The sequence below is a fragment of the Platichthys flesus genome, chromosome 20 (assembly GCF_949316205.1).
Source record: "Platichthys flesus chromosome 20, fPlaFle2.1, whole genome shotgun sequence".
Taxonomy (NCBI): Eukaryota; Metazoa; Chordata; class Actinopteri; order Pleuronectiformes; family Pleuronectidae; genus Platichthys; species Platichthys flesus.
Window position 1 is genome coordinate 679,995 of NC_084964.1, and position 126,373 is coordinate 806,367.

The window sequence follows — 126,373 nt, forward strand, 5'->3', positions numbered from 1 at the left end:
AACGAGGAACAAGACAGTTTTCAGAATAAGCAAGAATTGTGGAACCAGTGGCATCCATTGCAGAGGAAGAGGTAAATGAAGTTGACCTATTTAAGGACTTAATCAGCGATGGGGCTAAAGACAACAAGATAACCCTGGACTTATCTAACAAGCCAACACCTGATAAAACCTACAGAAGATGCGGACTGACTCCACATCCCTCCAAATATGTACAAGTGCCAACATACAGGATGGTTAAAAAAACTAAGATGGATAAGCAAGCCGAGAAGGCAGAAAAACAGAGGGTTAAAGTTGAAAAGAAAAGGTTAAAAAAGGAAGCAAATCAAAAAGCCAGTAAACCAAAAAAGAAGACAGAGAAAGAGGACAATTCCACTTCTGGAAGAGAGGATATAAAATCAGTAATACGTATTTCCCTTAACAAGGTTGACACAGAAAAGAGCAGGACATTGGTAGAAAATAAAATAAAGAATGCCGACCTAGAACATGAGGAGGAGAAGACTGAGCCGACGTTGACCAAAGCCATCAAAGACGAAATAATGCTGCTCAAGGGCAATGGTAAAGACCTGGGAGCCAGTCTGGAGCCTGAGGTGCAGCAGGATGCCCAAAGTTCTGTGAAAGGACAGCAACAGCGTTTGCATTTTTGCAATGTCAAGATGAAATCTCTACAAGACAAAGCAAATAAGATGTTAGCAAATCCTGATATGGAAACATCAGCAGGTGAGACCAATGATGAGGGATCCATTAAACCCAAGGATGGTTTAATAGCAGGAATAAATGTTGTGACATCTCCTCATCGTGTCTCCAGTTGGATTCAGAAGAAGCTTAACTTTAAAAAGAAGCTTTCTGTTTGGACTAAAGCCATTGGGGTCTCTCACTGGCTGTCTTTACAGGCCATAAAACAAAAACAAAGCACCAGAAAATCTAAAGGAAATATCTTCCATTACAGGATGGCTATGAGAGTTGCCAGTAACACCAGGCTGGTCAGAAGGAAAAACAAGAGCTCTCCTGAGGATGAAATGGTTAAAGAGAAAACTGACCTGCAGCGAAAGGAAGTGGAGGGATGCGAAGAAGTATTCCAAGCTGAGGTAGAAGCCAAATATGCTGTAGTACTCCCAAGGATGAACATCATGGGCAGGAAAAAGACATTCATATCACCCCTTCGAACTCCTGGACCTACCACTTCATCAAGTACCCCTGAGTCACCAGGAGAGCCCACTACCTTAGAGTTCAAACCCAACAAAATTGGTGCCAGGCTTGTATTGCCTGTAAAGCCAGATCCCACCTTGCTAAGATCCACTCAGAAGACCTTTCCAACACTTACATTAGACGGGAATGTTGCAGGGAAGGTCCCTGATTTCAGTGGTGCGATGAAAAGAACATCCAACACTGAGCATAAAGGCAGGACGGCTGCTCTAGACAGTGACGATGGAGTCAATGTGCAACAGGCTGCCAGAGGGAGACTGGACCAATTCCAGATCAACTTAACAAAGATGTCATTGTCAGGGGGAATGATAGGTGATGGATTGACATGGGCCCAAGGGGCAGAGCCGGAGAGAGAGGATGTAGCTGCAATACCTAGTTCAACCACTCAGCCGTTATCAATTGGGGAGGCAAATGCAGTGATGTCCGGTGGCTGCTCCTTGTATGAAGAAGAGACCAACAGGGAAGTAGCCCAGCTGATGGATGTGGGTGGTATACAAGGGAACCTGCAGATGAGTAGGGTTCCTCAGGTATGTATTATATTTTTGGTGTTAAAGTAAATGCTGAAGGGGAAGGCGTATAGCTCACCTGGTTGACCTGCTGCCCCAATGAGGCTACGTGCCTCCACAGCGGCCTGGGCTTGATTCTGACCGGTGGCCTTTTGCTGCATGTTATATTGTTGTTATATTGCATGTTATATTTGCAAGGTAGATCTCTCTACCTTACTGGAACACAAAACAAGAGAACCTCAGTATTTGCCATTTTACAATTTTCTCTCTCCTCTCGTAGCATTTTTCCATAAACTATAATATTCTTCATCAAAAATATCATTTTGAAAATGTACTCTATTGTTATAATTCGACTATCATACTGCTATACTATTCCACTCCTCTGCTTGATGATAAGAGTAAAATATTTGCATCAGAGGAGTGCAGAATCGAAACACATAAAGGGCTCTAATTCACATTTTGAAAAAATTGAATTAAATTCAATGCTGGCTGTGGAGAGAAGGGAATAATTAAATTTTTAGAAATTGTTTGTCCTCAGGTAAGATAGTAATGTTAAAGTCGCTGTCTTTTTCAGGCGGTAATGCCAAGAAGCAGAATATCTGTAGAGGTGGATGAGGTGGAAGATCTATCTCAGTTGAAGTGAGTTTAAACACACACACACACACACACACACACACACACACACACACACACACACACACACAAACACACCACAATACAAAGATTTTGGGATGTTTTTAATTTACTTCAATAATAAAATAAAAAAGGTTACCCCACAAGTCAGGAAAGAACCAGCAACTAATTTAATGTGTGAATAAAATAGGTATCATTCTCATTCAATAGAGCAAGCAAGGGAGAACATTCCTTTACAGAAGTGAAATTCTGCCTAGCCAGGAGGTAAACTGAGAGGTCAAATTTTCCAGGTCCTGTTTGACTTTTTTTATCAAATAAAGGCATTAAATTGACTTTGAACAATTCCTGTGAAGATAGGAAAGGGAAAAGGAGAGATGGGGACATAAAGCCGACCATTTAGAGCACTTCAGATTTAGAATAAAAAAAATGTTATATCCAGAGAAGGTACATTTATGCATAGTTTTAACCTGTTTCTCTTTGTTCTTAGAGAGGTGTGCGAGAGCTCTGTGATTTTGAATTTGAAGAAGAGGTTTCACTGCGACTGTATTTATGTAAGTTACATTACTGAACACACAAGTTTCATTACTGACCATGCACAATGATAATAAGTGTTTAATAGCTACACACATGCCTTTTACAGAAGACTCAATCAATCAAAAACAAATTTCCTCAGCCTTTGACTAGATCTTACTCCTGCATGCTCATAATTTTGTTTTTGCAATTTCCTTCAAATGTCTTATAAAATCTGCTTTAAAAAAACAACATTTTAACATCTTTTTATTTTTAATCTATTTTGGATGTAAAGCCCTTTGAGTTACATGTTTTGAATGAAAGGTGCTTTACCAATTAAGTTATATTATTATCAAACGAATCATTACTAACGTACCGGTATAGTCTGAGCTTCAAAGGCCCATAGTCAGCATGATGCAGGTTGTAAGCATTTTGAAGAGAATAGACATTGAATACGTCTCGGGTGACGGGTCTGACACTGGATCAAATATTCAGGGTCTAATAATGTTACTCTCAACAGTAGCCATCGCCATATGTGTTTACCAGAGAGTTTTCAATGCTCCAGCAGGAGACCAGTAATAGCCCTGGTCACGTGATACTCAAAATGCAGTCAGCCATCAGAGGAGAGCCTCATTAATAGCCAAGTACAGAGCCATGGGGGACACCTTGGGAGACTGGGACAGTGTTGGAGTTGGATTTATTGATGCTGATGAAGTGGTGGTGGTCTGAGAGGTAGGATTGGAGGATGTGTACTTTGAGGCCGGTTTTATTGCAAGCCTGTAGTAATAATCTGAATGGGGAGAGCTGCAGCTGAGATGTTTGCTGACAGGTGTGACCAATAGAGGGAGTGATCATGGTGATTTGGTCATGTTTTCCGAAAGTACAACACAGCAGTCCATTATGTTGTGCTAGGTATTCAGCTCTCAGGAGTCGGTCGGTTCAGGTTTGCTGCTAGCGTAGCCTGTACATTTTCACGCTTTCTCTCACACCTCTTGCGGCGTCTCTTTACCCAGTCAGGGACAGTTCATTCAGCAAAACAGACCAAGGCTGTGAAGTTTCTGATGAGCTGTAGGTTTTTTATAGTCTCTAACGATGTCTAGCAGAGCTTGGCTATTGTACGTGTACCTCGAAGTAGACAGACGTGTAGACATATATAAGTTGAAACTTAAAAATACATTGTGAGGGTATGCAATAATTACATTCATCTTATTATTTGTATGTCATGCGCAATATTCAATATGATGTGCAATATCTCATATTAATCCTTTTATAATTACAATGTAAATTGCTTATTTTAAGAATATTTTATTCCCATTTTTATTCAAATTGGAATACTCTGCATTACTCTGTATACAATTTATCTTTTTACTTTATTTATTTTTTCATAGTATTCAGCCAGCCAGCATTTGGAATTCAGCATGGTAAAGAACGAGCAAGAGAAGCAAAAAATTGAAGTTGTAATAGCAAAAATACTGTAATTATGTTGGTATAAATATAAATCAATCGAGATACAACCATAACTGACCTACTATCATCACTGCAGAAATTTTACATTTTACAAACAATTTACATACAAAGCTTCCCAAAATTATTTTTAGAAATTTTCCTCAAAATGACATGATTTGTTTGCGTCCTTGCGTCCCTTGAAAGGCGCTTTATACATGAAAGCTATTATCATTATTATTATATGTACATTCATTGAATGTTTGTCATCTTTTCCCCTAGACTTACATTGGAAACATGCTACTGTCCATTAACCCCTTCAAGCTTCTTAACATCTACACAGCTGAGCTGAGACAGCAATACCAGGGGAAACAGCAGCAGAAAAACCCACCGTAAGAAAATATTTCTCAGATTGCACAACATACTAATTTCTCTTTATTTCAGTGATGGTTGGCAGCATGTGTCTCATAAGATATTTCAGTTCCTTAAAACATGAGAGGCGGTGGTCTAGTGGCAGAAACTTGGACTATGGGCAGAAAAGGTCTCTTGTTCGTCTCTGGTTCGACTCCACGGAGAAACAACAAAAAGATGAACCTGGATTGATCTGTCCAAAAATTCAAGTGAATTCTCTCTACACTGTCTAGTGCCCCTGAGCAAGGCACCTTACTTCCCCAACGTCTGCTCCCTGGGCGCTGTACATGGCTGCTCACTGCTCTGTGTGTCCTTCACCAGATGGGTTAAATGCAGAGGATATATTTACCTACCATTGCATGAGTTGTGCATGTCTGTGCATGTGTTTGGATTAAATAAACGTATCTTAATCTTAACATATCTTCTCTCTTGAAACACAACTATGTTTGCCTTTCTGTTGTTCTCTGCTTCAGCCATGTGTATGCCATAGCTGAGGACACCTTCACACAGTCGCAGGCCTCAACACAGGAGCAGTGTATCATTATAAGGTACTGACAGGAAACCCGATTACATTCGTTTTAAAGTATTTTGATATGTAGTTTTGCCAAGTAGTTGTATCTTTCCAAGATGAAAAGAAAAAGGCCTGTGATAAAAAAAAAAAAAAACTGGCCTGGAACAAGTTTGTGTATCAGAGAGCTTAAAAAAAAACTGTGTCCAAAAGCTAAAAGTAGTGCTGTTCAAAAACTATTGAAACACTGTAGAATTAATTAATGTTAAGTTAGCAATTTCTGACCCAAGCCCACACCATTACTGGTGTTGGAAGTACTCAACAGATATAAATTATCTGTGGTAGAGCAGCATGCCAAAAATACATTACTTCCCACTAAGGCTTTAAGAAAAGAAATTTAACTATGTATTTGTGAGGGAAGTTTTTAAGAGTATTTTTCAGTACGTAGTGAGAAGGTTTTATACAAAGTTGGTTATCTTATTTTAATTATCAAGTAATCAATTAATCCAGTGATCAATCAAAATTCTATTTACATAGGCCATATTCACAATTAACAAATTTGTCGCATGGGGATTAACAAGGTGCAAAATCCTCTTCCCTAAACCCCAATCAAGAGTAAGGAAAAAACACATAAACCTCAGAGAGAGGCACTTGTCAGAGATCCCTCTCCCAGGACGGACAGAAGTGCAATAAATGCTGCATGTAGCTGAACACAATTACAAAATTTGCAACATTGATTAAAATAAACTGTTTGTAGTATAATAGAGAAGTGTGTCAAAGTTTAAAGTATTTATACATGATATCAGACATTCGTCTGATATAAACTAAATAAGCAGCAATGACATATCAAATCGAGGAGTAATTACCGGTAATGGTAGAATATGTCTCATCTCATCTCATTTTCGTCCGCTTATCCGGGGTCGGGTCGCGGGGGGAGCAGCTCAAGCAGGGCCCCCAGACTTCCCTTTCCCGGGCCCCATTGACCAACTCTGACGGGGGGATCCCGAGGCTTTCCCAGGCCAGTGTTGAGATATAATCTCTCCACCTAGTCCTGGGTCTTCCCCGAGGTCTCCTCCCCACTGGACGTGCCTGAAACACCTCCCAAGGAAGGCGCCCAGTGGGCATCCTTACCAGATGCCCGAACCACCTCAGCTGACTCCTTTCTAAGTAAAGGAGCAGCGGCTCTAATCCGAGTTCCTCACAGATGGCTGAGCTTCTCACCCTATCCCTAAGGGAGACGCCAGCCACCCTTCTGAGAAAACTCATCTGGGTCGCTTGTACCCGCGATCTCGTCCTTTCGGTCATCACCTAGCCCTCATGACCATAGGTGAGGATAGGAACGAAAATCAACCGGTAGATCGAGAGCTTTGCCTTGCGGCTCAGCTCTAATTTCGTTACAACGGTGCGGTAAAGCGAATGCAATACCGCCCCCGCTGCTCCGATTCTCCGGCCAATCTCACGCTCCATAGTACCCTCACTCGCGAACAAGACCCCAAGGTACTTGAACTCCTTCACTTGGGCTAAGGACTCATTTCCTACCCGGAGTAAGCAATCCATCGGTTTCCTGCTAAGAGTCATGGCCTCAGATTTAGCGGTGCTGATTCTCATCCCAGCCGCTTCACACTCGGCCGCCAGCCGATCCAGTGAGTGCTGAAGGTCACAGGCCGATGATCCAATGAGGACCACGTCATCTGCAAAAAGCAGTGACGAGAACCTCAGACCACCGAACTGCAACCCCTCCCCACCACGACTACGCCTCGATATCCTGTCCATGTATATCACAAACAGGATTGGTGACAAGGTGCAGCCCTGGCGGAGACCAGCATCCACTGAGAACGAAACTGACTGGCTGCCGAGGACGCGAACACAGCTCTCGCTTTGGGAGTACAGGGATTGGATGGCCCTGAGGATAGACCCCCTTACCCCATACTCCCGCAGCACCTCCCACAGTTTCTCCCGGGGGACCCGGTTATACGCCTTCTCCAGATCCACAAAACACATGTAGACCGGATGGGCATACTCCCAGGATCCTTGCGAGAGTGAAGAGCTGGTCCGTAGTTCCACGTCCGGGGCGAAAACTGCATTGTTCCTCTTCAATCTGAGGTTCGACGATCGGCGAACCCTCCTTTCCAGCACCTTGGAGTAGACTTTGGTCCGTCAAGACCCCTGACCTTCGCTGCCACCCATGTGGCTGCGCACCCGACCCCAACGGGTCTTCCCACAGGTGGTGGGCCCATGAGATAAAGAGAGGGGGGGTGCCACGTAGTTTGTTCGGGCTATGCGCGACCGGGCTCCGTGGCAAACCCGGCCACCAGGCGCTCGCCATCGAGCCGTCCGTCTGGGCCTAGCTCCAGACGGGGGCCCCGGGCTTCCTCCGGACCGGGTCCCATCTCCTCTTTTTTCGCTATTCATTGAGGCTTTTTGAACCATTCTTAGTCTGGCCCCTCACCTGAGACCACTCTGCCATGAGAGACCCTACCAGGAGCACAAGGCTCCAGACAACACAGCCCTCAGGTTCACAGGGACACGCAAACCTCTCCACCACGATAAGGTGACGGTTCCAGGAGAGGGGTAGAATATGTGAGTATGCATAATTTATATCAAGCAGTCTTGTTATAATCATAGTCCACGTTCAGCTGCCACCATGATCCAGAATCCACCATCACGATTCAGAATCACAATTTACAATCAATTAAGTTATAATTATTTATTTGTATGTATTTTGCCTTGACCAATTATGGTGAGCAGTGAAAAATGGGGAAGAGAGGCGTTTTGGGTGGCAAATAGGAGAGAGAGGTAGTGGGGAGGGGTTGGAGAGATACAGAGAGAGAATGAGACCAAGAACAGCATCTGGTTTCAGCACAGCCAGACTAGTTTTTATAATGAAAAGTGATAATTATGGAGGTAAGATATAAGTTATTAATGATAGAAACAACAATTCATATAATAATAATAATAATAATAATAATAATAATAGTCTATAAATGTCTGAATCCGGCAGCTCCAGAGTGCCTATATTTTGAGTTTAACCTTGGGGCGGCTGTGGCTGAGGGGTAGAGTGGTCGTCCTCCAACCTGAAGGTCGGCAGTTAGATCCTCAGTCTGACCCATCTGCATGCCGAAGTGTCCTTGGGCAAGATGCTGAACCCTGAATGGCCCCCCCTAGAATATCAAAGTGCTGCGAATAGATGCACTGTATGAATGTGTGTGTGAATGGGTTAATGTAACACTGTACTGTAATGCGTCATCAAGACTAGAAAAGCGCTATATAAATACAAAACTATTTACCATTACCATTTATATGTAGGGATGGTGTCTACCTCCCGAACCCAGAGTGGGAGCTTTTACAGACTCTTGGAACCACAAGGGAGCTGTGTTTTGGGATCAAAGTGATATATTTTGATAATATGGTGTAATGAGTTATTTGATATATGAAGAGGCTTGATTGTTAGAGGCTTTGTGTGTGAGGAGCAGGATCTTGAATTCTATTCTGAATTTTACAGGGAGCCGATGCAAAGAAGCTTAGACTGGAGTAATATGATCTCTCCTTCTAGTTCCTGTCAGCACTCATTCTGCAGCATTTTGGTCCAACTGGAGGCTTTTCACAGACTTACTGGGACATCCTGATAATAAGGAATTATAATAATCCAGTCAAGAGGTAACAAATATATGGAATAATTGCTTGGTAAATTTCTGAGACAGGATGTTCCTAAGTTTTTTAATATTGCGCAGTTGAGAGAAAGCTGTCCAAGAGACTTGTTTTATATGTGGGTCAAATGATATGCCTGGTCAAACATAACCCCAAGGCTCCTCACAATAGAGAATTTAGAAGTAAAAGCGTTATTGGTCAACCAGCCATTGATGTTCTTGAGACATTCCTGAAGTTGAACTAAGTGATTAGATTCATCAGGTTAATCAATTTGTACAGAAGGGTGTCATCTGCGTAACATTGGAAGTGTACATGGTGCTTTGTGATGATGGTACCTAAAGAGTTCATATATAAGGTGAAGAGTATCGATCCCATGACAGAACCTTGTGAAATAAGGGATTGAATAGATGTTGAATGCACTAATTGTAAGTCGCTTTTGATAAAAAGCATCTGACATGTAATGTAATGAAATGACTAACTTGTGTGTGACTTGAGGAGTCATTGTTAACAGTAAAAAATCAAAAATTAGGGTGGTCCAAATTTACATATTGTTCTACAGGTAGTTCTAGGGTTTCCTATACTAGACAATCTATCTGTGCTATTTATGGGGAGGAACAGGTGAATTGTTTTCCCTGATGGTTGTTAGGGTAATTTTATGGAAGCTGGTGAAACGAGAACTCAGGCAGCAGCGGATGTCTAACGAGGCGTGAGCACTACTCCCTAGTGCTCCAGCGCTTGGCTGTTCACACCTGACGCGGAAGCGACGCGGAAGCGACGCGGAAGCGCTGCTGTCATCAGCCTGCACTTAAAACAGCATTTAATAATTTTTTTCAACTATATACTCACTTGTTGCTCCAAAATTAACTGCAACAGCGTCCAAACATGTGTCCTTTCTAGTGTTGTCTTTATACAACATGTTCCGAGGATCATACAACTCACTGTACTTCTCCACTTCAATTATTAATTTAATGTCATCCATGTTGACGAATTTCTCCGCTGTTTGCTCCTTTAAATGTCGGGTGTCGAGGGTAAATTACGTATTCTCCACTCAAACCTATGTGGAGAGTACGTTGCCCCCTCTCTCTTTTTATCTTTATGAACGTTTGTGTGGCTGTAGTGGATGGGCAGAGGGGGACATTAAATAATGTGGTCGGTAAAAGTGGTAAAATTAAAACTCCTGGACAACAGAAGGTGAATACAAAGTATGGGATGCATATTTGATCTTTTATATCATATAAAATATGTTGTCAATATCATTTAAAATCATTTTCCAGTGTGTTTCCTTTCGCGATACGCTCGCGTCAAGCAGAAAAAATAGACTCGACACCGAAACGATCGCTTAGGTTACACTTCAGCGTTCGGTGTGTTCAGCACAACGATTTAACATGGGAGTGGATGGGAGCCAGCTGTTTTTTTAGGGCTTGGCGCTGCGCTTATGCCTCGCTTTGGCGTCGCTTCCGCGTCCGGTGTGAACCCGGCGTTATGCAGAAGATTTTATGTAGACTTGATGCATCAAGGTGACCAGAAGGTGGAACAATATACAAGCACTAACAGAGTAAGATAATCAATTGTCACCCTCAAGTCTAAAGATGTCCCACAGCATCCCGATATCTCCCTCTACTTACGTCACCCTTTCCAACAGCACATCCATGAATGGCTACAATTGTTGTCACTCTCTATTTTACATGTAGGTGTGTCCATCCAATTGGGCAGTTAAGCCTAAAGTATGCACTCCTGACTCACATTGTGTCCTTACGTCTTTCCACTGCGCATCTGTGTAGATATGAAAGTCCCTCCACGTAGACACTTCAATGTACTGTTGGTCGTTCCTTTATCTATAACCTGACCTTTTGTAGTGCTTGAAGAGAGAAGGGAGTATGTTTGTTGTTTTTAATTTGTTGTTTGTAAAGTGCACCAACCACACCAAGGCAATTTCCTGTATGTGCAAATATACATGGCAATAAAAAGGATTCTGATTCTGATTCTGATTTGGAGTAAGACAGGCCAATTCTACTGTTCAGATATGATGTGTAATATATACTATATACATAATGTATGTGGCATAGACAATAATGTGTGAGGATGGTCGAAATTCCTCAACAATGGTTATAATTTTATTTGTAAAGATCTCACAACACCATTGCTCCTGAGAGTTAGAGGAATAAATGGATCAGTAGAGGTGTGACTCTTTGTCGGCCTGGTTACAGTGCTGAAGAGGAACATGGAGTTGTTCTTATTTTCTTCTATTAATAAAGAATAATAGGAGGCATTCTTCTGGTATTGTGAGGTTGAGTGCTTTCTTGTAATTTATCTCGTTATCTCTCCAGGCTTGTTGGAAATCATCTTCGGTGGTGGAAAGCCGCTTCCTCTCCAGCTTCAGTGATGTCTGTTATAAAACACGTGTTTGAGAATTATACCATGGAGCTAATCTCCTCTGATTGGGTTTGTTTGTAATGAGGTTGCTGTACTATTAACAAAGTTATCAACTAGTGTGGGAGTTAAGTTTTGATAACTTTTCTGTATTGAACTGATACATGGCTGTAAATTTTTTCCAGTATATTCTGATAAACATAGACTGTAATGGAATTGCTAACCAGAATCAGATGAGTCAATAATCGTATATTCAAGTTTCATTTAAAAAATGGTAAGACAGAAGAGGGTTTTAATGTCTATTCCAATAACCAGAGTTGGCTGCTCAACATGTGTGTCATTAAGTGTGGACAATTTATTGAAAACATACTAAACATACATAGTTAAGGACTATGCTAAAAGAGAAGCTAAAACCGCTTGGCTCGAACCAGCTACTAGTGACTGGCTAACGTTATCAGCCAATGATTTTGTTTCCATGGTGCAGAGCCGTGATTATAAATTGCTAATCCCCGCCTCCATCCTGGGACAAATAAACTACATTTGTTACACATACTGTTATGGCTAAAAGAGGCAGAGGAGCAACAGTCAGCACACTGAGCAGGAGAGAGCATGGCAGAGAGGGGGAGAGAGAAGCCATTGTTAACTTCTAAAGCTATGTTTCTAAGCTAACACAAGACAGGAATAGTGTGTAAATCACTGTAAAAAGAGATGGAGAGATATGTGTGAAAAAATGTCAATATGACTTCAAATTAGCTTCAGTGGATCAGATAATTGCAGAATTAGGAGAAATGAAGAAGAGCAGAGATCGCTACACTAAGACCAGCGAAAACCGGAAGTGACACAATAAAAAACTTAAATATATTTGTCTCAACAACAACTGGGTTCATTTTTGTACTGACTGGACTTACTTTTCGTAAACCTTGCAATGTTATGATACGTGCTTACATGTTAAACAAATTGTTCATGTTCTTCTGTAGTGGCCAGAGTGGTTCAGGGAAAACAGAGGCAACCAAGCTGATAGTACATTACCTCAGCACCATGTACCAAGGCAGAAACAACAATCTACGACAGGTAAATATCTATCAGAAATGCACAAAAACACTTGAGTTGGCAGCAATGCACATCATTATGTATATGTTACAGTCCTTCAAATCAATCCCTAATTCACTTCCCTTATTTTTTCTTCCTTGACCAGCCCATGAAGGTCTTTCCAATTCTTGAAAGTTTTGGCAATGCCAAGACCATCCTCAACGACAACTCCAGCCGCTTTGGCAAGTACCTCCACATCCACATTCTCAAGTGAGTCCAGACCTTTGTATCATTTTATATTTCACATATTGTTTCTTTGTTGCTTCCCATCTAAACTGGTTTCAGCTTTTTTATTTGCTTTCCATGTCTTATCTTTGTTAAAAGTGGTGTTGTTGTCGGGACCTCATTGTCCAGATATCTCCTGGAGAAGTCCAGGGTTATATTTCAGGTGAGAATATTAAGTTTGGTGGGGGGTTTGTTCAAAATAGGAATCATGGAAAAGGCCATCATTTTACATTCACTGGAAAAGCTGATTTTATCCGGTCCAACTAGGTTCACTGCTGTGTATGTACACTGAAAAGTAGTTTCCGTGTACATCATTTTTCGTCAATTGATAAAATCAGTCAGACAAACAATGAGACAGAGTCTTATAGCCTTAAGTTATTATAATTTAATATCTACAAAATAAGGTTTTCAATTCAAATATCGACGTGCTGCACCTAAAGCTTATCAGGACAAACTGGAATTATAGCCTTTTCTGTGCTAAGGTTCCCCCCCATGGCTCCCCTTAGCAGTGCCACTGCACGGAGGCCCATTACTCTGCTAGTCAACAAGTGCTTCTGTCTAGTGTTGTGTCGTTCGTGAACGATTCGTTCGTTTTGAACGAATCATTACAAGGACTCGGGAGTAACGAGTCCTCTCAAAGAGTGATTCGTTCATTTTCTCGTGGCCGCGCATCGGGACTGTTGCATAGGCTGCTGCAGGTCACGTGGAAAATGATCCAAAGACTCGTATCGAATCACTGATCCGAAGACTCTGTTGGCAGAAGAACGAATCACTGATCTGAAGACACGTCATGAGGTGAACGATTCGTTCATCTGCCGGGTACGAGTCTTTGGATCATTTTCCACGTGACCTCCATAGGCTCAGAAGAGGAAACAGATACCTCATTCCCTATCGCGGGACTGCTGTTAAAAAGCAGCCATGACTGACAGCTTTTGTGTGGCAGATCATATTTTTTTTAAGAAAACCTCCTCTATTATATACAGTAAAACATGACAGTTTGTATGGTTTTAAATTGTCATTTATAGTCACACTGGCATTTAATTATCACGGGAAATAATTACACTGCACTAAACTGTAAGTGTAAATGTAAAGTGAAAATAACAAAACCAGTCATTATGACTTTTGAATAGGGCTGAACGATATGGGGAAATAATCTAGTTGCGATTTCCCCCCCCCAAATATTGCGATTAAGATTTAATATGCGATTCTTTTATTGTATCCTCTCTTTCCCCCCCAAAAAAACGTAATGAATGATTTAAATAGGACCAACACAATATTAGATACTGTACAATATTCTTTCCCACATTTTTATTTAACTGCTCATTACAGAAACCAGAATAACAAATCGGTGTGCATTTAAGTAATTTAATCAAAGTCATTTTAAGTATAAACACAAGGCATGCACTTTTTAAAAAGTGTGTTCAAATTTACCATCTTGAGAATTTTTTTTTTTAAATATAGGTGTCTTACTGCTCTCAAGTCAGTAACATTTCCAATGTTGGAAAGGATACTTTCAAAACGTATTCTGTTACAGAATGCAGAATACATGCCAAAAAATGTAATCTGTAACGTATTTCGTTACATTAACTAATCTGAGTAACGTATTCTGAATACTTGGATTATTCCACATTGAATTACATTTTATAAGTGTAGGAATGCGACGTTGTTATAGTCAGTGGATCAGCAGCAGTTTAAGCTCTGTGTCCGCGGATGCGGCGGGCCAGCTGGATGTGCTGGCAGCGTGCGGATCAGCAGCTCCGTAGATCCCCGTTCATGTCCGGGTGGACGTGCAGCGGTATGGAGGCGCCGGGCCGCAGCAGGAACAGCTGAACACCTCCGTCTCGCAGATGTGCATGTAGGTGACCGGGGGGCTCTGGAGCCCCGCCGCACCGGAGCTCGGCGAAATGAGCTCGCTCTGTGTGGCCGACACGTTGGCCGAAGACTCTGTGGGCAGATGAACGAAACACGTCGGGAGTTGAACGAATCGTTCATCTGCCGGGTACGAGTCTTTGGATCGTTTTCCACGTGACCTCCATGGGCTCAAGAGAAGGAAACACATACCTCATTCCCTATCGCGGGACCGCTGTTAAAAAGCAGCCATGACTGACAGCTTTTGTGTGGCAGATCATATTTTTTTTAAGAAAACCTCCTCTATTATATTGTGTTAATCTTTACCCATACAGAGAGAATCAAACCACTCAATGTAAACATTTGTCCTGTACTTGTCCTAATACCTTGTGATCAGCGATGGTGTTATAGTGTAAAGTGAGAGCAGATCAGTGGGGGAGAGAGGAGGAAGCAGACGCTGACAGAGACTCTGACACAGGACGTCCGGACCTTTAACATCTGTCCTGATCTTGAGGCAGCAGTGATTATAATTGTGCAGCAATGAATCTATGCGATCAGGTTTCATGTTAAAGATAGTATGAAATGATCTTGCCAGCCTTAGAGGGATAGATAATTCAAAAAAAGAAATTCACTCTATTGACTCACCACTATGCTGATGGAGAGGTGGGTAAAGTGTTTGAGTCCCACCAAACCCCCCCTAAGTGTGCTTCTTTCGCTCATAGATTTGCTATTTGGTTAATAAATGGTTTGGAAGCTCAGAATTAATATCACACGATAAACAAAACGATCAGGAAAGTGATAAAAAATGATTTTCAACCCCAGAAATGCTTTTGGTTATGGAAATGGCTTACAAAAACAGATTGGAAAAAACATCACATTGGCCTTGGTGCCTACATTGTGTTAAGGGCTGCAGGATAAAAATGCTGCTCACGCACTTTGACTGGGGTCAGATATCTAAACAAAGACAAGCGCAGGTATAAATACTTTTGATGGAATTCCTTGAAATTTCGTTCAGGGGTAGGACATGGCCCAAGGAAGTACAGTGAAAATGTGGCCATACAAATACAAACTACTGGCACAAAAAATGATATTTCGGAGTATGTTCAAAGTGATACTGATCCAAGTAAAAATGGAGATCAAGTGAATTTAAATTTAAGAAAGGAAATTACTTAGGTTCAACCAGCTAAACTAAGATGGCAATATAACCTGAAAAAATTAAACTTTAACGTTGTTATCGGAAGCATGCTAACATGTTGTTTTCAATGTTCTGTTAATTGCTATTATTTACTTGTATGTTTTATTTTTGTATTCATCATTTCAGTTGATAAACTCCATTCATGTCAATGTCTAGTTCTGGTCTCATTTCCCTTAAAGGCAAATGAGGAGAGGAACTACCATGTATTTTATGAGATCCTCGCAGGGATGAACGACTGGGACAAACAGGAGCTCTACCTACAGGGAGCTGAGACCTATTACTACCTAAATCAGGTACAGCACACATTAGTGAACACTGAATGACCATCTATGGCTTTTCTCTTACATGATCTTGCTTCCTTTTCACTCATTAAATGTGTAACACACACACACATATATATATATACATTTTTAATTTGTTCCCCACTAGGGTGTTGCCTGTAAGTTGAATGGGAAGCAGGACAAACAGGACTTCCAGCTTTTGGTTCATTGCTTTGAGACCATTGGACTCCATGCTAACCAGGTCTCCACAATTTGGGCAATTCTGTCCTCAATTTTGCAGCTAGGCAACATCTGCTTCAGCTCATATGAGGTGTGTGTGTGTGTGTGTAAGTGTTAGTCAAATCAAACTTGGTGTAGTTTCATACATTAAGGTGTTTGTTTCAGCATGAGTCCTTTGAGGTGTCTCACATCTTCAGCGATGCTGAGACCAGAAGAGTTGGCTCCTTGTTGCAGATTTCCTCAGAAGCCCTGCAGACCATCATCACTCACAGAGTCACAGTCAGTACAGCTCATGTAACAGTCATGCTTTTTCTGTCTTAATTGTTCATGTATCTGTAAATGTGCACACTGATCAGTACTGTCATCTACAGGAGACAACCTATGAAAAGATCTACTGCCCCCTGTCTGTGGAACGTGCCATAGAATCCCGGTAAGTACAGTTCATCTATAGGTGTTGCAGTTTGGAGGTAACCACCATTTGTCTTGGCTTCTACCCATTTAACCATCAATTTATTTCCTCATATTTATTCTGGACCTTGCAGTGGCAACAGGCAAAGGATGGTATCCTGTGTCCTTCTCCCGAACCATCCTTTTTTTTTTGCAGCTTCACATAGTATGCTTGTTGCCATTCCTGTTGGCTATCTATATTCTGTTGGTAAGCCTTAAGAACACTACTGCTTTGTTATTACATTTCATTTATTTTTAGCTGATGCTTTTATCCAAAGCAACATAGAATAAATTGATTCCACCCCAGAGTACAAGCCCAGAACAACAGCTGCAGAGCAGAGTGAACGGGCTAGGGTGTAAGGTTAGACCATGTCCTGAATGTAGACTGGACCCGATCCATTCGCAGCACGGTACGCAAGTACTAATGTTTTGAAACAGACGCGGGCAGCAACTGGTAACCAGTGAAGGGAATAGTGTGTAGGTCATATAGACTGTGGCATTGATTCTACAAGTCTATCAATCTATCTGGCATATCATTCTTAAAAATTCTCAAATGTCCAGTCATTCTATTCAGGTTTTAGCTCCAGCCTACAATTTCCTGAAACAAAGCACACAATCAAAACAGGGAAAAAGAAGGGCCACCCCTTAGGACAGGGGTAGGCAACCTTTACTAACGAAAGATCCGTTTTGCCCCCTCTTCCCCTAAATTAAATCTGTCTGGAGCCGCAAAACATATTTGATAACAGCTTATAAAGTTATATATATAGTTATACAATATATATAAAAACTATAGATATAGTTATTATTTTTACCTCTTATGAAGAGGAGAACAAAATACATTGGCATGTTTAGGCCTACTTTGAAATAAATAACAGCTTTTTTTGCTCATCTCCAGCGTAGTACTTTTCAGCAAATGCTTTGTGCTTGCTCTGGAAATGTCCTTTAACATTACATTTTTTGTTGTTTGCAATTCCTCGCCACACATAGGGATACAGATAATCCAGCATCGTTGTCAGTGAAAGAAAGGAATCTGTCCACGCAGAATTAAACTCTCTATTTTCCTCCCAGACTTTTGTTTTTGGGGATTTCTCCATGGTTAGTTTTCTGAGGCTGGTGGTCGAAAACTCTAGATTAGCCACATGCAGGGAAGAGTGCCGGGCCGTAGACATAATAGGATGTGACGCATATTTAAATTGACCAAATATTAAATCAAAAAGTGAGAGCAGGTCAGACTGGAGCCGGACACAGAAACTGAAGCTTGATACAAACCAACGGCATCTACTGCTCTGACAAAGAAGCTGCTTTGCTGATCTCTGAGTAGCTGAGACCAGAGAACCTCGGGCGACTTTCCACTGAGCATTCACGTGAACAAGCTCTGATCTCACTGTGTGTGTCTCTCTGAGAGAGTGAGCGGGGCGGGAGCCCCGGGGCCTGTGTGTGTGTCCGCTGTCTGGAGCACACACACACCCATGCGCCCGCTCCTGGTATTTCATGGCGGCCTGATACGATGATGATTAAAAAAAAAATTGTGAACGTTACAGGGAGCCACTGCCGAGGGGCTTCAGAGGCGCAGGGGGCTTCAGAGCCGCGGGTTGCCGACCCCTGATTTAAGCAAACAGGCCAATTACTTCACATATCAGTGGATCCTAACTTCCACTCTGGGATATTATCTGGAAATAGATGTGTGAAAGTGAATAGTTTTTATATATTATATATGTGAGTGATCTCCAGTGTGCCCTGTGCACATGATGGCACAGTTAGTTCAGTGCAGCGATTTTACAAACACCTTAATGATATACTCAAAGTGTTAGAAGACATTGTTAAAAGTATTAATCACTCTGCTATTTAATGGAATCTGAACATAATTAGCTATTAGTCATTTTCTATCTTTTTCAATTAAAGGTTCTTATGGAACAGATATGTTACAAAAACACAAAGAACTCTGCTGGCTTTAATGTTACTGATGAAATGGAATCGATAATCTGGCTTCAATTCACCTCCTCATGTCTGCATCATCAATTTCCACTCTCCAAAATGTTTGTACGCTTGGATCAGAGTTTGTGTGGAAATGCGCAAATTTTCCCGTCAAGTACTTTTTTATAAATCCCAACGTTTGTGTGAGAAGTGGTGCGCGCACGTTTGAGGTTATAAAAAAGGCCACAGGAAGTGTTGCTAAATGTGCTAAAAATTATGTCAACTGCTACATACTCCATACTGGAAATAACATCTCACTCTTTCACATTGTCACAGTGGTTGCTGAAGTTCATTAATCAGCATCCTGCAACCTGTTTAATGCTGGTTGCAGATTTATTTGGTTATAATTTAAATGTTTGCTTGTGAATATCACTGACATCTTCAGGGTTATATCTTCAGCCTTGAAATGATTGTGAATCAAACGTTTAACCTGTGAGTTTGTACTTTTAAAATTGAAAGGTGCATGTGCCTCCTCTCTCTTTCCCTCTCTTATAGAGATGCCATTGCCAAAGCCTTGTATTGTGTTTTATTTGACTGGTTGTTGGAGCAGATCAATGACTGGCTGAGTCCCTCAAAGATGGACAGCACAGTGGGGGTTCTGGACATTTATGGATTTGAGGTCAGTATCCTGGACTGAAATCTGGAGACATAAAGTAAAGAATATCTTTTGGTGTTGAATGTAACATCACAAGACATTCTCTGTTATTCTGTAGGACTTGGAAGTTAACAGCTTTGAGCAGCTGTGTATCAACTTTGCAAATGAGCAGCTGCAGCACTTTGTCAACAAGGCAGTGATCTCTCAGGAGCAGGTAAGTTGGATAAAGGCTAAATGAACGATCATCTGACCCTCTGGGACCTTCTAAAATAACGACTAAAAACACTAATGATGTAGATCAGTTAAGCTGCTCATAATATAACTGCTTTTGGGTTGAGAGTTTAAAAAAACATGAAGTTAATCTCCTTCTATTAATTGTTGACATCCTGGACAATTTTGTGATGCAACCTGACCGAAATCTATTAACATTTACCATCCGGAATCCAGACATATAATAAAATATACATATACATGTATATACCTTCATAACAACATTACTTTTAATGACTCACCGGCCAAAGCGATTATATACGACCTGGTTTATCAGGAGAAGATTCCTGGTGGGCTAGGCTGGTTGTTTGGCTGCAATGGCTGGTTACAGGGTCACTTAAGACCAGTAATGCAGGTAACGCGTTACTTAGTTACTTAATACTTTTAATAATAAACGCGTTACTTAGTAACGCGTTTATTAAGTAACGCGTTACTCTAATCTGACCACTTTTTTCAGTAACGAGTAATCTAACGCATTACTATTTCCAAACCAGTAATCAGATTAAAGCTACTTGTCCAAATCAACTTGCGTTACAATTTCGGTATTTGTGGTTAAACCGCTGGGCACGTCCTGCGGCTGGGGGAGCAGTCGCCCCGTCGCCCTCCTCACCATGCTGCCGGAGGCTCGGTGTGCGGCACACCCCGACATTTTTTTGGGGGGGGGAGTTGCTCGTGCGCGGTGCGGGGGCTTTCCTTCTAGTGGGCCGCGGGGCGGTATCTGTCGGCGCTACGGAAGGCGGGGACCGGTTGGAGGGGGCCGGGTACGGCGGTCGGCGGCAGCGACTCTGGACGCGTGTTGGTCCCGTCTCGCGGATCACCTCAGCTACAGCGCCGGTTGGGGGAACCCTCCGTACGCGCGGGGGGGGGGGGGGGGGGGGGGGCTCCGGCGGCTTCTAATAAAGTGAGGGTTGGCTAAACCGGTTGTCGTTTTTATGTTGAGGCGGCGGGGGTGTTGTCGGCAGCTGCTGAATGTAACTTATAAAGTAACTTGTAATCTAACTTAGTTACTTTTAAAATCAAGTAACTTGTAATCTAACTTAGTTACTTTTAAAATCAAGAAACTTGTAAAGTAACTAAGTTACTTTTTCAAAGTAAATATGGCAACACTGCTTAAGACCATAACTTTATAAATGAATAATCACACATCAGCATTTTGCAGTAGGCTCACTTAACTGAAATCCAGATGTAAGCTGATGGAAGTGTGTGATGTGAGAAAAAAAGAGAAATTAGAAAGTCAGGATTGAGAATAGAAACATAATAGAGTGAGCTGAAAACTAGAGTTAAAAAAGAAAGCTTTGCAAGCTCAATTCGCACAAAAGCCAAACTAAGCAAATATAAAAAAGAAGAAAAAGCTTGCTGCTTAGCAAAGGTATAAAACAAGTGCTAGAAGTTGATTGTGATGAGGTATGCATGCTAGTAACAGTCTCAAATAATATATGTGATACAAATATGTTCTTTGATAATGCAAAATTGTGCATTGCGAGTGTGAAACAGTGTGTAGTTTTGTGTAGTTTTGAAACCACAGCAGGTGGTGGTGAAGAAGAGGCAGAACCAAGAAAAATATCTCAACTATACAATTAACTCCAAAGTGGAGATGTAGATCTGCTTAATAATAGGACTGAACGATTTGGGGAAATAATCTAATTGCGATTTTTTTCCCCCAAAATTGCGATTGCAATTTAATATGCGATTTTTTTCTCCCAAAAAAACCATAATGAATGATTTAAATATGACCAACACAATATTATATACATTTACTGTACAATATTCTTTCCCACAGTTTTATTTAACTGCTTATTACAGCAACAAGAAAAACAAATCAGTGTGCATTTAAGTAATTTAATCAAGTCATTGTAAGTATAAACACAAGGATTGCACTTTCCTTTTTTTATTGTAGGTGTCTTACTGCTCCCAAGTCAGTAACATTTCCAGTGTTGGGAAGTTTGAAAACCTATTCCGTTACAGAATACATGCCCAACCAATTTGAGTAACGTATTCTAAATACTTGGATTACTTCCACATTGAATTTATATTTGTAAGTGTTGGAAAGCGGCGTTGTTATAGTCAGTGGAGCAGCAGCAGTTTAAGCTCTGTGTCCGCGGATGCGGCGGGCCAGCTGGATGCATCTTGCGGATCAGCAGCTCCGTAGATTCCCGTTCATGTCCGGGTGGTCGTGCAGCGGTATGGAGGTGCCGGGCCTCAGCAGGAACACCCCCGTGCTGAACACCTCCGTCTCGCAGATGTGCATGTATGTGACCGGGGGGCTCTGGAGCCCCGCCGCCCCGGAGCACGGCTTGCTTTTCCGCGGAGTGATTTTCAGGTCCGCCGCCCGCACCGCGGTCAGCAGCGGCATGAGCTCGCTCTGTGAGTCCGCCACGTCGGCCGAAGACTTTAGAACCCTGTAGGTGATGCAGACTTGCTTCGCTATCTTCTGGATCAGAGGAGTTTTGTGGTCCCGCGGCACTCTTGCTGCGGGTGAGGACAGCAGCCCAGAGCCCTACTCTCTTAGTTTTATCAAATCGCGATTTTATCGCAAATGCAATTAATCGTTCAGCCCTACTTAATAATTGTCAGAACACTATTGCAGGCAGGGGACATTGTTGCAATTAGATATTTTAAATGTTTATTTAGTGATGCAGAGACCACTGGACAACAGTCATGCTGAGTGAATCAAATGCACATAGAGCTGTTTCTGAGTGACCCCATTGTTACAGCCTTCCTAAACTAAATTGGCTTAACTGGAGATCGGTGTTATGTCATAATCTGCGGGGAGAACTTCTCTTCTGTTTGCAGGAGTGTTTTTGAGTGTGTGTGTATATGTAAGTGGGTTTCTGCTCGTCTCTGTCGCTCTTCACACACAAACTGACATCACATGTATTTAGGTAATAATTGATGGTATTTTATCATGAATCCGGAACCATTCCCTTTAACCCTGACGTCCTTGTTGTTCGTGTCAAGTTACGTTTCATTTTGTGTGTAGCTGGTTTGAACATGTCTCAAACTTTAGAGCAAATCAAATACTAATTAAATGTCAATTACTGTATGTTTCCTAATAACTTATGATTAGTTTAGATCTTTATTGTCAAAATATAAAGTGAGCAAAGGTCAGTGGGGGAGTGAAGAGGAAGCAGGCTCCAACAGGTGACACTGACACAGTACAGGACGACCAGACATTTAATGTGCGTCTGTCCTAGTTCTGAAGTAGCGGTGGTAATAATTATGCAGCTGCAGGACATTGTCAAAAGAATGAACATAGCAGAAAACATGAATCGATTATGTTCTGACACTGCATTGCAGTGTTCATTTTGGCAGCTATTTTTCATTTAGTCATAGTGTTTAGACGAAAATGCATATTAGTTGTAGTAACATTTAGTCATTTTTATCCTTCTTAGTTTTAGTCTAGTTTTCGTCGACAAAAACTCGGAACATTTTAGTCTAGTTAGTCTACATTTAATAGCCACTTTAAACTCCTTTCTTCCCTTCTCAGGCCCAGGGACCCCCTGTGTTGTGTCTACACTGCAGAGGTGTGGACTCGAGTCACATCACTTGGACTCGAGTCCGACTCGAGTCATGAATTTGATGACTTTAGACTCGACTTGACAAAATGTAAAGAGACTTGCAACTCGACTTGGACTTCAAAATCAATGACTCGTGACTTCACTTGGACTTGAGCCGTTTGACTTGATAAGACTTGCTCCTTTCCCCAAAACACAAAGATTAAAAAGTATGTTATTAAGGATCGCTCTGTATCTGTCATCGTGTTTGTGTGCGTCTGTGTGTGCAGCGCCGCCGCTCCCAAAACGCGCACTACGCGCTATGCGTCGGGCACCAAGTCCTGAGGGGGCACCAAAAAAAAGCAACTGAAAAATTATCAAAGTTATTATAATTATGTAGCCGAGCGTTTGGTTGTATCATAAGTCCGGCTTCAGCCGACAAAGGACACGAGAGCAGGTCATGCGCTCGGGACAGCACACCCGTTTATTCTCCGTTCATTTTACAACTTCACTCATCACAGCACCCACTTCCTTTAAAACCCCCTTTCAAAATAAGAGTCACTACCAACAACCCACTTAAAACCCGAAATACAAATCAACCCTCAACAATAACGTCATTAAATAAATTAGCTTACAATTATAATGCCGACATTATTTCAGTATAGAAATATTAGGTACCTTTTAGCCATGTATATCACAAAAAAGGCAGAACAAGAGATAAATTAAATTGCTCAAAAAAAGTTAAAGAAGATTGACTATTCTTGTTTGTACTTATTGATGATTATTTAATGTAATCATAGAGGAGTTATGCTTAGGGCACCAAAATGGCTCGCAGCGGCACTGGGTGGAATCATACTACGTCCACATCGTGCACAAATGACTGACAGACTTTTGGCCAATTTGGTCTTTTGCAAATGCAATTCAGCATAGGGCCCTGACATATAAAAAGCACAACCCTGTTCATTGTTATGTTCAAGTATTTGTTATGTTTCTCACATGTACACACACACACAGACAATATGAGGTAAGATAAATGAGATGAGATAAACACAGGACAGGACAGAAATGTTCATGTTCATGTATTTGTTATGTTTCTCACATGTACACACACACACACAGACAATATGAGGTGAGATAAACACAGGACAGGACAGAAACTGCTGTGGAACTAGTTAAAATGCAAAATACAATGTTAGCACTTTTGTACAAATAATTACAGTTGCACTTGTTTTTTCAAATGTGTTCATTCTGTAGGAGTGGTTTAAAATGAAGAATATTCTTGCAAAATATGAGTTAAATGTTAAAAATGACTGGTTAATAGTGCAATAGGGAAGTGCAATGTTGGCACAATTTTTTTCTGTAATTTCAATTGCACTTGTTTTAATAAATAAATAAATAAATAAATACAGATTTTAAAAGCATACATGATCTGTGTAAATATATTATTACTCAGTGATCAAAAGGACTCGAAAAGACTCGAAACTCAAACTGCAGGACTTGGACTTGACTTGAGCGAATGTCAGTCTTGACTTTGGACTTGACTCGGGACTTGCCTGTCTTGACTCGGGACTTGACTCGGGACTTGAGGGCAAAGACTTGAGACTTACTTGGGACTTGCAAAAAAATGACTTGGTCCCACCTCTGCTACACTGCATAATAGTCTAGCTTGCAGTACTTAGGTTGTCCATTAGATATCCCTCCTAGAATAGGTCTATGACAGGGGTCGGCAACCTTTACTATCAAAAGGGCCATTTTGCCCCTCTTCCCCCAATAAAATTTGTCTGGAGCCACAAAACATATTCAATAACAGAGCTTATAAAGTTTTATATAAAGTTATACTAAACTAAACTATAGTTGTTGCGTTCATGAAATTATAGAACGACAATAAAGAAAACTGTTTTTTTATTGCTATTGCTATTATTGGGTCCGTGACGTTACCCGTTGGTTTCTTCAGAGCGAGAATGAGGCTAGTAGGAGGAGTTCCCCCGGCGCCATCTTGCCGGTGCTGTCTCCTCCTACCTCAAGGCTAACCAATCAATGGGCAAGGTAGAGGAGCGCGAGTGTCGACTCACAGCTGTGCGACGGCAGCAGTGCTCTAGATGCCTGGTTAGCTTAGGCTACGGCTAACCGGCTACCGGCGACATGCTAGTCGCTGGTGCTAACAGGCTGGCGCTGTGCTGCAGCTGCTACCGGATGGTCGTGATCTTTACCATGAACCAGAGGTAGGTAACCTTTAAACTATACAACAAAACCTATTGCTTTATCTATCATCATAATCATATGATAACATGCCTCAAGTGTTTTTTAATACGTAATTGTTATAAAAGTTACTGTTTATTTAACACATCTAATGAACAGATTGAAGCAAGTTAACTACAGAGTCGTGTGTTTGGTTGTGACTTGATTTTTTTATTTTAATAAGTTAATATCAATAAGCTTCATGTGTAAGTTGCATGTCATAGTAACTTTGTTTCACAAATATTCTGATACAGTCTGATATATCCACCATTACTATTGCACCTCGTTTATTTAGCCTGTTATGGAATTTTAGAGTGAATAAATAAGACTCATATTAATTATTTAATTATGTTTCACACTGAGGGAAGTGGAGAGACTTGATGTGGACTGTTATTAACAGCTCTGTGGGAGATTATCACCTTGAATATTACTGATGAGGTAGAAAGACATTTTATCAATTTTTAAAATGTTTTATTTCTTTCAGTACTTTTATCCAAAGCAACTTAAAATATGTGCATTTAACCATGAGGGTACAAACCCTGAGCCCAGTACATCGGTTCTGTTAGACATCTGTGGTGCTTCATACACAACACAAAACATTCTTTAATAGTGAGTTTCTTCTTTTCATTAGATGAAGCACTGCAGCACCTGATGTCCTCAGCAGCAACATGGTGGAGATCGGCAGCTTCAGGCTGGTCAACATGAGGACAACCTGCACAACACTTCATGTTTTCCTCCCTTAACTAAAGACGGCCTGCAACTGTTTAGAGTTGGCAGTCATTGCTAAGTGTCATGGATACTAGAGTTAGTTTCTATAGTCATTATGGATGGTTAAAAAATTGACACTTATTAGAACAATGTTTATCTTTTGCTTTCTGATTTGATACACTATAGATAAGAACCCAGTGTTTTATTTTTCTTCTTCGCCATAAGAGACAGAACATGGTCATCACAGCTGTGTCCTTCAGGCTCGTCCGTCCCTAATAAAATGATAGGAAACATAAAAGTATGGCATTATTGTAGACTAAGTGTTACTTATGAACAAAGTTTGTAATCCATATTTGCTGTGGATTTTCAACTATGTATTTGAATATGCTTTTGGATTAAACTGTTTACTACCAAGACAATGAATGTGCAGTATTGATTGATTATTTATTTAAGCCTCGGGAAAACACATTGAGGAATAAGACCCTCATTTACAATGGTGCCGAGGTTACAATAAAGAGTAAAACATTGAGAAATAATAAATAAGAATAAATAAATAAATATGCATATATACATACAGCAATACAAAGTAAAAGGTCACAAATCAACCCTGACAATTCAATAAATAATATAAAATAATATGGTTAAGCTTAACCCAACTAACAGTTACAATCACTGCAGGAGAAGCCAGCCCTACATGAAACAAGACTCGAGAACTCCTTTAATGAAATAAATGAGGCCAATTTTAACAATTTTTGGACCTCATTCCAGATGTAGGGTGCTTCATAGCAGAAAGCTGTCTTCCCCAAGTTAGTGTTAACCCGAGGCAGATATAATGAGAGCCAGCTCTGGGAGCGGGTATTGAGGTTATTACAATTCCAGGTGATGAGAGAGGAGAGATTTAATGGCAGTAGCCCAGTGATTGTTTTGTAAATATAGATCTTCCAATGATTATCCCTTTTTTCCAGACAGGGCTGGTCAGCCAATCTTGTTATAAAGAGTACAGTGGTGTGTGCCATAGCGGTCTCCAGTGATACAACGCAAAGCAGAATGGTATACAGCATCCAGGGATTTCAGTGAGGTTTGGGATGTATTTCCATGAATAACATCACCATAATCTAAAACTAATATAAAAACTAGACTCAATAATGCGTTTCCTGGCAAGGAAAGTGAAACAGCACCTATTTCTGGAGAGAAAGCCCAATTTTATTCTTAACTTTTTTATGAGTTGATTCACATGTGGTTTAAAATCAAGCTTCTCATCAACCCAAATGCCTAGGTACTTATAGCTGGTGACCCTTTCCAGAGCTGTACCATTTATAGAGTAGAGTTTTAAACTGTTAAAATCAGTGTTTCTAGCTTTAGTTAAAACCCTAACCCACAAAGCGGGGGCTGTGAAGGGATCTGCTTGAAGATCAGTAGTATGTGCAGTATTTTCAAAAAGGTGCCCAGCTGCAGCAAAATGTCAAAAGCAGAGCAGATGTCAGAGGGTTCAGTTAAGACAGTAGAGTCTGCTAAGATGCTAGCAGGCAGGCATGAACTGCGCTCTCCTTTTAGACTTGTAATTGTTTTCCAGACGATTCCAATTGTTTATATCTATATATTGTTTACAACTACTTATATCTCTAGCATTGCATTAGTGTTTTTTTACAAGCTTTTTTCTCATCTTATTCTACAGAACAATTTCACGTGCATTATCTCATGTGTGGAGACATTTCCCCCCAGTCAATGTAGATTGCAAATACGATGCGAAGAACTATATTAAGAATGACACAGATCCAGAAGCATATAGTCAAGTGCCCAAAGTTTCCCCAGGGCTCAAATCAGCCTATGACAAAACAAAATGTTTATAAATATGTCTGTATATTAAAGGTAAATACAGTTAGTATAAATTACCCACAAAATGTCCAGTTTATTCCTGTTAACTCCCGTATATTCCCGTTAATTCACATGGAAAGTTTCAAACTTTGAATATTCCCGGAATTTTGCAACCCTAGTTCTACCTATGTATATGTGTTTTATGCATGTATGTCGGTTAAGTTATAAGCTACTGGATGACCTAAATTTCCCACGAGATTAATAAAGTATCTATCTATTTATCTCTATGAGTGAGTGAGTGGGGGCGGATCCCTGGGGCCTGTGTGTGTGCTGTCTGGAGACACACACACACATTTTCTGCTCCTGGTATTTCATGCTGGCCTGATACGATGATGATTTAACAAATTAAGTTTTTATTTTAATTTAAATTTCTTAATTTAGAGCATGCCTTGCATCCGGCGGGCCAAGCTGGACCCCCTGGCAGGCCATGTGTTTGACACCCTGGTTTAGTGTGTTTGTACCTAGCCTTCCAGCGTTTTCCCTACTGACTTGTCTTCTGCCTGATATCCGTTGTGACCTGCTTGTTATTTCCCTGGACTCCTGTTTTGCATGCTCATTACCAGATTTTTGCCTTCTCTGCCTGATCTCCGTTGTGACCTGCCTGCTATATCCTGGATTCCGGTCTTGCCTGCTCCTTACTAGATTTGTTTGCCTTCTCTGACTGACTGTCTGGCTTCTGACCCCTGCTACGTTAATAAACCAAGAACTTTGCTTATTCCAACACTGCTTCTTCGTCTTGCTTTTTTGTTCACGCTTGCCATTTTGCCAGCCCTGACACATGGCCTTGGCCCGCCCCCCCCATATCATCCCCCCCGCCCCACCTACACTCATTATAGATATGATATCTGCCAAAGTACTTCACTTAGTTTTTGAAAACCTCGGATACACCTGGAATAGCTAGCTAGCAGCATGAAGCAAATGAAGCACTCAAGATGCGCTGTAGTCGGCTGCACAGACCCCAATAGCCAAGAAAAACTCCCACAAAGTTACTTGATAGTTATTAATAGTTTAAAATCACGACCATGTACCTATGTGACACGCATTACCTTTCAGAATGGGGTTGATGATGGTAGTCTGTGTTTTCATCTAAGTAATAGGTAAACTGGTCAATGAAACCAAGAACTAGCATTATTTAAACCAATGAGCACCCACTGTAGTATCACTGTGTGTGTCCTATAGGAAGAATACAGTGCAGAACAGATCCAGTGGAACTTCATGCATATCAAGAACTTCAACCCCTGTCTGGAACTGATTTCCTCTAGGCCACAAGGCATCCTGCATATATTGGATGAGCAGACTTGCCTCCCCCAGGTACAGATATGCACACACACATTCATAAATATACATATATCCCTCTTCGTATCCTTCGGGTATTCACCTTATTCAATGTTTAAGATCTCTAACAAATGGATTGATCACTTTTCCAAATATATTGGGGACAACTGGGTAAACATATAATTAGCATATTATATGTTTTCAATGTGAACGCATTTGTGTTCTTTGAGAACTGTAGGGTCAGCTACATCAGCCAAGGATGTATCAAACATATTTCAGGTTTCAATATTATTATACACAGTTTTGTTGTGGGGGGGTTCTGTCACGGTTTGGTATTTTCAATTGTTTAGGTTCAGCCGCTGTTTGAAGTGTTTTCTGTTTATTAGTAAATCTCTGTTATGTATATTTGAGTTGTTTCATGTTTTCACACTCCGTGTTTCTGTTTTCTGGTTTAATTTGTAGGCCCTGATCCTAGTGTTTTCTTCACCTCCTGTCTCTGTGATTGTCTGCACCAGTCCTGTCATGTGTAACACCTGTGTTCAATTGCCCCTGCCTTCCCTGTGTGTATATATATAAGTCTCTGTGCTTCCCTTTGTCCTCATCGGATCGTTTGTTTAACTGTTGTGATGTCCTGTCCAGCTCTCCTGTCCTGTCCTGCTCTCCTGTCCCGTGTCCCAGGTCTCTGCATCCCCTGTGTAAGCCTCCTGTGTTTTCCTCCTTGTGTTTTTGTTTCTCCAGTTTCCCCTTTAGTGTTTATAGTTTTTTTGTCCGTTAAAGACTCTGTTTTCATTAAAATTACAATCCTTGATTATGCTCTGCGTCTGGGTCCTACTGCTTCATCCGATCCCTGACAGATGATGGACCTGATGGATCCTGATCGTGGTGGCAGCTGATCGTGGACTATTATTTTTAACGAGACTGCTGATATACACTAGGCCTACTCAAATGCTCTGCCATAACAGACAATAGCTTTTTTTCCACTGTTTAAAAGTTTTTGTCGCACCTTGATAAGCCCTATTAGACAAATTGTGATTTGTGAAGATAGGCTATGCAAATAAAATGTCATTGATAGATTGAACATTAAGGGGCTTTATTTTTTTTTATTTTTCAGGCCACTGACCACACCTTCCTCCAGAAATGCCACTACCACCATGGGAACAGCCCCCACTATGCCAAGCCAAAAAGCCCACTTCCAGTCTTTACTATTTATCACTATGCTGGACCTGTCACTTATCAGGTACTAGGCAAAGCACAACAATTGATTGCAGCTGATGCAGTGAAAACAATTTTAATTTAAATAATGCTCTTTCCTTTTTTAGGTTCAGAATTTCCTGAATAAGAACCATGACCAGTTCAAGACAGAAGTGGTTGAACTTTTTGCCAGGAGTCAGTTAAAGGTGAAAACTAGAAACTTACACAAGTTATCAATGAGGGCCCATTCGCTTAGCATAGCATAGCAAAGCTGAATGTTTGGCATTGATTAACAGGAAAAATACTGAAAGTATCATGAATTAAAAAGACAGCAATTTCAGTCACTCTTCTCCCCCCGATTCAATTTTAACACATACAATCTCATTCCTTCGTAACAACACCTTTACCATAAGGATGATTACTTATTTTAAATACATAACAACCCAGTCACAGTAGACTGACCCAGAGTGAGGGACACAGGAACAGTTAAATAGTGGGGAGAGGGGAGTGATTAGACTGTGAGCAAATATAGGCGTGATCAGCTGGTACAGACATTGTAATGCAATGTCACCTGGGTCTAAAGGAGGGAAGAACAGGGGATTTACATTTACCCTGTTCAGACCTGGTATGAACAATCTTCCTGACTGATCCGTTTAAAGTGGTCAGTGCTCAGCCCAGGTCTGGACGCACCCCAATTTTTCCTCAATGAGTCTTTATATCTGATCACTCTGACCACATTCTGGTATGATCTGAGTGATGAAAGCGTGAGGCAAGGGCAATGAGTGAGATGGGATGGAGTGGAAAAAAATATCTCCTGGATAGACCAATGGTAGATAGGGACATTCACAAGTTTCCACCTTCATGGCTGCCTTGATGTCTTTCCATCTCCCACGAATCTCAACCAGTAGTGGGGAGAGGATCCCACATGTCCGCTATTCCCAACTTCATCAAAACTAAAGGACAGCCCGATGGGCTAAAAGACCATCCTCACTCAAGGCAAAAACACAAATTAACCCTGTCAGGTCCTACAGCCCTGGAAAATTGGAAAAAATATGTCAACACTGGCAAACGATGCTGCCAGGGTTAGGGTTAGGGTTAGCCACCGGGATCTCCCAACAACAGCCTGAGAAAAACTATTCAGGTTTAAACATGCCCCATTAGAAGAGAACGGCAAACATAAATTGTCCAGTAGTTTCAGTTGGCATCGTGGCAGCTCACCTCAGCTCTGTCCATGCGTCTTTCACTGTCTCATTTGTGTCACTCTCTGAGATGGCAGCTCTGCCCGGATGCTGCGGTACCGTCGGCCAAACGGCAAACTTCACAACCCTCTGTAAAGCCTTACGGTTGAGGGCGGTGCCGCTGCCATACCAAGCGGTGATGCAGCCAGTCAGGAGGCTCTCTATAGTGCACCTGTAGAAGTTGCAGAAAATCCTGGAGTCCATGTGGAGCTTCCGCAGCCTGCGGAGGAAGAAGAGCCGCTGTCTGGCCGTCTTCCTGATGGAGTCTGGGTGATGGATCCTGGTTAGGTCATCTCTGATGTGGACCCCGAGGAACTTGAAGCTGCTTACTCGCTCCACCGTGGTCTCGTTGATGAAGAGGGGGGCGTGTTCCACTCCTTGTCTTCTCCTGTAGTCCATGATCAGCTCCTTCCCTTTGCTGACGTTGAGATCAAGGTTGTTGTCCTGGCACCAAGATGTCCGGGCTCTTACCTCCTCGCTGTAGGCCACCTCATCATCGCCGGTGATCAGGCCTATGACAGTGGTGTCATTAGCAAACTTGACGATGGTGTTTGAGCTGTGGGTGGCCATGCAGTCATGCATGAAGAGAGAGTACAGGTGAGGACAGGGCACGCAGCCCTGGGGGGCACCGGTGTTGAGAGTCAGGGTGGAGGATGTGGTGCTGCCAATCCGCACCGCCTGTGGTCTGCCCGCCAGGAAGTTCAGTATCCACTCATGGAGGGCGATGTTGACCCCAAGGATTCTGAGCTTGGTGACGAGATTCAGGGAAACAATGGTGTTGAATGCTGAACTGTAGTCGATGAACAGCATTCTCACATATGTGTCCCTCTGATCCAGGTGGGAGAGGGCAGTGTGGAGGGTGAGGGAGATGGCATCTGCAGTGGACCTATTTGACCTGTAGGCAAACTGAAGAGGGTCCAGAGGGTCAGGGAGGGAGGAGGTGATGAATGGTCGTACCAGCCCCTCAAAACACATCATTATGATGGAAGTGAGTGCTTCTGGGCGGTAGTCATTCAGGCAGAGGGTTTTAGTTTTCTTGGGAACAGGGACAATGATGGTCTTCTTAAAACATGCAGGGACTACAGACTTGAGCAGTGACAGGTTAAAGATGACTGTGAAAACATCTGCCAGCTGATCTGCACACAGCAGCACAGCCAGGGATGCCATCAGGCCCAGGTTCCTTGCGTGTGTTGATCCGGTTGAGGGATTTCCACACGTCTGCCCTGGATATGACGGTGGCGGGCAGCGGTCCTCCTGGGCCGGGGGGCTGCTCTCAAAGCATGCAGAAAAAGTGTTCAGATCCTCTGGGAGAGATGCAGACATTACATCAGCACTGCTGGTCTTGGCTTTGTAGTCTGTGATGGTTCTCAGTCCGGCCCACATGTTCCTTGTGTTGGATCCCTTGTAATGGGACTCCACTTTGTCCCTGTACAGTCTCTTAGCACTGCTAATAGCACTCCGGAGCACGTACCTGGATTTCCTATGTTCCTCCAGATCACCTGAGATGTAGGCAACAGTCCGTGCTTTGAGTTTAGCATGGACGTCACCATTAATCCAGGGCTTCTGGTTGGGAAATGTTCGTACAGAAATCCTGGGTACGATGTCATCGATGCAATTGCGGATGTAGCAGATGACCGCGTCTGTGTACGTGTTGATATCATCATCCTGGAACACGCACCACTCCGTCGTGCTGAAGCAGTCCTGTAGAGCCGAGTCTGATTGGTCGGTCCACCGCTGAATGGTCCAAGTAACCGGTCTGTCACGCTTGAGTTTCTGCCTATAGGAAGGCAGCAGCAGAACTGAAACGTGATCTGATTTACCGAATGGGGGGCGGGGGAGGGCCATATACGCACCCTGGAAGGGAGTGTAAACATTGTCCAGCGTGTTTGCACCGCACGTCGGACAGCTGATGTGCTGGTAGTATCTCGGCACATCTTTCCTCACCTTAGCGTTGTTTAAATCCCCGGCAACGATAAACGCAGCCTTGGGCCTTGGTGTCTCTGTCCTGTCAATCACCGCATGCAGCTTGTCCAGTGCCTGGTTGGGGTCGGCGTGTGGCGGAATGTACACTGCTGTTATAATGACCAAAGTAAACTCCCTCTGGATATAATAAGGCCAGCATCTGATCATGAGGTGCTCCAGGTCCGGAGAACAGCCCGAAGAAATAATCCTCACATCCGAGCACCACAGATCGTTCACCATGAAGCAGACACCTCCTCCCTTGCTCTTCCCCAAGTTTGTTGTCCAGTCCTGGCGGTGAATGGAGACCCCCTCGGGAACAATGGCGGAATCCAGGATCAAGGGGTTGAGCCAAGTCTCTGTTAAAACCATCACGTTATAAAACTGAATGTACCGTTGAAACGCCAATCTGCTATGAAGTTTGTCCAGCTTGTTGGCCAGGGACTGAACATTAGCCAGAAGAATGCATTTTCCTCAGCTGGACCAGGACGCTGGCCCGCGACCCTTGTTTCCTTCGTTGTCGCCTCCGTGATCCAGGTACCGCAGGTAAACACCGCCATGGGTAGTCTTCTTTGTTTGTAGTTGGTGCCGGTGAAAAACGTTTGTACCGTCAACCCGATGGACAGTTAATCTCTATCATATGTGATGATAAGGCTCGCTTTACCGGAGTGCACAATACAAAATAAAATATAATAAATAACAAAAAGATTTTAAAAAGAGCAGAGCTGTGGGATAGAGTGAGACATGGCAGCCTTCCTCGGAGCCATCATCCTACGACGCTAGAGCAGCATGGTCCGCCTTCCTCTAGAGAGCCAATTAGACCCCCAGGGAGGGCGCTGGGGTGCTGCAATGCGGGGTCAGTCAGACCCACACCTGATTCCAATTTTAATCTAGAGGGGTATATAGAGAAACCGGTGTCCCATTCACTGTGTGCCACCCTCCCTGACCATGCCATGATATCGCGTTTGCACGATTGAAACAGCTATTCTCCGAGAAACCCTCCTCTGAGCAACAGAGCCAGACCTAGAAGGGGACGCACAACCAGATGGAGTAGCAGACTGGTGAGAAGACAGATGTCTTTGAGGACGACATGGAGGACAACTTGGATGATGAGGTAGAAAACAACGAAGACGACAAGGACTACGACCCAGTGGGTGATGCTTCTGCAGATTTGTCATCTTTGGACGAAGAAGAAGAGGGACAAGACCACGGCTTCATCACCACCCCCACCGGACTTGTGGAAAGAGAGACCTTCAAGTCAAGAAACGGAGAAATAATGTGGGCATCGCGGGCGTACGGCCGAGAGGGGAGCCACTGCTCCTCCTCCGCCGTTGATAGCGGGCGTGTACAGGTCCCGGAGCGAGGCCGCCAGCGGCCTGTGGCACCCCGAGAACGGCCGGGCGATAATCTAGTGCCACGATGCCCCTCAAACTATTCCACACGTACTCCAGATGGCTGCGCTTCGACGACCGCGAGACGAGACGCTGTAGACAAGCCACAGACAAATTGGCACCTGTTCGAGAAGTCTTGGACACATGGTTGGCACGGCTAACGTGTCTCTACAACCCGGGGCCCGAACTGACCGTGGATGAGCAAGGGTTAGGGTTAGGGTTAGGGTTCCTGTATACACTTGCATCTACTACGCTTGGTAGATGCTAAGTATACAGGAAAGCCGGGCAACAGACGCCCAGAATGGAACTTGGGGTTGCGGGTAGTGCATGATGTAACAGAGGGCTGCTCATGGTCAGGGGAAGAGAGATGTTCTCCTCCAAGTTTGCATTCACGCAACTCTGGTGTCTTACATCCCAAAGAAAAACAGGAACGTGTTTCTCCTGAGCACAGGAAACCGGTCATCGTCCTGGACTACAACTGTCCTGGACTACAACCGCAGCAAAGCTGGCATGGATAACCTAGACAAGGTGATCGGAACATACAACTGAAGGAGGATGACCGAGCGCTGGCCCATGGTTGTCTTTCACAACGTTATCGACGTCCCTCCTACAACACCTTTGTGATATGGAGAGAGATCAACCCAGACTGTCTGCAGGGCAAGCTGAACAAGCGGTGGGTGTTCCTAGAGCATCTGTGAAAGCTGTTGTTTCTCCGTTCATCAAACAAAGGGAGCGTATCCACCGCACGGAAGCGTCCGCTGTGGTTGTGAAAACCGTAAAAGCAGCCGCCGCACAGAGAGTTATAGTCCCCATAGATGCTCGACCCGAGCGTCCGGCCTTTTCAACGGCTTAAGCAGCAGCCCCGCTCAGGGCGTATAAGAGGAAGAGGTGTCAGATATGTCCTAGTAAAAAAGACTTTAAAACTTGCACCGTGTGCTGCCGGTATAACAAATACATCTGCAAGGGCTGCACAGGTGTATATTGCCCTACATGTGTGTCGAAATATGCCGGGGGAAGCAAGGATAACACAAGGGTTAAGATAGTACAAGGGAAGACTAACCAACTGCTATAGACTTCTCCAGAGTGCTGAGAAGAGCAGTCAGAGGGCTTGGATGAAGATGATTGGGCACCAACTGAGTGGATGGCATCTAGGGACCCTAAGATTCACTGATTAACCATTTGGAGGTACAAAAACATATTGTAGAGTAAGTGTCCAGTATTGAGCATCCTACTCAAGGATCTCAGGTGTGTGATAAGTATATCACCTGAGACATATTCGTTTATGTACCAGATGTCATAATGACAAAGTGAAGTTTTTTTTACATGCATGGGAGTGAAGTTAACTTAAGCAAATTGCACGTCCAGAAATGTCAGACAGATCATCAATTTATATATTCTCTGCTGATAATTAAGAGATAAAAAAGTCAAACCTTTCGTGAAAATAAATTCTTATTAATTAATCAATTGTTTTGTTGGAAATAGTGTCATTAAGTATTGTACAGTAAAAATTATCAACAAGCTACATACAAAAAAATTTGAAAGTGTAAATGATTTATAGGTGGTATCATGACCAGCAGTAGTCTAAAGACAAAAAATATTTAAGAAAATACATTGTACAATGACTTTAAATATGAGAAACCAGTTATTTCAAAACACCCATAGGAATCAAAAAACACACAAACAAAAAATGTTTTACTTCATATGGCCGTGTTCAGCAGATGGTGTCAGAGATGTTCCAGAAGGTTCATGATGATTACGTTCAGCAGAGAGAGCTTGGCTGGAGAAGGAAAGGCCTTCGCCAGCAGCACTTTACTGCTGCCTCACACTTCCTCCAGTCCTTGAATGAACTCATCACTCGCCTGGAGAGGTACCAACACACAAATAATTTGATCAGTAAAAAACCTTTGAAGTGGATACAGTTTGACTACATGCATTTAGCAGCTGTAGTTTCTTGGGGTCATTTATTTAAATATATGTAATGGAATATAAAGTTCCATTTCAAATATATCCAAAAATGTATTTGTGTGAATCATCACTCTACAAGAGATTTCGCAAGATTGACCGAATGGGTCTGATGTTTCTTGAATATGTGTTAATCATGTGTACTGCTGTTGGTTAATAGTCATACGATATGCCAAACATTTGTTCTATGATAATTCAAAAACTAAACAGCTCTCAGTTGCAGGCATGTCTAAAGATGAAAACAACTTCTTGATAAGTAATATTTGTCTTTGCTTTTTCTCACTTTATAACCAGGTGCAAAACTATGTTTATTCGTTGTCTGAAGCCAAACTATGTTAAGGTGACCTCAATTGATTAATTTAAATGTTATCTAGTATTATAATATCAGGTACCGACAGTATGTTCCTGGACAAACAATGCTTGCATTGGATTTCACATATCTTCTTTCAGCTACCAGGTATCTTTGATGTGGACTATATGTCAGCCCAGCTGAGGCATGGAGGGATGCTGGAGACTATCCACATCCGGAAAGAGGGTTTTCCCATCCGGCTTCAATACTCGTACTTCATAGAAAGGTGTTGCAAATATACAAAGCCTACCTGCCCACATCATTATTAGAGTACTTGTTACTTAAATATGTATAGCACTTCACAACAACTGATTTATTCTAATTGTGGGAATATTCAGATAAACATTTGCAAGCAACAACAGTGTAAAGCTAAATGTTTCCCACGGTGGATCTGTTATTTCATAGAGGCTTCTTTTATTTAGAGTACCCTCCACAACAAAAGTAATTCATATGCATGGAGGAACAGGTATGATCTGTCGAAGTTGTGTTATGGTGCTGACACTAGCAAATAATTTGCATCATTGGGGATTTAAGAGCTTCCAAAATGAGCTTGCCATATGATCCATTTCAATCACAGGTATGGGCTTCTGTTGACCCAACATTTGAGTGAGGTGTCAGACAAAGAACAGACACTGGCTTTGCTGGACATGGTTGGTGCAGAGGAAGAACACTACAGACTGGGTCTTACCAAGGTACCTATTTACTTAATAATGAGTCTCATTGGAAGTTCTACTATACATATCAATGTTTTCAAACTTATATGTGTGTTAGCTGTTCCTCAAGGAGCTTCTGTACAAGCAACTGGAGGAGAAGTGGAACAGCACTCAGACCTGGGCTGCCATCACCATCCAGAGGAACATCAGGGGCTTCCTCTGCAGAAGGAACTTCAAGTTCTTCAGACAAAAAGCCATTGTCATTCAGAGCCACATTCGAGGACACCAGGCCAGGTATAGAGAGCATTAAACCTGATTCTGATTCATAGAGACCAGAGAGGAATAGAAGTTGATAAAAGCTGTGACAAAATCTCTCGATTTTCAGGAGACAACTCAATCAAATACATATCGCACTTGTGATTCTTGGTTTTAAGTCTTTGACTGTGCTTAGCTAGAATGTGGTTATACATTGTCTTGTTGAAAAATGTCCCTGGAAAAAAATTGAATCTTGAAGGCAGAATATGCTGCTTTTCAAAATCTCTATGTACCTTTCGGCATTAATGGTGCCATGACAGAACTGTAAGTTACCTTTGCCAAGGGCACTGACAAAACCCAATACCATGACAGACCCTGGCTTTTGGACTTGTTGCTGGTAACAGCCTGGATGTTCCTTTTCATCTTTGGTCCGGAGCACACGGCATCCGTTTCTTTGAAAAATACATGAAATACTGACTCGTCTGACCACAATACACATTTCTACTGTGTTATGGTCCATTCCAGATGCCTTCTGTTATGGAAGTTTTCTGTAAGCTGGTGAAAAGAGAACTCAGGGACTTTACTTTAATGTACACTCAAGGAGACCAGGAGGTGGAGCAATAAACAAACGCTAACAGAGTAACATGAGCAACACCAAGTCTTAAAATGTCTCCCACAGTATCCCCATATACCGTATCTTCCTCTACTTCTGTCACCCATTCCAACAGCACATCTATGAATGGCTGGCGCAACTGAGTTGGATATAAAAGACACTCAGCATAGACACTAACATTTACTGTTGGTTGGCTCTTTATCTATAAGCTGACCTTTGGTACTGCTTGGAGAGAGAAGGGAGTGAAAAAAAAATTATTACGCATTACTGGGACACCAGCTCCGATATAAATAATCAGTCTCAGATCATGAAGTCATGAATTTTTGATTCAATGCATCTTGTTCTCCACTTAAAAAGACACAAATGCAACAACCGGATACCAATATATGAGATTTATTGATATCTACTAAGGGAATGTTTACACGGATCATAATGCAAAGAAAATACAAAATGGAATAAATAAACATCTTGATATCTGGCAATGAAATTGAAAGGTGACTATTTGGGTGATTGTGGCAGGTTATGCGATAAAGGGGATTTCGCTTTACTAACGTTATTGACAATTTATCAATTTATCAAAATACTGGGAAAAATTGGTGATGGTCATATGATGTTAAATTTAAATTTTTTTTAAACAATAACTTTATTTTAACTGTAAAATTATTTAAAAGATTAACAAAAATAAGCATATGAATCACTGGTCTTCTGATTAGCTGGCTGATCTCTCGCAGGGAATTAACTTAAAAACGCACTTAAGTTTATGTTAATCGATAGGGTAACTTTAACTGTGAGACAATAAAAAAGGAAAGACGATATACTAAAGAAGTATGTGAAGAAGTAAAATCTGAATATGTAAAGTGAAGTAGTAGAAGAAAGACAAAGATTCTTTGTCTGACCACTGTTTAATGGGGGCGGTCACACTAAAGACTATTCACTTTTGGAAGATAAGTAATGATTTTGAATCTTTAGGTTTGATTTGAAGTTTTTTTTTATAACTTTCAAAGCTCAGCATGGGCTGGCCACTTGTTACATTTCGCAGCTCTGACTCCCTACAATCCTAGTCGCAACTTGTCCTTGTTAGCGGTCCCTAGGTCAAAGCTGACTACTCAGGGTGACAGAGCTTTTCTCTGTCAGGGCCCAGAGGATCTGTAACTCCCTACCTGACAAGATTGGGGCTCGCCAACTCATTGCCTATCTTCAAATCACTGCTCAAAACGTATTTTTCTAGGACAGCATTTATTAACATCCGATTGTAACTCTGGTACCACTGTGTCGTTTGAAGTCCTTTATTACTTTTATATTATTTTATCGCAGCCACATTTGATTAAGATCTTAAATAGGTAAGCTTTTGACTTTACTTCCTATAAGTGTATGTGTGTAGTTTAGTTTTTTCTTTTAAAGGCTTAGAGGTAGTGATGTCTTATCTACTTAGCTTGGCTCTCACATGACTTTCATAGACCTGCCATACAACCCATTAGCCCTGTTTGCCTGGACCAGCTGTAAGCCTGTTCAGTGTGTATTTTATTAATGGCCCCACCTGAGAGTCGTTGTTTTAGTCTTTGCATGAGCTGTGACACTAAAAAACATATAATATATATATATAATTTTAGTTAAAAAAAACAGGTCAAATAAAAAAGGTATTTTAACAAAGTAGAAAATAATTTGAGTCTGAACTTAATAAACCCAAATGTCAGCCCACTGTGACATCATTGTCAATTCTAATTACAAGTGGACAACAGCATAGCCTACTTCTGACGATTTAACCATCTATCTGTAGTCAGAGGTTAATAAAGTTTAAAACAAAATCTTGTTTGGTTGGTGAAACGAGTGAGGAAAATCCCATTGTCTAGATTCTAGCTTCTATGATGCAAATTTGGTGTAATGGGTCCCATCCTATCTTTGGATTTGGATTTTAAGCAGACCTGTCCAAGACAAACTGAGAGCAGCGCATCAGTTTTGACATAGAGGAAGACAGTTCTCCAGTGCAAGAAAAGTAGAATGTCTGAATGACAAAGACTTGTTACTTCCACCTAGTGTCCTGAGTGTAATGATAAAAAAATTCTTCATTTCAAATGAGCAGCAATGAAAACAATTCTAAATATAATTTTCAATTAATGGTGATAAAGAGGTGTATTAGAGAAGGATAGAAAACTTAAAGATGAGGCAGAAATTAGAGCTGAGAGGGAGTTACGTTTCACCTGAAGCCTAAAATGAGGTCAGCGAGTGCTATACTAACATTGAACACTTTGTGTTGCCGCCCCCTCCCTTCATCTAGGAAGTACTACAAGCGTCTGAAGCAGTCCTTCACCCAGTTCTGGGCGGTTATGCTGATAACAAGAGACATCATTAAGAGACGTCATTGGAGGAAGGTAAATAGTAAAGAGAGATGTTGCCCAGCAAAGCCCCTGATTGGGTTTCCTGGCAACCTCCTCTTTGTTTAGTTTATTGTGCTGTAAACCTTTTCTCTAACAAAAAACCTTTGGCAATAAAGAACCTATGGTCACCTTTCTTTTTTAATTGTCTCTGAGTTTGCTTTTTCACCTCATAATGAAATCTATATTCAGATTATTGTTAATTTACGTTTTTTTATTATAAATAAATATTAATTATTATTACAAGAAATGTTATCCCTTTCCTTTAACCAACTTTCCTATCTTGCATTAGTCATGTCAGTTTGACACAGACACAAACACGCCCTGCTTACACACTCTGGACACGGACTTCAACCTTTCGCAATTAAATTTGAAACAACACTAAATCTCTTGTTCCACCTTCTGTAACCTGTTCCTTAGACTTCTAGTTCTAGCTTTAACAGGAGGCTTCTTTTTCCTAAAATAGTGCAAACCCAGGGGATAGATACAGAGGAAGCTGTTTTTGAATCAACCTAAAGATTCTTCTCTCAGGTACTGCTTGGGTTTAATCTATTTTTCTTATTCTTTCTTCACTTACAATTATTATTTTTCTTCTTATCATACTCTCGTTGTTTTTCAAGACTTTGACCATGACAAGTGGTGCTATGAGGTGTCTTCTCACAGATTTCGTAATGCAGCTGTTCACTTGTTCATAATCTTAACCTCAGAATTAAGTTTAAAAGACAAGATTCATATTGAAGCTTTACAGATCTTTCTGTAACTTCTGATAAAATATAAGCACATGTTTTGATTTTATTGCACTCTTGTTCAGAGACCTAGGTAACTCACTAGTTTCCTAATAATTTCCAAGGAAATGTGTAAAATGATTCTAAGGAGTGTTCCTATAGAAATGAAGAGGTGATTTTGTGGGGGTTTTGGAGAAAATGAAGATACTTGTAAATTGGTGCACTTTCCAGTAAGTAAGTCAAACTCTGTCTGTTAGGTAGCTGAAAATTCAAATGTGTCAAATGTATCCTGAGTGTGCCTGTGCAGACAAGCATACAATTCAAACATAAAAAGCAGTAATGCATAAGGTTTACTTGAGTTTAAAACATGTGACCAATGTTACACACAAAGATCAAGTTATGTATTAGTTGTACAGTGTCTTTTAGATCTCGGGAGGAGCAATGCAAAATAAACAAGAGAATAACTGATTATATCTATTGGATTATGTCAGCTAAATTGAAATGAAAAAATTCATAACTTCTCTTTCTTGTTATTTTGTTGTATTATTTTCCTATGATTAATGCCAGATTAAATAGTTAAATCACTTCGATAATCAAGACATTTCCTGCTATGATTTATGATACACTTATTTGCTTTGGGAAGGGCAGTCATTGTAAATCTCATGTGGTGCTAGCGCAGGGTTGGGCTGCCTGTTTATTTATAGAAAACAGAGTTACTTTATAACTTTGAAATTAGTGAAATGAAGCCATGATAAAAAATATTTGCACTTGAAATGTTTGTATACCAAGTTAAACCCCCATTGCGTATCACATTTACGTTATTTTTTGGGTCTTTATCTGGAGACCTGTATCCAGTATAATCAAGAGAATAATCAACTAATGATGAAATATAAATCTAATAATTTAAACTAGAAAGGAAGTTTTTTTTTCAATAATATTGGAGTGATACTGCTGTGCTTTATTGAAGTAATACTACTACTGTAATAAACCTTCTGAAGAAAAACAAACCTGGATTTCAGAGTTGTTTTGCCAATTATATGAGCAGAGCAGCAAGACCAAATTGGTTGCAGATGTATATCACAAGTTGTTAAATAATAAATACAGCATGGAGATATTAGGACGCATTAAATTCTATGACGTACCTGGATACCAAGCTAATAATTTACCTGAGGACTGAGGAATACACAGTGGTTCTACAAACAGCTTGAGTTTAAGGATGCTAAATTAAGCATGAACAGTCCAAAGTGTAACATTAAGGTGAAATGGATCTATGGCATAAATTAAATATAAAATAATCCTATTGCGTTTTCACTAGTGTAAATATCTAAATTGTAAGAATTGTTGTTATATTGTTATATTTACATCGGAAGCGGGTCTCTCGATGGAGGCCACCATGTTTGTTACAGGGACCAACTAAACACCTTTTATGACAACTGAAGGCTACCACACATACCACAACTTCACCACTAGATGTCTCTAAATTCTACACACTGAACCTTGAACATAACTCAAAACACAAGGACAAGATGTTATATTGACTGGCTTTGTATGTCTTTCATTTCAGGAATTACACAAGGGGAACAAAAAAACTGTAACAAAGACAGAGTCTGTCTTTGCAGGAATGGTAAGACAACAAACTAAGTGATCTAATGCTATCATCATGGAGATCTATAAAAGTGGAGATAAAAAAACAGATTTTAACCTGTGAAAAAGAACTAAGCATGTTTCTCTACTGATAACCATTGTTAGGATGTGGGCAAGTTGGAGATCCCTGCTGAGCTGTCAGCCAGACTCTTCAGTGCTGCAGGTCAGCTTCATAAGCACAACTGGAAGACTGACTGTATTCAGACTACAGTCTGCACATATATAGGGCTCTCTCCTTTTTGATTCTACTTCCATCATCTTTCACCAGGGTTGCAGCATTTGCTACGGGTAATAGAGGTTGCACCTCCACAGGTGAAGGCAGAGCACAAGCTCACACTGCCTCTGGATATAGACAGATATCCATTCTCTCGCTATGCCAAGTCCATATTAAAGGTGAGTATCGCTGGAGCATGCACATACATAAATTCCGTCCTGGTTCTCTAGACTGTAAACACACACTGCATATATATATATATATATATATATATATATATATATATATATATATAAATGCTGTTTCATGGCAACTTGGCGGGCATGCCGTTGAAGGACAACTTACAATTAGCACAGCTTTCATGGTCGATGTTGTTTGTTTTCACTGACCAAATTTGAAGTTATTGTGATTAATTCTGGAGGATGAGTTCATTAAAGAAAAATGCCTTAAAATAACAAAAAACAAGCAAAAATTTGACATTACAATCAACAACGGAAGCTTCCTGTTTATTTTAGGGTATGGGTCCAATATACTTTTTTTTAAGTCTGGACATCGAACTTATCAATTTCCATGCATGTCATTAAAAGGTCACCTCATTTAATTGCGTTGTCTCACACTGGCTTGGTGTTAAAAGCTCCAGGTTGACCTCATTTATCGCTCGCCTAAAGCCTTGACTACCGTCATATCTGAACTTTCTTAACTACTCACTTATGTCTGCACCACATCTCTATCTCCATCTAAACTTCTGCTTGGATAATTCAACATTCATGTGGAGTCCAGCAGCTGCTCAGTGGCTACTGAATTCCTGTCTCTCCTGGACTGCTTCAACATTATACATGTAGAAAATCCCACCCACACTAAAGATCAAAGACTGAATCTGGTGTGCCCCACTTGCACAACTCCCTCTCAACCGCAGTACCTGGACATAATGATATCTGAACATCATGCCATATTATTTTCCTATGATTAATGCCAGATTACATAGTTAAATCACCTTGATAATCAAGACATTTCCTGCTATGATTTATGATATACTTAATTGCTTTGGGAAGGGCAGTCATTGTAAATCTCATGTGGTGCTAGGGCAGGGTTGGGCTGCCTGTGTATTTATAGAAAACAGTTGTGAGTTACTTGATAACTTTGGAATTAGTGAAATGAAGCCATGATAAAAAAAATATTTGTACAACAATTAAAATTTGTATCACATATATGTTTATATTTCAGGTCTTTATCTGGAGAACTGTATCCAGTATTATCAAGAAAATAATCAAATAACAATGGAATATAAATCAAAAGATTATGTTTTTGTTCACCTGTCCAGGCAAGGCATCAAACTCCCTATCAGTTAATCTAAAACGTCACTTCAGGGAGCTTTGAGGGCATCAGAGTACCGGGGAGAACACAGGGAAGTGGTTCAGTTGGCCACAAGGTTCCATTCTTGGTCCCCTCCTATTTTTGCTCAACATGCTCCCTTTAGGAAACTTCATCAGCCATTTTAATGGGATATCATATCATGACACCCAAATATACTTGTCCTGCAAACCAGACAAAGTCAGCTGCCTGAGTGTCCTAACAGAGTGCCTATCCGCAATCAAGGAATGGATGTCACTTAACTTCCTTCAGTTAAATTCAATCAGCTAGCAGGCAAACCCCTATAATATCATGGTCCCCTGGCAGCCAATATTAAAACAACAGTGTGGCAGCAGACCATGCCACGGGGCTCTCACCACAGCAGCCAGAGACAAACCATTCAGGTTTTAACATATTTCATAATTCAAAACATAATTTCAAAAGGCAAATTTCAACTTCCTGAGCTTTCAGTATTTACTTCGTGTTTGTTTAATTCATCCAGAGTTTATAAGTCACACTTTAAAACACACAGCAGCTTCAGAATTTTTACTGTCACTGCTTCAGGTTTAGGGAAGATAAACATTATAGGTCTGGTAACCCTCTACTGTGGTGGAGTGTCCTGTCGGAGAGTCCTCCCTCCCAACTGCTCTGCTAGCTTGCGCTTACTTTGCACTCTAACAATAAACACCAACACTAATCAGAATTTATTAAGATAGGTACAGTACTGTTTGTTTAATTAGATTTATTCTATGGATAGACACATTGAAATTGAATCCAACAATTAGTGCATACAAAGCTCACCTGCCACACACGACAGGAGATTAGACAAGACGTGACCAGCACAGCCAGAACACCTCGTTAATGTGAACCGTAATCATCCAGATTAATTATACCACAAAATCAAATAACTAAAAAAATGTGATTGTCAAATGTAGGTTATAAATATCATGTGCAATGGTGGATGACAATAATAAAATATGTTTGACATGCTCTATACAATTAATGTTGGCCCCTACATTTTGAGTCTGGTAATAGGCCACCATTTTGACTAATATAGGATGACTTTACAATGTCAAATATGTCGTCAAATCTACAGAGTGGCGAGGCGGTGGTCTAGTGGCAGAAACTTGGACTATGGGCAGAAAATGTGTTCGTCTCTGTCAAGTTATGGTTAAAATGAGGTTCGTACAACGACGTATTCGAAGTCGGTCTTTATTTCCTGATTGACAGCAGAACCCCCGTGTGCCTGTTACCGGTCTGTAAAACAGCCTCACCCAGGTCTCCCTTCACATCCTGTTACTACAAAATAAAAGCATCCCTTACACTATTATTCCATCATGCCACAGTCTCTGGTTCGACTCCACGGAGGGACAACAAAAGACGAACCCTCGATGATCTGTCCAGAAATCCAAGAGAATTCTCCCTACCCTGTCTATGCCCCTGAGCAGGGCACCTTACGCCGGGTTCACACCGGACGCGGAAGCGACGCCGAAGCGAGGCGTAAGCGCAGCGCCAATCCTGTGGCTCCCATCCACTCCCATGTTAAATCGTTGTGCTGAACACACCGGAGGCTGAAGTGTAGCGTTGCGCCGCGGCTGCCTAGCGCCGTGCAGCGATCGTTTCGGCGTCGAGTCTATTTTTTCCGCTTGACGCGAGCGTATCGCGACAGGAAACACACTGCAAAATGATTTCAGACGATATTGAGGACATATTGTTTATGAGATAAATGATCAAATATGCATCCCATACTTTGTATTTACCTTCTGTTGTCCAGGAGTTTTCATTTTAACACTTTTACCGAACACATTATTAAATGTCCCCCTCTGCCCATCCACTACAGCCACACAAGCAGTGGGGGGGGACTACGTATTCTCCACATAGGCTTGAGTGGAGAATACGTAATTTACCCTCGACACCCGACATTTAACGGAGCAAACAGCGGAGAAGTTCTTCAACATGGAAGACATTAAATTAATATTTGAAGTGGAGAAGTACAGTGAGTTGTATGATCCTCGGAACATGTTGTATAAAGACAACACTAAAAAGGACACATGTTGGGACACGGATGCAGTTAATTTTGGAGCAACAAGTAGTATATGCTTGAACAAAATTATTAAATGCCGTTATTACTGCAGGCTGATAACAGCGGCGCTTCGGCGTCGCTACCGCGCCCGGTGTGAACCGCAAGCGCCGGCGCTTTAGGGATTAGCGCTACCGCCTCGCTTCGGCGTCGCTTCCGCGTCCGGTGTGAACCCGGCGTTTACTCCCCCAACATCTGCTCCCCGGGTGCTGTACATGGTTGCTCACTGCTCTGTGTGTCCTGCACCAGATGGGTTAAATGCAGAGGATAAATTTACCTACCATTGCATGAGTGTGTTGTGCATGTCTGTGCATGTGTTTGGTATAAATAAACAAATCCTAATCTTAATCTTAATAATAGTGGGTAAGGGAGAGGCGGTGGACTAGTGGCAGAAAGTTGGACTATGGGCAGAGAATCCAACGGTGGTCTCTGGTTCGACTCTGCGGAGTGACAACACAAAAACATACTTGGAAGGACAACACTTGGATCTTTACCCCACTGTCTAAGTGCTCCTGAGCAAGGCACCTTACTCCCCGAACACCTGCTCCCCGGGCGCTGTGCATGGCTGCCCACTGCTCTGTGTGTCCTCCTGTGTTAACCAGATGGGTCAAAACCATTTGCAAATTTAGTTGAAGACCATGCAAAACATCTTTTAGCATGAAGCCCATTTCCGCCACATTGATGAAAAAAAAGACTTAGTATCTCATTATTATGACTTAGTATCTCATAATAATGACTTAGCATCTCATTATTATGAAATAGTATCTCATTATTATGACTAAGTATCTCATTATTATGACTTATTATCTCATGATTATGAGATAGTATCTCATTATTATGACTTAGTATCTCATAATTATGACTTAGTATCTCATAATTATGAGATACTGACTGCAGGGTCTGTCGTGCGAGTCTGTGTGTGTGTGTGTGTTTGTGTTTGCTTGTGTTGGTGTGTGTGTATGCTTGTCTCTGTTCTTCTTCACTAAAACTGATAAACATATATTTTTTACTTATTATTCGATGATGACCGATGATCGCTCCGTCAATTTAACCCTGAAAGTCGTGACTGTGCGCGTCATGTTTCCTCTTGTGTTGTGTGGAGCGGAGGACTACATGCACACAGTGTTTAATGTGTTTCATGAACTCAAACAAACATAAAGTAAACGTCAGTCCTGTACGTGTCCTAATAACTTGTGATCGGTGCTGGGGTTTATTGTTAAAGTGTAAAGTGAGCGCAGGACAGAGGGGAAGTGATGCGGAAGCAGACTCCGACACATACAGGAAGACCGGACTTTTAATGAGCGTCTGTTCTGATCCTGCAGCAGCGCTGGTTATAATTATACAGCGGCAGCACATCGCTAAGACAATCAATGGAGCAGAAAACATGGATCGATTATGTTATGTCTCTATATCGATGCATAAGTTGCCCACTTCCGCGAGTAAGGCGGCTGTCCCTGCAGCCGCTCAGCCACGGCTTCCCTGCTCTGTTATGCCCCGCCCACAATCCGTATCTCATAATTATGACTTAGCATCTCATTATTATGAGATAGTATCTCATTATTATGACTCAGCATCTCATAATTATGACTTACTCTCTGACTGATGGTGGGGTGCAGCAGAGCAGGAAAGCATTATTATGAGATACTATCTCTTAATAATGAGATACTAAGTCATAATAATGAGATACTATCTCATAATAATGAGATGCTAAGTCATAATTATGAGATACTAAGTCATAATAATGACATAGTATCTCATAATAATGAGATACTATCTCATAATAATGAGATGCGTAGTCATAACTATGAGATACACATTTTTTTTTCTTCATCAATGTGGCAGAAATAGGCTTCCATATGTTCCTTTAATGACCGGAGAATGTTTCCATGTTATCTCAGTTCCTGTGCCATTTCTGGATTGGCAATGTATATTTGCAAGTTAAATTATTGCACATTAAATAATAAGGACAGGCAGTGAATATATTTGAAGTTTTGTGTATATATAGAATAGTTTATATGTGCATTAGTGTTGTGTCGTTCGTGAACGATTTGTTCGTTTTGAACGAATCGTTACAAGGACTCGGGAGTAACGAGTCCTCTCAAAGAGTGATTTGTTCATTTTCTCGTGGCCACGCATCGGGACTGTTGCATAGGCTGTTGCAGGTCACGTGGAAAATCCGGCAGATGAACGAATCACTGATCCGAAGACTCTGTTGGCAGAAGAACGAGTCACTGATCTGAAGACACGGTGGTGAGGTGAACGATTCGTTTATCTGCTGGGTACGAGTCTTTGGATCATTTTCCATGTGACCTCCATAGGCTCAGAAGAGGAAACAGTTACCTAATTCCCTATCGCGGGACCGCTGTTAAAAAGCAGCCATGACTGACAGCTTTTGTGTGGCAGATCATATTTTTTTTAAGAAAACCTCCTCTATTATATACAGTAAAACATGACAGTTTGTATGGTTTTAAATTGTCATTTATAGTCACACTGGCATTTAATTATCACGGGAAATAATTACACTGCACTAAACGATTTCCCCCCCCCAAATATTGCGATTAAGATTTAATATGCGATTCTTTTATTGTATCCTCTCTTTCCCCCCAAAAAAATGTAATGAATGATTTAAATAGGACCAACACAATATTAGATACTGTACAATATTCTTTCCCACATTTTTATTTAACTGCTCATTACAGAAACCAGAATAACAAATCTGTGTGCATTTAAGTAATTTAATCAAAGTCATTTTAAGTATAAACACAAGGCATGCACTTTTTAAAAAGTGTGTTCAAATTTACCATCTTGAGAATTTTTTTTTTTAAATATAGGTGTCTTACTGCTCTCAAGTCAGTAACATTTCCAGTGTTGGAAAGGATACTTTCAAAACGTATTCTGTTACAGAATGCAGAATACATGCCAAAAAATGTAATCTGTAACGTATTTCGTTACATTAACTAATCTGAGTAACGTATTCTGAATACTTGGATTATTCCACATTGAATTACATTTTATAAGTGTAGGAATGCGACGTTGTTATAGTCAGTGGATCAGCAGCAGTTTAAGCTCTGTGTCCGCGGATGCGGCGGGCCAGCTGGATGTGCTGGCAGCGTGCGGATCAGCAGCTCCGTAGATCCCTGTTCATGTCCGGGTGGACGTGCAGCGGTATGGAGGCGCCGGGCCGCAGCAGGAACAGCTGAACACCTCCGTCTCGCAGATGTGCATGTAGGTGACCGGGGGGCTCTGGAGCCCCGCCGCACCGGAGCTCGGCTTGCTTTTCCGAGGGGAGAGTTTCCCGTCCGCCGCCCGCACCGCGGTCACCGGCGAAATGAGCTCGCTCTGTGTGGCCGACATGTTGGCCGAAGACTCTGTGGGCAGATGAACGAAACACGTCGGGAGTTGAACGATTCGTTCATCTGCCGGGTACGAGTCTTTGGATCGTTCGCACCGCACCCCCCCCCCCCCCCCCCCACCCCCGGTGAAACGAACGAATGACTCAAAAAGAGATTCGTTCATTCTAGTGAATGAGATTCAAAGAACCGATACGGTAAAAAGATCCGAACTTCCCATCACTAATGTGCATTGTAATGTAGTTGTTCTGGACATCGGGTGGAGGGATTTATGCGCCACCTGTAAACAACAGTTTAGGGACACGATTAGTTGAGTGCAGACCGGCAGTTCCGTGGCTCGCCAAATCAGTAAAAAATACTTCATACTGCATACATGTACTTTTAGGATTAACAACTACCAATACAAATATAACAAACCAACAAACCCGCTAAGTATTTTATGAGATACATACACTCACCTGTGCCCGCTTGTCTTCAGCTTCCCAGATGCGCATGTAAACGAGTCCCCAGAGAAACAAGTTCGTTTTTATCGTTCCGGGACTGTACGTTATGTGCAGTCGAGTTTTGCGCCTCGTCTTTGAAATATGCAGCACTGTTGCCAATTAACTTGTCCATGTCAGCGATTGGTAATATGCAGTTAACAATGCCCCTGTTATGTTCACGTGCTCATATCTAGATTAAGAAATCCTGGATTGATTTACTGAGTTGATGAGCAGCATTAGATATCCAGGGTATGTTGACCTTGCTATGTAGTCCATGCCCCAGAAGTCCCCAAACTGGTCTGTGTTTAACTTAATCGAGAGTATTATTTCTCACATAATGTCAGCATAATAGTTTTGCAGTGATCTATCAGGAATTTAAAGGATTTCATGACTTACACCAAGGAAGAAATGCATAGAACTTCACAAACTGTAGTAAAAGTATCTTCTTTTCATAAGAAGATTATAAAAAGAAGATAAGCCTCTCAGCTGTGGCTGAGGGGTAGAGTGGTCGTCCTCCAACCTTGAGGTCGGCAGTTCGATCCACAGTCTGACCCATCTGCATGCAGAAGTGTCCTTGGGCATGATGCTGAACCCCGAATGGCCGTCAATAGAATAAAAAAGTGCTGCGAATAGATGCACTGAATGAATGTGTGTGTGAATGGGTGAATGTAAAACTGTACTGTAAAGCACTTTGAGTGGTCACCAAGACTAGAAAAGCGCTATATAAATACAAAACCATTTATCATAAGTAAAAGGATGACTAAACTTTAAATCATGGGGATTAATGTTAAACCGACATACTTTAGCTTGGCTCTATCTGACTCATTCCTAGTTTAAAATATGTTGTAATGGATGTATTATTTTTAAGTGGATGGACAAGATTTTATTTCATGATTTCATGTTTCACAGGATACATGGTGTCAGCCTCAGGGAAAGTCCCTTCAAAGGCCACTCACCTCTTTGGAGCCAGAAGATGCAAAAACTGCCCTGGAAATTTACAAACTGGTATACAGTAGTCTTTTATTGACTTAGGTTACGTCAAATAAGAGTTTGTCGCAGTCTAATCAGGATTTTCTTTCCTTTCTTCCTCAGATCTTACGTTTTACAGGGGAGTCAGACCTCAGCAGCTGGCAGGAGCAGATGCTAGGTAACTACATCGTTGAGAAGGGGCAGAGCCGACCAGCTTTGAGGGATGAGATCCTGGCTCAGCTAGCTCACCACATATTGGGCCTGCAAGAGGAGCAGGACATTATGAGGGGCTGGCTACTGCTGGCCTGCTGCCTCAGTGCCTTTATCCCATCTCCCACACTGGACAAACCCCTTCTCAAGTAGGTGCAACACTTTGGCTAGCCCTTTATTGCTATTGAAATAATTGGGATTTGTGAAGAGTGTATTGTACACTTTATTGACTAGCCTAATTGAGCACTATCTTATTACGTCCCGGAAATAAATGTTTGAGGGCCTCTGGATGTTAGAGAACTTGGTACAGTCAGGCCTGGTGAAAGAGATAGGAAGACAAAGATTTGTAGTGTCTGGGCTTGGGCATGGCACTTCTTTGTTTTTCTTGGTACATTTTTTTTTTTTAGATGATTTACTTATGAACAATAGAAACAAAAAAGACATAAATCCTATAAAGTGAACTAAAATAGCCAGCACCAGGAGGATAGATCTGTCTGGGTCGGAGATGAACAAGAAAAGGTTGTCGACATACAAGGACAGTAGTTTCTGCTCAATCCCCCGCTGACCTGCACTCATTTTAACTTCTGATTAGTGATGGTGTTTTTGATGTATAGTACTTGAATTATACTTGAGTTTACTTTTTGTGCGTTTGATTCACTGAAGAGATTATTTAGAGACATTTATTTAACACTTTAACACAAAAGCAAGGCGCCAATATATATAATGCAACTCATACAAACAGGTCACAATATCAGTCCCTGGTCTAACAGAAAACCCAAGAATTATATTTTCAAATTAACTAGTCCAATGAAAGATTGTCCCAACTCAAGGCCGGCTCATTCTTCTGCAACTAAGTCTGCGGCTTTTCACGCAGCTGTGCCAAAGGACTCAATGTCATTCATGCTTCTCAAACTGTTGCGCTTGTTACAAAGCAATTCCCCACAAGAACACTAGGCGGAGTAACGTGTTTTGTCGAAGAAGACCTTAGAGACGCCTTCTTTCTTCTTCGTAGATTGTTTATTTACATAGCCACTGCGGCTCCTCGTAGCCTTTTTCTGGCGGACAAATCCGCCAGTCAGTGACGGGTTATACAAGTGATCATACTTTCGGATCTCTTCTGCCAATCGCTCTTCTATTTGGTCCATATTCGTTCTTCTAAATCTTCCATTGTTTCTCCCAGTATTATGTGGCATGAAACCGGAAATGCTACTCCGGAAAGGATGTAGTTAGCAAACCAATCACATCCCTTTCGGGCTGCGTAAGATCTGCGGAGCTTTGCCGTATAGTTCGAAAAAATTAGGCAACGCACGTAAGCACGTAAGAAGAGATACATAAGCACGTATGGAGCCGGAAGGGCTCTTGCGCTTGCGGACCCGTGAAAACGCAGAAGCATGCGCCAGCCTTAAGGCAAAAATAATATTGACAGGTGGAATTGTGGCAAACGCAATGGAAACTGCACAGCCTGACCACAGTCTGTGCAGAATCCGGGACCCCCAGTGAAATTATCCAACATCAGTATATAATCCACAAGCGAAGCCGGATTCCGTGGTTGTTGTTTCACAATTAAAACTTGCGGTATCCCCGAACAAAGACTGGCCTTTCCCCCATCTGAGCGCATCACACTCACAAAATAAAAACAATAGTAGTAATATTTTACCTTGTGCGTATATCATCAATTTTCTGATAATTCAATTTCTGTAGATTTTCCAAATTTAAAACAATAAAACAACCAACATGATTATAACAACATTTGGTTCACATCAGAGAAGGCAGGCGATTATTAGAAAGGACTTCAAAATGGTTTTTGTATTGTGCCTCATCAATTGAGCACTCAGAAGTATACAAAGACACATAAAAGTTCCTAAATTGGTCATTGATGGTTTAATGATTAATAGTGATTCCCTTAGCAGTATTGATTTGTGTTATGAAGATGATTGTCGACATTTGATGAGGACAATAGCTATCTAGGAAAAAATCTAGAACAATGAAATGCCATCCAAAACATCAAAGGCAGTTCAAAGGACAAAGTTTGTCCGAGAAGGGGAACAGGGACGGAGAGAGGGCTTCCTCAGCTGACCAGGAGTGGTCGGAAGGAGCAAGCCCTCCAGACTGGGAGATGATGGTGGACGTTGGCCTACCACCCTAAGACCAGACGTGATACTCTGGTCCAACACCCTGCGCATCGTATACCTCATATAATTGACAGTACCCTGGGAGGATAATTTGGATGAAGTGAATAAGTGGAAAAGGCTGCGATATGCAGAAATGTTTTTTGGGGCAGAGCAACATGCCTGTAAAGCTATAGTAGAAGGTAGACCTGCCACGAGGGAATTACAATAGTATAGGCGTGAGATGACCAGGGCCTGGACCAGAACCTGCGCCACCTTCTGAGTGAAAAGGGGGTGTAGACTCCTGCTGTTGTGCAGCATGAATCTACAGGAACGTGTTGTTGTAGTAATGTTGGTAGTAAGGGGTGGTGTCTGTCGAGTGTCACACCCAGGCTCCAAGCAGTCTGGGTGGGGGCTAAAACAGAGTTGTCAAAGGCACTAATGTGTAAACTGTAAAACACCACTTAATCTGTCATAACTCAGTATTTCTCTTGTAGGTATGTATCAGACCATGGTCCAAGGGAGTACCGTTCGCTGTGCCAGCACAAAATGCTGACTAGCCTGCAGCTACCAGCTCCCACTTCGCGGATCTACCCACCCACCCAGCTAGAGTGGATGGCCAGCCAGAGGAAGGGCACAATGCAGGTGGAAGTTCAAACCTTCAATGGTGAGATTGCCAAATTCTACAAAAAAAACAAACTAAATATTTAGCAGATGTGAATGCCAGACAGTCACATAACTTCAAAGAAAGCAAGAAACTTTTGCTTTTTGTTTCACAGCCAAGTACTCCACTACCCTCTGTTCTGTCACTGCTCAGTCAGTTTGGTTGATTCTTGCAATTCAAATTATATCTTACCAGAAAGGAATCTCTTTCCCATTAATAATGTAGCAGAAACCTTAGTCCTCACTAGGGATGGGTATCGTTAGGTTTTTATCCGATACCGGTGCTAAACCGATACTTTTAAAACGATACTGGTGCCTAAACGGTGCCTGAACCGTATTTTGTTTAAATGACAAAAACTACAAAACAACGCTTGACGACATTTAACAATATCTTTCTTTTTTTATCCCAAATATATGAACTGTTTAAAGTAGATTATAAATATAAATAAATACAAAACACATTTTAACTTTAAACTATTAATAATATATGAACTGTTAACTAAAGTTTACACTATACTTAAATAAATAAAAATATATACAATACACTCTGACTTTGGTGCCTGAGCTAATTGAAGAGTGAGGATGGCTTTTCCATCACTCGGAGACCCCTGTGTCTCCGCGGCTGGGGCTGTCGCGGGCAAGGCATCGGGCCGACTTCGTCCCCCCATAATGCAGACGCTTTTGTGAAACCTTTCTCGGCGTGGTCTTCATTCCTCCCACCCCAAGCCTTTCCAAGCCGACCCAGAGCTGGTCGCGGCGCACCGCCACGGAGGAAATGTGCCCGGCGGGGGCGAGCCAGCGCCGGGGAGAGGTCTGGCGAGGAGATCCTCCCACACCTGCATGCAAGCCCTAACGCACGCGTTAACCCGGCGTCATGCGGGGCCCGACCGGAGGTGCCCCTTCCCGTGAAGGAAGGAGTGACTCTTTCTATCGTGCATTGCTTGGATCCTCACTTCCCCTATACTCAATTAAATCTATCAGGAAACCTGTGGTAAAAAAAAGTAATAGATTATTGGCCCAACTTAAGTTAACAGTTAACTTCTAACTCTTCTAAGCCCCATCACGTTAAATCATCTTTTCTAACAAGCGGTTCAGGACACTGTCTTTCAGGAATGGCACAGGAAAGGTAGATTCAAGATTCAAGAGTTTATTGTCAAACAATTACATTTAGCGACATTTTATAGGTTTATCTATATATAATAATTTTTTCAGAATAAGGAAAGGGCATGCAAAGGATGTAGACGTGTTTGGTTGGCGCTCCTCTCCGCGACTTATAAATCATCTTTATACCGCGTTTATTTTGCCCATAGACCACAAGTGTGTCTATGTATATCTCCCTAAGAACTTTATCAAACTGAAAATCCAAAATGCCGAAGCCAAACGTCTCCAGCAAAGCCAAATCCACCTACAGTCAAGCTGCCGGAGCTGGAGCTAGGACCGCCGATAGATGCAGCCTTGCTGGCGATTCTCCCACCAGGTCGGACATACCTCCAGATAAAACCTATGAAATGTGTAAGGAGCTGTGCAAAGAGGTATCAGAGTCAGTCCTGCGCTGCATTAATGAACGTTTCGATGCCTTTGAGGCTAAGTTTCAGTCACTCGCAGCCTCGCAGGCTGAACTGCAAGCACAGCCAGGAGCAGGCTATTAGCGAACTTGACGTCCGCATGCTAGCGCTAGAGGCTAAATGCACTGAGCTGACGGGACGCACACTCAGCTTCACACCAAGGTGCTTGACCTGGAGGCCCGCTCTCGGAGGGACAACATCAAAATTGTGGGGATCCAAGAGGGTGAGGAGGACGGTAAACCCACGGAATTTGTCTCCAGATGAATCCCTAAACTGCTTGGCGACGAACACTTTCCGCATCCAGTAAAAGTCGACCGGGCGCACCACTCCCTCCAACCGAAGCCGGCTGTCGGCGCCAGACCGCGTACCATCCTAGCGCGCATCCATCACTTTCAGGAGAAGGAGTTAATTCTTCGCCTGTGCAGACAACAATCCATGAAGTACAAGGGAGAAAAGGTCATTGTCTTCCCGGATTACACCAGCGAGGTCCTGGCTCAGCGCCGTGCCTTCAGAGAAGTTCAACAGGCTCTGCGCAACGATGGAATAAAACACACTCTGCGATACACGGCCAAGCTTTATGTTTACCCCCGGGATGGCGGAGCGCCCAAGATCTTCGCAGACCCGAATGAGGCGGCGAAGTCCCTGGAAAGGAATAATGTACGAGAAGGGGAGTAGATCCACACACTGACATTCTGCATTTAATTCACGGTTGCGCCGAGGTGAGGGAGCTATTTGTTCAAAGCAGCTGACCAGCTGCTCGCAGCATTGGGACTTTTTGCATTTTGTCTTATATACACTATATTACAACGGTCCACTTTGAACTGCTGCCATGTTCGCACAACTTGAGGTGCTGATACTGTTTATACTTTCACTGCTTTAACTGCTTTATATCGCGGTATCATATAATTAATGTTACTATATTGTCGCGGGGGGGGGGGGGGGGTGGGCTAGTGGTAACATATTGTAGTTACTTGCCCAGTAGCTCCCTTTGAGATGAACACGGGATGCTATGTGCCAGGTTCGGGGAGGCATAAGGCGGGGTGGGAGGGGAGGGATGTTACCGTTCTCTTTTTTTTTGTTGTCTTTTACCATTTTTCATTTGGTCAGTGCTTTACTTTACATTATTTGGTCGTAGGGGACACATTTGTCTTATGGAAGGGGCAATATCTCTGTAGAATCATTTGCTAGTGATGAACAGGGTGGTTAAATTTGTGAGCTTCAATGTGAATGGGTTAAACGGACCTATTAAACGGAAGAGGGTTCTAACACATTTGAAAAAATGTAAAATAGACATTGCCTTCATACAGGAAACCCATCTGGTGCCGCTGGAACATAGAAAATTGAAAAGAGATTGGATAGGGCATGTAATATCATCATCCTTTAACTCTAAAGCTAGGGGAGTGGCCATCTTGATAAATAAGAACACACCTGTAACAATTGGAGAAACCATTGTTGATACATTGGGGCGATATGTTTTAGTGAATTGACAGATCTACTCGGAACCCTGGACCCTCTTAAATTTGTATGCACCCAATTATGACGAGGAGTCATATATTCCTGAAGGTGTCGGCAGGACGGCAAAACATTCTTATGGGGGGTGACTTTAATTTCTGCCTGGATCCTGTTCTAGATAAGTCAGCTCTATCGGTATCCAAATCTAAAGCAACCAAAATTACAATAGAATTCATGAAGGAACTAAACTTAACTGATGTGTGGAGACAAATGCACCCTCAAACCCGAGATTATTATTTTTACTCTGGTCGCCACAACTCTTTTACTCGGATTGATCTTTTCCTGTTGTCAACACAGCTGATCCACAGATCAGTAGAATCTGAGTACTTGTCCAGAATATTATCAGATCACTCACCTCTGACCCTGTCCATTTATATGCCTGAAAAAACTACTAATATGTATAGGTGGCGTCTGAACCCTACTCTCCTTCAAAAGCCAGATTTCTGCAAATTTATAAGAGATCAGATTGGGCTATTCTGTGAGACAAATTGTGCTTCTTCTCCCAATAGTTTTATATTATGGGACACACTAAAATCCTTTTTAAGGGGACAAATAATCTCTTACACCAAAGGTATCAAAAAGAAATACATGGCAGAAATAGAAGAATTGGAAGGAGACATTTTGAAACTGGAAAAAGAGTTTGAAAAATCAAGGTCTAAAGATGTACACCAGTCTTTGGTAAATAAAAAGCTTAGATACAATACTTTGCATACTTACAAAATTGAAAAAACATTCGAAGAAACAAGCAGAGATACTATGAATTGGGAGAGAAGGCGCACAAAATTCTGTCTTGGCAACTGAGAAAAGAAGAAACCTCTAGGACGATTAATTCAATCCAAACTGAAACAGGTTCTGTATCACATAACCCAACAGAAATTAATGATGCATTCAAACAATTTTACACACATTTATACACATCAGAACCACCAGAGAATCTGAGTAGCATTGATGAATTTTCTTCCATGATTGAACTGCCCAAACTTGGCCAAGAAGATCAAAATAGTCTTGATCTGCCCTTTACACAAAAAGAAATTGAAAAAGCTCTGGGCTCATTACAAGCAAACAAATCACCAGGAGAAGATTGGTTCCCTCCAGAATTTTACAGGGAATTTAAGGACTTAGTCCTCCCACTTCTCATGGATGTCATCAACTTGGCCTCTAAGACTCGAGTCATTCTCTACAGCCATAATTACTGTTATTTACAAAAAAGTAGAGATCCTTTGAAATGCTCTTCATATCGGCCGATTTCATTGTTAAATACAGATTATAAATTCATTTCCAAGGCCCTGGCTAACAGACTTGTCCAATACCTGACACGACTAATAAATCCAGACCAGTGTGGCTTTATTTTATTTTTTACGTTTCTCAGCTAATAACCTGTGTAGGCTTTTTAATATTATTCACTTAACAAAATCTGAATCGGAACCCAGTATAGCTTTGGCTTTAGATGCTGAGAAGGCCTTTGATAGGCTAGAGTGGCCATACTTATTTAAAGTGTTGGCCAAGTTTGGGTTCGGTCAATTATTTATTAGCTGGGTTCAAACTTTATATCATAAACCCCAGGCAAAAATCAGCACCAATGGACAGATTTCATCTACATTCCCTTTAAGCAGATCAAGTCGACAGGGATGCACCTTGTCTCCAGCACTTTTTGTCTTAGCAATTGAACCTTTGGCTGAAGCAATTAGACAAGAACCTGATATAAAAGGCTTTCAGGTGGGTCAGGCAGTTCATAAAATTAATTTACTGGCAGATGATGTTATTCTGTACTTAAAAGATCCTGATAACTCTCTTTCCAAATTACAAACTGTATTAAATACTTATAGTAATGTTTCAGGCTATAAGGTGAATTTGGAAAAAAGTGAAATTATTCCATTGACAAATTTTGATCACTCTGAACTCCAGCGAACAAGTCAATTTAGATATGGATGGTATAAAATACCTTGGTATATTTGTAGACAACAACCTCAAAAACCTGTACAAACTGAATTACCTCCCACTGCTCAGTAAGATTGAAAATGATTTACGTAGGTGGCTGAGCTTGCCTCTCACTTTGATTGGAAGAGTGAATTGTATTAAAATGAGCGTACAACCGAGATTGCATATCTGTTTCAATCCCTACCCATTCCTTTGCGACAATCATTCTTCAAAGCTCTCAATAGATACGTCAGGCAATTTTTATGGAATTGTAAAACACCCCGGATATCTATGGAGAAACTAACATGGGACTATGGCTCGGGGGACTTCGACTGCCAAGTTTTAAAAACTACTACCTGGCAGCTCATCTGAGGTTCATCGCATTCTTTTTTGAGAGCAGTGGCGCCCCCTCTTGGACACAAATCGGATTATACCCCCTGAATGAAAAGGTCCCCAGTGACTTCATTTATAAGCACAATTCTAGAACGGTAAACAACAGGACAGATAACCCTATATTTAGGCATCTGATAAAAATATGGTATGAGGTTCACAAAAGTCTTGGATTGAAGGCTGTCACCTAAAACACCTTTAAAGAAAAATGAACTTATGCCCATGACACTTGATAATAAGATTCTGGACAGATGGCACCATAAGGGAATCCAACAGTTGGAAGATTGCTTCGACAAAAGACTTTTCATGCCATTCGAACACCTGAAGAGGAAATATAATTTGTCCAATTAAACCTTTTTCTGTTATCTCCAATTAAGATCCTTTCTGAGGGCTAATTTGGGTCCTGAAATGTATTGGCATGATATCTGCTCCACTTTAACCAGGATCACGGGAGTAGATGTTCCAGTGGACCCTGAATTTTGTTTATTGGGGAACTTAACAAGTATTCGCTGTTCTCTAACCAATACACAACTCAAATTCATTGAAGTTGCTCTATGTGTGGCTAAGAAGTGCATTGCAGTGTCATGGAAATCTGACTCCCCTCTTCTTATTTACAGGTGGTCTGTTGAGATGAATAGTTGCATCCCCCTGGAAAAAATTACTTATTGTCTCAGAAAGCGATATAACACCTTTTTGAAAATTTGGCAGCCATATTTAAATTATATTGGTAAATCTCTTACACCAAACACTCAATGACTTAATGTAGTTGTTTGTATTAACCTTGAACACTGACCATTTATTTTATTTTTTGTATTTTGTATTTTTTGAAAAACTACAAAGGAAATTCAAAGAGGTGGGACTCAGGAAAAAAGGAGGAAATAAAGTCACAGACACACAGGCGGCAAGATTTGAAAATATACCAGGAAACAGGACTCAGAATAGAACAACTAAACACATGTCTAATCCAAACCCCAAAATACAATGAAAATGTCCACCATCAAAAGTGTTTGGCAAAAATCCAAAAGCTCTTCAGATAATTTAGCTCAGAATCATGACAACTTTGGCATAATTTGCAGAGTTTAGCAAAACAAATCAGCCTGGTGCATCATGTAATACTTAAGGTTTGCCCCTATGGACCATCTCAATGCAGCATAGGAGGATAGTTCCCAAATAGTGAAAATAGTTTGAGTCCATAAAACACTTTTGAAGTTTCAGGGGTAAACAGCGTTGCAGCCAAATCCAATACTAAGGAAGTAAATGGTGTCCACTTCTTCAAACGTCAAAAAAATCTACGGAAATAAAACATAAAATGCCTCCATTACTACTTCTATGGTGTCATCGAAGTGTCCGTAAGCACCGACATTTAAATTAAAATCAAAACGGCATAATTTAAATCATGATTTTCAGACTAAATGTCCGCTATTATCGCATTCCGTGATGTTGAAGAATGTCTTTCACAAGGGGGTGACAGATTATTGGAGCATTTGTTAACTTAAAGGGCACGACGAAGTACTTGTCGAACACTTGGGGTATTGAAGGCAGTTTTCCATTCAACCAATCAAAATCTGACTGGCTAAGGGCTTGTATGGCAGTACCATGAAAACCATGTGGCCCGCTCAGTAGATTAGACATCATTACCTCTATGCTAATATCCCTTGTTCGTTCTACTGCTCTAATTAACTATTGAAGTCCGGCATTTTTACCCATACAAAAAGAGATGGATCTGTATCTGACATCAATTAGTTTTGAATATGATGAACCTAAAGAAAACAGTCACATCTCACCTTTAATGTCTGCGTCTCGACTCAGTTACAACTTTTCCTGGGTTATCCCTATGTTTGCAGCTATTGTATTGCCATCCCAATTGGGTTGTCTCCAATTGGCTTTTCTCATCTTGAGTTTGGCTTGTTTGCCATGACAGACGTTTGTTCATCTGCAGCCAGTTCTCTGCTCGTTTGACGACCATTATTTGCAATCCTCTCACCACCATGGCTTGAGTCGGCTTCTCCGAGTTGTAGACACACGTTTCTTCTTTGTAGATCACCCAAAGTGTTTTCTTTTCTTTCAGTACTTTTTTTGTCTCTGTGTACTCCATCCATTTTCTCAACTTCTTCAGCGCATACAGTATATAATGGTTTATGAACAATCTTTTTCCCGCCAAAGGAAGCCTTTTTCTGCCACGCTGAATGGATTAGTTATTTATCGCTGAAAATGTAAAACTTTGTCACAATAGATCTAGGTGGCAGGTCTTTTCAGGAATGGGAAATATGCGCTCTTTCGATCTTCTCAGGGCTGTGGGATAGTTTCTCCAAGAGAGGGTTTTCAACCACTTCAATCATCGACGGTGTATTTTCCTCTGCCCCTTCCCTCTTACCACTATACTTAAGAGAGGCGGTGGTCTAGTGGCAGAAAATTGGACTATGGGCATTGGGCAGAGAAGGTCTCTGGTTCATCTCTGGTTCGACTCCACGGAGAGACAACAAAAGACGAACCTGGATTGATCTGTCCAAAAATCCAAGAGTCTCCCTACCCTGTCTAGTGCCTCTGAGCAAGGCATCTTACTCCCCCAACATCTGCTCCCCGAGCACTGTACATGGTCGCTCACTGCTCTGTGTGTCCTGCACCAGATGGGTCAAAAGCAGAGATTAAATTTCCCTACCTGCATGAGTGTGCCTTTGCATGTCTGTGCATGTGTTTGGGACTAATAAATGCATCTAAATCTTAATCTTATGTTCTCCCTTCTCAAGCGTTCCTCTTTTTCCATTAGTCAAGTCTGATACTTTTTTTATAGCTCCAGAAGCACCAAAAGTAGCATACTCTATGCTTTGAATATGTTCCTCCACCCTCACTATCTGTTTTTGGGCATAGTTTATCCTGCTGTTCATCTTGCTGATGTCATTATTCTCTGAAATTTTTGGGCGAAACTCCCTTTCTCCTTACAATTGTTTCCATGTCTGTTAGATTTCACTGATTTGCTGTGCTCCTTCTACTTTAAGGCTACACAGTCTCATTTGTTACCGGAGCAGGCTCACTGTTTCCTTCGTTTTAATCCACCCTAAATAGAGTGAATAAGCTATACAAAAAATATGGTTATATGGTTTTAGCACACTGAGTAAATAACAGCTTTAGTTGGGTAAATTCATTTAATTATATTAAATACAATACCAGTGAACTTAGAATTATCTAAACATGTCCATAAAGTTGCTATTGTACATGCTGACAGTCAGTGGCATGCAATATAGTTATCTCGCTCACACAAGAAATTGTCTTATACTTATAACATAACATTACATTTCATTTAGCTGAAGCTTTTATCCAAAGCGATTTACAATGAGTGCATTCAATCATGATGGTACAAATCCAGCACAACAAGAATCAAGTAGGTTTACTCATTAGTATATGTACATGTCACACTCATTATGTGTGCTGTGAGAGTGATGTTCATAACATTTTGCGGGAAATACATACATATAGAGAAAGGGAAACTAAATTATTGGATCTGCCTATTTTCTGGGATCTGCACCAAAATGTTATGTTCTCTTTACTGGCTCATACTGCATCATTCCACAAAGTTATGGTCAGATGTATTAGATCCCAGTGTCGCTCTAGTACAGGGATAGCGGATAGCTCTTTCTAAAAAAGGGTTTCTAAGACTGAATAAGCAAGCGGTGCAGAGACTGGCCTGGCTTCTATCTACCTACATCCAAGTGTCTACCCTGATTCCACTAATGAAGCACTTAAAGGAGCAACCCCTCAGTAAGTTAGATACTTCAGTCCCAGTTCAGTTAATGGCAGCGAGAGAGAGAGCTGGGGGAGCGACATTCACTTTTAACGGGAGAGAGAGCGGCGCACCGCGCTGTTAAAGCTCGTCTACAGCAGATAAACACAAACAAGTCAGGCAGGGATCATATAATAAGTATTATTTTTCCTATTAAATAGTGGCCCATCCAAAATTGAAATCCTGGCGTTACCCATGCCAGTCACTGGCCCGTTCGGAAAAAAAAAATCCGAACGTCATCTCGTTTAAGTTCCACTTAGTTTATGTCCAATAAAGTCCGTGAATGTACACATGTCAGCTGTCTATTACTACATCTTACAGAAACAAACTACACCGATGGCATATAGAAGAGTTTAAACACTCACCGAAGCACCTCGTTGCTTGACGCACGCTCCCGATCTTGAATCTGGAATCGATTGCTCCTCCTTGGATCCCCGGATGTTGCAGTTGAATTTTTTGAGGTTGAATTTTTTGAGGTTACATTTTTGAGGTTGAATTTTTTGCGGGTGAATTTTTTGAGCTTGAATTTTTTGAGGTCGAATTTTTTGCGGTTGAATTTTAAACGTTGAAAAACATTCAAATACATAATTTCCATGCATAAATATTCAGTGCTAGAAATTCAATGTCTTTTTTGTTTCAAATCCCGATGACACAGATTTACTTCCATACTCAAACAAATTACAGTAATCAACATGAAGATCCCATGACAGTCTTGTGAGCACAGAAACCTTTGAGAACAAATTGTAATGTAAAACAGGTTGGTAAAAAATGGTTACTCCTCTACTCCTTCAAACTGCTGAAGATAAAGTAAAACTACTCTGTTTCTTGCTGGAGGAAGCTCGTAAAAGGAAGAACTCCGATGAAGAACAAGAAGATAAACATATATAAATAATCTATTTTATATACATATTCATACAAATACACACTGAAAGATATTAAGCTTTTTCACTGTCTTCTAGTCAGTCAATAATGTACTTCCCTATTTTCCAGTATGTGTGGGTGCTTTACTGACTTTCAGCTTATAGAATAATACACCTCATAAATACTTTCAATATTAAATCATTAAACTCCTTTGGATGTAAATTACGGTTAATGTGAAACAGAAGTCTGTATAACAATATAACAATGTGTTGCTATGGACTGAGTAAAACATGCATAAATATGTTTAAACATGCTCAGACATGTCCCCCATTATGACTAATGCAGGAGTCTTTGAAAGTGATCAGGCAGGGTTTCTCAACCATTCTTGACATATGTTAAAAAGATTTTGCGTAATAAAGCTAACTAACGGACAAAAAGTTAAATACAAACATTGTGCATAAAATAACTATCCTCTGATATTTTACAGATGAGAAGCTGACAACTGAAGTTGAATCATGGACCACTGGCGAGCAGCTAGCAGCGTGGCTTCTTCATTTCAGGTACTCATCTAATGCCGAACCTCCAAGGTATTCCAAATGTCTCTAATAAAGGTTGAACATTCTCCCAGATTTCTTTGCTCTGTGTCGTTGGTGTGTCATAGAGGTGTGTCTGAGGCAGTTCAAGGCTGGTCAGTGTCTCTACTGAGTGATGAAGGCTGGTCAGATCTAGCTGGCTCCGATTTTGTCATGGATCTGCTGGCTGGAGCAGAGGCTGACGTGCTGCAACCAGTAGAGTCAGCCTCCTCTACAAACTCTGACTACCTGTTCAGCAGTTACGGAGACAGGTGAAGCAATTAAAGAGCAACTCGTTTTTGGGGGGCGATCCAGAATGACCCACGTGAGCATCTCCGTGTCTCCTTCCAACTCCTCCATCTCCCTCTCTCTATTTTTCTCCAGATTGCCGGCTACAGATATAGATGACCTCATACCTCCGGCACCGCCAGTGCAAGCTCCTGGGCTTCCCCCTTATGAGAGAAGCCCCTGGGAATCAGATTATCCACGTGAAAGTAGGTGACATATTTAAATCAATAATATACAACTGTAGAATTAATGTAAAATAACTGACAACACACAAACACCCCCCCCCCACACACACACGGTTTCCGTTTGGTAATGGAAATATATTCAAGATTCTATATTTTGTTCACACAGTGCATTTCAAAATGATTCAATTTACCTCATTTGGCTAAAGGTGAAACCGATATATATATATTTAACGTAACGTATTGTAAAAGGTCTCATAAGTTGTCTGTTTGCAGGGCACGGTCAACAGATAGATGCCTACGTTGATGACTTGTTCGATCCAGTCCTCGACCAAGGACCTGCAGTTAGTGAATTCATGTTTTTTATTTCTATTATATAACACTAATCTGTGATTGATGTTTCCTTGTTCATCAGAAACACTTCAGTTTGATATTGTGGGGTGTACACAGTGTGAACACTGGTCCCTATATATATATAGAGAGGCGGTGGTCTAGTGGCAGAAACTTGGACTATGGGCAGAGAAGGTCTCTGGTTCGTCTCTGGTCTCCCTACCCTGTCTAGTGCCCCTGAGCAAGGCACCTTACTCCCCCAACATCTGCTCCCTGAGCGGCGTACATGGTCGCTCACTGCTCTGTGTGTCCTGCACACAGATGGGTTAAATGCAGAGGTTGAATTTGCCTGCCATTGCATGGGTGTGTTGTGCATGTCTGTGCATGTGTTTGGTATGAATAAACATATCTTAATCTTAATATTCACTGGAAAGTTAAGTCATGGGGTTGCTTCTGACTTTACGATGTAATGTATTATGTAATTGTGTGTGTGGGTGCAGGATACGGAAAGAGTAGCAATGTTAAACCACAGGATGAGAGGAGGAGGAGGTATCGGACCAATGTATCCGGGTATGTATGGATCTGGTACAAAAGCTAGTCATATGGTTGCATTATAAACATTCTCAAATGTCAATTTCAATCTTTAGAAGGTCAGTTTGAAAAAACAATCACTTGCATACTTTCAAAAAGTATATGTTTTTATTTTGTTCTAATAACTGCTAATGTGATGAGGGCACAGGATGTTAAGTTATGTCTATGCAATAAGATTTGTGCTTAATTTGTTTGCATACTAGGGCTGCAACTAACAACTATATAAAAGCAAAAAAACTACTCAAAATTACATTTTGATAAGGTAAAGAAAATTCTCTCTCTCTCTCTCCCGCTCTCTCTCTCTCTCTCTCTCTCTTTCTCTAAGTGTTGAGAGAGAGACAGTGTTGTCTTGTGAGCTACACAAGTCTTTGGATTAGCTGGTTTACTGCCCCCACCTCAGAAGACCTTGCCACTGTGTGCTATTATTTTTAGTGTAGTTGTTGCAGCTCTAGAGCAGACAATGGTAAATTTAAAGATTCGAAGATGTTCTCATGTGCATCGATAAATTGTGTAGAGAGATTTATCACATAAAGAATAATTAGAGAAGACAAATTATCTGCTGGAATGTTTCAGCCTTAAAGGAGACACAACTATTATTGCATAAATGTCAGGTACAGTCTAGTTAATTTATATTTTGAAAATTTACATTCAGCAGGGCTTTGCAATCTGGATAGCATAAATCACCATCTGACTTAGACAGTGATTTAAAAAAAGAATAAACTTGATGCACATAACAATATTAATCTGGAAGAGGAGGAGGAGGACAGAGGAGACAGATACAGGTACAAAGGTTTTCAAATGAAAACAATAGAAGTAGCAGTAAAACAGGGTACATGAAGGGCTTCTTTGATTTTATGAAAAATTTAAATGAGTAATTCCATCCATATTATGCCCAGACACATGAGTAAATAAATTATATTAACATTAAGTATGTAAAAAATGGAAATCTAGAATATCAGACAACTGTTTTAAGAATTTGAATATATCACTGCCTATATGTTCCAAGTGAAGTTTATTAAGAAATATAACTTAAATTGCAATAAGGTTACTTCTATTTCAGGTGCTCCTATGTCGATGCCAGGCTATTCTATGGGTACGTAGAAAGCTCATGCATGCCAATTTCTTCCAGTAATTTCGTCCAGTAATAAAACATTTTCTGTCCTGTTCTATGATATTTTCTCATGCCTTGAATAATCTGTATTATTTGAGTATCTCTAAATTTTGGTAACATTTATGACACTCTATGTCAACTGTTGCTTCTCTCCAGGAATGCCGGTTAACCCCTCAATGCAAAGTTATTATCCATCTCCTATGATGCCTCACATGACAGCCATGCCAAGCATGCCAGGTAATCTCCTAACATTAAGTTATCATCCAGTTTTATGAGAAATGCAGAGAAAATATTTTTTTTTACAGGGACCTCTAAACTATGTTAATTGGAGAAAATATAATTGCGTACTTATTGTATGCACAGATACTTACTGTATACACATTATTTACCCTAATGTGAAGAAGTAGTCTAAAATTTAAGAAAACCCACTATTATAATATTTAACGCTAGCTTAAAGATACATGAACAAACAGTGGGTTCAACGGATGTTAGGTGATGTCATTTTCTGTTTGTTAAAATATGAATGAATAAAGTTAAGTAAATGCAGTGTTTCTTCTTTTTGTATCTAAACGTAGCTGATTTCTATCTGACAATTGTCCCTACACAGCAATGATGATGCCTCAGGCTCCCATGCCTGCTCCTCCTGTCATTGACCCAATTCAGACAGCAGCAGCACAGCAGACACTCATCAACCAGCAGGCATATATCATGGTGAGGAGAAGCACCAATAGCATATCATTTTTAAAACACAATGGTCAATGTTTTAATACTACATTTGCCCCTCGACCGTTTTCTTGCCTCCCTAACTTGTATTTCCTTGTCCTCTCTTTTCCCATTCTTTAGGCCCAACAAATGACGTTGCAAGCAATGAGTCTGTCCCAACAGCAGATACAAGAACAGCAGAAGGAACAAAGGCAGCGACAGAAAGAGCAGGACAGAAAGCGAGAGGAGGAGCAAGAGGAGGCGAGGAAGTGGAGGAGGCGGTCTGATCAACGTATCAGTGAAGCCCACTCAGCCCCACCTGTCCAGTCCAAAACACCCACAACTAAAAGCACAAGTAGTCAACTTGAGCGAGAAGTATGTAATATATATTTTCGCACATCTTTATCTTACACTATACTGCTTTTCTTTCAACATGTTATTCTACAACTTATTTTAGTTATATTTATGTTCAGGTTTATAACCTCCCAATATTATGACCTTTTTCTTGAGTTTCATTGTTTTTCCACTTGCTGCAGAAGTGGTCCAATTTTCCCCTTGGGCATTATTAATGTTTTGTCCAATTTTTATGCACAAGTTGTATGCTTATTGGTTCTAATTTGCTTCCACAGCGTTTTCACATTACACTGTATTAATGAGTGAAATATATTTCTTCTTGTCAGACACATAAAAAGGCAAAAAAGCATGGTATTAAAGCAGTGTCCAGTTACATAACTACATAACTGTAGTCTGGTGGTATATACCCCTCTAATTTACCTACTACACTTACTCCTATATTGCGCTTGATGCCTACATTTATTTCTGGGTTAGGTTTTATGAGTAATGTAACTTCAAATATGAGATTTGAGATGAGATTGTTTTAATGCTGTAAAAACAATAGTGGATCTTTCAGGACCTTCTGTCTTCCCTTCACTTTCCCTGACATGTCTATCAAATGGGAGGACAAAGTATGTCTGTTTCATACATATTTGGTGCTCCAGTGATTATTTTCAGCAGGATGATGTCTGTGTCAGATAGTATTCCAAATAAACTACAGTATAAGTATTCCTGATAGTGAAGGATTGACACCCAGCGCAACAGTTCGGTTCCCTGATGCTTTTGCACCAAACAGCAAACCCGTCTCTTCATTGGGGTCTTCAATGCTCATGTGGTTAAGTATGGAGCAAGTAGAGTGACATAATTAGGGGAACGGCCTGCCTGATCATATACTGAGTAGTGTCTTGTTACTAGCCTTCTGTGCTAGTCATGTTAATGAGAAATGGTCTGTATTTATATAGAACTTTTGTGGTCTTGATAATCAATCAAAACAATGAACAATACAGTTATGCAGCTTAACCATTTAAGCACATTCATTCATTCAAGCAACTCAAGGTTCTGTATCTTACTCAAGAATACTTGAGTAAGAAGCGGAATGGGGGCGGGGGGCTTTCTGATTAATAGACATCCAGCCCTACCTCCTGGCCTCCTCCATGAGGCTGGGGACATGGATTCCAAATGGGCCATGTTCAGGGCCCCCATTGCAATGTTGTTCTGGTGGCTTCATCAGATGGTGACCTACAGTGCTTACTGGGATGGTTTGCATGGTCTGGCAGATCCCAAGCTTGCTGCATTAGGAGAAGCCTGAAAATGTGGGTGGGGAGGGGGATATCTTGATCATCCTTCTTCTGCCCAAACCCAAAGATGGAAGGATGTTAGCATGATACATTCATTGTTAGTTTAGCTCTGAACATGTGGTTCATTTGAAATAATGCAACCTTTATGCTTTAATTCCCTAAATGTGAAAATGTGATGTTACTGAGTGTGTTTACATTTGTATTTATTTGTGCCACAGCCACAGATAAAAATGGATTCAACGGTTCCAGATAACCTGCCGTCTTTTACACATAAGAGACAATACTTCCAAAAGATCGGTGAGTTGATCTGACAAAGTAAAACATTTGAATACACAGTTCCATATTGAAAGCATACTGTGTTAGTAATTTAGAAGATTAATATAAATCGTTAGATTACAGAGAAGGCAGATGCTGCTAAGATTTCTAATTGAATGTCTCAATGTCTTAAAGCTAAATAAGTTGTTTTTAATTGTTATAAATAACACTTTTCCAATTTCAGTCTTTGTTTTTCTCATTCCTCGTCATCTATCTCCCCAACTGTTCTGAAGGCACTCAGCCCCAAGATGAATTAAAAAACCCAAAGGTCCTCTCCAGACCAGTTAAACAGCAGCCCCCTCCCTTGCCATTGGATCGTCCATCAACCCCACCTACAGCATCTAAGCCTGATGGTAAATAACAATAGGCCTCATGCAAGAACATATATTTTTTTTTTGTTTTAACATGCATTTCCTTGATTTAGACATTCTTCTTTTTTTTTTTTAAAGAAACAAAGATACAATGAAACATACATTAACAAAAAATTGGTCACCTATTTAGTATTACTGATGGTACACTGATATAAATGTCAATTCACGCAGTAAAACGAGAAGTACGTGATGTACTTCTCGTAGAGTTTTCACCATATCAACTTAAAATTTAGACGAGTGTCATCACAACAAAATGGAGATCAAAAGTTATTGAAAGATCAACTTTTCGTCATACCGTCTGACCGTTGAGTGGCGTCAAAGTTTGATGAAACGCCATCAAAACACGAGCTTCTCTATCTCAGACATATTTGGTCCAATCGACTCCAAACTACACATGTAAGACAAGAGTCGCGACTTGAAGACATCTACACAGAAATCGTGACTTAAAATCACAGCGCCTCCTGGTGGCAGCAGGAAATGTCTTGTTTTTGGTACATTTTACACTTGGATGTATTTCTCCTCATCCACTTTGTGAAACCATGTCAAACTGTGTCAAATGGGTTTCAAGACATTGATAATGTTGGCTTTCGATTACTGTGACTTTTCATCATATGGATTATTAATGGCTTGTCATCAAAGTTCAACTCGCCATGACACACGAAATTGCTGTAACTTCCGTGTTCATGGGTCCAGCTCCCTCAAACTACATATGTGTATCAACAGCCCACCCCTGAAGATATACAGATAGTTTTAAGGAATGGGCGTGTCAAAATAACTGACTAGCACCCCCTAAAGGGCAGCCCCGGCACTACGATTGGTCTACATCTACAAAAATTGATAGGGACATGTGTCTTTTCATGACAAAGAAATAAGTCTCTTGGACAGATATGCTAAACCACACAGGAAGCCCGCCATTTGGGATTTGGTAGCCATTTTGGCCATATTCCACACCTTTACTTTGATGTATTTGTTGTGGAGCTTTCATCAGATCAACGTGAAATTTAGTTGAGTGTCATCACAACAAGATGGAGATGAAAAGTTATTAAAAGATTGATTTCTTGTCACACAGTGTGACCTTGGCGTGACGTCAAAGTTTGATTACACGCCATTAAAACATGAGCTTCTGTATCTTGTACATATTTGGTCCAATCCAGTCCAACCAGACATGTAATACAAGAGTCGCGACCTGATGACATCTACAAAGACAACATGATTTAAAACGATAGCACCACCAGCTGGCTACAGAAAGTGAGGCGTTTATCCTTGCTGCAGTGCCCAAACGCAGGTAACACAGAGACGAGCGCTTGGTCATCGAACGCTCTTTCTTCACCGACCGCAACAGACTTGAAATCGCCTGTGCTCGGGCTTGTTAGTGCTACAACGTAGCCCTAGTTATGAGATAATATCTCATAATTATGACTTAGTATCTCGTTATTATGAGATAGTATCTTAGACAGCACAGTGCTTAGAAAGCAGGGGGTTAATTCACTGTATATACAGTATATAATATGTAACTGAGTGAAAAGATAGTGTCTTCACTCAGAAAACCATGATTACTATGTAACAGAGCTTTTTGTGTTGGCATCATCACATGTTGTGTCAGGCAATAGTCATCGAAAACAACAACGCAATAATTTTTTGCCTCTTTCCTGCAGATTGTCAACATGGATGTTAAAGTCACCAACACTAACCACAGATTATAGACATCAGTTCAGCAAATTCATCGTAGGAGGTTGCACAGCATTAAAGCGGCCACAGATTTTATGGTATTTAGGAACCACATATTCAAAAGAAGTGACATATCTATAGGAAATGTTCTTAGATTGGAGGGAATCATTAAACGAGATAGCAATTCCACTTTCATTATTAAGTTATCTAGTTTCACTCTTAAAACAGATTTTTGAGTGGTTGACTCAATAACAACAGTTGCACTATTATCTTGTTGCGCCCACATTTCAGTTAAGGGGGTGCTTGATAATACAATCATTGTTTAAAAATGTTTTGCCTGCCAAAAATCTGATGTTTAACATAGCTAAATTTAATGTATTTGATGAGGAATGAGTGCTAAACTTAGTCGATTAGTAATTATATTTCTGTTGCCTATAAATTCAGGAGTTGAGGAAGCATCTGGCATTTTGGGCCCTAGCTTTAATTGGGATGAGCGATGAGTGAAACTAACCTTGTATTGCAGGCTGGACCCAGAACATGTCAAACTGTATCCTGTACTGTAACCACAGTGTGTTGTGGTTGTTCTAGGGGTGGGGAGATAGGGGATTATTCTGATGCAGCTGGGGGCATGGGGGAGGTGTGGGGTGTCATGACTGTGACTGTTGTGTCAATGCTGGTGAAGGTGAATGAGGGGGTTGTGGGGGATTTGGGACGGAGAGGTAAGTTGGGTCCCACCAGTGCCCACCTTTTTCATGTGGTCAGTGAACTCCAAAAGTTGGGAGGAGGGGGAAAGGGTTATTAGATTCTTCACAGGCAGTTGTTGATGTGAAGTGTGTCACATCCTCTTCTTCTTTTGCTCTGATGTTCCCCATGATTAATGCTCATATCTGGGCGTGAGTTGGCTCCCCTTCAGGGTATCAGCTGATTTTTATTTTGATTTCCCACTGTTTTGACTCCTCTTGTCATTTGTATACGGCACTAGAAATAGATGGATGATGCCAGAATAAAAATAGGTTGTGGGGCAAAAATTTATCCAGCCTACAGTACTCCCGTTTGTTGGCAGACTTGTTGGTGCTTGTTAGCTGTGTATTAGCTGTATGCTCCTGCCCACTTTTATGAGTCCATGGTAAAGTAGTGTTCTTTCTACTTGGTCTACTTACCTCTATATTCACTTCTAACTAGTGAATTTGGGTCACCATCGCTGCATCTCCTGTAGAAGCTTGTGGTAGTCATATGAAGAGAAGGCGGGCATCTTGCTGCCAATTAGCTTTGGCTAAGTAAAGATTGTGTAATCACTGCAGTGCATGCTTGTGGTGTTGGTAGGCCACACTCACACCACTGAGAAGCTGATAAAAAATAATAAATATGTCAAAAGCCTTCTCTATTCACAAAAATGTCATCCAAGTTATTTGTCCTATCCAGAAGCCAGTGTTGATACTTTCTAACGTCAGAAAAACACAAATATCAGTAGAAGAATGCAAGCAAAAGCGAGAGTAAGCAAAAAAGTATCTGCACTGATAAAGCAGTCAGAGGGAAAGACATGAGAGAAAATTCAGGAAAAAGCATACATTTCAAACAGTGATTACTCATTAACTATTCAAGATCTAAACATTTTATAAATATCTGCAAAGCTAGAAATATCCAGACCCATTTAAAGTTTGAATAAGGTATGTAGAATGAAGAGAGAAGAAGAAAGATTTCAAAGACATGACATTTTTGAAAAATTGCAGATTTTCTTCATTCATTTGGATGAGGAATATATTAAAATGATGTAATAGCAAGTATCAATTGTATCATAAAAATGTATAGTAGAAATGTTCTGAACGTGCTTAATTTTGTGACATTTGAATTTAAAATTGGTCAAAGTATCTAAGGGTAATAGAAGTAGTAGTAGAAGAAATGAAGGAAAGAACATGAACACTGAAAATGAAGAGCTTGAAATATATTTCTGTTTGTCTTCTTGTACAGTGAAGTGTCCCTTGGTCCCTTCTTCTATGGAATCAGATCCTCCGATCGAAATGCCTACAGAGTCTCGGGTCACACCCACATCCAACATCAGAGAAATCATCAAACTTTTCAACAGCCGAGCCCTCCCAGAGCCCAAACCCTTTGAGCCTGTCAGGTCAATTTCACTGTTCCATCTGTTGTGTACATTCTTCCCAAATGTTCATCATGTCTACTATCCTATATCCAAAATATGCCTCTCTATGAAGTATAACTTCTGAATTGGATTTAACCTTATTCTGCAGTTAAAACCTGGGATGTCTCTGAACCTTGTCTCACTGTTGTTGCGTTTGCCTGAAGCTTATATGAGATGAAAACATACTCACAGTTCGTGACACTAAAAACATGTTTTTAAACGTTGAAATCTAAATTTGAAAGGTTTAACTACAGTTTGGCCATCATAGATTTCAGGTATCTGGATGAACATCATATCTATTCTGTCTAGGCACTAATTCTGGAAGTAGCTGTAGGTGTTGGCAAAGGAGGAATAGGTAGTTTTGTGTGATGGGTAGTTGTTTCTAAATCATTGTGTTTGTAAATATACCACAATCACCTACCCAATCTCTCACTTAGGCCGTTTCTGTTATAAACCAAAAGGTAAAATCTTGGGTGTTCTTACAGTGATGTAATTTCCAATGAGAGATGTTAAAATACTCATGCACAGAAAAAAGAAATTCTCTGTTCAGGTAAAAGTAAATTGATGATGAGCATGTGTTGTTATTCCTCTGTTAACTATACTTAAATCACTAAGCACTATATAAATCAGTTATCGTATTAAATCTGCCCCATTTTAGATCATCTACAATATTAACATCCCACATGTGCCAACCCATGCTCAAAACAAATAAATATGAACTTGCGGTTTGGTCTGTTTGCCTGGCTATGAAACAATTCTTTATTTATTGTTGGTAATATACTGTTTTATTTCTCTTCACAGACCCTCTGCACGGCATTTTGTAAAGAAGGGTGACCCCAAAGAGGAAGCTTTGGCCAAACTAAAAAACAGCTCACCAATGCCAGAACAGGTCAGTGAGGTCCAAAAAGTACAAACATTAATAATAGCTGCTATAAGCAGCAATGGGTAGTGGCCGGGCATTTTGAGAAAGTACAGGAGGAAGAAGAAAATTGCTGACTATTGTCAGCAGCCATAAGCTACAGTTATCATTAGGGATGGGCTTAATTAATTGACGATTGATTAATTGATTATAAAGAATTTTGTCTATGACACTATTTTTTCATCGATAAAACTAACTGGTAGTGGTGGTGCATCCTGTTCTCGGTGCATCCTGTTCTCGGTCTCAACCTATAGCATCAACTCGGTGTTAGCACGGAGGAGCTGCGATACACAACGAGCAGAGAAAATTACCCAACGGATCTGCAAGTTCATCGAGATGGAAATGCTACCCTTAATTATTCACTGCATTTTAATTTAGCCTATAAATAGTCAATTTTGTAATAAAAAAATATTAATGATTAGTTGAAAATCAATTGTAATTCTCCCGACGATCGATTGAGACAATTTAATCTAATGCCCATCCCTAGTTTTCATATAAAATTTGATCATTTTTAAGATCTTGACCTTATATGTAAAGTGCCTTGAACTATACAAATACAATTTAATTGTTCTTTATCTAGACAGTATAGACATGTCTGTGATTTATATAAAATTCCAAAATCTTTCAAGTTGCATCTACCAAGACATGAACATTTTTATTTTTCTATATATATGTTTATTAGTTTTGCAACAGGTAATGAAACACAAAACAAAAACAAGACAAACATTTGGCTCACACACATATTCAAATCAATACAGGCAGAAGATTCAGGGGTCACGTCCTATACAAGTAAGACAAATTAAAAACTGATAAGTAAAATAAAAGTATACAGAAATAAAAGTTAATCAATTAAATGGTAAAACAGAGTGCCTCTTTTGAGGCAGAGCATTCTGAGCTATGATACAAACCCTCTTGTGAGAATGGTGGAAACATTCAGACCAAAATATGACAGAAAGGGTTCCCATGTTTTACGAAAGGCATCATCATTGCTGTGAAGTTTACATGTCAAATGGTCCAACACAACATATTCAAATACAACCCTTTGCCACTGAGCCTTAGATGGAGCTTTATCTGTGATCCAATTCAAAAGAATACACTTTCTAGCACAAAAAGCAAGTGTCCGATAAAGTCTTATTTTAAATTTGTCAGTGATGGACATGTCAGATTTACCAAGTAGCAGGTATAAAGGGTTCTTGGATCAATGGTCAATGGACAGAATCTTATTAATTTCCTGCCCTATGACCTGCCAAAACTGCTGTATTTTTCTACAATCCCACAAACTATGTGTCAGACCACCATCTTACACTTGGGGCACAGTGGAGATGTATTAGGGTTGTATTTATAGTAGTCAATTTTAATAAAAATATATTAATGATTATTGAAAATCGATTGTAATTCTCCCGACGATCGATTTAGACATTTTAATCTAATGCCCATCCCTAGTTTTCATATTACATTTTGATAATTTTTAAGATCCTTGACCTTCTATGTAAAGTGCCTTGAACTATCAATCAATCAATCAATCAAATTTTATTTGTATAGCCCATATTCACAAATTACAATTCATCTCATAGGGCTTTAACAGGGTGTGACATCCTCTGTCCTTAACCCTCAGCAAGAGTAAGGAAAAACTACAAAAAACCCTTTTAACAGGGTAAAAATATGTAGAAACCTCAGAGAGAGCCATATGTGAGGGATCCCTCTCCCAGGACGGACAGAAGTGCAATAGATGCCACGTGCAGGAGAACATCATCAATAATCAAAGTCTCTAGCAGCATTGATGAAGCACAGTCCATGCTCAGCAACCATCTAGACCACGATCCACCATCCAGACCAGACGCCACTTCAGTCCTCAGTCACCGTCCACCGCCGCCCACCAGGAGGACCCATCACAAGCCACCACTGCGGTCCTGGTCCACCGCCCGTGCCCAATGCCAACGCGACACAGGGTCCGCCACCAGCACCACGATCAGCCCACATGACTCAGAATCCGCCACACTGGATCCAACACCGCGACCCCCGGTGCGCGATCCACAAACCGTAATCCATGGTGCGGCCACAGAGGCCCTGGATCTGCGGGTGATAAAGCAAAGGGATTCCGGGGAAGGGGGATAGGGATGGAGAAGAGGAAGGAGAAGCTGGAAAGAGAAGCTCCGTGTGTCATGTGTCATAAAATAGAACAAGTAACGTTCTGGCGCACTAATTAGCTCTAACTATAAGCTTTATCAAAAAGGAAGGTTTTGAGCCTACTTTTAAACGAACAGATGGTGACTGCCTCCCGAACTGAAAGTGGTAGATTATTCCACAGCCGAGGGGCTTGATGGCTAAAAGCTCTGGCTCCTACTCTACTTTTAGAGAATTTAGGGACGACAAGTAGGCTTGAATTCTGGGAGCGGAGTGCTCTAGTGGGTTTATAAGGTATTAACAGCTCTTTAAGGTATAAAGGCGCTATATTATTAAGGGCCTTGAAGGTGAGGAGGAGAATTTTAAATTCTATTCTAGATTTAACTGGAAGCCAGGTTAGCGATGCTAATATTGGAGAAATGTGCTCTCTTCTCTTTGTTCTCGTCAGGACACGTGCTGCAGCATTTTGGACAAGCTGTAGAGTCTTTAACGACTTCCTGCTGGAGCCTGATAATAATGAATTACAATAGTCCAGTCTCGATGTAACAAAGGCGTGGACTAGTTTTTCTGCATCTTTTTGTGAAAGGACATGTCTAATTTTTGAAATATTACGCAAGTGGAAAAAAGCGGTCCTAGAAATTTGTTTTAAGTGACTATTAAAGGATAAATCAGGATCGAAGATCACTCCCAAGTTCCTGACTGTTTCATTGGAAGCAAGGGCAATGTCGTCTAGCGCAGCTATATCATTAGATAATGCATCTCTAAGGTGTTTGGGGCCAAGTATTATAACCTCTGTTTTGTCTGAGTTTAATAAGAGAAAATTGCGGGTCATCCAGGTTTTTATGTCCTTGAGACATGTTCGAAGTTTAGTTAATTGATTACTTTGTTCAGGTTTTATTGACAAATATAACTGGGTGTCATCCGCATAGCAGTGGAAATTTACCGAGTGTGTCCTGATAATGTTTCCTAGTGGAAGCATATATAATGAGAATAAAATTGGGCCGAGCACAGAGCCCTGTGGAACACCATGATTAACTTTGGTGCACACAGATGACTCATCATTAATTTGCACAAATTGGGAGCGATCAGAAAAATACGATTTAAACCAGTTAAGGGCGGTTCCATTAATGTTAATTAACTGTTTTAGTCTTTGTAATAAAATTTGATGGTCAATTGTGTCGAATGCTGCACTGAGATCTAACAGAACGAGGACAGACACAAGTCCCTGATCTGAGGCTATTAAAAGGTCATTAGTGACTTTTGCCAAGGCTGTCTCTGTACTGTGATTGGCTCTAAACCCCGATTGAAAGTCTTCATATATATTATTTTCCTGGAGAAACTCACACAGCTGATTGGCTACCACTTTTTCTAAGATTTTAGACTATGAAGGAGAGGTTAGATATTGGTCTGTAATTGGCTAAAACCTCTGGGTCTAGGGTGGGTTTTTTGAGTAGGGGTTTGATGACAGCTATTTTAAAAGACTGTGGTACATAACCTGATGATAATGACAGATTGATAATGTTAAGTAACGAACTATCAATTAGGGGCAGAATGTCTTTAAGTAAGTTGGTAGGAATGGGATCTAAGATACAGGTTGTTGGTTTAGAACCTGAGATTAATTTGGTAAACTGATCACGGGTGATCAGAGAGAAGCTGTCTAAGTAATGGGTAGGATTCTCAGCCGTTTCTGAGATCTCTGTTGTTGGGAGGGTATTAGTGCCAATTGAGGGCAGGAGATGGTTGATTTTATTTCTAATAGTTTGAATTTTATCATTAAAAAAGGTCATAAAGATATTGCTATTTAGGGATGGAGGAATACTGGGTTCGGTGGAGGTGTGACTCTCTGTCAGCCTGGCTACAGTGCAGAAGAGAAACCTGGGGTTATTTTTATTCTCTTCTATTAGTTTTGAATAGTAGGCGGCTCTTACTTTGTGGAGAGCCTTTTTATATTCTTTAACACTATTCTTCCAGTCTATGAGGTTTTCAACATTGTTGCTGGAGCGCCACTTCCTTTCTAGTTTTCTTGATAATTGTTTTAACTCATTTGTCTGGGAATTATACCACGGAGCTAATTTACTATGTTTGACATTTTTCTTTTTTAGAGGCGCTATTGAGTCTAATGTTAATCGTAATGAGTCTGCAGAGCTATCGACGAGGTGGTCGATCTCAATGGAGCTCAGGGTTTTAAAGAATTTGTTGTTTATATCTACTGCTAATACGGGTTTAAATGTAATTGGGATTATTTCCTTAAATTTAGCTACAGCACTATCAGGTAGACATCTAGAAAATGAATTTTTTATTAGTGGCATATATTCAGTTATTGAAAAATCAAAGGTTATTAAATTATGGTCTGATAGAACTGGATTGCGCGGAAGTACTGTTAAATTTTCAATTGCGACACCGTACGATAATACAAGGTCAAGTGTGTGGTTACCACAATGAGTAGGTTTGTGCACACACTGACTGAAACCAATAGAGTCTAGTATTGAAATAAATGCTACGCTAAGGCAATCTTTATTATTATCAACATGAATATTAAAGTCACCAACAATAATAATTTTATCGGTCTTTAGGACTAAGTTTGATAAAAACTCAGGGAATTCCTTTAAAATTTCAGTATAAGCCCTGGGAGCACGGTAAACTACGGCAAATATGATTGGCTGTTGGTGGTTCCTGGATTGGCGTGGAAGACTAAGAACCAGACATTCAAATGACTTGTAGCTGAGTTTAGGTTTAGGATTAATTGATAGACTGGAGTTAAAAATAGCAGCAACTCCACCTCCTCGCCCAATTTCTCTAGGAACCTGTGAATTGATATGACTGGGGGGAGTAGATTCATTTAGACTGACATAATCATCAGGATGCAGCCACGTCTCAGTGAGGGACAATAAATCTATGTTGTAATCAGAGACTATTTCATTAACTAAAAGAGCCTTTTTTTCCAGTGATCTAATGTTTAAAAGACCACATTTAAAAGTCTGGGTTTCCTGTATTGTTTCAGAGGTTGTTTTAATTTGTATTAAATTTTTGTGTGGAGTTCTCGCTCTATTATTGTTTAATTTCAATAATTTAATCGGACGGTGAACAGACACAATCTCTATGGGGTTTTGTGACTGATCCAGAGGGAGCGCAGAGAAGTGTTTAGCACTGCAGCTCTGCTTCCTGGTCCCAACTATGGGTTGTCATGTTATAGACTTAGTAATATTCCTAGATAAGAGAGCTGCTCCATCCCAAGTGGGATGAACGCCGTCTCTCCTAACAAGACCAGGTTTTCTCAAAAAAGTTAGCCAATTATCTATAAAGCCCACGCCGTTTACAGGACACCACCTCGACAGCCAGCGGTTAAAAGACAACATGCGGCTAAACATGTCATCACCTGTTGTATTAGGGAGCGGGCCAGAGAAAACTACTGTGTCCGACATCGTTTTAGCAAAAGCACACACCGACTCAACATTCAATTTAGTGACCTCCGACATACGAAGCCGGGAGTCGTTGCTGCCGACGTGAATTACGATTTTATTGTATTTACCTTTTTTAGATTTAGCCATTAACTTAAGTTTGAATTCGATGTCGCCGGCTCTGGCCCCTGGGATACAATTAACTATGGTCGCTGGTGTCGCTAACCTGACGTTTCTCAGAACCGAGTCGCCAATAATCAGAGTTTGTTTATCAGCGGGTGCCTCGCTGAGTGGAGAGAATCTATTTGAAACGTGAGCTGGTGGCTCTTTAATCGTGGGCTTTCTAAGTCTAGCACTATGCCCTCTAGCACTGGAACGTCACCCATCTGCCCTGGGCTCCCGGCTGCACGGGACTAGTCTGGGGACTGCTCGTTAAGGCTAAGCTACGTGCTAAGCTAGGTGGCTCCGCGGCTAGCGGGAGCCGGCTAACTACAGCTAACGGAGTTTCTAAGCTGCTGAGCCGAGCTTCTAAGTCGCTAAGCCGAGCCTCCATCGCTATCAACACACTACATTTATTACATGTACCACTACTGTTAAGGGAGGCAGAGGAGTAGGTAAACATTAGACACTCGGAGCAAGAGAGAGCAGTAGAGCAACAGGGAGAGAGAGAAGACATCGCTGCTATATAGCTACGAAGGTGAGCTCAGACAGAACACAGAATCACTAAGCACGATAGAATAAGGGTTGGTATGTGCGAGTGTTTAACTACAGACCGGTGATTTTAGCCGTAGTGCTACAGGGAAACAGTTGTGTTTAGCAGCGAAGCTAATTCGCAGAGCGACCACCACCAGTGGCAAGAAAACAGGAAATGACGCAGCACGCTTACCGTAATCCTGTCCGCAAGGACAATTTAATTGTTCTTCATCTAGACAGTATGGACATGTCTGTGATTTATATAAAATTCTAAAGTCGTTCATGTTGCATCTACCAAGACATTAATTATTTTTTTTTTTCATTTTTCTGAACACTGGAAATTTATTTAGTGAGAATTTCCAGAATTTCTGACTGTAAAATATGTTGATACACTGTTGCCTGAATTTTTGATAAATCTGGTTAGAATATTTGTGGAAGACAGTCTGATGATGCAGAGTAGCAAATTTGGTGTCAATTTAATTAAAAATTATAGGAGGATAGAGGTTAATTATTATAGATGAAAACTATATATTTTTTACAGTTTTTCTCAAAAAGTGTACAAAATGTAATTGTTGTAGTATTGTTCTGTATTGGACTTCGTAATAGCTGCCAACTAACTTAATATAATTTGGTTAAAATTGCAAACTTCTAGCACTTACAGTTGATTTGCTATGAATTTTAAATTTTTTAAACTTCAGACGGATGTTGTTGCACCACCATCAGGACGATTGACCCATAAAACCTGGTTGTTTTAAATGTTATTAATGATTTTAGCAGTAAAAGGCTATGAGTACTTTTGTAAATAAGAACAGTTTTAACTTATATTAAACTGGCAATAAAATTCCAAGAACTTTACTTTGTCATCAGGTTATTGAGTGTAGATTGCCAAAAAGCTTGATTTATCCATTTATAGTTAAGTCTACATCAAAATAAAGTGTAAAAAAAAAGTGAATGGGTCTAAATGTTTTCGAAGCCACTGTCTACTGGATAATGCAATATCATATTTTCTGGCCCTACTGCGTGCAGAAAAAGTGCCTGCCTCCTGCACCGCCAATCAAGCCTCTTCCAAGAACCCCACCTTCGCCTTCTTCCCAAATCATTTCCAGCAACATGAAGCAGAAGCAGCGCTCCCTGGAAAGCCTGTTTGGTTCACAGCGTTCACAGCAGACTCCACCTATCCCAACTAACTTGCCACCAGCTCCTCCACATCCAACATCGACCTTGCAGGACATCCCTGACCCACCATCCATGGCTGCCCCATCTCTCAGTGAATATTGCTTTTATCATATTTTCTGGACGTTGTGTTAGGAGATTAAGATCTGAATCTGTATGATAATATGTTTCAGCTGTCAAATGTTGCCACATAGCCAATAACTGAAGAATGTTTCATTTATTGTTTATTACCTGAAGACATGATGCCTGAAGAGGACAGCATTCAGTCTGAGTTTCAGCGATTTTCAGCAGGGGTCTACTTCTCTTACTCCAACATGATGGGAAAACTGTTCATGCGAAAAGAAGTAAGAAATAAAAATACACAATCACACTCAGGACTTTTTCAGGAGTTTTATATTAGCAATAGGATCAGGTGTATATTACCAAAGGCATTGCTCATAGTGACATATCCAAACAGAATTATTACCAGCTCTCAGCGTCCCCTTAGTTCTAGAGAGCACTTTAGCATCTTTTATCAACTTGTTTTGCTAAGCCTCAATGAAATATTCGACAAGTATTCGTCAAGAGGCTTAGCCCCGAACAACTTCATTAATGCTAATTTATTTATTTTTAGTCCCTGCTCACATTACCTTAAAGGTGTCCAGTGTTGTGCATAAACAAGTTCAAAAGAACGATGAACTGGACGCAACTTTATGACAAATAATGAATTTTAACGGTGAACACGTTCATATTATCTGAGGTCTAGCTAAAACGTTACGGAATTCTATCATTCTACTGATTGGAGACGCTGTCTAATCAGTGAGGCGCGGAAGCATAACAGTTGGGGCGCGCTACCAGGAGGATGAAATGCAAGGATGAACTAATATTATAGCCAAACTAATGTTTTGACGTCAGCATCTCTCTAACCAAGGAGCAGTAAAGAAATCACTCTTTCGCCGTAGCCAGGGGTGGGCAACCCGCGGCTCTGGAGCCGCGTGCGGCTCTTCAACCCCTCTTCAGTGGCTCCGTGTACAGTGTTGTGCATGTCGCGCATATTTTTCGCGAACAGTGAACTTTATGAATCAGTTTTCAAATAGTGCACTTGAACGTGAGGGAACGTCACGTTAATTTGTTAAATCATAATCTTCTCAGGCCAGCAGGAAATACCAGAAGCGGGCGACTGTGTGTGTGCTCCCACACAGCGCACACACACATTTATTTTATAATTTTAAATGATAGAAGTTTAAGGTCTAGCCTAATAATTGGTTTCATAGCAAGGCAGAGCACTATGATTTGTTGTGCCTTACGTTTGCAGGGTATGAATAAATAAACAGGCAAAATTAGCAATAATAAAAACTACAAAATAAAAACATTTATTTTAGGAATTGATACATATGAAGTACAGTTTAAGGCAAGGGGTAGTGATGGATAAAGTCTTTCATTCTCACTTTTCACCTTAATACTATGAAATGAACGGAACTAACCCTAACTAGTTCAGAATTTAAATGGTGAACTATTAACGTGAACTATTCATGTTTACTTGATGCACTGAACTTTAATCGTATCCACAAAATGGGTCTACTGGTGTTTGTTCACTCAGGGCTGTACATAAAGTTTCCTAAATAAATTTGTTAGCTCTTTCTTTTAACTTGTGTTTACTACCACTCCATTTTTTGTTGTCTCCGTTTCAAATCCACCAAGAGTCAAATCAAGCAGCTTGCTAGATGTGCATGTCCATTCAAGGCTCCTATGAGACTTACATTTACCAATAACAATCCTGTCTATTTAAGATATCGAGAAAAAATGTAAAATACATAATAATATAATTTCAACCGCTGCTCCTTTTCAAAGAAAAATCGTTGGTTGTTACTATACATATTCTGTGTGAAGCTACTTATTATTATGACTTTTAAATTATACATAAATTAATATTATGGCATCTATTTTATCTGCCTGTAACAATAATGCCTTTTTACTCATGGCTTTTGAACACTGTACTCCTATAAAAGCCTGCTTCTCTAACCATTATTATTATGTATTTGTCTTCAGGTGTTTTACCCTAGAGAGATGTTCAACCATCCGTACATTCTCAATCTGTTATGTGAACAGGTTGGTGTAGTTTACTAAGAAATTATTCTACAGTACCATTCAATTCAAAACTAATGATCTCCCTTGCACTTGCACAGATCATGAGGGACACATACTCTGACAGCTGTGTGAGGATCAGCAGAGAGGAAAAGAGGAAGATGAAGGACTTGCTCTGTGAGAGTTATTGAGTTTTGACAGATTAGTATTGAGTGGGATACAGTTTTAAAAATGTTGATTAAAATATTGGTTTTACAAGTTAACCGAAACTATTTGCCTTGAGTTAGTCAGAGGCAGTAAACAAAATATCTGTGTACGTGCAGTGGATCACATCTAATTTTGTTTTATAGCAAATTTCAGTGTGGGAATGACCATAAGCACCATCCAGGATGACAACATGAAAAAAAGGATCGTCATTGCTGCTCGGGACAACTGGGAAAACTACTTTAGTCGACTATTCCCTGTGATGGTGAGTTGTGGCAAAGCTTGGGATAATATGGGATTGGGAATGTAGAATGTGGATGTGATAAGCATCTCAGTATCTATAATTTCATAGATGATTTCATAATACAGTAACAATTCAAAAACTTTAAATGGATAAACAAACATCAACACACTTTGTTAGACCACAGTGACCTTGACTTTTGACCTTTGGCTTTAAAATCGAATCATTAAATATCTGTGCCAAATTTGAAAGGATTACTTGAATGTGTTCCAGAGATTTCACCCTACAAAATGTGCTTTGTGAATGCAATATCTTTGCAATGCCTTTGCACAAACAATCACTTGAACTTGGATTTAATTTTGGTAGCCAAAGCTCACGGTGGCCCAATAATGACAAACGTATTTCATTATTTTAATTATTGTAATGAGATTTTAGTTTTTATCTAAATCAGTTTCCAAAAAATAACAGGAGTAGTAGAAGTAGCGGAATTGTGATAAGGAAGTGGTGATAATGTGTTCATTGACTTATATCAAACTGTATGGTAAATGGTAAAACTAACAGTGGTGGGAGGTAACGAAGTACAAATACTTCTGTCCTGTACTTAAGTAGATTTTTCACATATCTGTACTTATCTTGAGTATTTATTTTCCTGACGACTTTTTACTTGAGCAGCGGAGGTTGGCGCAACTAGTGCCTGTACGCACGGCGCACCTCTCTCTCTCTCTCTCTCTCTCTCACTCGCGTACCCGCTGCCTCGAGAGATGTGCAGGTCCGCGTGAGGGGGGGGTGCGAGACCCCCCTCACGCAAGACCCTCAGGGTCCGGAGGTTGTTCGGGCTGCCTTGGTCGACTGGGTCGAGCAGGCTGTACTGCTAATGATCCCTCCGCAGGTTCACCATCAGGAACCCTGTTACGAGTTTGACTTCCACTAGAGTCCAGTTTGATCGTCTTCTCGGCGCTCCGACTCTGGCGGGGCCGATCCGAGGACCTCACTAAACCATCCAATGAGGAATAGCGATGTGTGTACAAAGAGGAGGGACTTAATCAACACCAGCACATTGCATCCATTTATTCCCTTTATAATGATCCAGGTGCTCCTGCAGGAGCTCGGTTCAGCTCAGTCTTCATTATTCGGTCTGAAATTTGGCAGCAAAACGAGACTGTGTGCAGTGAGTTTTTCTTCTCTGTACTAGCAAAGTGCAGCTGTTAACAAAAGAGAAACTATCTTATTTTGTGTGCCTAGAACTTGTTTCCCTTTGCTGAGTTATCAGAAGGGGCATTGTGTATCATTCCTGCTACTGATGAAAGGTCCAGGTTTAGTGATATTTACAGAATGTTTTAGTGGTTATACTGTAGTTTATTAATGTTCTTAGACAGACACAAGAGGCACTTGTTTATTCTGTTGTGTTGATTCTTTGTTGTCTCTAGAAGTTCAGATGCACCGGTCCATTACTATTTGAACCTCAATATCTAGGGTTAAAAAATTTTAAAATTATAGCTTATATGCATATTGTTATAATTTTTCAGTCAGTTGAAATAAATATTTAGGAGAATTTTTTTGGTAGTTTTATGTCTGTATAGACTATAAAAAGCACTTTAGATTTTTAATTTTGGTACTTGTACTTTTACTTTTGATACTTAAGTAAATTTCAATATCTATGTTTGTTGTTGTTGCAGTCAGACAGTGGGGATGCTGAGCTTTTGGGTGTGTCTCATCGTCGGATTCATCTCTTGAAGGTAGCCAGAGCATCAGGCATCAACCCAAAACATCTCTGTCTGCTTAAAAGCTACAGGTAAAAAAGCTGCTAAAATATCAGAAGACAACAGAAACTAAACAATATTAAAGTTTACATGTATAATCCATTTTCTCTGAGTGGAGAGTACTCTTCACCTGACATATTCCATGTATACAGGGCTTGGCAAGTGGTTATATTTTTAAAAAGGGTAGCTTGCAAAGGTACACATATTTGGGGGCTTCCAAATGTCCTGCATTTCTACACCATCTGACTTTTTGCATTTAGTCAAGAACGATATATATTCACCAGTCCAGAATAGTTCGATTGAGGATGCTATGAAAAACAAAAATCAATCAAGAACATTACTTAATTATTTGGATATGGATAGAAAATTATTATTAGAAGAATAGCTGATGCAAAACCACACCACAGAAATATTGCACCTTTGATTTGCCCTTAATGCGAACCTTTGATAATAATCATAGTTAACTACTGAAAACAGCAGCTGAATCAAAGGAGAGTTCATTACATATATCCAGAGTCTGACAAACTGAAAAAAAACGTTCAACATCTTACTTTTTAATAGGTAATTTTAAGCCGTAAGAAATGATTCAGGTTTATAAAACCGTGCACATGTACACCTATAGGCCATGTTCCTTATATTAATCTGGAAACGTGCGTATGTGTATCTGACTCATAGTCCCCCCACTACATGCCCACATTCAATCATAAATGGTATATGCAAAGCTCCTCATAAATATTGAATTGTTCTGCTGAACAATGGGTTTCTCTGGTGATCACAGTATCAAGCGATGACAAGAAGAAGCGCAACTTTCTGACAGCGACAGGAGCTTGTTAGTGAGGTAGAGTTGAAGAAAAAACCGATTGATATCAATGATATAATTAATAGAAGAAAATACAAGGAGTGATTATGTGTTGACGCTCATGCTGTTAATTCAGCGAGTTACAGAGAGTGTACTTACTGAGTAAGACACAGAGTACAGTACCTTAAATAAAAAAGTGGTCAGATTTAAAGGTGGAGGCAAAATAAGAGGTTTCTCACCGTCAGAATGTGAGGGGAAATGTTGTATTATTTTAATCATCCAAACTGTAGGATTATTAAATTCAGAGACACACACATACCTGTCTGCTAATGAACCCAGAGTGGTGATAACTTCTGCTTGTACTGGGATGGGGCTGTTCCGTCAGGTGGTTTGTGTAATACTGGACTCATTTCAGCACAAAGATCCAAGATCAGAGCGCTATAGAATCTTTATTATGGATGAGCCAGACATCATGATAGGCTAGGAAGTCATCATACTCTCATTTCCTCCTCATCCTTCTATCCGCATACTCCCCTATGAGTTTCAGTGTATTTCAACAGTACTTTTTCCGATGACATCCCTCCTTTTTCCAAAATTACCCTGGCCTGTGTAACTAGCTAAGCCCCTCCCCCTCCCCGGCCAGCCATGCCGAACAGCCGATCAGGAGACTGTGTGTACCGTGACGTTTCTTCCCCACAGAAAAATAATCAAAACCCCCGGGCATTTGCACATCCAAATTTAGCCAGAAACACATAAGGATTGTGGTCTGAGTACACCACGACCCTCTCACTGCTGGCAACATAGATCTCGAAATTTCATACAGCTAGTACAAATGTTAGGGCCTCTTTCCCAATGGTTGATTTCACTTGCTGATGTTTATTGAGCTTCTTTGAGAAGTAGGCCACTGGGTTATCACAACCATTCTCACTTGCTTGAAGCAAACTGGCTCCAAAACTCACATCGCAGGCATCCAGGCAAAGTCTTGCACAAAGCTGGGAAAGGCAGCATACCTTCTTGCGACCGTACATACGAATATGCCATCCTGTAGGAGCTGGACTACGTGGGCAACCTGATTGGTTTGCAAGTATAGCCTACAAGGATACTAGCAGAACACAAAACTAGAGAAGAAACAGTCAGTGGCCTCCAAATGTAAAACCATTTCCTTTGTAGGGGTGTCTTGCTTTTGTCTCTATTCCACCTGTTGTCCCTTTCATTTGCACCCAAGCAGGTGAAATTGATTCAGATTCAAAGTTTAACTGACTTGGTGTTATACTGTTACGAATAACTGTTCCCTCATTTTTTTTGAGCAGTGTATTATAACATCATAAAGTTGATAGAGAACATGTTAGCAAACAGTTCCTATAATAAAATTAATTTGTAGTTGTGTTTCTGTTCCACTGATGAATTTTAGTCCAATATTCATCCTACAGTTTTGTTTTTTGGTTTCTGTTTGAGAGAAAATACCTGAAATCAATTGTTGGTGTTAATGAAAGCATCTTGATTAGTGCAACTTAAATTCTAAAACTGTTACACGTTTTAGAACAAGCAGCACATAGAGACAGGTAGTGGCTGCATCCCTGAGGTGAGACAGGAGGGAGCAATGGATGGAGGCAGCAGTCAGGCAGAGGAACTGCAGGTACAGAGAAACACAGGACTACTGGCTGGCAAAAACAACATCAGAACATATTTCAAAGAATGGCTGGAAATGCGACTGACTACAACAGCCTTCGATTGTTGAGGAACCAGGTATTTGTAGCTGAGCAGGATGATGGTGATGACTGGCAGTTGTCGGTCTCCTGCACACCTGACTCTACTCCAGTGATGAACACACACACACACAGGGGGAGAGAGACACACTGCAGCTAGGCAGAGTTGGAGTCCCTGGCAACAGGCATTGTCTTATATTTATCTTCTGCTGTATTCTCCACAATGTAGCTTTGCAGAACTGTTCTCAGTTGACCAACAAGGTGCAGGCAGAGTGAAGCTGGAGCTGAAGAATGAAAACTTGGTGCTGCAGTCCAACAGAGCCCCTCAGATCACTGCCATGATCCAATTATTCCTTCAGGAGCTCATCAAGGTAGAATTATGTTATCATCGTACATTTATTTATCTGTCCTTTTGATGCTTTGTTGCATTGTTTGGCAATGTGACCCTATGCATGTATTTTAGCCACAAAACTTTTAATCCATATCCTTCTGGACATTCCTCTCCATGCTCTCTAGGACTCAGGTCATGTAATTGCCCTGAAGAGTTTTGTGACAGATGACAAGAGTCTGCTCAGCTTCAGCAAGGGTGACATCATCAAAGTTCTACCAATGGATGGAATCCAGACAGGTGAGATAATTTAATGGCTTCTTGAAATGTTTGATTAAAGTAAGGCACACCAAACCCTTGAAACTACCACATTGTTGGATGCATATACACATCCCCTAATCCAACAAATTACTTTTTTGGGGTTCCACTAGGCTGGTGTTTTGGGACCTTGGGAGGGCGGTCTGGTCTTTTTCCTGAAGATGTTACTCAGCCATCTGCAGCACCGGACTACCACTCTCTCCAACCTGACCAAACAGATCCAAAGAGAAAAAGCATAAGAACCACAAAAGTTGTCAGTCCAGCCAATGGTGCTGGACTGACAAGAGAGGCTTTGCTCCAGGGATCAGTCCAGAGCTCAATTCAGGGCTCAGTCAATGATTTGGAGATCCTCTCACCTATGGCTAAGTTTGCCATTAAATACTTCAGGTATAATAGAAAAACGCAACTCATTCTGCTGAGATAATTCCGATTCCTATATAGTGGCATAACTAATTCTGTGCTACCATTATTATTTTGTTTAAGAGTGGGGAATATGGGTCTGCCAGCCAGTGGAAGGAACTTTTCAGAGGTGGTTCAGCACACAAAGGTAAGACAGTAAACTCAGATATAAAAAAAAAGAGTGATTTTATGGGACAGCAGCAATGTCACGAAGAAAATACACTGATACTCTGCTGCTGCTGTGGATAATACATTGAGTTAGAGTGAGGACGATAGAAAGAACAAAGCCTGAAATAAAAATAGATCCAATTCAAAGTTGGATGCAAGATGTGATGGGAGATTTTATATTTAGTTATGTTTCATGCAAGGAATTACAGTTTTAGATGGAAATATTATTCTGATGTGTTCCTGTGTGTTTAAGACTGAAAACATGTGGGGGTCAGCTTGGAAGACTCAGATGTGTATTCGTTGGAGATACCTTTGAGCCTCTGTTGAGACAAAAGGTCTTAACAGCAGGGGCCATCCCACTGTCTGCGATAGAGTGCATAGGTGTTAACAGCGCAGACGACCGGGGGTCTGAGAGAACGACGTGTCTGAGAAACAGGTTTCTAAGCTTGAAGACAACACACAGAGAGCTGATTGGATAAACATTCTACCTCTCTGAAAGGAGGGGCTTATTAAAAATAAATCAAATGTGATTCCATTGTTCTGTGCCATTGACCCCAAGTCAGACAAAGTGACATGGGTGCTCTGGTCCCTAGCCGTAGCTAGGTAGAGTTGTATGAACCAGAATTGATAATTGTCTTTGCTGTGAAATGTAATTAAATATTCCATTACAAAGAAAAAACACACTCAGAATTTGAGAGAACTTTTTTTATCTCATGTTCGTATATTTTAATCATCCAAAAATGCTGGATTATTTAATTCAGAGACAGCTGTGATGTCCTCAATCTTTAGAATTTAACAATTATTATTATATGCTTGTGTTGTACTGGGATGGTTCGGTTCCATTGGTCGATCTGTGTCATACTAGACTCAGTTCAGCACAAGATCACAGATCAATAGAATCTATACTATTAACTGATCAGACATTGCTGAGCCCTCACTTCCTCCTCATCTTTCCATCGCTTTCATCCATCACGCACCAGTGTCACCATAGTATTTTTTTATTTAGAGCAATTGGACCGATTACCTCACATCACTTGATCCTTACCGCTACTAACCTCCACCAGTGCGCTCTGTTTGCTCTGTTCGCCTGATGGCACAGTCACGTTCACTGCTTTATATATATTTTTTTATTTTCAATTAAAAGGATTGTGTGGAACAGATGTGTCGCGAGAGCGCAAGCTTTTGTTTTTTACTGTAAATGATGAAGTGAACCAATAATCTGGTTTCAGTTAACCACCTCAAGCCTGCATCATCATTTTCCCGTCTCCAAATCGTTCGTACACATGGGTCAGAGTTTGCTTGCGCAAATTTCTTGTCAAGTTTGTTTTTTATAAATCCCAACGTTTGCGTGAGTAGTGGCGTACGCACGTTTCAGGCACCTGTTATGTACATACTCAACGGTTATAAATGAGACCCCTGATCTGTAACGCCCTGCCCATTGTTTTTCTTGCTCAAATATCTTCTTTGCTGCATACATTTCATATGGGGCAGAGCATTACAAGAATCTACAGCACCACAACATTTCCTCATGCAAATCAGCAAAGTGAACAACCATGTCAATGACATATGCTAATTAGTACAACTAACTGCACTTTTTTCTTGTTTTATCCAGGTCCCCATACAAGAGTCCCTCATTCTCTACAATGGTCCTGAAATCAATAAATTAGCTGTCCAGTGCTTCATGAGTGAGTGTACTCACACTAAGCATGCGAATATACACCATGATCATTGATGTTCTTCTGTCATGCTTCCATTTGTTTGTCCTTCTAGACTTGATGCAGTTCATGGGTGAAATGCCATTGAAAAAGGATAAAACCCAGTCAGACTGCCTTAGCCATATATTATTGGTCAGTCTGCATCAAACTATGTATATGCAAGATTTATGGGTAACAATCAGACTTTGGGATTTAAAGAAGTGTTTCTCTGTTATTTTCAGCTAGGGAAAGAAAAGGAGCTGCTGCAAGATGAACTTTACTGTCAGGTCATCAAGCAAACCACCAACAACCCAACCAAGTGAGTCTGTGGCATTTAATACATTTTGGAAATATTTTCAATTGCATAACACTACTAAGTAACAACAGGAATTTAAAATAATAAGAAATGAACCCACATAGATCTGCCTCTGTAATGGTTTACAAAAATAGACCATGTTTTAAAGCTATGTTTCCAAGTATGGATCAAATAACATGAGATTTTGATAAGGAAGAATAAAGTTTGGATATAAATTCAGATTTAAATAAATTAAAGTGTTACATAAATTCTGATAATTTTTATAACCGTCCATTTCGGATTTGACAATGCAACAAGAGTGAAATATTAAATCGGTAGAATATCAATGAATCAATCAATCAAATTTTATTTGATTAGCCCATATTCACCGATCACAATTTGTCTCATTGGGCTTTAACATTTTGAGACAACCACTGTCCTTAACCCTCAACAAGAGTAAGGAAAAACTAATAAAAACAACTTTTAACAGGGTAACAATACGTAGAATATGACTGTGTAATGGTTACAAGGTTGGTTTTAAGATTCTTTTGATATCTTAAAGCTCAACATGGGCTCGCTCCCCTGACATTTCGCAGCTCTGGCTCCCTACAATCCCAGTCGCAACCCGTCCTCGTTAGCGGACCCTAGGTCAAGGCTGGCTATTCAGGGTGACCGGGCTTTCTCTGTTAGGACGTCTCGAGGATCTGGAACTCCCTGCCTGAGGAGATTAGGCTCAACAACTCTCTATCTTAAAGCTCTGCTCCAAACATATTTTTAACATGCGATTTGTAATTCTACAAACAGTATTACTGTATTGTATACCAAATTTTATGTATGTAATTATGAAAGCTTTTGACTCTTTGCCTACGCCAGTAGCCAGTCAGATTTACATTTAGCCCCAGCCTACCCTCAGGTTCGGCTTTAAACATTATTGCGATTAAAAGGCTGAAACACTTGATGATGAAAGGTACAATTGAAGATTATATTATTAGTCTTACAGAGTTCAAATGTGATGGTTACATAACTCGTCCTGGTCTCTCTCTCCTAATCTCCCTACCATTTTATTATAATTTTCTTTCTTGAAGCACTTTGTAACCTAGTTTAGATAAGTGCTATAAAAAAAAAGTTATTATTATATTCAAACTTTGCAACAAAGAAAAACATATCCACCATTGCTGTTTTTTGATTGTTGTGTGTTGTCTCAACAGATCCAGTTGTACCCTTGGTTGGCGGCTACTGAGCCTGATGACTGGGTTCTTCCCTTGCTCTGATACTCTGCAGCCATACATCACACAACACCTACACAACATCTCTCAGGACTATGAACATCCATACCAAGGTAAGAGACACACAACATAGTACACACACACAGATAACCCTCTTATCAGTAATTAAAACAACCTGCCACGTGTGTTTAAAAAAGTCAGTTAATGTTTAGGTAGCTTATTCAATGCACATCTTGTTCTCAGAGCTGGCATATGTGTGTATGGATAACCTTCAACGATCTCTCGATTTCGGTGGTCGCCGAAATATCCCCTCACAGACCGAGACGGAAGCCATTCTGGTAAGTTAACCAATGCAATGGTGCATATAAAAGCAAATCCTTCATTATGTATTTTATCTGCTACATTCCATCATTCCATCATTATCTGCCTGAGGACTGTGCCATGGTTTTCTGCAGGCTGGCAAAACTTTTCGACGCATTCCCATCCAGCTACCAGGAGGCGGTGATTTCCCTACGAAGATACACAGCTTCAGTGTAAGATGTATTTTATACATACTGATAAAAAACAAAAACAGTACTCTTTTGTTTTCCATTAACATTCTTTGTGGTTTGTTAATCTTCATCAAGATGGCAGCAGATGTGGTAAAAGAGTTCTGTACGGAAATGGGCATCTCAGATCTCACAGAAATCAAAGACTTTGCCATCTTCTACAACAAACTCAAAGGTAAATTAGATTGTGATGTATTATAATATACATCATGACAAGTCATAAATTGTGTAGTAAAGTAAGATTAATGTTAATTTGTGGATTCGAGGCAGGCCCTCTCTTTGTTCAGTTTGTTGTTCGGTATAACAAGCCATTACACATTAGGACTGTTCTAAAAAAAATCGATATGGCAATATATCGTAACGTCGTCATGCCGATGCGCGCATCGATGCAGATGCTACTGTATCGATAAGGCCTCAAATGCTTTGACGGTCGTCTTGAATACCAAACTTCACCTATGGTGCAGTGCACGAAAATGCCAATATGTGGCAGCATAGGCAAAAACAGCAAACGGCTCAATTCAAAACAAACAAAGAAGAAACATTGGACGTGAAATGCTTTGCCCGCAGTCTGAATTTGGCCGCTCAACGTGCACTTGAGACGCCCACTGTTTCTTACTTACTCTCCACTGAGTTGTTGAAGAATGCCAAGAAGCTGTGGACCTTAACTGAAGCGGACCTGGCCTGTGCTGAAGATGAGGCTCTATAGCCGCTAAAAGTTGCAACACTCGTAGTATACGAAGAAAATACCCCTACGCTGTCTGTTATAGCACTGCTGCGCAACTGCGCTCTGCGCTTACGAGGGACATTAAAAAATACCATATTCAGGGAGCTTGGGAAGAGATACGTGAGCGACAGATCCTTTCTGTGCATCGCCTTATTTTTTATATTGGGATTAGAAAGATAATTATTTTATTTGACTTTTAAGATCTTTTAATGGCCATAATTTTATGTATTTTGAGTATTGCAATCCATAAGACCTCGCCTTTGCTGTTATGTGGAATAATAAAGAACAGCTGTTGTAGTAAATTCTGTGCAGGACATGGGCAATATTCAAAATCAACGTGTATTGGGATACATATCGTATCGGGGCCTCTGTATCGTGATACGTATCATGAGGTTGTAGGCAATACCCAGCCCTATTACACATACTATAGCAATTTTAGATTAAATGTTTTCATACAGCACAGTTCATGAGAAATATTTTCTATATAAATGGTAAATGGTTTTGTATTTATATAGCTCTTTTCTAGTCTTGATGACCACTCAAAGTGCTTTACATGACAGCTTTACATTCACCCATTCACACACATTCATACAGTGCATCTAATCGCAGCACTTTGTTATTATATGGGGGGGGGGCATTCAGGGTTCAGCATCTTGCCCAAGGACACTTCGGCATGCAGATGGGTCAGACTGGGGATCGAACCACCGACCATCAGGTTGGAGGCCGACCACTCTACCCTCAGCCACAGCCGCCCGATATACACTGTAGTTGAATGCTTGAAAAAAAACAAAAACAAGTGAATGTTTTATTAACAGTAAGATGTAAATGTTTTTCTACTTAATTCACAACGTACAGTACAATTATACTACAGTTCTAAGTACAGTGAACAACATGACGCATCTCCGACAGCAACAACTATTACTCATAAAGGGTGCAACATCCTCTGCCCTCAACCGTCAAGAAGAGTAAGGAAGAACTACAAACTTCATCACTTTTAAGATGTTGGCACTTGGACTCAAAAATAAAGTTATTGCATTTCAATGGTCAACATTATCATTTATTAAGGGCGGGAGATGATCAATTTAGATTGGAATAAATATAATTTGATCATGAAACAAATGCATAAAGTCAGTGCTGTTAAGTTTTGTGGAGCCTGGAGAAGTGGTAATAATAAATTATTTATTTAAAGCAGTACAACCGGCAAAGGATAAATGTTGCATGTTATATACAGTGACATGTAAGACTACTCTTGTATATTTTGTTTACCCAAGAATGGGCCAAAAGTATTTTCACATTGTCATTTAATTTCTAATGCAAATGCAGATGCAGATTTTGCATCAATACTGGTCCACAGACATATGAGTGAGACAACTGTATGACTTTGCATTTTGACTCAACTATTTCTAAATCCAATTTACACATGAAGATTGGACAATCAAACTCTCAATTAGTAAAGTACAATATGAGCCAGTAGTTTCTTGAGTAAACTGTTACCTGGAACAGCTCATTTGCATAAAATAGTGTAAACCATTATTTTACAAGGGGTAGTTTTCAATCTAAATATTGTATAAATACAACAGTTTGCAAGTATTGCAAATATTACTATGTACACTCCTTTGCATGTCCAAACAAAACAAAAGCAACAACTACAAAACAGTCAATGGCCGACTAAGGCAGGTCATTCTTTTGCTGTCGTACGAAGAATTTGACTTGCAGCAAATTACTGAATTATGCACACCAGAGGGTGGTAGAAGAAATGTGGATTGAAACAGTTGTGTGGAATACACCACTGCACTACAACACTGTTACGGTTTTGAGGAATACTGGTAGCAGCAATTTCTACTTTACTACTACTGGTGGCTGAGCTCGGTTTAGGTTCTGACCCGTGTAAAAAAGATGAGGAGTAGAGGTGAGTCCAGTTGGTCCCTTTGACCATTTATTGCAGGAAGGTGGATTACAAATTGGTTGAAACAAACTAGAAGACATTAAACTAAAGAGTCTCTTGTAGATCACAGTTCCCTTGTTGAACGTCACAGCACATGGTTTAAAAACTGTTGCCTTCCTCAGCCACCCCAGGTGCTCTGGCTGCTGGCTCCTTATGCCTTTTCCCCTTGGGCCCCACCTTCAGCCTCTCAGGTCCTGTTCAGGTGTCCTCTAGGTGGGGGTAAAAACATTCCTACATACACACATATGCACGTACTAATAAAGAAAGATAACATAAGAGTAAACATAAAGATTAATTTGGCTCCTACATACCGGCCCCTAATTGTTTTTGTAGAGGCAAAGACAATAATTTAAATTACAAATGAGCCATTTCTATTTGCAGTTTATGTATCTTCAGTAGTATGACAATCTTAAAATAATCTCAAAATATGAACTTAAAATAAATAAATTCACTTGCAGTCTTTCTGAGTGCAAACTTTGCAACGCTGGGTGAAGAGACCACTCCAAATAAATGAACAGTCATTCGGAATTCTGTAGAAGCATCATCCACATTTCCTTTTGGCCACCAAAAGAAGCGCAAGAAGTCTGTATCACCTTCTGTAACCTTGACCTGATGGAACATGGCCTGTATGTCTGCCATCAGTGCTACTGGCTCTTTCCTGAAACGTGAGAGCACTCCTATCAGTGTGCTTGTCAGATTTGGGCCTTGGAGTAGTTCAGAGTTGAGGGTTGTTCCCTGAAATGTTGCACCTCAATCGAACACTACTCTGATGGTCTTCTTCTTTGGGTGATATACCCCATGATGAGGGATATACCAAACTTTCCCATCATTTCTGTTCACCTGTGCTGGGGGGACCATTTCAGCATAACCGTTATGAATGACATCACTCAGGAACTCTCCGTACTCCTTTTGATAGTTCAGATCTCTTTTGAACCTCCTTTTCAGATTCAAAAGGCGTTGCTCTGCAATCACACGGTTGTTAGGCATCGTAATTTTATCAGCTTTAAAAGGTAAGTTAATGCAGTAGTGACCCTCTATCACTTTAACAGTTTCATTGGCAATGTTTAAGAACTTCTTGTCATCTACTGACATTTCAGTCTTTTCGTCATAGACTCTCATTGAAATCAGTGTTGTATTGACTCACCAGAAGTTCTTGCAGGTTAACCAGGGAGATCCTATTAGCAGTCACTGTGGCCTTGTCCACACCTTTACTGCATCCTCCCAATGGACCATTGACTATTCATCCTAGTAGGGTTCTTACAGCATAGGGCTCATCTTCTGGTGAGTTGATCACCTGCCAGGGTTCCATCAAATTTGCTGCATTCATGCCAATGAGTAAATCAATGTCAGAGTCTATTTGGAGTAATTGGACTTCACTGATATAAGGCCATTTCCTTAAATCCGCCTGTGTTGCTATGTCGTCCTTTGTCACCGGCATAGATCTTTGAGTGAAGACTTCAGGTAAAGGAAGGAAATTGTTGCTTTTGAGTTCGCTCACTTCTAGACCTGACACCAACATACTTCTGACAGGCCTTTCTTGTGCCATTGTTTTTAGCAAAACAGTTGTTGCTTTCCCTTCCAGGCTCAATTTCTGCACCAGCCTCTCCGTGCATAATGTTGCTGAACTGCCCGGATCAAGAAAAGCATAAGTTTGAATGATCCTGTTGCCTTTCACAGTCTTCACTTGAACAGGTAAGATTGAAAGTGCACTTTTAGAGTTCCCGGCCCCATTATGCCGACAAACATTGGACCTCACCTCTTTGATGCTCTTTGGGGGCTCTGCTGACTTTGAGGTCACCTTTGACCTGAAAGTTGATGTGAAGCACACTGGGATGGCTTCGGTTACAGATGTTGCATGACAGACGCGCATGACAATCTTTGCTTCTGTGTCCTGTAAGCAAGCATCCAAAACAGAGGGCCTTTTCCTTTAAAAGATTCAACCTTTCCCTGTGTGTTTTCTTCTTGAAGTCAGCGCAGTGCTCCAGACTGTGAGCACCATCACAGCAGAGGCATGGGGATTTGATATCACTGTCCATGTTTGAAGTCACTGGAGTGGTTACTGCCGCCACATTAGCTGCATAATTAACCTTGGGCCTAAACATGGGCCTTCTTTCCTCTGGCCTTTTACTCCTACTTGCAACTGAATCTTGGATATCTCCAAATACTGGGTTGGAACATATCTTTGCCTGTTTCTCAATGAACTGTACAAGATCTGCAAATGTAATCCTGCTGTTGCCATCCAGTTTCTCCTGAGCTTTAGTCCTCCACCTATCCCGTAACTTGAAGGGTAATTTCATGACTAAGGCTTTTAAGGTAGAGGCAACATTCAGTTCACTCATGTAATCCAGTTTTGTCATGGCATTACAGCATCCTTTCAGAAACAGAGCATAATCATTCAAGGCCTTTGGGTCTTCAGGCTTCAGGATAGGCCAATTAAGAGCTTTCTCAATGTAAGCGGTGGAAATTTTGAACTCATTGCCGAAATGTTCCTGCAACAAGCGTTTGGCTCTGAGATAACCCTGATCTCCATCCATGTGCTGACAGCTCTTTACTAGGTCCCTAGCTTGGCCCTTTGTATATTGTTAAAGGTAAAACAATCTGTCTTGTCCATTGTCTGTTTTACTGTCAATGTTATGTTCAAAAGAGTTCATAAATGACCTAAACTCTAAGATATCTCCATCAAAGACAGTAACACTTTTAGGTGGCAATGTAGATAATTGCTGCTGTCTGACAAGCATAGACGTGATTTCATTTTGTCTATTCAAGATCGCAATTAGATTAATGGGATCTACATTGTCCTGTAATGACCTGTACTGCTCTTGTTCAGGCAGCATAGGACCTGCCATGTCTGCCCGGGAGTTTACAAGATCAACCAGCGATCTGTATTCTGTTCTGAGCTCAACTTCGTCAGAGTGATCTATGGATTTCTGCTTAATAGGTTTCAAAACATCATTACCTCCTTGAGTTGCACGATCTGCCTGCAGATTCAATGTAGACTGTGACCTTTGAGCTGGACCCACGGCCTCTGGGGTTTCCTGGAGTAACCAGTGTCCTCTATGGTCATCCAGTTCACCTTGTCTGCTGTGTGCTTGAAACAAAAGGTACATGTTTCGCTCGATCCTTTGGTCGAACAATCCTTTCTTCAAACATGTTGGTTGTGTGAGCCACTTGTTGCACAGTGTCCATGTCGGCGAGTTCCAGGTTCCTTTCCTCGAAGTACACGTTCATGCCATCAGCTGGGGTAGAAGTCACTTGCTCCTCAGCACCAGCATACACTGCAAGCTTGGCATTTGTAGCAGACAATTCAGCTTCAAAATTCAAAGTCTCCATTTGCTGTCTAATTTTTTCTCTTTCTTTGGCTAAAAGTTCTTCTTTTTCTTCTAAAGCCTGCTTTTCTTTCATAGCACCAGCCTTGGCTAAAAGTGCTGCCCTCTCAGCCTGTGCCACCAGATAAGCTGAAGCTGAACTTGATTTTGAACTTTTAGATCCCCTACTAACTGAAGAGATGCGGTCCTTGGGACTAATTTCCTCCTCTTTCTCTGTTGAAGGTGCAACAACAGGACACGATTGAATCCATTCATCAGCCCTGGTCTTAAACTCCTCAATATTAATCCTCTTCGGTTCATACCAATGTCCTGTGTCTGTGACACATTCATCCTTTGACAAAAGCTCTTGAAATTAATTCATTAAACTCCTCCAACATAAATATAAATTCCTGCAAGTTCTTCTTTACTTGCTCCAGGTTTGCAGGGTCAGACATGAGTCCAGTCATCTTATTCATTTTGCGAGACAAAGCAGCCTATTTATTCTTTCTAACTTGTTTTGCTTGTTTCGTCTTATTTTCTTACTAAAACATTTCTTTTTGCCTTTCAGCATCAACAGCATGGTCAGCCATATTGGAAACTGAAGCTCTTTGTTCAACTCGATTAACTCAAAAGTCCTTTTTTCCTCAAAAATATAACTCAATATTCCACAAAAATGATTTTCTTAAGACAATAAACAAGGTTATTTTTTCAGAGTTTCTTCATAAACATACCGATTGTTGTGGATTCACTCGGATTCAATCTTGGCCATCTACCATTCCATAGTGGCACATGCACTTGAATTCACACCTGAACTTCCTTTGTTCCAGTATCCAGTTCCATCCAATGTTCCTCTTTTCCAAGTACATCCATCCAGGGCAGTTTTTTGACTAAATTGTAGCAGAAATTTCTACTTTACTACTACTGGTGGCTGAGCTCGGTTTAGGTTCTGACGCGTGTAAAAAAGATGAGGAGTAGAGGTGAGTCCAGTTGGTCCCTTTGACCGTTTATTGCAGGAAGGTGGATTGCAAATTGGTTGAAACAAACTAAAAGACATTAAACTAAAGAGTCTCTTGTAGATCACAGTTCCCTTGTTGAACGTCACAGCACACGGTCAAAAAACTGTTGCCTTCCTCAGCCACCCCAGGTGCTCTGGCTGCTGGCTCCTTATGCCTTTTCCCCTGGGCCCCACCTTCAGCCTCTCAGATCCTGTTCAGGTGTCCTCTAGGTGGGTGTAAAAACACCTATGGAACTAGTGTCACTCATTCATTCCTACATACACACACATGCACGTACTAATAAAGAAAGATAACATAAGAGTAAACATAAAGGTTAATTTGGCTCCTACAAGTTGTGTGGAATACACCACTGCACTACAACACCACTGTTAAGGTTTTTAGGAATACTGGTTTCAGTAGAGCTGTTTCAGCCGGACTGCAGTGCTGATGTGAAACCTGTGGCTCTTTTTAATTTGCTTTTGTGTAGATGGGGACTTCTGGGAAACACTGGTTTGAGTTGGACATCTATGGAGAATATGATTCATGCCAGAGAATCTGTTTTGAGAGAATACTTTTTTGTGTGTGGTTTTGAAAATACACAAAGAGAGAACACAAAATCAAGAAAGAGGAGAAAATGCGTTAATTGTCCCTGCAGAATTACTGCTCCATATATCATTGCTTCAACTGGAACTAATTTGATATGTTTTACAAGCCTCTATTTTAGAGGTTCTGTAGTCTAGTGTTACTCCTAGGTCGTCTGCAGTGCTATCAACTAGATCAGTGTTGAAATTCAATTAGGGGAGAGCGGGGTAATGTGGGACATTTTTTACATTTGCTCCCCTCTAGGCGAGCTAAAATTATATATCAGTAAAATGTACACATTTCCCATTAATTCAGGATGTTTTCTAGCAATGAAAATGATCAGAATGTCTTCAGGACAAAGGGCAGTTAAAATAAGATTGTTTTTAAAATAGTGGTCTTTAAAACTACCATAACAACACATGTTGTAATAGTTTAAATCCTGACAGCTAGATTGACAAACCCACATTCCAAAAGTAATATATCGGACTAGTAACAGAATCATGGGGATTGGTCAATTAAGCACACTTATAATTATTATGATTCATGCGACCATTCTTTCTCTGTCCAATTGGCAGGGACAGGGATATTGTTTTTCTCTGAGTATTCAAATGCCAGTTCATGGCACTTAACTGGAGCAAGGCCGTGGAACTGGTCAGCTAGTTGTTTCAAGTGTTTGGCAAGCTCCTTCTCCATTTAATCTGTGATTATTCTCTTTAACTCAGCTACTGCACCCCAGGCTACTGATTTACTTTCCCTTTCTCTTTTTCTTTATGAATCTTTTGAGGGTTGTCTTATCAATATTTCTATCCCTTCCAGCTTTTCTTAAGGACTTCTTTCCTTGCATGACCTCAGCGGCTGCACTCTCCATCTCTGCGAGGGCTGTTTGTCCCCAGGTTGTCTTCCTGGTGTATAGTTTCTTGGCATGATGTTTATGACATTAAAAATAAAACATATGTAATGTAATATTACATTAAATATGTTTAAGACTAAACTAAACTTGTGCTTCATGGTGGGGTAAAGTGAGACACTGTCTCACTTTACCCCACAGCATTGTCCCACTTTACCCCACAGCCACCGTTTTAGAAAAAACATATCTTAGCAATTCAGGCTAATCTTCAGCTAGCATTAATAACATGGTTTTATATGTTGGAAGATCATCAACATGTATGGTATAAGTGTTTCTACCTGAATCAATTTGTTTTGACACAACAGTTGATTAAGTTCAAAGCAAGAAATTGTACTCTTACATGCAAAAAACAATTTTATGTGAAAAAACATACTTTCCACAGCACCAGCACCAACAATTCCTTCAATGCAGTGGTGGGAATGGTAGGGGCTTGAAAAAATAATAGTCAAGTGACCAAAAATGTGTTCCGTTGCCTAGATACAGGGGGTGTCTCACATTACCCAATGTCTCACATTACCGCGCTCTCCCCTACTGGGATTATGTCGATGGCCAAATAGGGTGGGCAGGATATTGGATAAAGTGCAAAAAGAAAACATATTTAGGTAGGCTGGACAACTCTTTTATGTTCATGAGCCAGAGCCAGATGTTTGTCTTTTTTTTGGGCTGCCAGTTCATTATTGTTTGTGGTAAGATTCTGTGCGGTAGAAAGCCTTTAGATGGAGTGAAGGTTTGCATCAGTGAGACGACTCCTGTGTGGGTTTTTGTTCATCTCATGGCAGGTCATGAGGGGCACTCGCTCCGTGTGCTTCTAGCCGGGCATTGTGCACCCTGGCTCGGTCAATGGAACCTGTGCACCCCGCTTGGCTCTCTGTCCTTCGGGGCTGTGTGCACTCTTGGTTGGCTAATGGAGCCTGTGCATGCCGCCTGGCTCTCTGGCCGGAGCGAGATGCAGAGAGAAAGACGGAAGGAAAATGAGAGGGATAATCCTGAAAGACACGGTGAACTTGATTGACTAAGTGAGAGCCTCGCACGCCGCCTGGCTCTCACTTTGCGAGTGGAGAGGAGCGCTTGCTTGCTCCGTGTGTGTCTAGCCGGGCATTGCGCACTGTGCCATGGCCTATAGAGCCTCGTCCGATGAAGGTGGAGTAATCGCCAAACTTTCAAGAGCTTGACTGACTGATGACTGGAGCAGTGTTAATTTCGTTGACGAAAATTATTACGAAATATATTCGTTAACGAACCTTTTTCCATGACTAAGACGAGACGAAGACGTAACGAAAACGGATCTTTGAAAATAAAAACTAAGACTAAATCCATTTTAACTTTCGTTGATGAGACGAGATGAGACGAAAATGTTGGTGGTTGACTAAGTCACAATCATTTTTAAAACATCATCGTACCAGGCCGTCATGAAGTATCAGGAGCGGGCGAGTGAGTCTGTGTGTCTTTGTGTGTGTGTGTGCGTGTGTGTCCTCCCTGATAGCCCTCCGGTCCGTAGCTCCGCCCCCCTGCCCCTGCGCACTAGCTCAGAGAGACACAGTGAGATCAGAGCTCGTTCACGTGGAGCAGCCTCTCAGTGACTGACTGCGTCTTAACTATGGAAACAGCGAAAACACAGAGTTTCTCTGGTCCCAGCTGCTCAGAGATCAGCGCCGCTCTTGATCAGAGCAGAAGCTGCAGGTGGTTTCTACCGAGCTGCAGTATCTGTGTTCGCCTCTAGTCTGACCTGCTCTCCCTATTTGTTTCACATTTAAAATTAAATATATATTTTTAAGCTATTAGGCTGCAGCTATATGTTTTTATAGAAAATTAGTTTAATGTGGCTATTAAATGTGACTTAAACTAGACTAAAATGTTTTGAGTTTTCGTCGACGAAAACTAGACTAAAACTAAGAAGGATAAAAATGACTAAATGTGACTAAAAATAATATGCATTTTCGTCAAAAGACTAAGACTAAATCAAAAATAGCTGCCAAAATTAACACTTGACTGGAGGTGCAGCTAATCGTGTACAGGGAGTTTTAATTATAGCCGGAAAGATGGTTTGAGTTTAATCAGTAGTGGGCAACCGACGTTTGTTACGTTAAGTCAAGCTGGAAGTAATTAATCAGTTTAGCAAATATTATATGGGAAAATCACCCAAAGGGAAAGGAATCTGGATCTGCTTTGATTGATATTTTTTGCTCCTCCACTGTCAGATGGAGTTGTGCGTCCCCTCCATGCTAAGGAGTACCTCTTTGACTTTCCGCTGGATGACAACTCCATCTTCTTGTCTCTGAGGAGAGTGATGTGGAGAGCCCCTCTGTCCTTCAAGAGTGACCTCTATATGAATTTCCACTATCAGCAGGTAACAAGATGAGTTCACAGTAGACGTTGCTCCAGTTTCAGTTTCGTTGTTATTTATATACTAACTTTCTGTGTGTGTGTGTAACTCTAGCTCCTAGGCGACTATCTGAATGGGCGACTGATCCTTCCTCCTGCTGGAGGGGGTTCCCCATCAATCCAGCACATGGCAGAGCTCTCCGCTTTGCAGCATCTGGCTCAAGGTCAAGGAAATCAGCCCTCACTGTGAGTCAAACACACTGATCTAAAAAAAACAATTCAGATCAATGCAGGAATATGACATTGTGGGAAACCAACTCATTGTTCAATCACATCCAATCCATAGTCTTCCTAATGAACAGATTAAAAACAATCGTATCGAGTTAAGAATAAACAAATCCCTTACTGGCTGCCCAGAGCTCTTAAAATATGAAATACCTGGACATTTTGGTCTTTCTTCACATTAAATATGTATTAGTTTTAATTTTATAAGGTATTTCAACTGACTATATTTAGCTAAGTAAAGTCTTAAGTTAGAGAGAGTGGCACCTCAAACAAGGTTTGCATTACCTGACTTTGTATAGTCTGAAAAGAATGGTGCAAAATTGGTAGGCAGCGACACTTATTGTCAGTAAGAGTTCCACGATGTTGTGGGTCCAAGAAAAGTTATCCTTGCTCTTACGTTGCTCTTACTCTTGCTGAGGGTTAAGGACAGAGGATGTCACACCATGTTAAAGCCCTATGAGATGAATTGTAATTTGTGAATATGGGCTATACAAATAAAATTTGAGTGATTGATTGATTGACTTTTCACCATTGATGTTTTTCGTAACAATGTGGTGAGTGGAAATTCTGCTTCCTGTTTACGCACACACATGCCCAGTGTACGTGAATGGTCACATGACATCTGTTTTCTGGTGTGTTATGGATGGTAATTATTACTGATAAAGTAAATACATGCAACAACTGATAACAAATAAGTAATCAAATGCAAGACCCACGGATCACTCACAAACAGCTTTGAGAAACAGTTTTTATTAAGAGATGGGTTTAATACGCCGTTAGGCCATCAAATCAGGCCAAAGGCAAGGGCAATAAACAAGGCTTCGTCATACACATCATTAAAACATCTGTTTCAATTCATTGCTATTAGTGAGATTTGGTGAACAAATGGATAAAAAGCTTGGCATTCCAGTTCAACCAATGTAAAAAGTTAGACTGGAGCCCTGCTTACTCCTGGCTGAAATGCCATCTAAAAAAAAAACACACAGCAATGTGTGCAAATCAATGACACACAATTTAGGATGGTCACTTGTGGAGTACCACGGGGATCTGTGATTGGTCCATAACTTTAAATTAATAACATTTGCAATGTTACAGAGTTGTTAAAGTTTGCTACTATTGCAGAATATAATAATATATTTTGTCCTGGAAATCCTCATAGCTTAGTTTGATGAAAAACAGTCCAAATTTAAATAATTTAATAATAAATTAACATGGAAACAACATATTGAGGACATGAAGAAAATATTTCAAAGTGAATAGCAAGCTGGTACAAATCTAGACACAATAAATCCTAACATTTTGCATAGTATTTATGTGTTCACTAATACTTCCTTATCAATAGGTGAAACTGTGGAGGTCAACATTACAATTTTAATTCAAAATGTATTACTAAAGGAAAAAGGCAAACATATTATCAATAAGGCAGGTTATTATTATCAGACAAAATTAACTATCTATAAAAATCCAATATGATGAAATTACATGATTTGATATACTATAAAATAATGCAATAAATGTACAGAATTAAATCGGAGTCACTCTCAAGTTGTGTCCAAAGTTTCCAATTCAGGAGAGTAAATAGTATTGTATTGTAGGACACCTTTCCATAGCAAAAGATTGCATCTATATCATCATCTTATTCTGCACAGTGATCAAGTCAGAAACCTTGGTGTCAATACCAATTCAGTTAAATTTGTATAGCGCCAAATCATATTATGCATTGTCTCCTTAAAAATGATAATGGAACCCAAAAGTTCTCTGATCTAGGAGCTGGTTATATTGCTTGATTAACATCAGTTTATCCATCCACTGACCACATATAGGCATAGATTTGGTTTTCCTCTGTGTATAGTCACAATAGTAGTGGAAAGGCAACAACTTTTAGAACCTACATTTATTTTATGTTGACAATTTATAATTTTATTTCCCTAGGCTAGAGATAAAGCAGTACCTGCCCTCACAGGACGGATTCAGCAGTAAAGCTGAGTCGATTCATTCCTTCTGTCTGGGTCAAATAGCTGCAATGCAATCTCTCAGCCCTCAAGAAGCCAAAACAGGCTTCATTGGTAAGTAGTATTTCATCTGAGCTACTCTGTCTCCTCTTCTCTTCTTTTAACATGATAATTGATGACAATTATATTTGCCTGAACCTTCTGTCTTTCAGAGTTCATGAGCAGTCTGCCTTTGTTTGGTTCCAACACTTTCTTGGCCCAGAAGGTGAGCCTGAGTGGCTGTCCCTCCCCCTGTATGGTCAGCATAAGCCAGGAGGGCGTGCTGTTTCTTGACCCTAAAACACAGGTACATGTATAAACCACAGTATTGACGAGGGATTTCACTATTCCCAAAATGTTGTAGTCAACACCGATACAATTATGTTTTCATGATTCTCAATACCCCATTTGATACCAAATCAAATACACTTAAAGAAACAATAAATCCAATGAACACCATAATAGATAGCTTATGGTAATGATATAATATAATATAATACTGTTTATTAATAGAGCACTAATATATGTTACAAAGTGCTTTACAAAGGCAGCATAAAAACAGATAGGTCGTAAAACATCAGGTTTAGACGACCCAGGGTATAAATAAAAGTGCTGTTTAAAATGCTTAATAAAATAAATTGAAACGAGAGTTATAAACAAAGTTAAGACTCAGTTAAAATCAGGAAAGGCCCTCTGATAAAAGTATGTTCTAAGAAAGGAATTGAGGAGTATATGTGGATGCTTCAATTATTATGTCTTTACAAAAAAGGAAAATTACAGAGAGCAATTGATCATAAGTGTACATTCTGTGACAAATTGAAAATAAAGGTTAGTGATGATGCAATTAAAGTCAGTCTTGGTTTGTAAAAAAGTTGATATTATTAAACTAATGTGTGTTTGCAATGGCGAAAATCTAGAGATTGTGCATTGTTTAGTCCATAGTCAGCATGAACTAAAATGTTTATTTTAACATTGCCATTAAGGAGATGCAAGCAAAACGTTTGCCATTTTTTTTTTGCAAATGTAGAAAATTTGACTTACCTGTAGATATTTTCTTTGTAACTATTATAATTTTTTTTTACATTTCTGAAGGTCTTGTGTGGCCACATCAAGCATTGTGATCATGGATTGTGGTAGCAGCTGATCATTGATTGTGATTCCAACTAGACTGCTTAGTTGTAGAATATGCCTTATCACATATACTTCAATCACTGGTAATCATTACAATTGTCATTGCTGCTCCACTCATCTCGGTCAGACATTTGCTTCTGTATAAAAACCTGATAAACCTCTCCATTTCACCTAGACACTTTCTTTTCTACATGAATGGTGTAAATATTGTTATTGATTGAGAAGATTCCAGTTGTTCAATATCAAAGAAACGGTCCTAAGGATAACACACTGATGGATAACTGGCTAGCTGGCAGGTGTATTGGCGGGATCATAATCACTACTGCAGAAACTCTGGCATCCAATGAAAGCACCCGTATATTGTGAACTGCCAAAAAAGGCCAATATCACCCATCTGATGATTCATGTTTCTTTCCTATGTAGGTGCAGGTGTTTATGATGTCTTTGGCTGATGTACAGTCCATGCAAACCATCCGCCCAAAGAGACATGGCAAAGTGCCAGCAGTCACCATCCATTATGGCAATTCAGCTTATCCCAAAAAAGTCACCATTCATCTCAAACAGGTAATAACTACAGTTATGATTACAAATTAAATGTTTGTGAAAAACTTGCCATCAATCATATGGATTCACCTGTGGAATGTAGTGGGAATGTGACAAAGACCTGAGAGAAACCCTGACATAATGTGATGATGCAAAATTGAATCTAGCATCACATAGCTTTTCAAAGAAAAAAATAATGTCTTGGTTTAATAAGCAAAGGGTAGGTTTACCACATAAATACTTTTAGAAAGGTAATGCCAACAAAATACCAAAGTATCTGACAGCTAAATTGCTGTGAAATCTGGTAGACATTGAAATTTCAAATAGACTGGTCAGAATTATTGAGATTTGTGCATACATGTTTGATCTCTCAATCTCTCTTTCAGGCCAAGGAGTTGTGCCACATTCTTGTTCTGATTATTGAAGAGTTGATCCAGCTTTAAGTTACCAGCTCCATTTCAAATCACCTGTAAACATTCTTAATCCCACACACACAAACACACACGTTTGTACATGTATCTTAGAGCGGACACTCATTGACCTATACATTTCCTAGCCCCCTACCCCTACCTTAACCATCAAAACAAATTCCTTACCCTAATTCTTATCTGATACATGCTGCACAACATCGGGAGAATACGTCCCCTTCTCACTCAGAAGGATGCACAGTTTCTGGTCCAGGCTCTGGTCATCTCACGCCTAGACTATTGTAACTCCCTCCTGGCAGATCTACCTGCTAGTGCCATCCGACCTCTGCAGCTCATCCAGAATGCAGCAGCTCGAAAGGTTTTTAACCTAAAGTCACTCACACTACTCAACTCAACCGCTCCTTCACTGGTTACCAGTGACTGCCTGCATCCGTTTCAAAACATTAGTACTTGCGTACAATGCTGCGAACGGATCGGGTCCATCCTACATCCAGGACATGGTCAAATATTACAACCCAGCCCTTTCACTCCACTCTGCATTTGCCAATCGGCTTGTTGCTCCCTCACTGCGAGCTAACCACTCAAAAAAATCACGACTGTTTGCTTTCCTGGCTCCTTAATGGTGGAAAAAGCTCCCCATGACATCAGGAGAGCAGAAATGATATAAGTCTTCTGCCGCAAACTAAATATACATCTCTTCCAACTATACCTTGGATAAAAGTTTAAACTAACAATTTAGTAGCACTTAAATGGCACCCACTTATAGCACATTATAGTTTGGCTTTCTTGAAGAAAATTCTAATTTCTTGATTCTTGTTATTCGGGGATTGAACCCTCATGTTTGAATGCAATTATTGTAAGGTGCTTTTGATAAAAGTGTCAGCTAAATGTAATGTTATATAATATAATCTAAACCCTAACCCTTAAAACAATAATCAGCCTATTAAAGCTGGGCCAGTAAGTGAGGACCGGACAAATGTTCTCATTTTCCAAAATACTCTTTACTCTTTAGGGTCTAGGCTCAAAATAATCCGCACAAAGAAACTGTAGAAGTACACACACACAGACACACACAAACATGTATATATATACATATATATATATACTGTCCTAGTTCACATCAGGGGACATTACATGAACTTGTAATTGTATGCTGAAACTTACCTTAACCATAACCCTAATCACACAACTCACAGACCCAATTTATACCAAAGGTGAGTTTTTTTTTCTTAACTGATCTGTTTAGGTACAACTCTTTGTGTTATTGCTAAAATTAACTGAATACAAACATGACTATGCATACCTAAGATAATATTCTCTTCAGTGATCTGTTATCTGAGATGAAGTAATACAGAATTGACACATGTAATACTAATAATATGACAGAATTTGGAATTTGTTAATTTGTTAGCTGTATGAATATGAATGCTCTGATTATATTCCTTTCGTGGTTTAAAATCCAATGATATCATTACAGAAATTTAAACATCCCCATTATTTAAATAATATCTTGTAATTTTAGTATGTATCATTTATATGTATTAAAGAAATGTGTTGATTCAATTTATTTCACGTGATCATTTAATCATATTTTCCAAAGAGGGCAGTATACTGGGTTTGCAGACGAGGGGGGTTATAGCAGGGCTGGCAGGGTGGGACCAGATGCCTGATCAAACCTGTAGAAGAACAGGTTCAAAACATTTACCTATTTCTAATTATCTGCAGCCTGGGAGTCAGCTTTGTTTGGCCAGAGATTGTTTTCAGGCCTCTCCAGACCAAGTGGCAACCTAGTGTGACATCCCTCATTGGTTTGTGGACTGCTGTTTTGAAGCCAGTAGTTTCAAATTTGCTTATCTTCATCTTGACGGTTTGGGGCCAGCAACGCTACCATATTTCGACAAAAAGGAGGAGCTGTAGAGGTGGGTCTTTACTCTCAAGTAACGTTCTATAAACACGGCCACCCTACACCAGCGACTGACCAATCCGAGCTCCCGACTGCGCTGAGATCTAGCTATAAGTATTCATCATCCGATGGAAAGCTCGTAATGTTTAATTAATCTAAAAAGCCAGTGCTGATCATGTCCTCATATTTCACCGGAGTAAAGAATTGTAGCTGAATTTAGTGTGTAAGCTAACATTAAATAGTGTTAATGCATACTATTTTTAATCTGCAGAACATAAAGGGACATCATAACAGAGCTTCTACATGAATTCTGATCGATAATGGCTCCTGGACTGTTTCCATCACCATCAGCAGTTAAACTACACCCTGTTAAACTTTGTAAATGTAAGAGCAGCTTATGTTCCTCCAGTCAAGTGCTGTAAGGTTTAGATGAAATTTTCCTTTCCTATTGGGCTTTTGCAATCATAAAATATCTACTGTAAATTATATTTGCAAAAATATAAAGCACGAGATAGACAGTGACACAAGACAGTGACACAACTCTATTGCATTTTTGTTCGATAATTAATTCATTAATTCAGTTTAATTGGCAATAAAGTTAACAGCAGCGACATGCGCAGCATTATTATCATGTAAGAAAATTTTTATGACTGTGTTGTTGGAATATGGAATTAATATCAGGCCTTTTACGTTTTGGTTTCAATCAAATCATTGTCAATTAAGATATGGGTTATTACTTTGTATGTCTAATGACAAATATTTATGAAAATGAAAACATTAAATCACCAAAGTGTCCTGTTTGATTTATTATATGCAAAAGGGAAAAATTTGCAAAAACCAGGCGCGTGATCTGTATTCAATGGAAAATGTGTTAAACACAATCTGTTGAATCACATAAACTGTGGCTTTAAATGTTTTATGTCAGAAATTAAAGGGGACATATTATGAAAATTCCACTTTTGTAGTGCTTCTACACGGTAATTTGGGTATCTGGCATGTCTACCGTCCCAAAAACTCTGGAAAAAACAACTCCCGTGATTTGTTGTGGTTCCTCTATATCAGAAACAATACGCTAGATGGCGTCGAATGGGATTACGACCCGAAAATACGTCACAGTCTCGCTACATGGCCTTAGACCACCATCGCCAACATCATCTCACCGGCTCCGGGGAGAGACGGCCCGGCTTCCTGTCTAGCGTCAGCTCGCGAGCTAACACGTCCCCGGGGAGACGGCGCCGACGGAGCCCGGGCTGACACTGCCGACACTGTGCATTAGGGTGAAGCTCAGATCCTGCGGAAAGCGTTAAGTGTCCCGGGGTTCATCTTTATGCGGACACTAAGATGTCTGGGATAGCAGCAGCGAGCTAACGCTAGCTTGCAACAACTTAGATCGAAATCTACGCGAGGGCAGCTCACTGGGAGCATTGGAGACTTCCCTGCGGTGTAGCCGGCTCAAGGTAAGAAGCGAGTTAACACGCTGCCAAAGCGACGGGGGGAGTGGCAGTGACACGGTGCGATCGGGGTTGTCCGAGGCGGCGACGTTAGCTGATCCCGGCCACTATGTCATCGCATCAGCAGATCCGCCGCTGCTTCGGACGTCCCCGCATCGCACCGTGTCACCACCGCTTCCCCGGCAGCAGCTCCACGGTCTTCTCATAGAGGCGATTGGAGACAGCGCCCCGCACCACTAGACGCGCATCCACCGGTATGAGACCCCGTGTTTTCACTCACAATTCAACTTGCCTCCATCTCTGAAGCACATGAATCACTTTGGTGGTGTGTTGCTGTTTTTGTTTTACCTGGTGTTTATGTTGTTATACTTGACGTGTCTTCACCGTGAACGTGCTTGGTGTGTTAGCTACAGCTACGTCTGCTCTGGGGGCAGATGAGTGAGGCGTCGGCTGCACTCAAAACAGGTCAATCTGAGTAGGTGCTGTTTTAGATGATCCTTTTGGTATTTTGAAAAAAGTATGTTACAGACATTTCAATAAGACCCCAAGGAACCATATTAACTCGTGGTAAAACGGGCAGTCGATGAGTCCTTTAAATAAACACCTAAGAGTTTGCATGTCTAGAACATACTCTGTTAAGCATAAGTTCAGCTGTTTACAATTCAAGACTCTTCACATTTGTAAACACTTACAGTGAAGGTTGTGACTGCTGAAGTTGATCCATCCCCTTATTTAAGTTGAAGTTTTCAAATTAGGTTTTTAAAATGTTATTACCACCTCTAAAAACAGCATAAACTAAACATGAGAATATAGAGACTCAACACAAAATTCAGTTGTACCAACCTCTAATCAGAGGAAACTGAACTGAAGGTGGTTTATTGACGTCATCGTCACATTTCTTTTCTCTACATCTTGAAGAATGGCACCAAAGATGCTGCTCCATAAATGAGGTCTTCCTTCTTTTGACACCAGTCCTCATGATTGTTGGATGAGGTCCAGTTTTCATGGACTTTAATAACCCACATTAATGCAGGTCACATCATTTAAACTGAGTCACATGTGGCAGAAACATAACAAAAATAGTCATGTCAATGTTGGTAACATTAACCTTTTTATCATGATTTACTTTAACACATGTTAACACAGGTTAGCAGCCTGAGGGAACTGTCAGGCCCTAGCGTTGCGATTTTCTGGTGACTCTGAATCTTTTTCGGACAAAATGCTCTCATATGATATGTCGATATCATCGTCTGATGAAGTCAAAAGCCCAGAAGGAACAGTGAAATTTTAAAAGGGCATTTCACTTGAAAAAAATTATACTTTACACATTGCAAAGATGCAGTTAGACTGAGTTACAGCAACAGCATTTTATGTGTTACATTTTTATGAGCTAACTTGATATACTGCTGGGTAACACACTCAATGTGAAGCCTCCATGAACTGTGCTAATAAGCCACAGTTACTACTACTTTTGTAGATTTGCTTCTTTATGTTTTTAAAACTAAGATCCATTTGGTTTGGACTTGCAATGTTTTTTTTAATATCTCAAAAAAGGAAAGTATATTTTGTATATTTACAAACACCCGAAAGTGTTAAAAATGTGTTTCTGTTTTTACTGAAAAATAAGGGAAGCAATGTATTGGTTTTAAGAGAATAAACACAATTATGTTGTTTACAAGCACCTGAAAGTTTTAAACGTTGTGTTTTGGGGGAAATACTATTTGATTGCCTCATCCACAGTTTGTCATTGATAAAGAAGACATGCAGCTACTTGGCAAGAAAGATGGGCAAGTCACTATTTGAGAACTCAAGTCTTATCAACTGTATTAGTGGCTGCAATGAGATTGTTTTGCACTATACATCTTTTCAAAACGGGGTTGCAGACTTGATAATGCCACTCTTAAGGCATTTTCATTATTGAGCCTAGATCTGTACTTTGTCTTCAGTGAGAAAGCAGCAGAACAAACTCGAGTGACTTATTGATTTAACTGGGATGTAATGTGTCTTAATTTGTTGGGTCTCACACTGTCAACTGCCAGAGTTTTCAGACCTAAATACACACTGGTCTCTTCTCATCTCCTACCGCATTCCCTGCTGTATCAACTCCAATCCTTTAGGATTCTCTGGGCGGCCATAGTATCCATGGTTAGGGCCAACCTACAGATTGACTGGGCCTGATTGCATACGTTGAGCCCCCAATTAGGGGAAGGCCATGGCTGTGATGTACAGAGTCACCACATCCCCAACAGACTCTTGGAGGACCGCACCCCATTGGTTGTCTCCCTTGGCCCTTTCTTTCTGACATTGAAGTTGGCCTCTGCAGTGCCAAAGCTTTTATGTTTGATGCATAGTACTTACATTTGTGCTGAGTGAGTCTGATCTCACTTGATTACAATCATAATACCTGTTTAAACCTAAGCTTAATAAGCTTCATTCAAAACAAATATTTAAAAACAATTGTGCAGTGTTGTTATGGAAAGCAGGACCCTGATTTCCAATTTAACATGAAGATTCAACGTTTTTCAAAACAAATTTAAGAAGACATTTTACTGCTGCTATGATGCTCAGATACTTTAAATCAACTGCGGAAGAATGAATAATTAAGTTTGACTTGGGAAGAATCCGAGCAAACCTGCCAAAATCTGTCTTTGCCGCAAGTATACTGTTGCCTTTATGGTGGAGGTCACCAGTTTACCAGGGAGGTAGGTGTGGTTTGACTTGTGCTATTTAACAAGTCTACATTAAGTGGATACAGGGGTAGGTGGATGAATGAGGTTTGGCTGCCAGGAGGTTTCAATGAACAATAGCTGCTTTAAGCTTGTATCTGAGGTACAAACCATATAAAAAATGTGTAACATTTAACAGAAGGCCAACATGGGTTTTGGTATGAAGGATTTTCACATTGTACATGCACTGTAGAACACATGAAAGGGACTGGGTCTATGGTATGATTACATTTTTTACTTAGGTAGGGCTAGCTAGAGGGAGTGCAGATGGAAGGTCTAAGGGTACAAGGTATAGGACATGCTAGTTTCAACAGAAAGGATTTCTCAAGGTTAGAGTTATCAGTCATAGAGAAAACCAGAGATTGAATCAAAGATGCTTCACACTTTTTAATCTCTCCAACCAGTAATGGATGGCCAGCATTTCAAGTACATATAAACAAGATCAAAGTCTTAAACCAACAACAGAAAGCACAAAAGCTTAAGAATAATCAGAATACAATGGCAGAGATCAGAGGGTACCTGGATCTCTGCTAAGATTGACATTGTTGGCTGTTTTTTTGTTTGTTTGTTTTCAGCATGTCCCAGTCTTTATTTGGTTTGTCTTCAGTCATTTGCGTTCTATCTCATTTTCCTGAGCCCACTGCAGGTGTGTAGTCTCAGGTAATCCACTCAGTATTGGGGATGGTGGTGAAGCATCTTTTAATAAGTCCATCAACTTGAAGCATCCACACACACATATTTAGTCTCGGACTTTGAAGTAGCCTTGAGACATCAATCCAGATATGCATCCACATTGGTGTATAAACCCACCATCTGTTCAAAATACCACGTTCACTCTGAACAATTGAAAGAGAAATAAATGCAGCAACATGGCAGAGACAATTGGATCTTTCACATAGGATCAACAAATTTTTGACAAACACCAGAGCAGTGAGTGCTTATACATTTTGGAAGCTGAATTGAAGGATAAAGAAAAAGAGGAGTAGATGAAGGAGCAAGATTAGATTGTGCATTCTCACTCAAAACCATTTTTTTTGATTTGGTTTCCAGATTGCTGCTCCTCAGTCAATTAAGATCTAGGGTCACTCCACTTTTAATATTATACATTTTGCTCTACATGAAGTGGACAGGAATGACAACACACCATAGCAAGGGTACATCAATATTGTGAAAGGCCAGAACAAATTTGTAAGCTTTATTACACAACTCACCAATCTGTCAAAAGGCCTATATTAAAAACAGCTATTGATATATTTTAAATAGTTTGCAGTACACTACAAACTATGATGCTTCATTAGTAGAAAAATATAAGAGCTGAGATGAAGGCTACCATGTTTCCAACCCTGCTCAGCACCAGCTTGTGATGCTTTAGTTTAGCTAAACTGAGTCACATTCACCTGGCTAGCATTTCACGACTGGAAGATAATTGTTATAATAGTTCACCATCAAACACAAAGCACCTGACAAAGTTAGGTCTGAAAAGAGTTAATGACTGCAGAAAACAGCAGAGAGACAAGGGAAATGAGGGGAAGTATCAGTGTAGCTTTTAAGGTGGAATGCATTTTCTGTTTAACATGTAACAAATATTCATTCTTCATTTGACCAGATCACCACTCTTATTTATGGGTCATTTGTGCTAGAGCCAATCCCAGCTGACATAGGCCATGAGATGGAGTAGACCCTGGACAAGTCCCCTATCAGAGGGCTGAAATAAAAATAAAAAAACATTGACACCCACATTCACACCTACAGGCAATTTAGAGTCACCAATTAACCAGTATGTCTTTGGACTGATGGTGGAGGCCGGAGTCCCTAGAAAAACTTATGTAGGCAGCAAATTTTTCATTATTAATTAGGCAGGCACAACAATTTATTCACTTCATCTTTGGGTCCAAATTAAAACTGATAAAAAGTTATTACATTCAGAAGGCATATCATTTGTTTTCACTGCTGTCATTGTGACATTTGACTACCAAATTATAATCATGTCATCCATGAGTCAAAGCGAATTGTTCCAGATGTAAGGAAATTCCCTATGGGGAGTCCTGATACATGAGGCCACTGTAACCTTTAACTGGACATCGGGCTACAAAATGAATTTCCAAATTCAAGTGAATGCTTGTGCCAAATTTGAGAGGATTCCCTCAAGTTGTTTCAGAGATATGTCACTCGACTTTGACAGTGACCTTGAACTTTGGCTACCAAAATCAAATCAGTTCATACTTGAGTCAAAGTGAATGCGTGTGCCACGTGTAAAAGAGTTCCTTCGTGGGGTTCCAGAAACATCTTAATCACAAGGCAAAACATTTGCTTGCAGGGTCCACTGTGAACTTGACCTCTCACCACTATAAAAAATTCAGTTCATCTTTGTGTCCAAGTTGCTGTTTATACCAAATGTGAAGAAATTCCTTCGGGACAGACGGAAAGACAACACGAAAACATAATGCCTCTAGACATCTGTGCTGAGGCATAAAAACCCTCATATAATTTCCTCTTTTCTACATGTTTTGGGTATGGCCTATTGTCCATTACTGATAATAAAGGGGAATTTATTAATCACTGTAAAAATGTAAGATGCCTGTTTTTCATCCAGTTTATATGCAAAATTGCCTTTTTAAAGGCATGAAGATCTTTGGTGAGAAACAATAAAATGTTGGCATTTAAACAGGTTATATTGAGGAAATGATAATATCACAATTTACTAGTGGAGGAATCCCTCATTTTGTCCACTCCATGTGTATCAGAGGAGACAATATCCACTCCCTCCCTTACTCTCCCTTTCTTCCTCCTATCCCTAGCTTCCAACAAAGCACTTAGCCCAAGCACCTTGATAACGATACAATTCAAGGGAGAAACACAAAAAGAAAGATCAAATATAGCAAAAAACCCTGGTAGAAAAAATCAATCAGTGTTTCAAAGAATACACTTTAGTATGTGCATTCACCTGTCATTCTCTCTCAGCTTCTAGTTTTTATCAAATTTGAAAAACATTGCTGAGTATGAATTTAGCTTATGAATGCTTCCCTCATTTTCATTTTTTGATACACTACACTTAAACTTTTTTGGGCATGGCATTCCAGACTGTCTGGCTCAGCAGAAGAAATCGAGAATAATATCAGAAACATTTTGTTATATAATTTACATATGTATATAATGCAGTGTGTACTGTCTGTTTTTGAATATATAAAGTATATAGAAAAAAACATCTACCTAAAAAGGTTTGGATGTTACAGTAGGTGAAACAAACCAAATAAATATTAACAGAATAAAACTTCAGACCAAACGTAACACCATCATACATTTTCAGTGAAGTGAATCCTGCACAGGAGTTACAAATCAAAGGCGATCTTAAGTCCAAGTGTTGCCTCTCACAAATAGATATATCTATAGTCATATATAAATTATTTTTTCCCCTTACTTGTAATACAATAAATACAACATTAGTAAATGGCTACAATTTACTCTCCATCCCTGCCTGACAGCATGTTATTAGTACAATGTTTAAATATTGAAGAACATCACTAAAGTAGAGATCAATATAAATAGTAAAGCCTTGTTTGCCTGTGACACTTTTTTCTAACTTAAAATAGTATTTTTTATCCCATTTCTACTCTCCCTCTAATCTTAGCATCCCTCCTGATGTAGTGGAAGCCAAGGGTTGTATTCAAAGATGGATAGGAGTTCCCTGTGCTGTTCCAAAGCAGACATAAGTCATGTTTTAAATTGTACCCTCCTGAGTTGCACCCACTCCTATATCTTACCCAACACGATTTACTATACAGCACAGCCACCTCAAACCACAGCAGAGCAATGACATGAATGGTAGAGATATCAGGGGTAGCCAGACCTACTAGAGGCATTTCAGCTTTCACAGTTGAGTTCAGCTGTGCTTGTGCACTGATCCACTAACTATGTTGTATCCATTCTTTACTTTAAACTTTACAAAGTGCAGACTACTTGACAAAACCAGCTATTAAAGTTAAAACCACGCTACTGTAGTTCATTAGTGGAAGACAGGCTCAGAAGGATTACTTCATATTTCATAACATTCATGTAGTGGTATATCTGCTGGACCAGCACCCCCTCCCCCCAACACACACACACACACACACACACACACAAACCCCCTGGGTTTACCTTCCCCCCCTTCTTTTGTTAAACATACAATATTACACACATATACTAAATGATACGTACATATATGCATGTTTTGTTAGCTTTTTTGGAAATCATTAACTAGATAAAGTTTAGAAAAATAAAATGTTTTATGACGACCTCTCTAATTGGTCTACGCGGCTTGTTTTTAAGGGGTCCACAGGCTCCCCTCCCCTTGGACTACAGGCTCAATGGTTCAGCCCCTGGCTTCAGAGCAGTCATCTGTTTTTAGGGTCCTGAGTCCGTGATGTTCTTCTCTTTTTTTTTTAGATGAGGTCCATTTGAGATCACCCTGAAGTCTTTCTTTTATTTACTAAAAAATAAAAAACAAGCAAGTCAGTGTAAAACATGAATCTACTCAGGTGAAGTTGAATTTGCTTTTGTAATATAACAACTATAAAAAATATATTATGTTTAATTTCTTCTTACAGTAAAATGTAAATACAGTTTTACCATATGCATTATCTATAGAGATAAAAGTAAAACTGCTGCACCATCATCACCAACCTAATGACTTTATGCTGCAGGAATGTAATTTGCTTGTTAAACAATGTCACAAGATCACATTGCACATTTAGATGCAGGAATGGATATTCAACCTGTGATTGAGAATCGCAGCCATCTGAGTGGAGTGTTGGGTTGGAGGAGGTCAGTTAAATTTGGTGGGGCTAGAGCATAGAGGGGTTTGTCGGTGAACAGCAGGAGTTTGTAGTTGATGCAGGCCTCTATTGGGAGCCAGTGGAGGTGATTGAGGGTCGGGTTGATGTGCTGCTAAGGGGGTGTAAGAACCCTGGCAGCGGAGTTCTGTACATATTGAAGCCTGTTCAAGATGTTCTCTGATAAACCGGACAGGAATTCATTACAGTATTACAGGCGGGAGGTGATGAAGGCACTTCAATCGTTACGTTCACGTTAATAATATGAAAACTGATTCGTTAAGTTCAGCGTTCGCGGAAAATATGCTACTGTACTGTACAGCTACTGCAGAGGGGCTGAAGAGCTACGGGTGGCCGACCCCTGTGAGGAACCAAATTCGAATGGTGTATTGGACGTTTTTGTGTCTCCTGTGGCAGCAGTGTCCATCACTTTTAGCTGTCCTCTGGAAACACTTCCATTGTATCTCATCTATTTGCAGCGCGTTTGTCTATTTGCTGCGCGTTTGTCTATTTGCTGCGCATTTCTGTAATGAGTTTTGTTGTGCTGTGAAATTGATGAAAAATGTCTTACTTTGCTTGTGTTTTGTCAACTAGCATGTGTTTTTTCTTAAGTTGCTGTTAGTTGAGCTCTCAGGGCCACCATACTACATGAATATGAATACTACAATTATTATATCAACCATAGCTATCGTTTGCTGTGTTTACATAATAGTGGTCACACAGCTAATTAAACATCAGCATTCACACCTGGGTTTTTAGTTAATAGTAAAAAATGAAACGTTATGTTTATTCATTGTATTCAATTCAATACTGGGAGGCTCTAATCCCAGAACCTCTTTAATACTCAATTACTGTTTTTTGAGGTGAAGGAAGTAGTCTGTGTGTGTGAGTGTGTTAAGAGGAAGTTGGATCTTCAGAGGCAAGAACAAACAACTGAATTAATGCACTGCAGAAATAGGGCCTAGAGGGAAAATGAGAGAAGGTTAGATACACAAAAGAAGTCAGCACAGGCTGAAGGGAGGGGGAGGGTCAGGGTTGTGGTATTGCAAATGTCATAGTGCTGAGCTGAGGCGACAAATACGTTATTCATTCTGGACAAATACAGTTCCTCCCAAAGAAGTAACTGGGTTGAAAAACCTCTGCTTCCTCCAAATACCCCATTTCGAACAGCCCCTACTATACCATCCTTTCTTGCTACATATAAGTCCTTGTAGGTTTCTACTTTCTTCTCTATACCTGTCTGTATATGATTCGAAGTGTGAATGACCTTTGAGAGAACCTCATGAGCATCAACTCCTCACAGTAAGAGCAGCAGAGAGGAAGTTTGAGTTGAGTCTAAGCCATAGCATAGCTACCTTGAGCTCTTTAAATTGTGTAAGCATCAGCATGCTTAAAAATAACCTTTAGGTTATATATTGAGATTATTAAATAAATGCAGCATTCACAGGCAGAAATTAGTTTGTTTGCCCATTTAAATAATGCATATCAGTCCTTATCCTTCTTAATTTTTCTGTTTTCTTGGCGGGTGGCAACAAATGTCAAGGTGCATCATATGTTTGGTTACTTTTTATCAAACATTTATCTACAAAAGTCCCTTGACATGAAGGCCCATGGGAAAAAAGAGAATGCAGCCGGAAATGCTATATACATTAGATGGCCGTAATGCACCTTGCTGTTGGTTACCATCCGCCAATAAACCAAACGAAGAAGAAGAAGAAGAAGAAGAAGAAGAAGAAGAAGAAGAAGAAGAAGAAGAAATTTAATACTAAAAGTGTAGGGAAAACACACGTTAAAATCTCTTAGGGGGTGGTTTATGGTTCTCACATCTGCACCTCAACTGTTTTTCCAATTGAAAAATTGCTATGATGACCTCTAGTCAGTCAGTGGAAGCCGACTCTGTTTTGAAAATAAATCAACCATAATTTGTCTGTATAAATTACGCATAGAATTGGCATGATTGAAAATGGAAAGTGACTTGGGAAGGGCCATCTAAGTTATGACTGTTATATGTAACACTCAAAGGTGGAAGGAGGTTGAAGCTGCTATGGAGCCACTAAACTTCATAATAAAAAAGACTGCTGTTCATTTCTGGATGAAAGAAGATGGTATAATTACTCATTTCACATTAACAGGAACCTTAAATACTGTTGTCCTTCGTTTTTCCTAATTGGCTAACTACGTCATCTTTGATCCCAGGCTTACTTTGTTAGTAAAGTTATAAGCAAAATATTTAAAAAATGTGTGCTCTCGATTTCAAGAACAGAAACATGCTCATACATGTTTATATGACACAAAATTGGCTCTCTCATAGACAATATTTTGGAAACATTGAAATAAACACTAGTAATGCTAGCAATGATTTATCAACAGCCACATAGAAAGACATAAAATAAGATCCAAACAAACAAATAGCAAAAGCCTCTTCTTATCATGTAAAATGTTGCTGTTGTCTAGCCTCTAACCATGAATATATAACTATTGAAAAGGAAGAACATATCATCATTTGTCATTTAATATTTATTTTTTTCTTTAGTAGAAAGCCCTTATGTCCATTTCCCTATAAACAATAGACTTATTAATCATATGTTACACCCTGTTCTATGATACATAAATACAAAATAATTTAACAGAACATAGGAAAAACATGTACTTAAACATTCTCAAGTCCATGGATGAGTGCTACAGGCAAACATGAAAACATATTTTTATTTATAGGAATTTTGAAGAAAAGTATTTAATATCCCATCAGCACTGAATGTATATTATACAAAATGTAAACACATTTTTAATAAAAAATTGAATATTAAGAAATGGAGCTGGTCCATTGTAGCTTTTAAGTGAATACTTTGCTCTCACTGGAAACAACTGGAGAGTGATAGAAAAGACTGTATGCAGGCAGACACTAATGACACCACCAGTCTTATAAGTGTGAATGTCTGTGTGAGTTTAGTCAGTCTCGTGATGGGAGAGTGTTTGGGTTTGTATGGCGTTGACTGAGAGAGAAGGATTGAGATTAGTGGAAAACTGAATGCTTGAGTATACTGGGCAAATTGATGTCAAGACATGTACACATCTCAGTAACTCAGTAACTATGTTCCAAGCACAGCCTGCCCAATCTGCTGTCTAATTTAACAGGATACATTTTTTTTATGTTAGGAGGAAATCTGCTATATTTGTTTACAGTCTCTGAGGAAACTTAATTGGCGTAAAACTATTTTTTTACTTTTAATCTTTTGAATGATAATCATCAACCCATCGTCGGATTATGTTAATCTTGCTGTTTTAGGTTTCCTGATTCCCATTTCTGTTGGTTTACAAATTACCCTTTTATTTTGGTTCTGTCTGAGAACTGCAAATTTGCTTACTCGGAGTAAAGAGATGAAATCCAATGCCTAGAATGAGATCTCAGAAAAAAGGGTAAGCTCTTTTAAAGTTCTTTTTAGTTACTACCAAGGCAGGGGATATTACCTAGCCTGACGTTGTCACACTCATAATTCTAGTCGGAATATGAGTCTGATACTGCTCCATTGGGCTGTGATTATGGGGCGTGTTTCAATCGAAACCAGGAAAAAAAATACCTCTTCGCTCATTTCGATAGACCTTCAACCAATCAGAGCAACGTATGTGACGTATGTTAAGCGACACATAGTTGTTGTCAACAGATTTCAAGCGAACTTACATCGACACCTATGATACTATGTTTACAACATTTGATTCATATCACGACATTGTGAGTTATTTACTAAGTCAGACAGTCAAGACCTTCTCTTATCATTTGTAAGTTAGATAAACTTCATCCACGACGATACCTATTACTCCGGGTTTACACCGGACGCGTAAGCGACGCCATAGCCTGGCTGTTCACACCGGATGCTGAAGCGACGCTGAGTATATGCTTTTGATCCAGTAGTATAAAAGCATATACTTACTTGTTGCTCCAACATTAAGCAACAGGGTCCCAACATTTGTCTTTTCTGATGTTGTCTTTATACAACATGTTCCGAGGATCATACAACTCACTGTACGTCTCCACTTCAAATATTAATTTAATGTCATCCATGTTGAAGAACTTCTCCGCTGTTTGCTCCGTTAAATGTCGGGTGTCGAAGGTAAATTACGTATTCCCCACTCAGGTCTATGTGGAGAATACGTAGCCCCCCCCCCCCTCTCTCTTTTTATCTTTATGACTGCTTATGTGGCTGAAGTGGAAGGGCAGAGAAGGACATACATATCATTTTAGGATTGAGGTCACTGGTAGCATGCATTTTATATGCCATCACAGCTTCCATGTCTACTGAAAATGATGTCTTAAGCACAGATATTTGCTATATATGTCAGGATGTCAGAGTGAATAAGATTAAATTAAATACATTCCAAAATAGGATTTAAAAATGTCAGTGTACATAGATTGATGTGAAAAAGTATTTGCTCCCTCCCAGTTCCTTATTTATTTTTTGCTTACTTTTCGAATTTCAAATGTTTCAAACAGCCTACTAAATTCTGATATAAATGAGTTACAAAACAAAATGTTTTTAAATAATCATTTCATTTATTGCAGGTAAAACGATTAAAAATATTTCTGAAAATATTTTTGTAAGAATTGTCCATTATAACGTAATAGCCAGATTTGGTCCCCTTGACAGCAACAACTGAAATAAAAAATTTGTAATGAATAGCAAAGGCTCTTCCACATTAATGTTGATGTATTTCTGCACACTGTTCTATGCAGAATTGTTTTAATCAAGCCAAATTAGAGTGTTTTCCAGCATTACCAAGCTAAATATTCATTTCTTTTGAGCCATTTAGAGATGGATTTGCTTTTGTGCTTCAGATCAACATCCTGCTGCATAATCCAGCTCTGCTTGAACTAATGGGATCATTTTCACTTTAAGGATTTTCTGCAAAAAGCAGAATTCATGGATCTATCCATTTCGGCACGATTTATCACCCAAGATAATCACACTTCCACCACCGTGTGTGACTGTTTGCATGAATTGGTTATTGTGGAATCCTGTATTAACTATTCGCAAGATTTAATAGGACCCATGTTTTCCAAAAAGTTATTTTGACTCATCAGTCAAAAAGATATTATCCGAAAATCGTTGTCATGTTTTTCCAATTGTAGGATTTTCTTCTGTTTTTGGTCAGCAGTGGTTTGCACATTGCAACTCCATTTGTAGATAAAGACTGTCACAAATGTTCACTAGAATCCAAGGGCCCTTTGCAATGGCTCTGTAAAACTTTCCAGACTTCAATGATTTAATCTTGCATTTGTTCTTGAATTTCTGTAGTTTTTGGCATCATGTGTGGCTTTTGAGACCTTTTAGCCTACTTCACATATTCACACAGTTTATATTTCAGTGATGTTAGCATTAAACTAGATTAATAATTTCTGTGTGTGGCTATGACATTTAATCCAGTTATCAATTAAATTTCGTTGATTTAGAAGCTGAGAGGGCAATTATTCTTCCACACTGGGATAAGTAGGTTTTTATCCTTCCATTAAGGAATTCATCATTAAACATTTTAATTTTTTGTGTGACAAGTCAGGAGGAGTACAATATATTTGTACCGCACTGTGTGATTATTAATGTAAATGT

At 40.3% G+C, this 126,373-nt stretch overlaps 1 protein-coding gene across 1 annotated transcript; it reads left to right on the forward strand.

The window, feature by feature from the left end:
- The first annotated feature begins 230 nt into the window (after positions 1–230).
- myo15b (myosin XVB) lies at positions 231–111,445 on the forward strand. Its single transcript, XM_062378709.1, has 65 exons — positions 231–1,730; positions 2,284–2,348; positions 2,830–2,893; positions 4,578–4,687; positions 5,180–5,254; positions 12,210–12,303; positions 12,428–12,531; positions 12,646–12,709; positions 15,769–15,882; positions 16,019–16,180; positions 16,255–16,368; positions 16,461–16,519; positions 19,006–19,129; positions 19,224–19,319; positions 28,870–29,001; positions 30,077–30,202; positions 30,285–30,362; positions 36,463–36,611; positions 37,001–37,046; positions 37,157–37,281; positions 37,633–37,747; positions 37,827–38,002; positions 40,852–40,945; positions 43,238–43,297; positions 43,423–43,480; positions 43,586–43,710; positions 51,703–51,798; positions 51,886–52,121; positions 54,578–54,747; positions 65,254–65,326; positions 65,428–65,610; positions 65,723–65,832; positions 66,085–66,152; positions 66,639–66,723; positions 67,790–67,822; positions 67,997–68,077; positions 68,448–68,551; positions 68,684–68,917; positions 70,392–70,470; positions 70,722–70,841; positions 74,496–74,649; positions 75,469–75,556; positions 82,861–83,068; positions 83,212–83,318; positions 85,003–85,062; positions 85,140–85,215; positions 85,389–85,507; positions 87,160–87,275; positions 89,978–90,119; positions 90,265–90,376; positions 90,508–90,781; positions 90,878–90,941; positions 92,574–92,646; positions 92,732–92,808; positions 92,898–92,974; positions 94,159–94,289; positions 94,420–94,514; positions 94,632–94,709; positions 94,803–94,899; positions 105,381–105,529; positions 105,620–105,750; positions 107,722–107,855; positions 107,954–108,087; positions 109,335–109,475; positions 109,841–111,445. The coding sequence occupies exons 1-65, from the start codon at positions 231–233 to the stop codon at positions 109,895–109,897; spliced, it is 8,595 nt and encodes a 2,864-aa protein (XP_062234693.1). The 3' UTR covers positions 109,898–111,445.
- The last annotated feature ends 14,928 nt before the right edge of the window (positions 111,446–126,373 follow it).

What these genes read in the sequence shown, in the direction of transcription:
- myo15b (XM_062378709.1), top strand. Translation starts at nt 231, where the DNA reads ATGGTTAAAAAAACTAAGATGGATAAGCAAGCCGAGAAGGCAGAAAAA. An exon ending in ATCAGATTATCCACGTGAAA is followed by an intron (nt 65,833 to 66,084) that starts GTAGGTGACATA and finishes GTCTGTTTGCAG; the next exon opens with GGCACGGTCAACAGATAGAT. An exon ending in AAACCCTTTGAGCCTGTCAG is followed by an intron (nt 74,650 to 75,468) that starts GTCAATTTCACT and finishes TTCTCTTCACAG; the next exon opens with ACCCTCTGCACGGCATTTTG.